Source organism: Mercenaria mercenaria, chromosome 5 (genome assembly GCF_021730395.1).
Source record: "Mercenaria mercenaria strain notata chromosome 5, MADL_Memer_1, whole genome shotgun sequence".
Lineage (NCBI taxonomy): Eukaryota > Metazoa > Mollusca > Bivalvia > Venerida > Veneridae > Mercenaria > Mercenaria mercenaria.
The window spans coordinates 44,438,714-44,559,820 of record NC_069365.1 but is presented as its reverse complement, the minus strand read 5'-3'; the positions used below and the strand labels follow the sequence as shown (position 1 = coordinate 44,559,820).

Sequence of the window (121,107 nt, the reverse complement as noted above, 5' to 3'; positions counted from 1 at the left end):
ACAATCAAGTACACGAATAGCAAATTCGGTTTGACAGAGTCGTTGCAGTTGTGCTGGATATGCACAAGCCTATTTTGTTTCATTGAAAGTGTTTTTTTCCTTGTTATTGATTTGATATGTCGTTTTATTCGGAGCTATGTGAATAGGCGGAAATAGTTTTACCACTGCGATACTGGAAATGTTTTATTTAATTAGTCATATTCATAAAGTATCTCAGCGAATTCTTTAGAGTCAGGCAGTTCTTTTACATTAACTTTTTATTCATATATGCAAGAAACACTTGTCCGTATCATTGATTATCTATTTTCGTTCATTATAACTCACTCAAAATCAGCGTCAAATGTCAAATACCGTTATGAAAGCTAGCAGCTACACGGCCAGCAAATAAATCCCCAAAACGTAATTATATAGAGACAGGGAGTGCAAAAAGATCGGTAATATTTTTCAGGATTTTCTATATGTTTTGGTGCTTTTGCAGGATTTTCACATGAATCTATGTTTTAATTTTGTAATTTTCCACGTTCTCTTTTATATGCAAGTCTGGTGGTTTTGATTCAAATCCTGTTTATACTGAAAAGTAGATGGTTATTTTATGTAATTTTGTAAATTTGTATCAATATTTATATTTTGAGACAAACTTAAACAAATACCTACATGTACAATGTATATAATGAATACTAAACAAAAAGGTCAGACAACTAACAATATCTTAAAACGATTTTAGGTCTGTTGTTAGCCTACCTTTTTGCAGAATATGATATTGTAGCAGCTGCTGTTTTTATTCGTATGTACAGCATACACTGTATTCGAAATGCTTTTCCTGTTTTTACAAAGTATTTCCATGTTGTATGAAAACTGAAACTGAAACTGATTGAAACTGATTAATTTTATCAAACGCCTATTTCTATACAATGACATATTCAATGGCGTTGTACATAATACATGATACTAATAAATTAAATGTACATATACTGATTTTAGATAAATTTCAATCAGGAAAATAAATTGTGAAAAACTTTACTCTCTGTAGTGTCTTAAAACACATTATTAGGAAACAACTACTGTACATATCCACGCTTGATACATTGCGTAAGACTATGTCACCAAACACATTAATATCCAGACATTTTGCATTAACATGCCGACAATTACTTTCACCAAACGCCATATTAAAATGAAATGAGGAATATGCATATAAGAATGGGGTGCATTTCAAGTTGGAAATCTGATATACATGGGATATGCCTGCAGTAACATTACAAATAAACTGTTTACATACATTGAACGTGTTGTCGCTTGAACTCATTTACCCTTTTTTACAGATAAGACACATACCAAGACTGGAGAATTTACATATACATATTCACAGCTGTTTTGTAAATAAGGCTTTATTCTGATCGAAAATCCTTGTATGCATTATTTAAAGCAAAAAATAATGAGCTGAGTGAAAAAGGTTGTAAAATGGTAAAAACCAGAAAACACACATTCAAAGAACACAGCAGTCCAAACACAAATCCGCATAGAGTAGGATTACTTGTAATGTCAACTTAGTACAAGTGCACACTGACTGAGCACATGTATACATAAACTCGAACATTAAGTTAAAACATGGAAGTACCATAAACATATATGAAATTGTTACTTTTCTTATTTTGTTATTGCATTCATTTGCGTTTATGTTAACACGTGCTCATTTTGTGTACATATGTACGATTTAGGTAGCAGTTGGTAGTTTCCAGCCACAGATTCGAATTGGCCAGGGTCAAAATCTGTCATTAAAGGTAAAACCTTGAAGTGAAGGCTGTTTTGATGTTTGAAATATTTGTTGATGTGAGTTATTGATTAACAAGTTTAAGAATGGTATGTTGCAGAAATTCTGGCAGATGCGAATGTAAGCTTGATGGCATCAGTTTCATATAACTGCTTGAAATGCGTATATACCACTATCAGCATTGAGCGTCTCGTGAACTGTCAAATATCATATAAGCCTCACACAGTTGAAAATAGTGAAAAAAGTAATCGGTTGACAGGTATTTTTGTCCAAGTCTGCAAGTAATACTTGAAACTGGGTACAGAATGCTTGTGGCCATTTGGCTCTATCATTTTCCCTAACATTTTAAGGCCACTTTTAGAAATGGCTAATTTGGGCTGAAATGTCACATATTTTCGCGGGCTGAAATTATCTTTCAGGTGGCTTGTGGATTTAAAAATCAGTGCTTTGTATGAAGTTTACTATGTATTTTATTTCTTCTTCAAGTAAGATGTAAACAGGTATATTTTTATTTTCAGGTCTGCATCTCGTAAGAAATCAGAAGCCGTCCGACTTTGGTACATTGCTCGGAAGTCCGAAGTAGGAGAAAAAACCGGCATCTGCTACCTTAACACAATCACCTTATTTCACGAGGAGTACTGTATGGGTGACTGTGCTCTTTGAATATGGATTTTCCAGCTAGATATCTTTTCTTTGTTAGATATGTATACGCAATACAAAACGAACTGATCACATTTCTGGGACAGCTTTTACTGAAACCATTTCAGGTAAGCCTGCGGGAATTATTTTATTTTTAACGCTTGTTGGAAGACCTTTTTAATTACGACGTGCGTAATGTATTATTTCAGTTGTATATTTTAACGTAACACCTTCATTATGCATTCACTTCAATCAAATTAAATAAGTAAACATATTTTAGCCAGTGATTCAGAACGCCTCTTCATTTAGAAATAGAATTTTCATAATATCAGACCAGCTGAATGTCTATATATTGTCATTTCATGATTAAATCACCTTAAATTTAGCATTGAAAGCTATTAAGTGCGGGCAATAGACCAGATGTAACACTGTCAGTGTATTTTTAACCTAGTTTAGTCGCGAACGGGGGATAGACTTCTCAACCCCTAAAGTCCACTTTTTATTGAAAACTATAGGAGCTATATTGCTTTGAAATTGTATACACTAATTTGTCATTATAATGTAAGTAGGCCAAGATCCATACTTCTCGTCTGCATTATGCAATAATTTCTAGTTAAAAATACTATTCTAAGATACTAATAATGTTAGAGTTTAAAGACATTGTACATGTACAGTTGGTCATTAATATTGGATAAGTAAACATGCAAAGCACCACAACTCTCATTTGCATTTTGTTATATAACTTCTGTTTAGGTTCACTTCATTCAAAAATCTATATTAAGAGCTGCAGTATTGTACTTGTACTTGTTAATCACCATGAAATCGTTTAGAAGGAAAATAACATTAATTCTGGCATATCTTTCTTTATCAAAATATTGGTCTTTTGATCAATATAAAATTGCTAGTTTTTGTTTAAACCCATTTTTTGACCACTGTAATAACTACCTTTTTGCAACTTTATAAATATTTTCAACATCAGAAGATTAGTAGGCCAAGAGTCATTGTTCAGTTCTTGCATATTGCCTTATGTCAGTTACTTTCAGGCGAGAATTTTCAGTTCCTACTTCTGTACAATATCATATCGCTCCGCGTTAGAAGGTATTGTATTTGGTGCCCAGCTGATTTAAACCTGAAATGTCCGTTTATTTTCTTGTCTAACGTTTCTTCGTTCCTCTGTATTTGCAATTTGTCTTATTTGAGTTACTGTAATAACAATGAAACTAATGTTGTACCACCATCATCGTTTCTATAAATGCTTTTATTTAAAAATACATTAGATTACGTATGTCTAAATACTGTTATCTAAGACCTAATGCGGAAGAAATATTCTCTATTGTCATTTGTTGTTTCCTTCTTAAATGTAGTTATGCAGGTACTTCAAATAATTATGCAGACTTCTTTACATGCTTTTATTTTATTTCTAGTATTCTTACCTAAAATTCATTTTTTTCTCTACAGCTTTGTTTTCAGTATGAAATGATAGCTAAGTGCATCAATTTACTATATATACTTATTTACTTCCTCCTCTCCATGTGTAAACAGATACATTTGATATTCGAAAAATGACATTCTAAAATATCTTAAGCAAAATGGACAACTCGTGTATAGACAGTTTTTCATTCCCAAATTATAGTCTATATCAAAAATCTCCGCAGGTAAATAATTCGGTAGGACACAGTGTAAGTTTAGTCTACTTTCAACACTTTAAAAGAGCCTATACTGAACATTCTTTTGTCTTTTAGTAAATCCAAAATCCGTGAGAGTTTTGGTTGTCGAATATCCGTTTAAATTGTGACTTCATTAACACATGAATAAATCGACCAGTATTTTAACGATAAAGGTTAAGTTGATTGTTTAAGTTGCCAAATTTAAGTACGCTGACGTAATTACATACGCTCTCGAAATTGGAACCATAGAGTCTCAGCAGTATGGCCAGTAAATGTCGGTGATTCTCCCATAAATGGGTGGTATTTGATATTACATTTTTGAAGCGTTTCAGTAGATTTTGAGAAACGCCTACTTTACTTTTGAGAAGAGTAAAATGCGATTATACTGATTTTCCCAAAAATACCTTTAATTAAGTAGGGACACTTTGAAGAAAATGGTTGTTCTAAATTTGAGCTCGAATTTAACATGTAATAACATTTAATGTATGTCAGTGAGCGCTGTGAATGTTTAAAGTGTAATTTAATGTAATAATTATTATATCATTTCATTTCATAAAACAAATATTGGTTATATAAAAGCAATATGTAATTTGTTATAAGGAATGTGAGTGCAAATATAATTGAGCCGTGCCATGAGACAACCAACATAGTGGGTTTGCGACCAGTATGGATCCAGACCAGCCTGCGCGTCCGCGCAGTCTGGTCAGGATCCATGCTGTTCGCTTTTAAAACCTATTGGAATTGGAGAAACTGATAGCGAACAGCACGGATCCTGACCAGACTGCGCGGGTGCGCAGGCTGGTCTGGATCCATGCTGGTCGCAAACCCACTATGTTGGTTTTCTCATGGCGCGGCTCATATAATATCAAATTGTGACTTTTATTATGAAGCGTTTCGAATGATACAAGTTTAATTTCTCGTCATAACATTATTTATTAATAGTTGCTCTTTGAACAAATCATTTAAAAGACACACACGACGCATATTAAAATGCTTGAATTTCATGCATACATATAATTGTTGCTACTAAATTAATTAAAAAACTAATAAATTATTAAATTCCGATTTCAAATATTACATCAAAGGTTTTAGTTAATATTTTGTAAAAGATACTTCAGACTGATTTCTCTATGGTGTGATTAACAACATATTTACTGCAACTGACACTGTTCAGTTTGCAACATTTGACTATAAGAATAGCTCTGGAGTTAGGAAAACAAGAACAGTTTGACAACATAAATAAATTTGTTTCAGAATTCGGACATAAACAAATATAATCCATTTTTCAAATCTTTTGACTAGTATGTTTTAAGCATAACCTTACAATATTATATTATCTATGTGCATAATTTAACACATTCACATGACGTTCGTCCAGCAATGGACATTCATGTTTAAATAAATATGAAAATTAAACGGAAACGGGTCTATTTTCGAGAAACTGCTCGGAGTCGTAGGTTACAGTAACAAACCACTTATCTTCAAACCAAGTTCTGTCTATCATTACCTCCACTGCAGATGCTTTGATTTAGTAGATCATACTTTGACTTTATCCATTTACACCACATGTAATGCTGATAGTATTGCCTGCACAAGTTCATACAGAAAGTGAGTTACTATCTTTGCAATTAATATAAATCTCAATTACAGACATCAAGAATTTCAATAAAAGTTTTACGGAAACTAGGCTTGAAAATTTATAAAATCGATTTTAGTTTTGCGTGATTTGTTTGCAAATAAAGCACGGTTTTGAGTTCAGATGCGTAGTAATCTAATCACGATTAGGAAATTAATTGTGGCGCATCTGAAAGAAAACACGTGTTTTATTTGCCAATAAAGCATGCAAAACTAAAATCTATTTCCATTCTAACACGTTCGAATTACACCAGGAAGGGATATTAATCTGGAATCATTTTAAGGCGTAAATGGACGCATTACTTCCCTTGGCGCTAAAAGTAGGTCACTTTGCGACACGTGTTTTAATCGACAAGACATCCTTCTTTGTTTATATAAAAGAAAAATCTTAAAAGTGTTAGAACTATAAGCATAATCCGTTTCACTTTATGAAATGTTAAATTTAATTCATGTCAACTTAAATTAATTTCTATAATAAAACTGTATTTTCTTAGATGAACATTGTTTAACGTTAATATACAAGAAAGAGCCGAATCACTCATGCATACCGCAAATTAAGAGCTTACACGTTTGCATCAAAACTGGAATAGCTGAATTTTCAAGCACAGCACGTTTAATAAGGATTATGACTATATATTGATAATCCCATTTAAGAATGCGTATCAACGAGTCGTGTCAGCTCGTATATCCTCGATAGGTTTGCGATAATCGCACCACTTTCTATCAAATAATCTCGCAAGTGGTGTCGAGATCTTACTAACTACACAACAAGTATCCACGAGAGAGATGTCGGAGGCAGTCTCAAGTATGCGATGCCGCGGACCGGAGATTCAACTGAATGTTTTGGAGCCGGTATCGACATTTTCTCGCGCCATTCCTCCACTTTGTTTCCATTCTTTGCCGAACAAATTATCGACCCAACTGCTTAATACCGGTCTTCGACTAGGCTCTCGTCCCAATCAAACTTATTGCAGTACAAAGTGCACGCTGAAGAGCCAAGATTCGATGGGGATGGGGACATCTCGAACGTTGTCGGGTGCTTGTCGTGAACAGCGGGAGCAATGCTCTCACCAGACATGTCACAATAGCGTATTTGAGAGCCAGTGTATTCAAACAAATCTTCGGCTTTCAGCCGCTATTGTCCACACCTGCTTGACACTTTATGAACATCCAATTTCATTATTATGCTGTGGTTATTTAACAGTCCACATATGCCCAACACTAGCGTTAATAGCAACCATAAGCAGTCCTTTGACCCGAATTAACTCCTTCTGCCCAACATTACAACAGACATTGACTATTTCTAAAAATGGGTTACACTCCTCTAAATTACAGTTAAACATATCAAGCATTTAGCATACCCCCATCAAGCGCGAAGTAATAGAAGGTTTAACAATGGGCATTCCTCTCTGTATACAGAGCCAACGACAGCCAAGGTTCGCCCAATTTAGTAGTTCTAGAAGACCCGCCGTGTTACTATAAAAGCCAAGTAATTGATAGAGAGCGGATAGGATCCTTTCAGGAAAAACCTTATCCTAACCTTCAAATTGCAATAGGTTTGGTCCCAAAAAGGATGGCGAATAATGATACACAATCTCATATCCCAGAGCATAAGTCAATATTCTTATAGATGGATAATTAGAACCGATTTGTCTACCATAGATGTAACAGCACAAATGATCTTCACCTAGGTCAAGGTTCTTAAGAATACGATGAGCTAGAAACCAAACTCAACCTTCCAATTCAAGATACGAAGTTTTTGACATGCAATTGACGCATATAAAACAGTATATTAACTTTACTTCACAATGTCAGTATACTGATAAACATGAATTCCGAAAGCTGCTAAGGGGCCCACTCGACAGTAATTGCCTTTGAAAACCACCACTCAAAAACGTTACACATGTTCGTTTTGATGCATGTTGCAAGCGTCGGTGCTAAATACATTCCATAACCAAGTGGACACCTGTATTCCCAGCAATTTGTTCTTATTCTTACAGATCATTTTCAAAGGAACTTTCCGAATTAATACAAGGCTTCTTGTTTCAGGCCAACATTCGCCATATTTAAGTAATTTAGAAAAAGTACGGTTCTTAGAAAATGAGTTTAAAAGGTTAAATTGTCCGAAGGGGCCCCTAGGCAGGCCTTTCCGGAAATCATTGTTTATATCATATTACTGACAATGTTTGTCAAATAAATATACATGTGTTACATCTGTTCATTTCCATGTCATAACAACTCTTCTTTCTATGATTGGATGTGTATTGATTTTTGTATTCTCTCAAGGCGCCTCCATCTGTAACCTTAAGCAAAACAGATGTTCAGTCTGCCTTTAGATTACTTCCAGTGTCACCAGCAGATTTTGAATTATTAGGTTTCAAGTTCCCAGAAAGTCAAGATTCAGACCAATCTCTGTATTTTTATGATAAAATGCTTCCCTTTGGCTCTTCAATTAGTTGCGCAACATGGGAGAAGTTTGCAGGTTTCTTGCATTGGTCAGTACACAAAAAGTCCAAGAATAAATCTATACTACATTACCTTGATGATTTCCTTTTTTGGGAAGTCCAGCAGGGGTCAATCCCCTGGGCTCACACTCTCTATATTTCAATACATTTGCAAGAATTTTGATGCACCACTTTCTGCAGAAAAAACAGTCTTCCTACAACCTGTCTTGTATTTCTCGGGGTAGAGTTTGACACCATCCAAATGATTATGAGGCTGCCACAAGACAAACTTGCTAGGCTAAAAAGCGAGATTATTAAGCTTAGTCAAAGGAAAAAGGTTACCCTAAGAGAAATGCAATCATTACTTGGTCTCTTAAATTTCGCCTGCAGAGTTATCTCACCTGGCAGGGCTTTCTGCAGAAGGCTTATCAATTCTACCATCGGTTTAAATAAACCGTACCACAAAACACGGGTTACGCAAAACATGAAAGCTGATCTTTCTCTATGGCTGCAATTCTTAGACCAGTACAATGGGATTACAGTCATCTCTGCTAGTTTCTGGGTATCGAGCGAAAGCTTACACCTATACACTGACAGCGCGGGAGGTCCTAAGGGTGGTTTCGGTATTTATTTCGCTGGACACTGGGCCCAAGCCAACTGGCCAGAAAGTTTCTTTATTTCCGGCTTAACTCGGGACATGACTTTTCTTGAGTTGTTCCCCGTTGTGGCTGCAATTATGACTTGGGATGTTCAGTTGCAAAACAGAAGAGTGTTGTTCAGTGTCGATAATCAAGCTGTTGTTCAGGTTATCAATACGCAGACTTGTAGGTCTGAAAAAGTAATGAATCTAGTCCGCCATATGGTTTTAACTGATTTGAAGCATAACATTTCGATAAAAGCGCAATACATTCCATCAAAATCTAACATAATAGCTGATTCTCTTTCTCGTTCGCAGTGGAGCAAGTTCAGAACAGCAGCACCAGAGGCCGATCTGTGCCCCACCAGAATCCCTCCCCAAGTCTGGCACATTTAAATTAAATTGCAGAAGGCCTGATAAACAAATCGGCCTCTATAAACACTAAGAGTACCTATAAATGTGGTTTGGATAAGTTTTTAAATTTCAGGACGACCTATAAATTGCCAGATATATGGCCAGTGCCAGTAGCTGATCTTTTAAGATATATTGCCTACTTATCATGGCAAGGTTTTAAGTCATCTACAGTTTCTACCTACGTTGGTTAAGTCTAGGTTATGCCCATAAGCTTAAGAGTATGGGCGACTCCACAACCTCCTTTCTAGTAACAAAAGCCAAAGAAGGGCTAACCCGCATTCAAGGCGGTCAGTTACCTGATGTCAGAGGAGCCCCAATCTCGTTACACCTTCTAACACAGCTTATAAATAGCTTGCAGTATGTCTGCACTAACAATTATGAGCAGCTTTTATTTACAGCAGCTTTAGCATTTTTTGGTCTTTTGCACATTTCCGAGTTCACAAGTCCTAGCTCTAACCACGTCAGCTATAAAGCCCTACAGCTTAAAGACATCACTTTTAAACCAACATTTATGGAAGTGACGATTCGTTGGTCAAAAACCGATCAGAGGGGTACCTCAGTCTTGCTTCACATTCCATTTCACGCGGCCAGCTACTGCCCAGTTCGCAACATGCAAAGATACCTTCAACAAAGGCTTCAGGCCGAGTTTAACCACCTTTTCATTCATACAAACCTGACGCCACTCACACGGTTTCAGTTCAATTCAGTTCTAAAAAAGTCCTTGCATTTTGCAGGCGTAAAAGGTCACATCAGGTCACATAGCTTTCGCATTGGAGGGGCAACTCATTTATCTCAACAAGGGGTTCCTGACAGTAAAATCATGACCATGGGAAGATGGAAATCCGAGGTCTACACCAAATACATCCGGCTGTCAACATAAGTCTGGGGGGTATCGTATTCAAATTTTAGTATTTGTTCACTTACATTTCAAAGGTTTTTTGTTTCAATTCTAATGAGTCTAAAGACTTTGTAGGTCACCAAAAACACATTTGGATGGTGGGGTCTTCCATCATTCACTGGGCTGGAATGGCAGCAGGGCAGACAGTTGGCACTCATCTGGGCTGTGGTTCGGACAGATGCACACTTCATTGGTTCGGTAGAAGGGGCCTTACCGTGGATAAGATGGACAAACTCCTTGATGACCTCCGGCATAGGACACCCAAGCCAGATATGTTATTCATCCACTGTGGCTCAAATGACCTAACTTTGTATAGAGACACTACAGTAATATGGTCAGCCATGTTGCCTCGCAGATACTGGCATCCTGCCCCTATCGGCGCAGGTCCATTAATAGAAAAAAAAAGAAAACGCGTGAACGTTCTTATGAAGTCATTCGCACTGCAGAACAATGCCAAATTTATATCCAATGACAGTATATTAAAGCTAAAGAAGTGTCACTTTTTAGATCAGATGGTACACATTTATCCGATTTAGGTAACAAAGTGTTGTTAAATAACTGGAAAGCGGCCACTGATAGCTTCCTTAACGGGGATACAAACATGTTTCCGCTATCACAACCTTAAGACAAGCTTGGATTAGCTGATATGTTATATATGTATATATGTTTTATGTAATTATGCACGTTTAACTAAGTAGAACCATATGGTTCATGGTTATGGCTGCCCATAATAAGTTATACTGTTTCCATACGGATTTCTGGCTTGTTTTTTTTTCAAGCATCACGTTAACTGTTTCCGCTTTATTCTAAAGTTAGGCATGACTGGCTGCTTGTTTAAAAGTATAAAAATGCATAAAATAGTTTGTGGAAGAATAATCCTTAAAAAAGTCAAGGATTATCTGTGGCGGCCCGGGGAGACTAAAATGCAGCTTGAGGGGTAATGGCCTGGCTCTTTCTTCCACCCTGACATAGTTTCAATACATGCGGGGCTTGTCTACCACAGGTACTCCTTTGGCAGTTAATGGTTATGCCAAATGGTTTGGCTTAGAGTTATGGTCTGCACAGTTTAGTTCACGGTTTTACCTGTGGTGGTAAATGGTTTTATCACGGGTTCACTTCCGGGTAACGTTGGAACCCCCCTCCACCTTCATGGTTGAAGGGGAGGCCTAGGGCGTGGTTAACGCCCGGGACTGGTTTTGGAGGACTGGACCAGACTCGAGCTGTTGTCCACAGTTGCGCATTGGTGCGAACATCTGGGTCACGTCACTATGTTTCAACATAGGGCGCAGTTTGCCATTTCATATTAAGGTATTCTGGGTCTCCCCGAGCTTCAACAAATATTTTAATTTAAGACATTTCTGCAGCCAGTTAATTACTCCCATACGTATTCCTAGGTACAAATAAATGTCATCGAGTCTATAGTTGTTATCTATGTTTATTAAGTACATGCCATTCACCGGCCAGCAAGTAAGCTCTGGGAGCGTCAAGTTTTCCAGCCAACATATACCCGCTAGCTGAAGTGCCAGGTCGAACATCTGGTACAATCCTAGGTTGTTGGGTGTCCGCTTGACACAGTTTTTTATACAGGTCGTTGGGTGCCGTTTGATACAAGTGTTCATTAAGTTATATATAAAAAAAATCTTACATGTAAACCCATTCAATTAAATCGCTAATCAGTACAAATCATAGGTTGCATCGATATTATCACGTTTCGGATAATGTTTTTAGCGGCTACTACTCTGCACTGCATTCACGATTCACTTCCAAATTAAAATTCGCAAGTTATTTGACCTACCTATTGATGCAACATTCTGTAGTACTTTCACTAAATTTCTTTTTTTTCAAGTTACAGCTTACTGTGGCATGCAATTGTATGCAGCGGAGGTCAAAAGTTGATCATATAAACCAACAGGATAAGGAGCGTGCACTAATAAGCCAACGAATCTAAAGTTTGCATTTTAAGCTGATAACTGAACCTTATAATATTGCACTGATCTGAAGGTTTCCAAGTTCCGTTGCATTGGATCATATAACACTTAAAAAGAGGGAACTAAAAGAGCTTAGGGTAATGCCTGGCTCGTTCTTCATACTTGTTTATACATCATTTATACCACTATGAAATTGCGTAGAATATCAGGTGCAGAGTATCTGAATTTATCATTCTATTTGTTGGCTCGTAACATTGTATTTATATTGCATACCATGAAGTACAACGTGAATGCCCCCATCTCAATTCAATAAACTAGTTGGCTTTAACGCCAGGTTTATTTTGGGTTTGGCCAAGAGCGAGTGTAGTAGAGTTTAGTTGGAAATCAAGAGACTCTTGGTGTACTGATGTTTATGGCACAGTATTGATCCCTGTCAAGTATTCTTATGGGCCCGCGAGCTAAAAACAAATTAAGACTTTGCGCCAGCTGGTCAACAGCTGCGCCCTCGCGCAGTCCTGGTCAATATACTGTTCGCTAACAGTTTTCTATTATAGGTTTGAAGAGCGACACATACCGCCAGAATAAGCTCTGAATGCGCAGTTCAGTCCTATCCATGAAGTGGTCGAAAGCAACTATGTTGTTTGTCGCATGGCACAGCTATTTTTTGGTCAGTTGGGTGGTTTAGATACAGTTTCTCAAATGGTAGAATAGTAAAAAAATTAACTGTAACAGAAACACTGAGTTAACTAATATCCAATCGAGTATGTCAAAATCAAAAGATAACTTGATATTGATCAGTTTCGTTCAAATGTTTTACGGCTACAACACATTCTGTTACTATTTCAAAACCATTCACTTCAAAAGTTTAAAAATTGTCGTAATTATTTGGACTGAAGCCTATCTGATGCAAACATTCTGTAGAATAACATTTCAAATAAATTGCTTTTGTGTTTCAAATACATAACTTCTGTGCGCTGCATATTGTTCTATGCAGCGGGAGTGTCAACGTAGTTCACTATATATCCACAGGATATAGGGTGCTTAATAAGCCAAGAACAAGTTGCATTTAACTGTAACTAACCTTTAAATAGTGCACTGAATCTGAAGTCTCAATTCCGTTCTCTGTATCATAACATAAAATGAAACTACAAAAGATTCAATCAATACTCCGTTCACTTCATACTTGTTAGTTTTATATCATAAATACATCCTAATGAAATTCCTGTAGAATATACACGGCAGCAAGAACTAATGTCTATCTATTCCTAAATTTGTTGGCTCGTAAGCATTGTATTTTATTGCATACCATGAAGTACAACAATAATGCCCCTATCTCGTAATTTCAATAAATTTATTTCTTTACATCAGGTTTATATCTTTGGGTCTATGTGCTTACAAAGAGGCAGTGTGAGTAGAGTTTAGGGAAATTAAAGAGACTCTTGGTGTACTGGTTGTTTGTGCACAGTATTGATCTGTGCAAGATATACTTTATTTATTTGAGCCGTGCCATGAGAAAACCAACATAGTGCGTTTGCGACCAGCAAGGATCCAGACCAGCCTGCGCATCCGCGCAGTCTGGTCAGGATCCATGCTGTTCGTTTCAAAGTCTCTACTTCAATTAGGCATGTAAGCGAACAGCATGGATCCTGACCAGACTGCGCGAATGCGCAGGCTGGTCTGGATCCATGCTGGTCGCAAAGCCACTATGTTGGTTTTCTCATGGCGCGGCTCATTTGTCAGTTGATGGTTTAAGTATACGTCTTTCATAAGAAATAGGAAAACGAATATACAAAAGAAAAGAACAAGGAAGGACTGTAGTAACATTATCTGATTTTTAAAAAAAAAAATATTCAGTTGTCGCTTTTAAAACAAGCCATACAATCATGACCTTTTTACCACAACATTATGGTTAAAACTAGCTGAAAATAAACAACTATTATTTTACTTCCTAAATTTTATATACGAAAGAAATCTTCATACAGTGTAAATAATTCTCGATTTTTCTATTCACTATGACTCGTTTCGACATAAAACGAGGTTCTGGGCTTAGACCTTTAGGTGAGTACTTATAAATGTTCTAGAAAAATCTACATTGTGAGGTAGAAATAAAATCTCTTTCAATTCAATTTTTAACTAGTTCAAACCTATTGCAGCGAGCAAAAATTGCAAAAATCTTAATTACGTGTACGTACAGAACGAGCGCATTCTTCTTTGAACGAGTATGTAATGTGTTTGGTTCTGCAATTGAGCGGTGGTCTAGTGGTAAAGGTAAAGGTGTCAGCCGCCCAATTCGTAAGTTTACGGTTCGGTCCACAATGAGACCACCACGATTAATCCTTCTTTTACGACACAAGTACTAGTTCTTTTTCACAAAGCGGACGCGAAAGTGGTACAAATAAGCTTCAAGCGTTCATTACATTTGAGCTAAAATAAGCTTAAAGGTCCAATACTAAGGAAAGTGAACATTTTGATTTCTTTTAAAAAGCACAGAAACTATTTCATTTTAAACTAAGCTGTTCCGTACTCATAAGACAAACAGATAAATACCATTCATAATTTGAATCCCGTTTCATGTACGAATGTTACTAGTGAATTCTTTCACAAAGATTGTTTGTATTTGCAAATTTATTGATAGACGTAATGCAACGAATATTTAATAGCATCTGTAGTTGCTTTAATCATTGATTTATGATGGTGTAACATTATCTGACTCGTCCCAAAGCCCAAGAGCATTATTTTGTACAGAAATATATTATTTTTCCATTCAGTTGCATGCAACAACTGCAAGTTATTAAATACAAATTAATTGTAAAATACAAACTGAAATGTACGAGTTTTAAATTAAATCACTCAATGTGCAACGTTATTTTCCACGATCCTTATAATTTTTTAAGTAGCTGTTCATTTGTATTATTTCTTTATTACAGTCTCAGCTGTGTATATGCATTGAATATATTAATGACAGTGCAAAACCAACAGCACACAACGATTATTCTATCAATTAGAATTATAAGAGACTTACTCTGTTTATCTCTTATATGTAATCACCTAGTTAAAACAATGATGGTGCCGCCAAATAGTAATTAAAATTCAATTACATGCTGAATATTAGCTAAACTTTAGCAACGACAAGGAGCACCAGTGCTCCGTACACCAGAAATAATCCGATTAGTAACTGCCTCTCGAAATACCGCACAACAAACATTATTGCTATATACGAGTTTCTTAATATAAAACATTCTTTTATCTAAAACATTATAACAGGTTTTGGAATAATTGCGAAATATTTTCATTCTATATAAATATTTGGAAACTTAAAAAAATGGACTCGGCTTCTGTTGCTTTTTAAGCTACATACAATTAAACTACAGTTTATTAGAAAATGATCATTATGTTTGAAATCACTCACTTGTGCCAAAATTGATCAAGACAGCTAACAGTTAGATTTATCACATAGATGATTGATATTCTATCATTCTGTCGGAGAAAATTACTTTACATTGATCAACAAAATGGCATTTCTCTAAACCGAACCATTATATTCTCTAATTCCAAATTCAGTTTATTTCAGTCATTTAATAGAGCGTAAGAATTAATTTTTCTCGCGCAATTATCCATCTATTCATGCTATTCGTGATTAATTATCACAACACATCAGAACACAACAGGTGCCTTTTGTAGGATTTTGCAAGTAGAAACTCCGCCCTCCGATAAGGCACTTCAGTAGCTTCATGATACCAGAATTTCACTTCAGTTTCGTAGCCCTTAAGCTCGACTACCAGGAGTAGCATAAACTCTCGTGCGCAAAGTCCCCGTATTTAATATATCAGTTTATGCGATACATTTTTATAGTGATTACTGAGAGGTTGAAATGTGAACTGTTCTTGGTTCGACATCTCAGACGCTTATTGGAACAGAGAATAAAATACTTCACGTATATGTACCAGTTCAAGTATGAAATAGTAGATTGTCTGACATTTAAACAGACCCATATCCAGTCTTCATTTTTCCAGGAAAAGGTTTTAATTATGTGTGATTTCGTGTTTTAATTTGTCTTAAAACAAACAGCTGGTAGGGACTGGCAATATATCTACCGATAAAAGCATTTTACATTTCCCTCGCTTTTATATTTCATGTCATAACGTCTCTCCACGAGTAAATGTTGTCAACAATTATAATATTAATTTTCTATGCATGTATATATACAATATATACATGTTTATGAGACTCAAATTCGCAGGGATCGAGCGTTTTAACCGAGTTTTGACCTAAAATGATATTTTGTGCACGAGTTTTTGGGACTGGACTTAAAAATGTCTTCGAGATAGCTGGAATTATGAGCTAAACGAGTTCGAGATATCGAGTTTCAATTCTGTATAAATTGTTATAAAGTGTGGAATTTCCAAGTTGAAACATTTTAACAAAGGAATTATGTAGTTATGTCACAAATGTTATTGCGGGTTGATTACTCCAAGGAATAATTAACTACAAACATAAACGTTATCTGATAAAACTTGAGCAATCACTGACGAACAATTATATTACTTTAGTGAATCAGAGACAACTTTTACTCACTCAAGATATCAAGTGCTTTTCTGTTCGTTGAGAACCACTACACAGAGCCTTTATAATCAAGAATAATTCAATTACCTGTACTTCAATCTATACAAATGTAAAACAAATTCATGGCATGTAGAATATTAATTTTCGACCCTTTTATTTTTATTTGTTTACGATAAGTTGCCATTTCTCCATCAGCCATTGGTCATGAAATTATAGTATTGTTTTATTCTTGTGTGCCCCTCAGTAAATCTTATTATAGAATTCGAAGACACTAGGTATGTTTCTTTGTTTTCTTGATTTAACATGACACTGACGCAATTATAGGTAGTATGGTAACTTTCCAGCTTTTCATGGTGGTTTACTAAAATGAAGATTTCCACGTCAAAAGTTAGGCTCGAACCAACGACGGTGAGGGGCAAGTGACTGAACGTCAACATTAACTACTCGACCATGGAGGCCCCCGAGGAAATTAGCTAACAATAATTTTTTTTATACATTTTAATAATATCTAATGCAGCGTATATGGCCATGATCTTAATAAGTCAGTACTCCGCGATTGTCTTCACACGCACTTTGTTACAATGTTCAGATATTGTTTTACAGAGATTGCTCAACAACATCATCTTCATCTCTCTGTAATACGAGGATGGGATCAAAAGTAATGCCACTGGCTATTGATAACCGCTGTTTTTGCACGTGTTCCCCGTTGTACTAGCTTTCAATCGACGTATAAACTATACATGTAGACACAATATCTAGCTCACAATTCACATTTGCACAAACCCTACTCATAGGCGGTTAGGCAAAATGGTTGGTAGAAGTGTAAAAAATGCGAACGAAATTAGGTCTTACTTTAAGACTTGCGCTTCACTCGGAAGAGGTTCAAATGACATTTATGCTGACATATGTGCTGTTTAAGGTAGTAATTAAATGTCCCTTTCCAGCGTTTCCTGATGGGTTAGGACATTTTGTGCAGGTAAGGAGTCTGTCAAAAATGGGCTTAAAACTGGTAGTACTTTCTTACGCAAGATATACTTCTCAGCAGATTGCGGACATGGTTGGCATTTCAAAAGCATCTGTGTTGCGCATTCTGCGAAATATTTTGAAATTGAAGAAGAAAAGTACTAGGTGGGTCTCGCATTTGCTCACTGGTGAGCAAAAACGCACGCGCGTTAAGATGGCGCGCAAGCTTTTGAAAAGGTTTCCAAGATACGATCGAAAACATTTATGAATGTAGTAACAGGTGATGAAAAACTGTCCCATATGTCTTTAAGGACCAACAAATTGCTTATTTTATAACAATCTTGGTAGAATAAATACTAGGTGGAACTGGAGTTTTTTAAATATACAAAAGCAGATCTATAGGGACGTTGACTAGTTTGTACTTATGCGCTTCAATAAATGATAACTTCTTTGGCAATAAAAAGAACTTATTTTACATTCTGCCAAAAGCAACTCCCTGGAGGGATGTTCTGCCACATACATTATTTCATACAAGGCACAAATGAATCATCGTATATGTAAATATGCATTTAGCGGTTGAATTATGCATAGTAAGCATCTTGGGTGAAAACGCATCCAACAAGAAAGTTGTGACACTAGGGAAATATTGGTCAGTCATTTTGGAATATTTGTTTTATTATTTCTATCGTATATTGCATGTAAATAACTTTAACCTATCATACTTATATACTTATATTGTTACAGTTACGTAAATATGATAAAGTGATGAGAAGTATTTATGCATCGTCAGCATTTGTTTTTCATACTAAACGTCTATTTTATCAATAATCTAGTAAATAGAACGCAACCAAAGTTTTAAGGGGAGCGGTGGTCCAGTGGATAAGGTGTCGGCCGCTCAATCCAGGGGTCGTGGGTTCGAGCCCTACTGGGGTCACGACCATGACTTCTCATATGATACCAGTACTGGTTTTTCCAGGAAGCGGACTCGAGAGTGGTTCCAATAAGCTTGAAGCTTTCATCACAACTGAGCTAAACAAATTAGTATAAACCAAAGTAACAACAGTCTAGGTGTGAGTAAAGTAATGATAAGATATGACACTCTTCACACCAATTTATTATGATTAAAGAATTATTAAGTTTCATGTTAGTTTTTTTTTGTTACCGCTCATACTTCATGCAGTACTGTTCTTGATATAATGCATGATACATAGTTAAGAACATGTAGAAGATTCTGGGCAGGTGTTAATTTCGAAATTGTGATTGGCAATAGTGAATCATATTGAAAACCGGAACATAAAGTGTATTTTACAAAAATGTTTTTCAAACAGCGTGTTATAAGTATGTGTCTAAAATACATACTTAGGTAGTATCAGTAACGAAAAAAAAAAATATAAAAAAAATGATATTTTTATCAAATTTGAAAGCCCTTTTTCATTCTTTCGTTACCATTGTCGAAACTTGAACTAACTTGAGACGAATGGTAAACATACACTGTAATATTTTAGGCGTAGAAAATATCTCCCATTTTTTCTAAAAAAAACCTTATAATTTCATAATATAACAAAAGCTTCATCGGAATCAGTTCATCATCCTTAACTAGATCTTAAAGCAGCATGCCTCCAGATTTGGCTAAAAAATAATCTTTCTTTCAAATTGAAGTTTGGTCATTATTATGAACATTAGAATATGAATATTTGTTTCTAAAATATTTCAAAAGTGACCGCGTCGGGAATCGAACCCCAGACCGCCGCAGCAATAAAGACATTTTCCCGTCGTCGTAACCAATAACGCTATAGCTGAGGTAGTGAATAATGATCTCAAAATATAGATATTTATAATCGAGACAGTTTACATGGAGTAAAAGCGTGGCAAACGCTTTTCGATTTTTATCGTAAAAAGCAGTAAAAACAGCAAATTCTCATGTGTTTCCATATAAAGTTTGTCAGTAATTAGGTTTTAAAGCCTTCTTAAGAAATACAGCATTTATTTCAAGATATCTAAAAAAAATATTTTTGTTTTGTTTTGGAATGATCTGGAGGCATGCCGCTTTAACTTAAAAGGAATATAAGTAATCTCTTCTATCCTATGCTTCCATGATTTTTTTACATACCTCTTATTCTGCTCGCATTACGCCCTTATTATGAGAAAGCAATGTACATTGGTACAAAATTGAAATGTACTTTACAATACTGCTTCGAAACGAACGATAAAACATTGGAGGTTTCAGCCTTTGAGTTTTACTGGATCAAAAACTCACGATCTCTGTGTTTTTCATACTTCCATAACATTTTGGCATTTCGCGATTTTTATCGCTGTTCATCATTGATACAAACATTTTCAAATCTCCAATGTCCCTTGACAATATTCGGTGAATGTATTGTACGTTTTAATCAACCTGGTGGGGCGGGGTTACGCGACGGTCCACTGCATTATTGCGCAGGTTTTGTACAAACAAGAGTGCCAAGATGGCCCTAGGTCGCTCACCTGAGAAACATACCATAACAGTGTAAACATGTTTGACCAAGTGAATTCATGGAAACAAATATTCTGGCCAATTTTCACTAGGATTGGACCAAAAATGTAGTCTCTTGAGTTTAAACAAGTTTTTCTTTGATATGACCTAGTTTTAGACCCCAGATGAGCCATATTCAACCTTGACTTAGATGTCATCAAGGCAATCATTCTGACCAAATTTCATGAAGATCAATTGAAAAATACAGCCTCTATCGCATACACAAGGTTTTTCTTTGATTTGTCCTAGTGACCTACTTTTTGACCCCAGATAACCCATATTCAAACTCGACCTAGATTTTATCAAGGCAATTATTCTTATCAAATTTCATGAAGATCAATTGAAAAATACATCGACATCGAGCGATCACAAAAACTCACCTGAGCATTGCTCAGGTGAGCTAAAATGTAGTAAGTTCGGCAACCTGATTTCGTATTCAGTCGCCATCTACCTTATATTGTAATCAATGTAGCGTTGAATTTTAGTCGTTTGATATCGAAAGATTACGGAATAAAACAATTATATTGCTCTGCCTATTTTGCTCGTTTTTTGAGATTACCATTATTTGTCAGAGATTAAGTCCACCCCGCCAAGTGGAATAAAACACACAATACTTGATGAAAAAAGGCCACGTAGAAACATAACTGTTAAATTGAACAAATTACCTCAGTCGATGAAGACTGGCTGAAATCTAAGGCATATTTCACTGGAACTTACCAAAGACAACAAACGTAATTAGGTGACATATTCGTAACAATTATTTCTGAAAAAGCCTGTAAAAATTAACTTTATAACTTTTCAAAGAAAATGCTTTCAAACCGCCAAATTGCTACTATAATTGATTAGAACATGTTTACAGAACATCGTAACATGTAATTATCAAGCCCTGTTTTATTCCTATTAACAAAACGCTCAGTCTTAAGGAAATAATCACCTTAAAGACCATGCTATTATACCCTCATAATGCCTAAGCTATCTTCATATTAAGAGCTCTACAAATATAACCAGCATAAAAGCTTATACTATTTGTTACTCAGTCTAGTTGAACTTCCGTTTTCGCACAATTGTTTTGAAGAAAAATGTTTCATAGAAGACATATAAAGAATGAAACGATTCTATAAATATAAGCGTAAAACCGATTTTCATTTATTCTGGAAATGTTGGAAATACACTGTATTGTCGAGTACCTTTTGTAATGTTCACATTCGTTCTAGAAATAGTTTAACCAAGTACTAGACAAAGTGTTTACTTAAAAACAAACTCTTAATACCGATACAGCATTTTGATATTTGAATAAATATTTTCATTCTTGTGCAGTACTTGATCTTATTTGTTTTATTTGGTATGATATTTTGAAACGTAAATTCAAAGCAAAATAATAGTTAAATATTGTATTATAACAGTGTATACATTGAGCACATGCTTACATGAATTTTCATTATTCACCTGCGTAGATTTTCTTCATGTGTGATTATACAATGGAAGGTATTTCGATAAATACAGCTACAATATAGCTCTCCTCTAGTCTTTAGCCCATATGTATCTGCATTTTTCATATATCAGTGAATATGAAAGCTGTTGCATCTTTTGTCCTAAAACGATGTAAGTGCAGTTAGCAATACGACATGCTACATGTCAAGCGAAATAGAAAAAACGTGTTCTATATTCTTTGGTTTGTAATGGCAAATACCAATATGTAGAGCAATAAATCAACAATTATAAGTTGTTTTTACTTCATTCTTTAATTTGCCTTTAATAATCGTGCTGATATTGATTTGTTTACAAAATTCAAAGCTGAAGGATTTGTCTACTTTAATCACATTCTTACACATCCTTCGTTTTTTTGTCATTCAAACATTGGTAAAGAGAAACAGTCGCTTCAAAAATGTTGTGGTATTATAGCAATTCTTGTGACGTTGCATTCTATCTTTTACGAAATATCTCAAAATATGCTGAACTATGAAGTTCTAGTTCTTAAACAACTTAATTCAATAACGACCACAGAAAACAAGAACTGGCCTAGTAATGCAAATGTTTCAGCATACAGTCATACAACATTGGTTAAATGTTATACTAGTTTTTACTTTTTCCTAGTATTCAGAAGAGAGATGAAAATACAGTCATTTAAGTTATTGCCTCTCTTTTCAATATATTTATAAGACGACAGTAACTATGGCCCGTGGAAATTAGTTCGAGTTCCATCCAAATGGCGGTCATTTTGAATTTGGGAATTCGAGGGCATGATGTGTTACAAACCTTACATCGTAATATATTGTCATATTGTGTATGATACGCTGATAAATAAAAAAGAACGAAATATATGACATAAAGTATAACGTCATAATGATGAGACGTCATATAAAAGTTAAGCTTGTAACTCGTAATACAGGTCAACTAACCGAATTTGATTATTATGATCATAGATAATTTGCAAGCTGTTACATAACAAGTTTATAAATATTTCTCAAAATTCTAATTAAAAAGGAACAAATATCTATACGTTCCATTGGCTATGCAACACTTCCTAACCATGAGAGTAAATTGTAACTGCATTTGATCCGAATGACGCATTACGCTGAAAATGTAGTATTGTAAAATGCGAATTATTTACGCTGTAAGAATCGAAATAATAAATTTATCTGTTAAAAAATATGAGCAGTCGTGATTTGATTATTACACATCCAAACACCTGCCCATATTTTATTACCTGATGAAATATAGAAACATATTTATTATTTCTTAAATAAAAATATTTCAAACAACTTACCGTTCTCATATTTCGTCGTTTCGGACCAAATTTAGCGTAACCCTCTTTGATCGACTCTGATTTTTTTAACCAGCCATTGAGCGTGTTTTTTTGGAACATCATACATTTTGGCGACTTCTGTTTTTGATTTCAGACTATTTTCAAATTTGATGTTGGCGTTATATTTTGTTTCTAAAGTTTTTGGATCTAATTTTCGTTTTGTTCCTTGCTTTCCAGCAGCCGACTTAGCTATTCCCCCGTTTCCGGATCCTTTACTAAGTTGTTCAGCCATGCTAAAGCAGTATGAAAGTTGACATCAGATCTCCCGTTTTTATGCAGGAAAAGTAAAGACAGACATTGCTCAATTGTTTTAAATTATTTTGTATAAATAAAAGCCCAGTAAAGCATTGCAGTGAACGAAGGTCACTTTGTTTAATTTGTTTGTCGTATACTGACGCTAATTACATAAGCGTGTGAAAAGTACGCTCGCGCCGGTTAAAGGGGAAGCTTGGCGAATGTCAGGCAGAGGTGTGAAAAACTTTGTAAACACAAGCCATTCCGGCGACAAATTGTCTGTTCGACTGAACAGGTGTAATTATCATTGTAATTGAGCCGAGTGGACCACCAAATGAGTCTGAGAGTTCGAATTTTCGAAGTTCGAGCGATCCAATGTAGAACTTTATAGAATAAAGAAGGAATAAATTCGGGACCGGGCGAAAAGTTCGAGCGATCCCGGGTGTTCGAAAGATCCGAGTTTGAGCCATTGAAGTTCAATAATTACTAGTAACTAATTTAAAAAAGATAGCAATTATCATTCAATGAAATCTCTCTTTTCTCACTTTCTTTCTTTCATTACAACTTATAACAAATTAAAAATCTTGAAAGTTTATAATTTTCTAAATTAATGTAATAAAGTTTGAGGCGTGTTCAGCATACTTTTCTAGTCTTCTATTATATTGTTCCATAGACATTCAAACTTTGACTTGCAATCTTATAGCCTACGCTTTAACGATTTTGAAAACTTTTAAACTTTTATTTTTTGACTTTTATTTACAGCAGAACACTGTTTATATCAAAACTACTTTGTCAATAGAACGATCATAAAATTATAGATTTCCAAACAGAAATATAAGAGAAATTGATCCAACTTACAAAACATTTAGAACACGTCATACAATCTATATTCGATATTCGACAATCATGTGGCAAGAGAAGACATCAAACCCGGTAACTACCATTATACATTTACATTATTTTTAATAATTGAGCTATGCCTGCTTTAAATATCACAAACAATGTTTTGAATTTTTAGATTTTAACAAAGCCATTGGGAATGACATGTTATCTTGCTATCACCATTAAGCATTTGCCATAGAATTATCATACGTGATATCTTTGATTTGTCTGCAGTTTATACACGGGGTTATCTTATAAAGCGAAACAAACAATGTAATACGTGCAATTTCATGTGTTTCCACTTCAAATTCTGCGCATAGTGTATTATTTGGTACCTTGGACTGAACTGATACATAAAGTGTATCTCAAATTTAGGTGCATAACATTTGAGAACAGATAATCTTACATCATATCATTTTTATTAGCCTTTTCCCACAACTTCGACATTTTGGCAGTGTTATGACGTTGGTTTGTTTGATTGCTGACGTTACGTCTATTTTCCTGCATTCCAATTTACGTTAACCCTTGAGACTTAACAACCCTTGACTGTGTAATGTGCCGTTAGAAGAATTGACTAAGTTTAAAAATTAGTAACTCCAAAACTACTTAACACTGGATATATAGCAAAACCTATGCAAAAGACCACTTGTGAACTGAGACCTCCTAGCTTTTACCTTTAGCCTGCTAAATTTCTAAAATGGAATGGTCCATCATTCAATTTGGATAGTACCATTTATTATTTGAAGGGGTGTTCAATGAAAATTTACTGACAACACGAACTGCACTGGTCACAAAAAACCACTTGCCGCTAGCAGGCTAAAGGTTAAAGACCACTTGTTACGTTTTCTATCTAATCAAAGACTTGCCGCCAATAATGGCCACTTTTGCTAAAGATGGAAACAAAACTATCAATAAAACAGTATGTAATGCACCAGTTACGCATTAAGTAGCTCTGGTAATTCGACTTTACACTTCGATAAGCTTGTCATGGCAATACATACTGATATACAGAGAAAATAATAGAAGTCTTATATGTTAAGTATATGCATCCACAGGAACATTGCAGTTTTATTTAATGATACAAAAATATGATATTGTAAATTAAAACAAATATGTATTCATATTTTAGTGATATGTAGACCAACGATTCGTCATATTATAAGGTAGAAACTTTACTTTCTGTTTTTTGAACGGCAATCTCGTGTAAGAAATAAATTATTCTGCATGAAAGGCATTTTGCTTATAACTTATTTATTTTTCATACGGCGTCAAAAGTTAATGCACATCAAACACGAATTTAGCGACTACAGGGAAATATTTGTTATCATTGCATCATTACTTAATCATATGAAACGTGAATAATTAGATGTATTGAGAATTCCTTTTATCTCAGAATATGTTTGGTTCCATGTGTTATGTTTATACTAACAACAAAAGAAAATTAAATAAACTTGAAAAAATTATTAGTTCTTTTCAATAACACATGTTTAATATGTAATTATAATTATTGTATAGTAAATCTTAACACTGTTGTGTTAATTACTTGAGGGCTTCGGATAAGCAGAAATCGTTTCATTTTTCTGAATCAGGTAAGATAAAGAAGACATTATTCAAATTGTATCTATAAGTTTTGAATAAGGTTTCAGACTAATATCTATAGGGGATCTATCTATATTCACAGAAGTTGTGCGATCATTGTTAAGCATAACTGATGACTGACTCCATTAAAATTAATCATAAAAGTCTTCCTTAAATTTGGTAAATTGAAACTGTATTTTGTACATGTGCTGCCGGGTATTTGCCGGGTAATGCTGTTTGATTTACACGGTAAAACCAAAGGAGAGAGTGGTTGGCGGTCAACAAAAGAAACAAAAATTACATCTTCCTTTCCTACGCTATTTTTAAAGGTATCGTTTTGATCGGTTAGTACGGTGCCCCTAAAGTGACATGTTACACACTTTTTTCCAATTAGGTAATGTGAGACTTTTTTTTTATTTCGTTTAAACGAAATAACTATTTCGTTTAAACGAATAACTTATTTCGTTTAAACGAAATGATTTCGTTTGAAAGGAACTATTTCGTTTAAACGAAATAAAAAAAGTCTCACATTACCTAATTGGAAAAAATGTGTGTAACATGTCACTTTAGGGGCACCGTAGGTTAGAGTAAACACTGCTTTATGTTTCAACAAAGCGATGTGCGACTCGTTTTGTGTTTGTTGTGCTAAGAACGTATTACTGTTTCATTTGTTTCTGTTGCAATTTCAATATACAAAAGTAAACATTTTTCTAAGGGAGGAGTTTGTTAGTACACTTTAATGTGCTTGAATCTTCTAGCTCTTTTGTAACAGAATGAAACGAAATAGAAATGTTTGTTACGAGATAGTGTTTTTTTCAAATTCTGAAGACGAAATGCAATTTGTTGCGGCACAGCATTAAACTAATAAATTAAATGTAGACCAATATGCTTTGTTAAATAAAATAAAGGTGAAATTAATGTAACAATATTTTTGCGTGTCTTTGTTTGCTTTATATGGTTTAAAAACGCAATATTTCAACAATATTTCAATTATGTGCATACGTGAACCAGACGTTAAAGATGAATTACCTTATATGCACTATCTTCAATCAATCATCAAACAGAGCATACACCTCCCCAATGATTTGAACGTACTTCTGACTGCAATTATTGTGCTCGTTCGGGCGTGCATCATTGATTTATATATCTGCAAAATTTATTTTCCGAAACAAGATGTTCAATAATTAAGCATGTGCAACTTCTATTATTGTAAATGAAGAATGAACGAGCACAGTACCAACATGTCAATTAAAAGTGTGATAACCGATTCCAATTCCTGTACCTAACTTTAGATGTGTTGGAACAACAGTATGAACATTTACGTTTAGATTATTCTAGAGATGATGTATTCTGCTATTCTCCATTATATTTCACAAACATATGTACCAATAACGGTGTAAAACATAACGTGCATTTTGTATAATATGAAAACAGTAATTGCATACAGTCGTTGAAAGATTTCAGGGATTTCCTCCTTAGGTCAGAATATTGTAAGGAATACGACCAAAATGTTACCAAGCGTATCTTACGTCCGTATACGCATTGTAACATTGTCATCGAAAACTTTAACTTTACTAGCACAATCTACTGATGTAATTTTTACAATAACTGTGCTTCTAAAGAAATCATTATTGATAAACCTTATTAATTACAAAAATGTAATATTCAGTACGTCGGCCAGAAATATAAAAACGTCTTAAAACGGGAAAATGGTCAGAAACATTTTTAAAACAATCCTATTCGCATCGAAATGACCAGGTCATAACCAGAATTAAATTTTAACAAGTTTTAGCAACCTGAAAATTTATTCTTGGGATTCTCCATAAATAGAAGTTTAATTTTGTCATACTGGACACACGGCTTTTTCAGTTCTTTCATGTTTATTATGTTAGCGACTGAACAAAACATTTACATACATGTACAATCAGTAAACATAATTCAAACCTTCTTTCATCCCATTTCGTGATATACACAAATATGTTTTAGGACAACTACAATTAACCGAATCTCGCAATTACACTGGTCCGTGGTAACCACGCGACAACAGTGATTCGATCGCCGGCCTAATATGTTCGTAGGCCTTGCTGCTGCTAAATACCGCATTGTTTTGAGGCTTTCAAGCGTCACATAATTGTTAGTATGAATGAAAACACTTCAACTGAACTTATTTTAACTTGTCTATGGACAATTTATCAAAATTAAAATACTAATTGCCGTAGGAATTCATCGGCAATGACGTCGGCAGATATATGAGTATTCATTAGCTGAAAACGTAAGAATATCCAAGATTTCGTAAGTATTAGGATTTCTTTGCATTTCTCCGTCCTTCGTCCTTTTGGTCTGTTCAGTCCAGCGGATCTGTTCGATTGTATAGTATTCATTTTCGAGAGCAGTAATAACAACTGTCCTATTAAGATAAACAGCATATTTCTATTTATCTTGCCTCCTACAAGTTTCTTGCATTTCTATTGGTCAATAGACGTCACGTGGAGACAGGATATATTCCATATCCTGTTTCGCTCTCGCCTGATATGGATTTCCTCGACAGCGTATATCCCGTATCCTGTCACCAACAAGCAGTGTAACTAATAATGTTCAAGACTGAGACTGTTGTGTAAACACAACAGATGATCCTATGCTAAATTGACCAACTTATTTTAACATAGAATGTTGTATGTTCACATGTATAGAAGCTAGTAGCCGGTGTGGTGCTAGTCTAATGACTTCTCTTTGAGAGACACGAGTTGTATAACAGGACGAGGAAGAAGAAGCCCCGAATTTAAGGCTATTAATTACGTACTGATATTTGAAGACCAAACCGTGTGTATTATATAGAACCTTCAGGAAACTATATGCCATAAGCTTAGCTATTACTAAGTCACTAAGTATTTATTTATTACTTATGTACTACTTGTACATGTATACATCTCGCTATTAAAATATACTGGATATAATTTACCATTGTACATAATTAAATACAGCAATAACCAGCTCTCAATTATGAATATTCATACGTAATTCATATTGCAATTATAACAAAGATAACCATGCTAAGATATATTACACTGACTATACGCATGGATACATATATAAGTCAGAGTTTTCTCTAAAATCTAATTAACATTGGGTAAACAAAATGGCAATCTTTAAATATAAATGTAGAACAGAACTGTATTTCCAGATTTCAGAAACATACATGGAACTTTTTAATACTTAAATAGTTGTAATACATTAGAACAAAACACGTCCTTCAATCAGGTATACAATTATACCTTTTGGAAACTCGTTTATCCTGTCGAATATTCATCTTCCATCAACAACCTATCATTCACATTTTTCATTTCTTGTATTATAATTAAAATGTATTTGTTATCGGATTTTGGACTCTGACCGTGTTTGGAAATATATCCTTAACTTTTTAATTTTTGTTACCTATAACATTCTCTTGCTTTAACTACGTTTTAAATACGCTTAGGAAAAATATTTTGGAACATGCTACAATCAATTTTTCCGCATGATTCTGATCCTGTAGTAATACCCGACACCATTGATACAAACATTTCCATACATCTAAAGTCCCCTGACAATTAACACTCAATGACAAGATATAAAAATGTCGTAAAGATATAAATCTGTTCAGTAAATTGAATAACATCAGTCGATGAGGTTATTCTTTCCAGAACAAAACTTGTCAGAAAAATGTTTATACAAAAGCTAAGCCTGGAATCTGTGATCTGTTTTGCAATGTTTCCTTAGCAGAACGTGCTTTAAAAATATCATTGTACCCCCCGACAACACAGTTGTAAGGGGGGGGGGGGGTGGTGTATACTGGTTTCAGGTTGTCTGTCTGTCTGTCCGTCTGTCCGTAGACGCAATCTTGTGCGCACCATCTCTCCTTATCCCCTTGACAGAATTTAATGAAACTTCACACAAGTGATCAGTACCAACAGTAGTTGTGCATGGGGCATGTAAGGTTCTTTTAGAAAAAAAAATTGCAGAGTTATTGGACTTTGTTTTTTTGTTACTATACTATATACATAGACACAATCTTGTGCGCACCATATCTCCTCATCCCCTTGACACAATTAAATGAAACTTCACACAAGTGATCAGTAACAACAGTAGTTGTGCATTGGGCATGTTAGGTTTTTTTAGAAAAAAAATTGCAGAGTTATGGGACTTTGTTTTTTTGTTACTATACTATATACATAGACACAATCTTGTGCGCACCATCTCTCCTTATCCCCTTGACACAATTTAATGAAACTTCACACAAGTGATCAGTAACAACAGTAGTTGTGCATGGGGCATGTTAGGTTTTTTTAGAAAAAAAAAATTGCAGAGTTATGGGACTTTGTTTTTTTGTTACTATACTATATACATAGACACAATCTTGTGCGCACCATCTCTCCTTATCCCCTTGACACAATTTAATGAAACTTCACACAAGTGATCAGTAACAACAGTAGTTGTGCAAGGGGCATGTTAGGTTCTTTCAGCGACAAAAAATGCACAGTTATGGGACTTTGTTTCTTGTTAACATACTATGTACATACAGTCTGCATATGCAATCTTGTGCGTGCCTAATCTACCAAACCCTTGCACAGAATTTAATGAAACTTTACACAAGTGATCAGTACCAACCCTAGTTGTGCATGGTGCATGTTACATTCTTTTAGATAAATATTCTGCATAGTTATGGGACTTTGTTTTTTGTTACTATACTGTATACATACAGTCCACATAATTTATTCAATCTTGTGTGCGTCAAATTGCAATGTACTGTGTCAGTGCATGCGGGGGTACATTCATCACCTTTAGTGATAGCTCTAGTTTCAGATATCATAGGCTTTTGTAGACTTACACAAGTGATAAGACGTATTTACGACAGCACATTCCAAACGTCCTGTTGAACGTTTGACGTGTACGCTGTTTAAGAAATCGAGTAAATGCCTGTGAAACAGATGTATAAATTTGAATATTTCCAATATAAGAATAATGTATTAAATATATTTTATAAGGTCAAACGCTGAGTTTCATTAGAAACTATCTATACATCGTTCATTCGACCTCTCTTGGAGTATTCTGACGTTGTTTGGGACAATCTTTCTCTCCATGATCAATACGAGTTAGAGAAAATACAACATGAGGCTGGTAGAATTATCTGTGGGGCAACCAAACTTGTTTCTATTTATAAACTTTATAGGGAAACCTGCTTTGAAACTCTCAAACAAAGAAGAGAAAAACACAAACTCACACTCTTTTATAAAATGACAAACAACCTATCTCCTCCATATCTCAGTTTCTCTTGTACCTGATAACGTGGGCAATACGACTACATACAACCTACGAAACGCCAACAACACAAGGGACATCCAATGTCACACAAAACTCTATGCAAACTCACTCCTGCTATCAGTTGTACATGCCTTGACTCAGCTTCCTCTTGATAACCGCAACTGCACTACACTCAATTCTTTCAAAAGCAAGCTCAATGCCAACAAACCAAAGGTCCCTTCTCATTACTACATTGGCAACCGCAAGCACCAAATTCTACACACTCGTCTCAAAACTCATTGCAGCACCTTAAAGGAACATCTATTTTCAAAAACATAATTACCAGTCCTCTTTGTGAATGTGGCCAAACCGAAAGTACTCACCATTACTTCCTTGAGTGTCATTCTTATCTCCAACAACGCACTTGAAATATAACCATTCGTCACTACAAATATGATTAATTAAATATGTGAAAAGATCCTCTGGAAGTATAACTAAGCAATACGATAGCAGACTCCGTTTTATTGAGTCTGTTCATGGGAGGTAATGAAGTGAGCAGCACCGGTTAAAGCAGAATTATATTAAAGTAAAAGTGAATGTACACTATGGTCCCAAAGGACCAGAAAATTGAACAACACTGAATCCAAGTAGGATGAGACATTTTACAGCCACAACAATACACTTATTTTAATAAATACTTCTGTTATATAGACATATAAAAGTATCTGACACGGTTCTCTCAAGCAAGGAATAAATATATAGGTATAGGGAGTAATCTGTAGCTGTAAATCTTGGTTAAAATTGATGATGGGTAAGACATTTAGTTCTGTTTCTGGAAGTATATTTTATAGCCATAATGGTTTGGTTTATTTGTTTAGAAATTAAATCGTCTTTTCCAAAAATGATGTAGATTTATCTATATTTTGTGATACTTTCGAAATATAACAGAAACGATCGTACAAACCTTTTAAGACTTCAGCGAATAAAACTTAATAAAATGTCATTGTTATGTCATCTTAAAGCAGCAAGTAAAAGTCTTACGTTGGTGTAAATATTAAAATCATAGATAATCAGTAAATTAATACCTGTTAAGAATCATGTAAATAAGTGTTGTTATATTGAACTTCGTCTCTCTTTGCCCATTAACTCCTATAATATCACAGCTATATTGATTCAATAAACTTTTCAAGATCCCCATAGTACAGCTCACCATCTTCTGCACTTGATATAAATATCGATACTATTTTTTCTATTACTGCTTCAACTTGCTACTTAAACATGTGTTGTCGTGCAGATGTTGTAAATGGAAATACAATCTTGCGTGTGACTGCATTCATATTGCTGGTATAAAAATAAGTGATTCAGACAATATGCAGACAATATTCAGACATTTAGATTTTACGGATGTATGACAGTTACATGCTCCCTAAGAAGCATCAGGTAGGTGTATTTTGTATTTATTTCATTTTATGTATATTGTTTCTTTAACCGTAAAGCACTGTGTGCTTATATTAAGTCATATTCCATATAAATAATAGATAAGTCAAAATATCCTCTGGAAGTATAGACTGCAATGAAACAATTTCAAAATCAGACTTTGTTTGGCTAAGTTTCTTCAGAGAGGTAATGAAATATACCATTCTTCAGCACCTGCTAAAGCAGAATTATAACATTAAGAAATATTGAATAGATTTAAAACTTACTATAATTAATATATAATCTGTTATGGTTGATACAAAAGTGAGTTACGTAAGTGTTTAAAAAAAAAAGATTTTTGTTACGATCATATATCAAAGTACAATTGTGTTTTAGAATGTTTGAAACAATAAGCTGTATGGACGTAAACTGATAATTCCTGCATCCACAACCCAGTTAAAATTGTCTCTTTATAATGTAATGAGAACGCTGATATATCATTTGCAAAATTCCGAGGGTGAGGGCACCAACGTGCACCGAGGAGTGCTGCAATGCTTTAAAAGGCAACACGTATGCGTTAATGTTGTTCTAATAAGTATAAAGCTAAATAAAATGACTTTTATGTTGTTAAGCGTTCATTTCTTTGTAGCCATGTTTTAGGATTTATAAGGTATTTATGCATGTACGTTTCGAAATGGAACAACTAACATTTACTCTCTTGTTAAAGCATCACTTGAAACCAACAATAGTTACAGCACTGTTATATAAGAATAGACGCACCACTGCTTTAAAGCCAGAATAATTATAGATCAACATCTTGTCGGTAATCAATACTGCATTTTCATTCATTCTTAGCAATATGCTGTAACCATTAACTTATTTTATATGTTATGTAAGCTGTCTTGTTTGCCGATGGTGTTTCTTCCCTTCACCTTCATTTATCCTCTGCATTTTTACTTTCCCTTCTATCTTTCTCCTTTTTACCCCATCCCTATTATTATATATATTTCATATAAGTAAGTGAAATGTACTTGTTCATGGATATTTGAAGCAATCCATCTACTATATCTTTCTACTACAGATTATATTAATTTTGTTGTTTGGCTTCTTTTCCATTTTTGTGCGCTCTGCTTCAAAATCGAGAAAATGTTGTGTACACACAAAATGTTAAAAAAATGTAACATTTTACATACCCATGCCTTTTTGAGGAAGTTATAAGCTGTGCAATATACATCAAGTAAAGCAAAATTCCTTTACCTGTTATGAATTGTTTAACCTGACCATTTGCTATTATTTGTCTTGTAAAAGTTTGAGTGTTTTCAGTGGATTCAGTGTTGTTTTCATTTCTTGTCCTATGGGATCATGGAGTCCATTCAATAGATGTGTAATAGAATTCCGCTTAAGCCGGTGCTAGTGGGCGTGAGACATTACCTTTCATGAACAGACTCAATCAAACCGAACCTGCTGTTATTCCTTTTTGGTTACATTCTATGTTTCCAGAGGATCTTTTTACAGATTTTATTTAAAACACTGTTTTACTTAAAATCATATCTAACTGTATTTACAACGATAAAATAAGATAATCACATTAACAAAAATATACGACGAAATTCTGAAATTTCCATGCCAACTAGGATTTCTGTCGTAATACAAAATCTTTGCATCGTTCGACTTAAGCTGTCACTCTAGACCGTTCAGTGATAATACAGACACGTCGTTTAGTATTATAATCTGATTGAGAAAGAGAGCAACTATTAATATAGTTTAAAATAGGATATACGAAATAATCTTAATTGATTTAGTAGGGTTTTCAAATAGTTCCAGGCCAATGCTTCTTCTGGCGAAGCAATTTGTAAAGTCAGAAATAACTTGAGCGATGTTAAAAAAGCAATTATTTAATATGTAGAGTATTAGTTAGTCATCTTGTTTATGCAATTTATTTATACGAAAGAAGTTTACACGAACATTATTTTAATAAGGCTCGTTTCAACAATAAGACAAATTACAAAATTACTTGTCTGGAAAGCGCCATACAATTATTAAAACTATGCAGATTTAAGGAAAAAACAATGCAAGGTACAAAAATCCAAATACTTAGCCCGTTGCAATACAGTAAATTTTCACATTGTGCATATCAATTATCTCACTCCTTACTAATTACATTGCGCGGAAACGTTTTACCTTACTATTTCTAGTTACAGTGACATTAGTGACATTAACCGCAATAACCCTATTAGTAAGTAGAATCTAAAACCTTTCTCTCAATAAAAGTGCCATACGCATCAAGTTTCACAATTATATTTAATCCCTAACTGAAGCAATAAAGCGGAAATCTGTTATTCATTTTAGGAACAGTAACATTGACCCAAGTGAGTACAAAAAACAATCCCATCTGTTATAACCACCAACGTAACCTACACACTAAGTTTCACTACTCAATCTTATTCCAAAATAGAGTTATTGAGCGGAAACCATTTGTCTGTTGTTTTTTGTTTCGTTACAGTGACATTGACTTTGACTCTAGTAACTTCAGGTACAATCCCAACATTTTTCTCTATAAAAACTGTATGTAGTGTTTTGCGTGATCAAGAATTTGGCTTCAAGATCTCTGGTTTATAAAAAATATTGTACAAGGAATTTTTTTGTGGCAATAGATCAATCTTAATTAAAATTATTTAGCGGAAACTATCTGTTCTATTCCGTCCACCGGCCCAAACCAATAACCAGTTTCTTTGAACATCTGGTTAATAAAAGAGAGAACACTGGATGTGTCTTTGTAATTTTGAAAATGTTTGACATGAAGTTAAAAAAGACCCGTGTTTTTCAAAAGAAAAATGTGCTATTGATCTGTTCAATATTATTATATACTACATAATTCATGTCAGCAGAAAATATGAAACAAAAACAACAACAACACATACTTCAGCTGTGAAACGGAAGCGTTAACGAAACATGCAGGGATAATTACAACTTCTATATATTGATTTTACGTTGTCATGTGATATCTCATTTACAAATGCATTATTAGTATAACTGTATTGCAAAACACACCGCTTGTAACAAATTTGTTGTTATTCCTATGTAAATTTTACCAGATACAAATTAAATGAGTTAATAAGTAGCAGAATATAAAATGAAACGTGTTTATCCTGAGATTTCGCAATTACAGTTGGCACGTCAGTTTTACATATAGCACATAATTATTAAGGATATTATCTCTAATAATTCTGAGACAGGATTTAAGACATACGGCAAAATACAATACGTGATCTATTGACAACAAGAAATACACAGAATTGCCCACAAATTAAAAGGAGTTATCATATGCAATACAACTGACGTAAAATTAGGTACTTCTGCTTCTATCTGTCCGGCCCTGCAAAAGTCCGCCAAAGAGCACTTGGGACTCGTAAAAACGAATTAATAAACGTCATCAACAACTAAAATGGGGTTAATAGTATTGTAAAACGTGATATAGCAATATTCACATTCAAGTAAAGTTACTAGCTAAGAGTAACCAAAAGACAAGAGAGACAAAATCAATAGCGTTTTGTAATGAAATAGTGTGTCAGGTTTCCGTGAGTAACACATCGGACACTGGTGCCTTTAACAATGTCAGTGAGGAAGTTCTGTGTTAATTTGATAAATAAATAAAGGAATACGACTGTTGAGGAGGGGAATTAGGGGACGTCGGGAGAGAAACAGAGGGAGAGAGAAAGTCTTTGCAAGTATTATTTGGCTATAGCTTTAACTTTGTGAATGAAGTTAATCTCGTGCTTCCATAAGGTAAAAAGGTCTTTTTTTATAACCATTATTTTTCATTTATCTTTTTCTGGCAGTTTCTGTTATGAGTTTTGACATATTAAGTTGTTAACAATGACAGTACAGAGATAATTTTGTATTTCGATTCATACATTTATAACATCAATGTGCCCTATCACGTGATCGCGCTACGTCATTTTGTTCCCGCTACAAGTTCGAAAGTGAAAGTGGAAAGGTAAACAAAAATTATAAATCAGGGCGTAAGTTTTTTTATTCAATATATTGTCTTAATATCATGCACATGATTCGAAACCTATTTGAAAGTGCTACCCGCGGTACTACAATTTCCCAGCCAAAACCTTTTCGTTTAAAGGCTATTCCTGTTCAACCACTTTCGATATTGTGCGCTCTGAGGTGCTCTCACTGCAAGTCAATTGAACAAGAATAGCGTTAAAACGAGAAGGGTTTGGTAGGGAAATCGTAGTCCCGGGGGTAGCACTTTCAAATAGGTTTCGAATCATGTGCATGATGTTAACACAATATTTGAATAAAAAGCTTACGCCCTGATTTATAATTTTTGCTTACCTTTCCACTTTCACTTTCGAGCTCAAAATGACGTAGCGCGATCACGTGACTGGGAACACTGAACATGCTTTAATAGTACCCAAGCAGCCGAGAGGTTGAGAGTTCAAATCAAATCACTTGCTTCTAACTGCTGTGGTTCGAAACCTTGCATGAGATGTAGACTTAATTCATGCATGCTGGGTTGCTGAAGGTTATTGGTTATACCAAGGTGCCTGCCCATGGCCTCAGTAATGTTTGGAGTGGCACCTAAGGTCGGCCTCTGTCTAAAAAGTTATAAAATCGCTTTGTGGCATATAATTGCATGGATGTGACGTTTTACTCCACAAAATATTCTAACGGTTCAATGACATGTAGAAACACTTTCAGGAGCTAGATGTTGCACTATACCCAATGCTGTAATCATATATGTCATTTTGGAAACTATTTTAAAGAAATATCATATTATATAAAATTGCATTCCTGAGATGTTTACCGCGAGATACATGAATATCGGCCGAGGCGCCTCTCAGGAATGCAATATTTATTTTATTATACCGAAAGATTATAAGGGTCAAAACATTTACTGGAAAATCAACATAATGATTTATTAAACATTAAAAAGTAATTACTAACCAAATAATGAAGACAGAATTAAAGAGTCTTTACTTGTTAGCACTTAGAATTTGTTGCGACTTGCTGTGTAATAAGACTTTTTTGATATATTTAGTCGAGACGTTTACATATGGCTGACCCTTATATTCATTCTAATATTTCAATATTGCATCAATCAGTAACATTCGAGAAACGGCGATAACTTTCTTTTTTCTAAAGGAAACATATCAGTGTGAACACTCATTTTTTAGATCATTCCCAATCTTATGGTAATAGTTTCGATTCAATATTGGATGAAAAATTGTTTTTGGCACGTACAACAAGTCATAAAACTAGAAAATTCGGCCGGGTACGCACATGCAAGAGCACCGGAAAAGGTTAATTAAATCCTAAAGTATAATTATATAAGCACATCGTCTGAAAATTTAGCGACTCAAGTCTTTAAATCAATGCGAAAGTATCAATCTCTCAACGGGAGATATGAAAAACTAATATCACATGCGCAGAAAAACAAAATAGCGCTGTTGCGCATATGGTATGAAATTATGGATCATATCACCTGCACAGAAATTTATTTTGCGCATGAGTTATAAAAATACCGGGGGAATATGAAATATTATTCAAGTTAAACTAATGGGAAATTTGCATCGGACATTTATTTGAGGTATAATAATAAAATAATCTAATACCTTCAATCTGCATCTCTGTTGATATGTGCTGATCTGGGAAAAAAGGGAACTTAAAAAAACAGAAGGAACTGTTTTGGAACCTTGACTGGCAATTCTACGCTTCCACTGGATTTTTAAAGATTTTATTGACTAGCACAACAACAGTCTTTGAGTGCCATTAGGAGTCTCCTCGTACTTGGATTCTGTGTTGGTATATTTCATGGTACTTTGGAATTATGGTGTCCATTGCAGCTTGATCAGACTCAGTCCGCAATATAATTTGCTTGAAGAATCTTAAAGAAGGTTTCGAAGCCACAGCGTCGTGAGGCAACTGATACTAAGTCAGCAACCTTCCGGCCACGGAGATTCCTAACAAGGGAATACACAGAGAGCAAAACTCATAAACTGAAACAGCGATATACTGTATTATAACACTTTTGTACTGAAACAGCTGTTTATCATTTTGTTTCACGCTTATAAACATGTATTGATTTATTGTTAATACTACATTTACTGCGTGTGAGGATTTTGAAGACTGGAACAAATGATTATATGTTTTGTTAGAAATTACTTGCTAATTAACATCAATACAGCAATTGAAAACACATTCATGTGTAGTCAAATGATGTGTCGGTAAGATCAACATACTTAAAAGAAACAAAGTAGTAATTTTGAAGAGTATGTACTCATTCAAATGAGATGAGTATTGATGCACAAAGTAATGATTTAGTGTTTGTGTTATGTTACGAAATATTTATGTAAAAATAAATCATGTTCTGAGCCCCATAGAGATTTTTTAAAGGCAGTTAATGCTGTGTTTAGGGTGCTGCTGAAAACTGTTTACCTTAAAACTGTAACATTTTGTGGTAATGAATGCAAGGTGATTAAGAAGTCTTGATTCAGAATATCACAAATATTTTATCTGGTTACAGTATACGAATGTGACTAAAATTGTAGCTGTATTGTTAGGTATAAGCGTGGTCTAGTGGTCACTAGTAGAAGGTGCAGATGGAAATATCTCAGTTAATTTTTGTTTTCGGTAACTCGGCAGAGTCTCGTGACCGCCTTTACAGTACCGTCGAGCCAAATATTTCAAACCGCACCTACTTCCATTGAACGATTCTTTTATACGTACATGGACATCAGTTCTGCTTACTAACATACTTTAACAATATTCGGTAAGCCGTTTCGATTTGTAAGCATTGGCTATGCACGCCCAAAGCATATACGGAGATATGCCGGCAAGCGTTCTGCTAAATCTTAAATGGCGGCTGCTTTAACGTCAAAATATTTACATGTTTATTGAACTTTTAAAAGGACAAATGTAGATGACCCTTCCAGTTACCGTAGGAATAATGCATAATTTTATTTTTAAATATGAATTCCTGATGTTTACGAATACAGACAATAATTAAAGTGGTCAACAAGAGGTACGTCTTCACTGCATTTAGAGGAGTTACATATAACAATTAATGAAACATTTTTTCAGATACTGTATTGCATTATTATGAAATATGCCTTCGTGAGGTAAAGGACTAGGAAGTTCCAAATACCTTTGATTAAATGTCTCAACGCGCATTATTGATTAGTGCCTCTTTTTCGAAGTCAATTTTCCCCTCGGTGATGTCTGTTTAGGTTGTTTAAGAATATTGTTTATTCCTAGAGAGGTGAGATATTGTTCAAATAGCTGACTCTGAAAGCGTAAGATTAGCAACATTTGTCAATGTCTATTTTTCCAGGAATCAAAGTAAAATACTTCAGTTAATAATAGTTTAGACTATATCGTGTTTCAGATCAATACTTCATGAATTATTGTTAAGAAAGTTAGATGAAACATTTTTCACTATGTAAGCCTTTTCATTAAACGTTTATCAACATATCGTCGCTTATACACGTAATATTACTCTTTCGCCAGGTGGTGGTTTTAAAATACCTCAGAAGGAAAACTCGCTTCTCTGTAATTTGAAATTGACAGTTTTTCTTACAATACAGCATAATTCTAGAAGATGTCGCATTAAATGGTAATAATTACAAAGTATGTACTTAGCCATAAATGGCTTTGCAATCATTTTGACAAAGCTCATTGTTTTTGCAGAACATTTAAACTGTTAAACATATGAACATAAAATCTCTGTTCTGGGTATTAATGGGTATTGAAAATGAGTAGACAGGCTTTGAAACAAAACCTTATGTAATTTATAGTACTATCATTTAGAACTGATAGTAATGAGAATATATACGGCATATAATGAAAGCAGGGTCAAATATTTTATGTTACGACCGTAAGGTGAAATGTAAAGAAGATTCATGTTTACGCTGCTTGCTAAATATGTTTATATAGCAATTGATGCGCATCATGTAAGAATGACAATTATTTGATAACGAATGAGATCAATTATTACAATACATGTTCATACAAAATGGCATGAGTCAAAACATGATTTATGTGACCCCTCATTATTTTGAATTAACTAGACAATTGAGCTGTGCCGCAGATGAAGCTGTTATTGATAAAAAAACAAAAGTACTAGTACCTCATTAGACGAAGTGACGGTGGAAATCCTGAACCACTAACCAGTCACCAAGTGCTTGGACTCAGACAAATAATTAGCACATACATAACGAGGATTGATAACATTTTGAAGCAGGATAGCAGACTTAAATTTTTGATCATAAAACCGTCTGCATGTTGTAAAAAAGACGCACATAGTTGTTCTTTATTGACGTTTCTTTGACGCATAGGTAGAACAAGACAGTTTGCATATAATTTTGTAATGCAATAATTGATCTATTCATAATTTGCTGACGTTGGTTGAAATTACTTACTGCTTCTTTGCATGTCACTTAGAACGACTGTGAACTCCCCTTGTGCAATTCTAACCAACTAATACGTGATAAGCCTTACCATGACAACTTCAGCAAGACCTAATATTCCTGCACGTAAAATAAAGAAAAATGATAATTTAATGTGCCGTTTCAATTTTACTGATCTTTAGCATTAGAAATATTTTACGTTCCTATCGACGTATCATTTATTAATAGCTTCTATTTGTACAAACTTTTAAAACGGTGCTGCAAAATAATGCTCTAACAATTATTTTGAAACATGTAAAATACGTATTGAATTTTGTTTAAAACATTATATCACGCTTTATTAGTTAGTGCAAAATATTGATGGATATTTCTCTCCTGTTCATTTACCATCATCTGGTGATAAAACATGAGAAATCTCTAAAATGTAATTATATTACATGTGTCAATGAACAATGGATCCGTGCACAATGCTAGAACAAGAACAATATTCGCCATATTCCATAACATTTTTCTCTTTCGATCATATTTCTTTGTAATATTTTCTTAAAAGTGTTAAAGGTATTCAATGCGACATTTGTACTCCCACTCACGAATTTTACTTTTCTATGTCTATAGAAATGTGACATGAACGGAAATCTTGAAACTGATTTTGTCGCAAAATGGGTATTGGTTAATGTTTCTTTTTCGTCGTCTGATTACTCCTCGTAATCTAATTGATTTAGCTCAATTTTCTCTCTCCGTAATGTCTGTGCAGATTTTTTATGAGTAATGTTTATTCCTAGAGTGGAGGGACGCTTAATATATTGCTGACTTTAACACCTTCGGATCAATGTCTTTTTCGTGTAATCAAAGCAAAATAATTTTAGAAACAATTTGACAGAACTTCCTTGTTGTTTTTTGGTGTAATGTAGTTTTACAAGACCATACATGTTTATATAGTAAATTCCAATGAAAAGGAGCCTTATCAATTTGTCTCTATTTATCCATTTTACTTATGTGATATTTTCAATCTCATATTTGACTTTGTTAGTGTAACAATAAATTTAGATATAGTCATTAAGAATTTCAGTAGATATGTATATTATCTTCGATAAATTTTCCGTTAAGTCAAATTATGTTAACTTGCAAAACCTTTACATCTTATCTAAAATATTTCGGCATTGAAGAATATTAAGATCTCATGAGCCCATGAGTTTTAATGTAATAAACTTTAATGTAGGCCTGGAACTGAGTGCTTCCTCAATGTCGCGGGTCCTTTATCGAGATCCGTTGACGTGTTCATAGTGACAGGAAAGATAACTATACAAAGGAGTCTGCTTATTGATTTGAAGAAATTAAAATGAAATGGATAGATTAATGAATGATGCTCTCCTTAAATTTCAACGTGACATTGCGTATATTCTTCATTCAATGTTACACTTGCGCGTTAAGTATCCTACGAAAGCCCTAGAGGACTTCCAACTTCAGTACTTATGACTTCTTATTTAATTACTTCTTACTTCATGACTTTATGACTACTAACTTCCAAACTTCTAACTTCATGACTTAATTCTTTGTTACATACGAGAAACAACTTAGTTGGAAGTAAAAAGTAATGAAGGTGGAAATAAAAAACGAAAAAATTTCGAAGTTAGAAGTAAAGAAGATAGAATATAGAAGTTAGAAGAAATAAAACTGGAATTTTGAAGTGGAAAAGTTGCAAGTTTAAAGAAATGAAGTTAGAAATAATGAATTTGACAGTTACAAGTTAGAAGTAATGAAGTGAGAAGCTAGAGGTAATAGAATAGGAAAATAAAAGTAAGGAGCTTTGAGGTTAGAAGCTAGAAATAACAAAGTTTGGTGTCAAAAGTAATGTGGTTGGAACTTAAAAGAAATAAAATTGTAAGTTAAAAATAAAATTGGAAGTTAACTTTAGAGGAAGTTGAAGTTGGATGTTAGAAGTTATGAAGTTTGAAGTAATAAAGTTACGAAAGTTGGAACCTACAAGTTAAAAATAAGAACTTCTACAGTTAGAAGGTAAAAGTATCCTGAGATTAACCTTATTTTGCAGATTGTCTCTGTAAAACAGTTTAGTTTCGAAACACATTTCAAAGCTAAATGCTAAACTTTGCTCCAAATTATATTCAAACTGTTAGAACTCAGCATATTGCAACTAAGGTAATGGGAAAATATATAATAATTTATGTCTAAATGCAAAATAATTCAACCTTTAGTCTTTACCAAAAGTCCGCTATTTTTAGCGTTAATCTTTTTATTTCATTTTAGTACCAGTAACCTTGACCCTAGCGGGAACAAAAACAATCCCATCTCTCATTACCACCAATGTGACCTACTCTATCGCATTGAAAGGTTGAATTTTTGAGCAGAAACCATTCATCTGTCTTTTTTTTTCGTTTCATTGTCCTTGACCTTGACCCTTGAAACCTCAGATACAATCACAATATTTGTACCAATCAAAAGCTGTATGTTGTGTTTCGCGTGATCTGGAATTGTTGTTTCAAAATCTTATGTTTGGAAGTTACTGTCCATCAAAGCTAGAATTATTTGGAGATCTGTTTTATTCCGTCTACAGACCTGAACCAATCGCCAGATCTGGTTAATAAAAGAGAGTTCACTTGATATGTCTTTGCAATTTTGATAATTTTGACATGAAATGAAGAAATATCCGTATTTGTCAAAAGAAAGATGTACTACTGATTTGTTCAATATTATTATGTACTACGTAATAACAGAAAATATGAAAAGCACATACTTCAGCTGTGAAAATGCATAATTAAAAAGGAAGCGTTAATGATACATGCAGCGATGATTACAATTTCTGTATTGATTAAACGTTGTCATGTAATATCGCATTTATAAATGCAATATTAATATTACTGTATTGCAAAACACACCGCTTGTAATTTGTTGTTATTCCTATGTACATTTTGCCAGATACAAATGATGCTGCAACTTAGCGAGTTAATACATACGGCCTTGTCACGACCAATGTCAAACTCGACCCTAAAAATCAATAGAGGTCACCTGCTGGTCATGATCAGCCTCCCTATCAAGTTTCGTGATCATAAGCCTAAGCGTTCTCAAGTTATCGTCCGGCAACGGTCTAATTGTTCCGGGTCACTGTGGCCTATTAACTTTCATGATCCTAGGCCTAAGCGTTTTCAAGTTATCATCCGGAAGCCGTTTAACTATTCCGCGTCACTGTGACCTTGACCCTTTACTTACTGACTCAATGTCTAACTTGACCTGTATTTTATGATGTTACACCTGTGTACCAAAATTTATGATCCTTGGCCTAAGCGTTCTCAAGTTACCATCCGGAAACCGTTTAACTGTTCCGGGACATTGTGACCTTGACCTTTGACTTACTAACCTCAAAGTTGAATCTGACCTGTATTTTATGATGTTACACCTGTGTATTTATATAAATATGACAAGCTTTTCGTAAGTTGTTGTCCGGAAACAAAGAAAACCAACAGACGGACCGACCGCCCGACATACTGGCCGACAAGCTCACTGCTATATACCCCAAAACTTCGTTTGTGGGGATATAATAAGAGCAGTAGGACATACTTATCAAGGCATCTGTCTCTAATATTTCTGAGACAGGAATTAAAGCATATGGCAAAATACGAAACGTTATCTGTTAACAGCAAGAAATACACAAAATTACCCACACATTAGATGGAATTATCATAGGCACTACAACTGACGTAAATGCCTGCCCTGCAAAAGTCCGCCTAAGGGCACCAACAACAACTTTAATGGGGATAATAGTACGGTAAAACGTAATATAACATTATTCAATGCGATTGAAGTTACTAGCTAAGAGTAACCAAGAGAAAACAGAGACAAATGTGATGAAATAAGGTTTCAGGTTTCCGTGAGTAACACATTTCTGGATATCGGACACTGATGCCTTTTGCAATGTCAATGAAAGTTCTGCGTTAATTTGATAAATAGATAAAAGGAATACGACTGCTAACATGGTTAAGGAGAAGAATTAGGAGACGTCGGGAGAGAAACAGAGAGAGAAAACCATTGCAAGTATTTTTTTTGCTATAGCTTCAACTTTGAATGAAGTTAAATTCGTGCTTCAATAAGGTAAAAAAAAAGGTCTTTTTCTAACCATTATTTTTCATTTTATCTTTTTTTCCGGCAGTTTCTGTTATGAGTTTTGACATATTAAGTTGTGAACAATGACAGTACAGAAAAAATTAGCTCATGTAGCCGAGTGGTAGAGGTTAAGAATTCAAATCGAATCACTTGCTTCTTGCTGCTGTGGTTCGAAGTCTTGCTTGAGACGTAGACTTCTGTCATGCATGCTGGGTTGCTGAAGGTTATTGATTATACCAAGGTTCAGAAGTTACAAAATCGCTTTCTAACATATCATTGCGTCGATATGACTTTATACTCTAAATAATTATTTTAACAATTCATGTAGATACACTTTTAAGAGCTCGATGTTGCACTATACTCAATGTTGTAATCAACTTATGTCTTTTTTGATAATTATCTAATACCTTCAATCAGCATCTCTGTTGATATGTGCTGATACATTTATTATGATCCGGAAAAATATTTTGAAAAGAAAAAAAGTTGTGACATTAGGTAAATATTTAAAATATATGTAAATCTGCTTGAAGTTATCAACAGTACGGGACAGTACGACAGAACATGTAATGGTGTGTTGGTTAAGATGTTGTTCGTTTATCAAATATTTCTGTAATTTGAAGATATACTCCGAAGATATCCTCCTAAACCTGAAGGAAGTATAAAACTATGTGTCGGAATCTGAAGGATGTACGAGCGTTTTTTAGGATATCCGCCATTTTGAAAAATGTTTCTTCGAATATTGCTTTCTAACAAAAGTTTTGCCAAAAATTAATGCTAAATAATTAAAATATGGCTAATAATGTACCATTTAAACAAATATATTATGCTTTTAGCGAAAAAAAATTTCACCCTTATTTTTGGCTGGCATTTGCCTAAAATTGACGTAAGATTTAGAATGGGGTAGGGGTAGGTAATTTCATATATCTATTAAAGTAGATCAGGTTCTGTTTTGATATTTTTCTGACTGATACATATAATGTTAAGCTATAAATAGAATAAAGGTTTTCAAGATAGCACTTTACATTATCTAGAAAATATAAATTAAAACAAAAAGAACAAAAATATCAAAATTTATCACTTTTTAACAGTTTTTTCTTTATAAATCTCTTAGATGCATGGTGACCCCAACTTTTTTCTTTCCACTTTGAAGCATTTGTGTGTGTCATTAATGCTGCAAAATATTTTGAAAATTTTAACGTCAGAATTTTTTTTGAAGATCTAAATACGTTTTTTCATTGAAAATAAACTGGGTGGGGTAATTATGTCAACATGTAAAACTCAAAGAGATCTGTTAGTGACATTTATGCTTATATAAAAGTGACATCACCATATATTCATATTAACCTGTAAGACCTGAAATCCCTATAAGATTAAGTTGGATATTATATGTTTTATAAAGTACCAACATGTTTTCAATTTTACAAAATTTCAGAAATGCGTAAACAGTGAGTGAAGAAGATACCCTACAAAATGTTCATGATTGTAAGATACCCTTTTGAAAAGTATTCGAAGCATTTTGCTTTGTAAATTTTAAAGGATTGTTGCGGACGTTTTAATATCAATATTATGTATTTTTCATTTGCATTCTGTCTAAGACAGTGTGAATGTAAGACGCAAAACGCAGTCAATAACAAGGTTCTAATCTATTTTATGCACAGGTGTCTGTATCGTGCTTGTTTGATTTCCCTAGACACTATTTCAAATGCCTTTAATTGAAACAAACAGAACCAACATTAATTTGAAACTGAAGATTTATGTCTGATATATTTAAATAAATCAATTGAGAATACGACTTATGAGAACTATTTAGTACTACGCTTGCAATAAAATCCGATGCTGCCAATCCTTAAACATTATCCATCAAATGTGGTAATGGATACAGTGGGTTGCAAACTGAGCTTTAGGCAATCATTTGTTATGTTTTTGTTTGCTCACAATGACGATGACATAGTTCGATATGAGTTATGTAAAGAAGAATGAATATGAAATTCGCAAACTGCACACCAACTTAATATAAGATTTATTCTGCGCACGAACTCTCTAGAGATCATTTTTTTCTGCACCATACCTCTTTGGTCTTCCCTCAAACTGCTGAGTGCCCTTTCAACATAAGCACAATCTTGTAAAACGAACATTAAAACAGAAGGATCTGTTTTGGAACCTTGACTTGCAACTCTACACTTCCACAGGATTTTTAAAGATTTTATTAACTAGCACAACAACAGTCTTTAAGTGCCATTAGGTGTCTCCTCGTTCTTGGATTCAGCGTTGGTACATTTTATGGTACTTTGGGACTATGGAGTCCATTGCAGCTTGATCAAACCGAGTCTGCTATACAATTTGATTGATTGCTTTCTAAGGATCTTCTTTATAATTCCATTATTTAGATTTACAGTAATTAGCTTTCTACCAGAGTTGACAAAAATAAACTTTGGCATTTGGTTTTATATATCACACCTAAGTAGGAGTAAGTCATATGGCAATTTCTCAGCTTTTTATGGAGGAGGAAGACCCCGGGTGACCCTGCGCGCAGTTTTCCAGGCATAAGCGGGCACCTAGGTAGAATCACCAAACTTCCGCAAGCCTGTTAGATGACTTCCCCTCAAGGAAGAATTCAATACCTTATGTAGCAGGAATGATATTTTCAAATACATACCTGTCAGTATACTCTTATTTCAACTGGTATACAGCAACCTTAAATCAATTGTGCATTCTATTTTTACTTAAACCAGTTTTCAGTATATTTTCTCCTTAAAGGTACATGCCATATAGTGACACCGTTTTATATACATGTATAATGACGGTCACTGTTTCTAAATCTTATTTAAATGATGTTTTGTACCTATTGGGACTTTACAAGCTTTGAGGGTCTTTTTATTGCAGTTTTGCTTGCATATTGTACCATCTTTTAAATAATTGGTTTGCACCTTTAAACTATCCAGTATTAGACTGTAGCTTAATTCATAATTTTTTCATGATTCTTGCTTTTTCGCTGCAGTCGTCAGGGCAGGGTTGGTCAATAGTTTTAATATTTCAATTTACCATATTGATTGTGTACATGGTTTCTAGAACTTTCATAACTTTTACATTACTTTTACTATGACCCTTGTTTTTGGCGGGAATGTTAGGCTAATAAATAGACAGGTTTGTATAGCAGTGGGTTTGTTCTGTGTTTGGTCGCCGAAGCGAAAGGTAAAGTGTTTACCTCCTTTCACTGACCTGCCTGAACCACTCCCTCTTTCTCTCTCCCCAGATATTATATTAGGAAATTTTAATTGCTTATTTTTTAGCTCACCAGAGCACAAAGTGCTCAGGGTGAGCTATTGTGATCGCTCACCGTCCCGCGTCCGTCCGTCCGTCCGTCCACACTTTCCTTTAAACAACATCTCCTCCTAAACCAACAAGCCAGTTTTGATGAAACTTCACAGGGATATTCCTTGAATGGTCTTCTTTAAAAAATTGTTCAAAGAATTGAATTCCATGCAGAACTCTGGTTGCCATGGCAACAGAAAGGAAAAACTTTAAAAATCTTTTTCTCAAAAACCGGAAGACCTAGAGCTTAGATATTTGGTGTGAAGCACTGCCTAGTGGACCTCTACCAAATTTGTTCAAATCATGAACCCGGGGTCAAAACTGACCCCGCCCTAGGTGTCACTTGATTTTACATAGGAAAATCTTCAAAAATTTTCTAAAAATAAACGGAAGGCCTAGAGCTTAGATATTTTACGTGTAGCATTGCCTAGTGGACCTCTACAAAATTTTTTCAAATCATGACCCCCAGGGTCAAAATTGACCCCGCCCCAGAGGTCACTTGATTTTACATAGGAAAATCTTCAAAAAGTTTTTAAAAATAAACCAGAATGCCTTATCTTAGATATTTAACATGTAGCATTGCCTAGTAGACTTCTACAAAATTTGTTCAAATCATGACCTCCGGGATCAAACTGACCCCGCCCAATGGGGTTACTTGATTGTACATAGAAAAATCTTCAAATTATTATAAAAATAAACCAGAAGGCCTACAGCTTAGATATTTGACATGTAGCATTGCTTAATGGGCCTCTACAAAATTTGTTCAAATCATGACCCCCGGTGTCAAAACTGACCCCGATCCAGGGGTCACTTGATTTTACATAGGAAAATCTTCAAAAAAGTTCTAAAAATAAACCAAAAGGCCTAGATCTTAGATATTTGACGTGTAGCATTGCCTAGTAGACTTCTACAAAAAAATTCAAATCATGACCCCCGGGGTCAAATTGCCCCCGCCCCATGGGGTCACTTGATTTTACATACGAAAATCTTCAAAAAAATTCTAAAAATAAACCAGAAGGCCTAGATCTTAGATATTTGACGTGTAGCATTTCCTAGTAGACTTCTACAAAAAAATTTAAATCTGAATCCCCGGGGGTCAAATTTACCCAGCCCCAAGGGTTACTTGATTGTATATAGGGAAATCTTCATAAATTTGCTAAAAATAAACCAGAAGGCCTAGATCTTAGATATTTGATATGTTACATTGCCTAGTAGACTTCTACAAACTTTGTTCCATTCATGACCCCCGGGTAAACTTGGCCCCGCCCCAGGGGTTACTTGATTGTACATCAGAAAATCTTCCAAAAAAAATCTAAAAATCATCAGTTTGACATTTGAAACATGTAGCTCATATTACTCTGGTGAGCGATCCGGGGTCATCATGACCCTCTTGTTGGGTTTTGTAATTGAGAAATTGTTATGAGTTGTAAAATATGAACAATTAAGAAAGGGTAACCAATAAAAGAAAGTGTGAATTGTGGATTGTTTTGCTTTCTTCAAAATATATTCCGAAACTAAAAAATTGATCGAACCTGGGGCTTTCAGAGCTCATAATTTTGGCTCCTGTTACATTTATAAAGGTTTCAAACCCACGGCGTCGCGAGGCAACTGATTCTAAGTCAGCAACATTTCAGCCACGGACATCCTCAACAAGGAAATACATAGAGAGTAAAACTCATCAACTGAAACTAGGACATACTGTATTATAACAATTTTATACTGAAACAGCTGTTCATCGTTTCGTTTTACGCTTATACACATGTATTGATTTATTGTTAAGTCTACACTAATAAACTGCGTGTGAGGGTATTAAAGACTGGAACAAATAATAATATGTTTTGTTAGAAATTACTTGCTAATGAGAATCAATATAGCAATTAAAAAAACATTCATTTGTAGTTAAATGATATTTATGTAAGATTTAATTTAATGACTTTGTGATTTAGTCATTTTTATTTTTTGTACATGCGTATGTATTGCATTCCAATGACATGAGTATTGATGCACAAACACAGTAACGTTCTAGTGTTTGGGTTATGTTACAACACATTTAGTAACATAAGTTTAGTTTTGAGCCTCAAAGACAAGTTGTTTATAAAGGCACATAGTGCTTCTGAAAGCTATTTATCTTAAAACTGTAGGGAAATACAAAATATTAAATATATATGAATGCAGTGCGATGAAATAGTCTTGATTTAGGGAATCAAAAATGTTTTCTCTGGTTAAATTATACGAATGGGCTTAAAAGCGGCTGGGATCCGCTTCGAAACGACGGTTGGTGTAATCCGCCAACTATTTAAACTATAATTACAAATTGATTTCTAGCCTTGCATTGAAGGATATATTAAGGCCAATGTGTCTCCTAATGAGACCTTCCGGCAAGAGGAGGGAATTTAACAAACAAACAATATGCGGTTTAGATATTGCTTTATATACAGCATGTACAGTTTGTTACAGCTTTCTTGGTTATTGCAGGAGTCCTAGAATTCTAAAGGTACATACCTTATTTCGGGTAACAACCATCATATTATAGATCATATTAAAACCACAAAAGGGAAGTAAACTGAGTAATAAGCCTTTGCTTGGATTCATTTTTGTTATATTTTCTGGTCCATGTGTATCATTAAGTCCATTCAGTCGCACTTCAATAGACTCTGTCAAAACGATAGTGTACACAATGACATCGCTAGCATGTCAAAAAATGCATTACATTCGGCTATTGCATTATATTCTTCAGTGTAAACGAAGTTTTAGAAATCATTGCGTAACCAATACACTATATTTATCTATCTATTTATACTGCCATGCCCTCTTTCCGAGTATTAAGTGCAGGTGCACGTCTATGCGAGAGATTTAAAGATTTGTACAGGAGTGTAAAATTAATACTAATGTATCCGTAAAGTGTTGAAAATCAAGATGACAGTGTTATTAAAAAGAGGAGTACAAACAGTTAAAAGAGATTAAAAACATCATTTTTTCACATTAGATCGTGTGGGAACATTTGGTCACTCTCTGTCAGAATTGTTCCAGAGTAGGGACCTGCACAACCTCGGTTTGAAGAGAGTTCCTTGGAACTGTAGTAGCTGGGAAGAAAGAGAATTTGTAATAATAACAGGATGTAATGATCTGCTTGTAAGACAAGGGGTGCATGTGTCTAGTGAAGCGGTTAGGGGGTATAATGTAAGGGGGCATTGGCACTGCAACCAGTCCATTTACAATTTTATAAAACAGTAGAGTTCTATAGCCAAACTCTTTAACGTTTGGGATTTTAGTGGGTGACTAGATTTGTAGATGAGCTGATTAACATGTTTGCTCCAGTTAAAGTCTGAGGAGATAGTGACTCCAAGATATTTTGCATCACTTACTGTTTCAAGGATTTGGCCATGGAGTGAGTATTTGGACCTATATGGGTTTTTGGCCTAGTGATATTTACCATTGTACATTTCAGGGGTTAAACTCCATGTCCCATTTGCTCTCCCAGACCTGTAACCTGTCATGTTCTTATTGAAGGATACTTTCATGAGAAGAGGTTTTGACGGTGATGTAAACAGCAGTGTCGTTAGCAAATAACTGGACCTGTGAAGCTATATTTTCAGTCAGGTCATTTATGTATAATAGATAGGGAAGAGGGCCTAGAAACATTGGGGTACTCCGGATGTTACTGGGACTTCAACTGAACTTTCCCCATCAACTAAGACTGTCTAGCTTCGGCCTATCAGGAAGGAATTGACCCATTGCAAAGTGTTGCCCTGGACGCCATGTTGATGAAGTTTCAGGTGGTTGACCTTATCGAACGCTTTCGGGAAGTCCAACAGTACTAAGTCTGTTTGGTGACCTTGGATTAAATTTCCTGACAGATCTTCAACTAGTTCTAGGAGTTGTGTTTTGCATGACCTGTTTTCCCTAAAACCGTGCTGTAAGTCATAAAGAGTACTTTTGACCTGGAAGTGCTTTGTAATATTGGATGCAACAACGTGCTCTAATAGTTTACAGAGAACACATGTCAAAGAAATTGGCCGATAGTTGGCAGGGTTACTTTTATTCCCCTTTTTAAAAAGAGGAGTGACGTTTGCTTGAACCAGTCAGCTGGTATGGTACCAGTGTCAAGGAATTTTTGAAATAACTTGGTAACTAGTGGGGCGATTTGGACACCCATTTTTTAAGAACAATTGGTTTTAAGTCATCAGGGCCACAAGCTTTGTCGGTTTTTAGGGTTGACAGTAATTATGGACACCTTTAACATCAATAGTGAATTTTGACATTATTATTATCGGATGTTTACACTTTAAGTTTTGGGGTAGGGCATTGCTAAGGAGATTTGTACTTCCATTTTGCACAGATGACCTAATTTTAGAGGTGACATTGGTGTAAATACTGATTTTAATCCATATATTGGCTCTATTCGAAACAATGTTTTAAAACTTCTAGAAGTGTCTTCCAAAATTAGTACTATTTAATATTCATAGTGGATATTAACCAAGAACTGCTTTGCCCAGCCTTAAATATCTTTCACCTGACCGTTCTACGTGCACCAAGTTTATTATTTTTGACAGTCAGATTCCAGAACACTACTCTTCGTCACACCATTGACACAGAGTATTATTATTATTATTATACCAGATTTATATAGCGCCCTTTTCATGATCAATTTCACGTTCAAAGGCAGCCACACAGGGCGCATAATTCATCCTCTACTAGTACAGACACAGAGCGATCTGAGCAGAGGGACAGAGTGAGACAAAGCCCCCACGACAGAGAGATCAGAAATCAGATACAGGCTTGTCCGGCTAACTTAGCCTAGCTCGATGCGAATAGACAGCCTGGTTCTTTAACGTGCCCAGTGTATAGCACCGATACACGCAAGGATTGCCTGGGTTCCTGACCAATACACCTCTACTTGGTTGGGAAACACTGAAATGCGTGTCTGAAAATTCCCGAGTAGCTGCCGGAGATCGAATCCCCGACCTCAGGATTGGATGGCCAGTGTGCAAACCACTGAGCTATCCGTCCACCAAGAGTACATGCTGATTAGTCTAAGAAACCCATAAAACGAACTTAGTTGATGCACCTATACATTATCTCTCCTCATTTTTACACTGTAGTTGCGCTTACTTATTTGGAGGCACACGAACATTTTCATACACAAAATCGTAAGACGCATTGATTAAGTATCGACTATGCATATATTGAGTTACCTACCCCGGATTTCGGTAAATATGTGTCTCATGTGCACAAACGCAGTCAAAATTTATACTGACACTGTTTTGGTAATAACTACATTTCACTCCGTCGTCTACACTGAATGTTTGAGTAGTTTCATAACAATACTTTAAGATCATTTATTGTCTTACTGTGAAATATGCTTGCGCAATGTAAATGAATAAGAAAGGAAAATAATTGTAACGCTCTCAAAGGGGCGTTTGTATTTACAGAGATCAGGAGCAAATTCAACTATGATTACTGCATTTTTATGGTTATTGTAGTCATAAGCAAAATGAGTACATTGTTTTTGATCTTTGCTTTTTACGTATCTCTTTTGCGGCACAATATGATAACCAAAGGCGATACCTGTAATTAAATGTCTCAGCGCACATGTTCGTATTTGTCTTAATTACGTTTAATCATATTTTGAAGTCATGCGTTTTGACATAAACATGTGCATAATATGTTATACTAATAGTTTAATTGTATTCATTAACAAACAGTTCTCAGATTATAATGCTTATTGATAAATTTAATGGAATCAGTGGGCTTTAAAAATGAATGCATTAGTCCCTGATATGCTTACTTGGAACGTAGATGATTTCTGTACCACGGGATTTACATATTAATTTCAAACACATGTACATAGTATCATTATAACTCATATTATATATTTGTTTCTGGTTAAATTTTATCTAAGGTAGTATTGCACTAATGCAAAGTAAAATATAGAAATCAAATTTTAAAACTCAGTTAAATGCAGTGAATAAAGTTTGCTATTTAGCATTTTGTTTTCATTTTCTAAATACATCAAATAACAATAAATCGACCCAAGTCAGATGGAGAACTAAATCACAAAGTGTCTTTGTAAATGAGCTAATTTACAGTTGGTCAATCTTGTAGAAACTGAAACAAATATGAAACACATGTTTGTAATTTGAAAATGAAATGAATTATTCATTGAAAATACTAGTCAACTCTTGTATAATGTGGACATAATTCAGGCTGTAGTAATTAAGTGTCTTCATAGCATAGAGCAAATTATGAATAATAAATGATATTACTGTTTTGTGCGATATGCCCTAGATACGTGTTTTAAGTGTGAAAAGTCGCAGTGGTACACGTATTATTTTTTATACTTTGGAATAAAAGAGATCATTCAGTATTGCCGTTTATAGAGATTTGCTTGTATTGCAGCTAGGAGGCGTTAGGGGATGCACAATTCATGCATGAGCAGACTATACGAAACCGTGTTTTGCCGTTATTTTGCTTGGTTGCGTTCTGTGTCTTTAACTGATCTCCTAAGTTTCGGTTTACACGCGTAAATGGTCGTTCCACTATTTAATGCTTGGTATACCTATCACATATTAGCATATTCTGAACTGGTAATATTTATCAGAGCATCATCTTAGACGATTTTATTTTCTGTTATTATTTTAAAAGCTTATAAAAATGTTTCTGTGCATTATCATGTCTAAAAAATTGGTAACATGTCAACATGACGTACAGCCCTTACATTTGAAGAATCTCACATCTACTGTCAATGTTATTACGAATACAGTTCGTACGTACGCTTTCAAGAGCAAACTTTATTTTAGGAAAATATATCTTGCGGCTTTTGTTTGCTTTTGTACAAATGAAAATATTTTACAAAAAAAAAAACAAAAACAAAAACAAACGCATTATGGACGGAAACGTTACATACATTACATTCATCGAAATTTCCAACTTTGCATCAGTAAAATATTTCTCCTATGTCAATGCGACGTATTTTCTTCGTGTTCTAGAGTTGATCTTTTATGGCAACTATTTTACACGTGTTAGGCGGAAAAGACTTTTCTGAAAAATCCATAAAGTGTAAGTACTATGAAAATGACCAGAGGTACAAACTTAAATTACATAATATTTTAGTAAGAGATCCTAATTTATAACCAAAAACATTGCACTGTAGAAAGTAAACTGTTGCAACGCTTTTGAAATAACAGGGAAAACAATTATATTCTTATTGCCTAAGCAATAGCTAACACTTACTAAATTATCATCTTTCAGTGACATACGATCGTATATTCAACCAGTTGTTACCAGTCTTTTAAGCGTGGACGCTTTGTAAACAAAGCAATGATTTTTCTCATCTCCATCTCGTACATCATAATTGAACAATGCGCTATACCCCTTTTAATTATATAAAATTATGGTATGTAACATCTTCGACCTCTAATGTTCTGTTACCTTCATACATTTTTGTACTAATAGTAAAGTTTTAACACGTTTGTACCATTTCTACAGAAACTGCCACGTATTTCGTTAATATCAAACCTCTATATTTAGTGTTGATTTATTTTATGTAATTTTGTATTTCTAATCAGACTATTATGCTATTTCTAATGAAACCACCACTGTTTATTAGATTCATACCAATATTTGATCTTTTACTTATTGTTTGGATAATTTTGGAAGTCAGCATTTTATACTTCATATTTTTAGACAAATACTCAAGATTATTTATATGTCCGTCTTGTTTTCTCTCATGGTGATCATTCTATAGAACTAAATATTAATGAAAAGTAAAAGAAACATACGTTATATCCCATTTTAGTGAGACAGAAAGTGTTGATATGAGTAATAGTGACATTTTTATCCAAAGAAAGTTAAATGGCCATTAACAGCTCGTAGGAACTGTTGCAACACTGTAATAGTACTAACATTATACCCAATGGCATGGTATGTATGTCTTCCAAGTATAAATCAGACGCTTGATATTTACAAAATAAACGCACAGTAAGTTAAATATTTTTAAGAAAAAGAAATAAAAATAAAAAAGGAAAACACTTAGAAATAAATCAATGTCTGCTGTAAATATTTCTTACAAAGTGATTTCGGGTAAAAGGACAGTGACAAATGTTGCTACTCCGCAAAGGTATTAAAGTCATTCATATATCAAATACTTCACCGCCTTAGGAATAAGTATTACTCAGAAAATCTGCACAGACATTACGGAGGGAGAAAATTGAGCTAAATCAATTACCAAGAATAATCAGACGACGAAAAAGAAATATTAATCAATAATCTTGCTGAGACAAAAGTAATTTCAAGATTCATTTCCATAGACATTGCAAAATAAAAGTTTTGAGCGGAAGTATGAATGTCACGTGGAATATCTTTAGCTTATTTTGATAAAATTTTATATAAGAAAGTATGATCACAGAAGAAAATGTTAATAGGAATATGGTGAATATCGTTCTTTTGCTTACATAGTTCAGTGAGTCATTGTCCCTTGATTCACTGTTGTACCTTTCTGCTCATGTTTTATCATCAGATGGTGGTGTATGTATATGTCTTAAAGGTTTTCTAACATGTTATATCTTAATGCCAAAGAGAAATATTCATGCAAAATAACAAATTATGTCATCGATATGATGTTTCAAACAAAAAAATTCAACACTAATTATACATTTTTGTTTTAACAAATTTAATTCAGCACTAATTTGCAGCACCATTTTAACGTTCCTATAAATAGAAAATGATAATAAATGACATTGTGATAGGAATGTAAATCACTCTTAAAGACCTACCACGACCTAGTAACCTACTTCTTCCTCCTACATGAAATCATTCTGATAATACTGGTATAATACAGCGATTCTACAAGATTTAAAAGTGGTCAATTTAGGCTCTCTGTGAAATAATGCGTTTCACAACTTCATCTTCAGTCATAATATTCTCTTTTCAGTATAGTTTTATTAACATAAAATTATAACCATCTTACACTGCAGAAAAAAAAATGTGGTCTAAACTCACCTTAATACATCAGGAACTGTGCATACTACTACATTAATTTAACAATATATTTAGACATTAAACACATTGTCTTGACCTTATACATGCGCTGTTAATTTGTAACTAGATACTTGTTATTTCTCAAATTCATCATGCAAAGCATGTGTAATTACCATCATGGAAATACAATACTTAGTGCCTAGCAAAGAAACGTTTGAATTTGAAATTGACGATTTTTCTAACTACAGAGCTTTATTCTAGAACACACATGGTAAGGACGTCGCGTTATCTGATAATAATTACGAAGCAGGAACTTAACCATGAACTGCTTTGAAATTATTTTGACAAGTGTCGTTGTTATTTGTAGATCATTAAAACTGTTGAGCACATAAACATAAAATCTCTGTTCTGTAGTACAGGTATGACGGGTGTTGAAATGTTAAAAAAATAGTGGACTGGAACTGAAATTTTGTTCCAATTACATGCAGTATTATGAAATGTTACCATGCTCATCACTAACGTTTTTTTTCTTGCATCTCTAGTTGATCAAAAATGTAAGCCGTATCACAAGAAAACAATACTGATTAATTATCAGTAAAAACACTAATAACTGAAAACAAAATTGCCTATGAATCTGCAACGGGATATTACTTCAACTCCGCGACTTTAGATGACGTATCCTGAAAATATAAGGACAATCGATCATTACAGTCTGACATAAATTACACTAACAACGTTTCAGCTTATACTGGCCTTAAGGGTGTTTTACAGTCCTATCGTGGCATTGCTTATTATTATTTTCTATTCACAGAAATGTTGAAAATGGTTCTGCAAAATTGGGCCGTAATTAAATTAAATTTAAATTAAAAAGACTGTAAAATAAGTATTGAATTTTGTTTGACACGTCATAACGAGGACTTAATTTATTATGTAATAAAACATGTAAGAAGAGTTATAAACCATATACATTTACCACTGTTTGATGATAAAACATGAGCAATCTCAGAAATGTACAATTACTCATTGAACAATGTTAGCAAAAGAACGATACTCACCATATTTCTGTTAACAGTTTCTGCTTTGATCATTTTTTATAAGATTTTATCAAAATAAATTAAAGATATTTCCTGCGACATTTATACTACCGCTCCAAACTTTTGTTTTCCAATGTCTATAGGAATGAATCTTGAAATTGCTCTTGTCGCAGAAAGATTATTGATTAATGTTCCACTTTCGTCGCCTGATTATTCTAGCTCAATTTTCTCCCTCTGTATAATGTCTGTGCAGATTTTTATGAGTATTGCTAATTCCTAAATCGGCGAAGTAATTGATATATGAATAACTTTAATACATTTGGAGCAGCAACATTTGTCATTGTTCTTTTATGCGAAGTCACTTTGTTAAAATATTTTAAAAGAGTAGCATTACGTATTTTAACGATGTTTTTGGCAATTAAAAGTTTAATTAAAGGCTTACTTAACGGAAGAAATGCTTCATCCATTTTTTTTAAACAATTACTGATGAAGTATTGTATTTAAATATTATTAACAATATTTGCACTATCATTAGCCTGGAAAAAAGGACATTGACAAATGTTGCTAATCTGCAACAAAGTCAATTATATAGACAACATTTCTTTCTTTGATATTATGTGTCGAACCGTAAAATCAACACTTTAATATTTTATTTAGAGCGATTAAATAAATTACAGTAATAATATGTACATGAAATATGAATTATTTTAATTTGCGTCTGATACATCGTTTACAATATTTGTATATTTACCCACAGCGGTGCTGTTAATAAATAATGTTATGACAGGAAACGTAGCTAATTTAAAATGAAACGTTATATAATTGATGTTACCATTGCTTTTACTCGGAGACCCAACAGCAAACTACTAATTGCTTTTATCAAAAATCAATATATACATTATTAAATTAAATCAATTAAAATCGTCTTTTTATTTGAATCTTTGATTATTTTAAATGACTTTCAAAAGGCCAATGTAATAAATAATCATTAACAGACCTGCACGGCCGAGTAGTTAAGCTTGCTGAGTTCGTAAGAGCTATGCAGGTTGCTCGCGGAAGATAGGTCGCCAACTGCCAGGCTGTATCTTACAACTGTCAAAAGGATGTCTGTAATTGTATGATGTTTCACAACGACGTCAACATATAGTATGATGTTTCACAACGACGTCAACATATTATGGGTAAGTGGGTTATTACGTAACAATTATTTGTTCTTATGTCCAGTTTGTTGAAAAAAAAAATCTTAATTTGATATTTCCCAGTACAACGGTTCGGCTAGAACTATCATTATAATTTCATATAGAAAAATGACGAATAGATTTACCATTTCACGTTATTTATAATTCGATAATTATTGTAAATATGACCAAGCATTGCAAATTTCACTTGATTCGCAACACACTGACGAATAAAAACTACATTATCAATTCTAAAAATATCCTGAAACATTCAAACAGATCAAGTTTTGCTCCTTATAAAAGACTTTTAAAAAGTTTATAAGTTACTCATGAAACATTCATGTAAATACGATTTAGGCATTATCAGAGGTTTTCAGTCTCATATTTGACTTTGTTGGTGTAACAATAAGTTTAGATATAGTCTTTTACAATTGAGCAACACTAAGAACTTCAATAGTTAAGTTACCATCTTCAATAAAATTTCCGTTACTATTATTAAGTCAAATCATGCCAACATGCAAAATCTTTACGGCCTATCTAAAAGTATTTTCGTATTGAAGAATGTTAATATCTCATGAGTTTAATAAAATAAGCTTGAATGTAGCCAGGAAAATAGACGAAACGGAAACGATCCACCAATCTTGATTCAGCTCAGATTCGCGAAGTTTTTTAAGCTTATATTTATCTCTTAAGAACTATAAAAGCTCTGACACAGCTGTAAACATTTAGATGTAATGCTGTTCACGTAATGACTGAAATTCCTCAAACAAGTATGACAAGAACACAAAATCCCTTGGGATTCTTTCTGTCACTCTAGGCAAAGAGCTCCAAATAAATAAATTAATTATCTTATTGTTGTCGATAACAGTTCTTTCAGAAGTTATACAATTTAAACGACCAGAACTTTTCTGGTCATAACAGTACTTGCAATATAGCGTGTTTTCTAGAAAACAAGTTTGTTTGAAAAGCTAGAGGTTCGTACGTAGCAGAAACAAAAGGCTTATCACGTAATTATCAGAAACTAATTAAACAAGTTGGAAGAAGGAAAATCTCCCTTGGCATTGTTCTTGTCAGATTAGGTATAGAACTCTGGATGTCTTCCTTATTTACTCTCTTTTTATTTTCTATAATGACTGCTATCCTACATTAAAATGTCAATATAATGACCTAGGCTTTTCAGGTTAAGATTTAAAGAGATATTGTTTGAAAGAAAACAAACATTTCACTAAAACATGACCTATATTGCAGTATGTTCGATACTGCGGAAACACTCCGATACAATATTGTTCAGCTGTGAAAGAGAAATGAATAATTAATACAAGTAATGTTTTGTATTTCATTTTGATCTAATGTGAAATCCAATGTGAAGTAATTAAATTATGTCTATACATGTATATCATTTATTACGTCTTACTGTCTAGCTGTAGCTATATAATACGTTTATTATCAGTCTAAAAGTTAAAATGATACACCAACACACACACACACACACACACACACAAAAAACAGAACTAACAACAAATGTTCTGTACATTTAAATGGTTTATTATTATTTGATCATTGAAAAAAAGATTCTTTCCGTCAGACCTATGAAAGTGTCTCTTATCCAAGGCTAAAAGGAAAACGCAAATGTTTATTTTCATTCATTTTGACTTCGTAAATATTTTTTACAAAAATGAAGTTTTCTTTTGGAACATCGGGGAATATGAAGAATGGGATTTGGTGAACCATAAAGCCGTTTAAACTCCCCGAGTAATGTGTTTGCTACTGAATATTTTTAACCAATGTCAAAGTGTGTTCCTTCATTTGTTTTTTCTTGTGATAACATTTCCCTGTACGTTTTGTTTAAACTTTTAAAATGTTCTCGCTGGCAGTTGTGTTAACAGAACGTTTTATGATTCACATCTAACATCTGTATTTCTGACATTAATAATTATTAAATTTATTTATTAGGCAAGTCGAGGAGCTGCAAACATTTAGATTGTTATAACAAACTTTCCTTTTATCGAGAATTGTTATTCGTCATCGCTACGTGTATTTTTAATTGAAGTATAGGAGTAAAATATTTATATTCAATTTAAATGTTATAACATATTGCTTGAAATTTGAATTAGGATTAGTATTAGGTATTAAGTCAGAATAAAAATACAAATAATTTGAACTATAATATATTAAGGCAATTTATGATCAGAAATAGAACCATGTTGTAAATCCAAATGGAACGTATTATTTTGCATTTTATTATTAGCTTTATGTATCACACTTATTTTATATCATATCACATTTCTCTCTTTGTAACAAGGGGCATCCATCCATGGCGGAGGCGTTGAGGCCGTTAACATTAGGTCACTTGCCCCTCATAGGTGTGAGTTTGAAACCTCACTTTGAATGTAGAATTCTTCAATGTAGGGAAGCTATTGAGCTAGCTTGTGCAAGGTAGGTGGTTGGTTCTAACCAAGTGCCCGCCCGTGCTTCAATAACGCTCCTAGGGCGCCTTTTAGGTCTTCCTCCATCATGTAAAGCTGGAAAGTCGCCGTATGACTTATATCTGTGTTGGTGTGACGTGAAACCTAACAAAAAGTTAAAACTCTTTGTAACAACCCTCGGTGTTGTAGCAACACTAAAGAGTTAGCTTGATCAAATATGTATTAACAGTGAAACAGCGTTGTGAAAATTTGTCTATTTAAATATATATTGTAAGAATAAACCACGTTCGTTCATAACCGTTTCTTTACAAATATGTTTTATACACAGATTCGATATTGGAAAAAAATAATAAAAACAAGGTATATCTATAACAAAATGTGAATACATGTACATTGTATTGAAAAGCATTTGGAAAGGTTCTCCAGACAACTCGACATACAAAGTAAAATGCGCTCTATTCTTGTATGCGTACATCTCATTGATAGTATGCAGTGTGAATGTATCTGTTGGCATTCTGCTACCATATTCTTCCGATATAATATTGGACTTTTGTTGTTCATGCTGAGTGTTTGTGATGAGTGTTAGGGAGGAGTAAAATACAACAACAATTGTTACGTAATGCTTTAACTGTGGATATATAAATGAATGCGCGTTGCAATTATGCATATTTAAAGGCATTGGAGATCTAAGGTATTTATAATGTATCTTTGATAAATAATTTTAAACATGTTTGTAATATACCGTGCTTGCTATAACAACTTAGACTAACCTTAGTAGTATAGTTAACTTTACAAAATTGAATAATGAATGTCAGCATTTATTTCGACCATCGTCTTTTAATACAAACACGATAATATAATCTTTTAAAGACTTAATAATAAAAACTGTGTAAAATGTAGACAATGTTAGATGAATATTTATTTGAGATAAATAAGAAAAAAAATGGAGTTTTAAATAAGTTTTTTCCTTGCAGGCAGTGTGAATAATATTAGATACAGTTTTGAAAAATAGAAAAAACTAGTTTCAGTGCGATAGCAATTACTTTACAAACATACTTTCTATCAGATAAACATGTAAAACTATACTTTCCAAAGTAACTTTTCATTGTTTACTCTGTTGGAAGTTTTGACAATGAACTGTCTTTATATTATTTGGGATGTTTTGCTTACAAATGCATATTTATATTTTGTTTACATAATAATGTAAATTTTACTTATTTTGATACAATCAAATTGTTTTATACGGTATAATACCATGTACTTTTTGTCTAGGAAATTATAACTATTATTCCGCGGTAATTTTGTAAAGAATTTGATATAATTTTGCTTATGTCAATATATCACCTTTATGTTTTAATTCAGCGTACAATTTTTCAGACAATTTGTAATTCTTAGAAATGATTTTTTTTGCAAAACGTCTTACAGAGTAAACTAGTTGAGAAAAATGAGTAAGAAATTAAGAAATATTAATTTCAGCATCTTTAGACATAATAATTAACGTCATATAGATGGAGATAGGCCTGAAGTACCTGGACTCAACATAGTCAATGAAATAAGCTTTTTACTGTTATAGATTCCATGTTTTAGCGATACGTTTCCTTTTTCTTTATGAATGCTTACTGTAAATCAATTTATATTTTTAGAAGTATGAAAACCATATGCAGCATGAGGATTATTCATTTCTGTTATAGAGCAAGACTTTTCATGAAATTTTTGGGATGTTATTCATATTTGTAAAGCGCCTTTGAACGTGTATATCATGAAAAGGGCGCTATATAAATCTGGTATAATAATAATAATAATAATAATAATAATGAATATTTGTGATGAAGAATGAGTGTTCAGATGATTGTTATTGATCACTATTTTTTTAACTCACTTGCATTTTCATAGCTATTGTAGACAAATGCCTATGCGCACATTTTTGTAGAATGCATTACACTATATGGAGACTTATAAGAAACGAATTTCGAGGTAATAAGAATTAGTATTGACAAAGTATTGTCTTGTATAATTCATTTTCTTATATATTCAAATGCTGAAGCCGCTAACGTGGGTATTCCGAAATAGTACCAGATAATCAGTGCTATTCATATTTCACAACTTAAGATTTTTTTCTTTTCTCGAACGCCTTTTTCTTAATCCATGCAATGTTAGTTCATATGAAAGACATACGGCATCTTGAAAATTTTCTGCAGATTACAATTTACGGATGCCATTTTTTTTTATAAAACAATTTCGAACGGATGAACTGAATTATCCTGATTTCATTTCGTTTTGCAAAATCTCAAGCAATGTCAATGGGAAAGATTTACTAGATGACGCATTTCACGCAAAATATGCTCTACTGGCTCGAATTAAGTAATAGAGTGGAATAGGATGATGAATCGCATTTCTTTATTTTGACAGTCTCGTCAGTCATATTTATTTCGCTTTAAAAGATGATCGGACGTCTTAAGGCAATTTTAAAGTCTACTGACAGACATAGAGTATTATACCTACTGAGGTTCAAGTGATGAAAATATTCTTTGCGGATAAAACATGGGTTTAATTACAGTTCTTGACCTTATGAGCTTTTAGGATCGTTGGTTGCAAGTCGCACGTCCGTCCGTCGTCTGTTAACACTTCCTTTAATGAACATCGTCGCCTAAACCAGTTTCAACCAAATTTCACAGGCATTATATTTAGGTTGTTTTTTTCAGATTGTTTTAAATTTAGGATATCCAATCGGAAGTTTGGTTGTCATGGAAACCAGAAGTGAAAGTTAAAAAAAAAAATCCTCAGAAACTGCTGACCCGATTTCGAAATAATTACAGTTTGAAATCGACTACCCGTTTATGATTAGTTTCAAGGATAAGTTCTTTGTGTAGCCTACCATTTTTTCCCAGATGATTTCTTAGTCTAAAACATGACCGTTAGGGGACTGGTTAGGTGTTCCTTTTATGTTAACCACAACTATCCCCTAATGCTCATATAACCTAGTACTGAAAAAATTTAACTCAACTCTTGATTGATTGATAAATGGGCTTTATTTACTTTCCGGCTTATCGCCAACATTTCTGCGTCACTGATTCAAACGAAGAAGAGAGTCCAGTTTGGCAAATGAATCATTTTATGGGACATAAAATACAGAATTATATGCGTTTAAACGTTTGGAAGCTTCAGAGACTGTTTGCTTGATTTTAAAAGAAATTTAACCAAATATTGTTTTGATTTACAGTATTACAATATCTGTTAAAATTATTCTAGTTCGTTGGAAAACATGGCCACCAGGGCTAAAATAGAAAATTCCTCAAACAACGTCTCATCCTTTAACCCAAGGACGATTTCAAAATAATCTGAATGAAATTTGTTTTTTGAGGATCCCCACTATGGGCAATTAAGATTTTTTCTGATTCGTCAAATAACTTGACTAAGGGAGCTTAAAACTAAAAATATCTTCGGACGGCATGTTGTTCTTTACATCTCCTTCGATTTTGAAATAATTTCCCCGAAATGTTCAGTGCAAGACCATCCTCCATAATTTTTCACATTATTTTGATTCGTCATAAAACATGACCTCCAGTCCTAAAATAGAAATATTCTTCTAACGTCATTTTTTGTTATACCACTTGTCCAATTTTGAAGAAATTTCAAAGCATGCTCCTTCGTCCTTCGGTGACCCTACACTAAGATTTTTTCCAGTTATACCGTTTGTCAAACATTGCCATATATGCTTATCGTGGTTCCCATATGTATATAGGTGAAACTTTTAATAAGTTCCTGTTAAAAAAAAAAGGTTTAAGAGTAATTGTTATAAACATTACTTAAAAAGCGCCTGTAAAAGAATTATTTGCTCTTTGCTGAATTAGGTACGTAGCCAGTAATGTAGTCAGTCTGCTTAAGCAGAGTGGTGTTGCACATTTTATTACCTGTAATGAACATGCTCGTTCAAACAGAGTTTGCTTTAAGTTTGCTTGAATGCATCCTTTGCTACCAAAGGCTCTTCTTAATGGTTTATCAAGTAACATAACATCAGCTTTAAGTGCCGTGTGGCGGCCGTACAAAGCGTACTCCGACTCTGCCTAGGATTTCTGAAGGAACAAGCATAAATATCGGTCTTATAGGCATGAAGTGTTGAATTTAACTTGTTATTTAGCTAAATATGCGTGTTTATGTCTTGCAAAGAGTTCCTTTAAAACACCTCATTCATTGAACTCGAATGTTTGTATCAGATATTTAGCAAACGATGTACATATAGCAAGGCATAAATATTTAACAAAAATAAATGCAACTGTGTAGTGTCCCTAATACTTATGTCTAAGAGAGCGGAGGTTTAGTGATTAAGTGCCGCCGACCCAAAACAAGACCCTGTTAGGGTCACGACCAAACCTTCTCTTAAGACACCATTAAGACACCAGTGCTTGCTTTTCCATGATGTAGATTCTAGAGTAGTTCAAATCTACTTGAAGCTTTCATAAAAACCCAGCTAAATTAGATTAATGTATACTAAATTAATGGTCACCTTACTGAATTATCTTATCAGATGGTACGTAAAGTATATGAATATAAGCTTGCGATCTTTTAAAATATGCAACAACAAACTCTAAAAACATTTCGCCACGAATATTTTCAAGTATTTTCAATAAAAGCATAGTTAGAATTAAAAAAAAAACTCAATCATACATATAATATTGTATATATACTAAACAGTAATATGAACTCTTGAGCATTGCGTCAGTTTATGAAACAAAGGGATACTCTGGTGTTTCGCTGCTAGATCCAAAAACTGTCATTCATACCTTTTAAAAAATCATTAACAAACGTTAACTGCACTCAGGGGAATATTATGATATTTCAGTTATCAAAATATCAAAGTTATTGGTTGTTTTATAAGCAAAAGGGTAATATATTTTTAGAATATTATAAAAGTAAGTGTCGGTTGAAATGGACACCTTGTATGTAAGTGAAACTTATTTTGATATATAGAAAGCTGCTGATGAAATATAATAACGCACCAATGATTACCTGATTGTTTTGCTGCGACCTTAGAAAGTTTATACCAGAAATAATATTTCATTTCTTCTTACTATCAGTATGCTTATTCAAGCGATCAATTTCCTTAGAAACCTGTGTATTCACTTTCATTTACAAAACAGATGTACGTATCCTAGATAAATGGCACTTTACTACCTACCTGTTGTTACGGTGAAAAAGCTTCAGGATACAACTGGGTGACAACAGTTCTAGGATGTGGAATATACTCAGTTTACTTTCGACTGTGAAATACCTCTTGAAAATTAATGACATAAATATGTACTACAGTATGTCAATGTTTGTCTGTTTACCGAAATGTTCATTAGTTTTTGCATTCTAGTATATTATTATGATTGCGTTTAGAACGATACAACCAATTAATTAAGACGATAAGTGGTAAATGAACAGATATTACACGAGAGAAAAAATAAACAGAGAACACCAGACAGACTACGAAGTATTTATGGTAATTCTAAAACTAATATTTATGATGTACTCTAAAAGTGAAACATTAAGAATTCTTATTAAGTTATTTCAAAATGTATTTATTTCCAGATAATAACATTGTTTATGTTAAATGTGATTAAGTTTTCAAAAAACGGTAACATCTTATAGGTTACATTTAAGATATTTTCTTTATTTACTTTTTGTGTATAACTTTATTACAAACCGACCTATTTAGTCTAAGAATAGTGGATACGTCAAAATATTTCTTTATTAATTCTTCTGTGATAATGAGAATATTATCGTAACAAAGTTATAATATCTTTGTTTGTTAGTTTTTTAGGTTTAACACCGTTTTTTTCAACAGTATTTCAGTTGTGTAAAGGCGGGCAATTAACCTTACCTGTGTTCCTGAATTCTGTACCAATACAAACCTGTTCTCTGCAAGTAACTGCCAACTTTCCCACACTAATCAGAGGTGGAATAAGAATGATATCAGACACAAGGTATTTTATCAAATCGGCACGGAGAGCATAAGCCCTGCCCGAAATCACGACCCCGCGATCCGTAGGTCTGTGGTCTACCTTTTGAGCTAAGCGGGCGGGCAGTGTTACATCTATTCGTCAATTCTTTAAAAATTAAAGTGACAATTTCTTTAATTATAAATACACATCTGCTTCATTATTTAAAAGTACGTAATATTTGCATGATAAAAACGCATATAGTAGTTTGTAAATATTTTAACTCATATATGTAAGAGTATTTTAACACTATTTCATTTTCGGTAGAGCTATAACTGCTGTTATGATAATTTCATCATCATTAATGGAATTGTATTGAAACACTCCATCGCTTCACATGCAGTGAGGTAACATTACGATATTACTTTTGATATTTTACAATTTGAAGTATGATGACATGCCTCATTTGCTGACAGCTACGGACAATTACACCAGGGTGTTAAAAAAGGGTTTACATGCAGCTTTTATCTTTATCGTCAGTATTAAGGCTATATTTTGTTTTATGAAAATCAAAATTTGTTTTTCATGAATTCGTTAGAAAAAATAATTGTTTTCCCATAATAAGTGCGTATATCGTACCGCAGTATAAATTTCTGCCAACAATAATATCATTGATTTTTAAGTGAAATAAATAACAATTCAAAGAGAATGACAAATTACAAATTTGTTTCAAACTGGATAGGCTGTTCATCTGATATTCTAAATTTAATCACTTAAAGAGCTTTTAATAATTTAACATAAATGTGAAATTTCATTGCACTTTCAAAGTAGCAAGAAACATTTGAGCCGCGCCATGAGAAAACCAACATAGTGCGTTTGCGACCAGCATGGATCCAGACCAGCCTGCGCATCCGCGCAGTTTGGTTAGGATCCATGCTGTCCGCTTTCGAAGCCTATTGCAGTTAAAGAAACCGTTTGCGAACAGCATGGATCCTGACCAGACTGCGCAGATGCGCAGGCTGGTCTGGATCCATGCTGATCGCAAAGCCACTATGTTGGTTTTCTCATGTCGCGGCTCATTTATGTGTTCAGACACATATACCAAACAATAACAAGGATCAAATGATAATGGCCACGTTCCAAGAAACAGAAAATAGTCTCACTAAACGAACGCCCAGTGCAGTCTTTATATGTAAATGTAAACGATATACATAACAAACAACTTTCATTTAGAAAGAGATTTTTTTAGCTCAACGCAGCAGATAAGTTTGTTCTCGATTTGACAGTTGTTTATTGCAGAGTAAGCAGGTTAAAATACATTCATGGTGCTCGAATGCTAGCAAGGTTCCTATTGTAATTTCAACCCGTCGGGACGGATCCTGTCAAGATACAACAACTTCATTTCGTACCATAACACAAAACGCTGTTTATCGTTCCTCTAAACTATTTAATGTAGTTATGCATGGTTTTACAGGAGCTAATGGTGATTATAGTATTGTTATGTGCCAACAGCTATTTATCTGCTTTTAATGAAGTTGGGTCATGGCCTTACTTCCACTTCCTCATTCACTCCAGTTATTTTCTAGAAATGCAATAAAAATGCAATTAATCAAGTTAATGCTGCTGTATAAACAATGACAACTGAGCCGCAGAACATCTTCTGTAACGTGAACATTCCTTATGGAACGCCGTAGCTGTCTTATGTCGGGACATTTGATGTTATCATGTCATAGCGTGATGTTAACTTGTCAAAACAGTGTCTTATTATGTTTAAAAGCTATGTTATTATGTCAAGATGTGGTGTTAACTTGTCAAAACAGTGTCTTATTATGTTAAAACGCTATGTTATCTTGTTAAAGTGTCGTGTGATTTTGTCTACTGAGCTTGCTATTATGTTAAATTGCTATGTTATCTTGTCAGATTGTGTTGTTAACTTGTCTAAACAGTGTCTTATTATGTTAAAACACTATGTTATCTTGTTAGAGTGTCGTGTTATCTTGTCTACTGAGCGTGCTATTATGTTTAAAAGCTATGTTATTATGTCAAAGTGTGGTGTTAACTTGTCGAAACAGTGTCTTATTATGTCAAAAAGCTATGTTAATATGTCAAAGTGTGGTGTTAACTTGTCGAAACAGTGTCTTATTATGTCAAAAAGCTATGTTATTATGTCAAAGTGTGGTGTTAACTTGTCGAAACAGTGTCTTATTATGTCAAAAAGCTATGTTATTATGTCGAAGTGCGGTGTTAACTTGTCAAAACAGTGTCTTATTATGTTGAAAAGCTATTTTAACATGTCAAAGTATGATCTTGTTTGCAGAGTGTGTTACTATGTTAAAAGCTATGATATCTTGTTAAAGTATCGTGTGATTTTGTTTACCGAGCGTGCTATTATGTAAAAAAGCTATGCTTTCTTGTCAAAGTATTGTGTTAACTTATCAAAACAGTGTCTTATTATGTTAAAATGCGATGTTATCATGTCAAAATGTGGTGTTAACTTGTCGAAATGGTGTCTTATTATGTTAAGTGCTATGTTATTATGTCAAAGTACCATGTGATCTTGTCTACAGAGCGTGTTATTATGTTAAAACGTTATGATATCATGTCAAAGTACCGTGTGATCTTGTCTACCGAGCGTGCTATTATGTTAAAAAGCTATGTTATCTTGTCCAAGTGTGGCGTTAACTTGTGAAAACAGTGTTTTATTATGTTAATACGTTATATTATTATGTCAAAGTGTGATGTTAACTTGTCAAGACAGTGTCTTATTATGTTAAATACTATGTTATCATGTCAAAATACCATGTGATCTTGTCTAACCAGCGTGCTATTATGTTTAAAAGCTATGTTATCTTGTCAAAGTGTTGTGTTAACTTGTCAAAACTGTGTCTTATTATGTTAATATGCTATGTTATCATGTCGAAGAGTGATGTTAACTTGTCCAAATAGTATCTTATCATGTTAACTAGTCATGTTATCTTGTCAAAGTGTTGTGCTAACTTGTCAAATCTGTGTCTTATTATGTTAATATGCTATGTTATCATGTAAAAAAGTGATGTTAACTTATCCAAATAGTATCGTATTATGTTATTAGTCATGTTATTATGTCAAAATGTGGTGTTAACTTGTCAAAACAGTGTCGTATTATGTCACAAAGCTATGTTATCTTCTTACAGTATCATTTACTCTTGTCTAGCTTTTTTAACATAATAATACGCTCTATAGACAAGATCGCACTATACTTTGACATATTAACATAGCTGTTTGACATAATAAGACACTGTTTCGACAAGTTAACACCACACTTTGACATAATAACATAGCTTTTTGACATAATAAGACACTGTTTTGACAAGTTAACACCATACTTTGACATATTAACATAGCTTTTTGACATAATAAGACACTGTTTTGACAAGTTAACACAATACTTTGACATGATAACATAGTTTTTTAACATAATAAGACACTGTTTTGACAAGTTAAGACCACACTTTGACATGATAACATGAAATGTCCCGACATAAGACAGCTGCGGCGTTCCATAATCCCTTGCAGGACTAAACTTTTCCTTGTTGTACAAGGATGATGCTATTTGAGGGTAATTTAAAATGAATGTTTCTAATGGGAAAGAAAACCTTCCTTAACTTTGCTGTGTGTTTGACTTGAGATATTGTTAACAAAGGTCGTACAGTACATTTAGTTGTTTTGTTCTTTCTTTTATGATGTATCTGCAAAACGATCAGCTCCGTATCTTATAAACTTAATCAATATATCTGAAATAATGATGCTTTATATGAAACAGTAACTTAACCAGGCATTCTCTCTGTAAATTACTTAAGCAGCAGACTTACAAATGTGAAAAGTACTGGTTTCCAATAAATGACAATTGGAAAACCTTCAAATTTTATTCGCAATTGGGATATTTTAATCAAGCTGCTTAATAACAGCTTTGAAAAAGCCTAAACCCCTATCAGACCTGAAAGGGTTTTTAAAATAATCAGATTTTACTGAACGATGAAAGGCTTTAGTGTTTTGACTAGTTCATAGACACATTGGCATGATAGGAACAGAAAACCTATAAAACAGGCAAAACATCAATAAGCAGATCAGATAGACGGAGAATGAAAGACCTTCTGCTTGTTTTAAACTGTTTAAAATACATTATTTTTAGATGTTTATAAGTTGTTGTTATTCATTGTTTGACATTGTTTATAACCAGAGTAACCCTATTTCATTATCGCCAAGTAGATTGGTGCGTACGTGTAAGATACATTGGTGGACTCTGATCATACGAGATACTTTATATTTTTTCAAGAGCATTCTTATTATTATTATTATTATGATAGCTGATTTGTTTGTTATTTAGAGGTTACAAATTTATTAGCAATAAATGGGGAAAAAATCTTGAACTTAGATGTCGTCCTTCTTTGAACCTTGAATTTTAAAAGTAATTCATGAAATAACTTGTAGAGTACATTTATTTCGTAATATTTATTATTTCTAATCTTTCTCATATCATATTTCATAAGTATAAACGGCTTTTGGGAAAAGTGCAAAGAATAGTAGATTAAATTTGTGATAGGACTAGTACGTAGAATTGTTATTGAATTGAACAAAAAAAAAGAGAATTATATTGATGAATGAAATAAACCAGTACACATACTGATAGCCTCGTATATGACATTTGTATATTCGACAATGAATTTAATATACATTTTGTAGACATTAACAAATTTTTAATGTGATACATGTAAGTGCATCGATTGTATTTATTTAGAAAATTTTCGCATTTAAAATCATTTCATTTGTTTTCTGAGAGTACACACATATTTAACATCTTGGACTCTAGGTATTGATACATTAATTATTGTTTAGTAATTTGGCCGATGAAGATGCTGAAATTTAGTATAAAGAGCGTGTATTGTGAAAGTAATTCATTTTTTTTAAAAAGTGACACAATATTCAATGACAATTTCTCTACAAAGACATTCGTCTCGTGATATGGACTTGTTCATCTGGAAATGAATATTTATGCCTTTGCATTGTCACATATTGTATTTATGCCGATATTCTCTCAAACAATCACTCGCAACTGCATACATTCCAGAACAGAACGTAATTGTAATCCTTTAATGTATTGACCTTTACACCATTCTGACGTTTTGTTAATTATATTTTTGTCAGTCTTATATGAACAGACATAGATTTTTTTCCATAATTTTGTGTGAAATCTCATTCAAAACAAAAGCTTCATTCACAAAGTTTGATGTAAGTTAAAAAAAATCCCTGCAAAATATTATTAATATTTGTCTCACTTTACTTGTATTTAAAGGGGTTAGGAATATTGATTCAAGAAACATCACAAGAGGAGGATAGAAAACAGGCCAATACATGTTTAACAACGGATTATCACAAGTTTATTAATATGAGGATGGAAACAATAATATTGACAGTGTCAATATAGCCTCATTTCATGTAGCAATGTCCTCGCATATTTACGTTTCATTTGTAACCAATTTATTTTGTGTTTATTATGTGTATTATTTAACCGCCTTAGAGGTTCGTATTTTGAAAAAAAAATCTATCGAGGGACAAGTGCTTCCTTGAATAGTTTTTGTTATAAACTTGTTAAAACCAATAATTTTGCGTAGTACATCAGCTGACCTAAAATACAAATTTCGAAAATTGTTAACTTAGTTATGTTCTCAAAGCTAAAACAGATTATATCTGCACCATGTTTGATGAAAGGTAATAACTTTGATAAGTATAGTGTTTATCTTTCCTCCTCCTATCTAAATTTAATTTTATAGTAAAATCTTTTTCTTCTATTATAGTGCTTTTCCATAGGTTCAAAAGTCAACATTGAACATATCACCAATTTATTTTATATATTGCTTTATTACATCTGTATGTTTAATAATAAGGAATATTGGGAAATAGAGATTTGGATCATCCAGCTCAATTGAACTATGTAAATTACATGTATTTGTATCGGAATTATGACTAATAAAATCTAAGAAGTACAGAACGCAACTAGGCTACGTAATGGCAGATTTGGTTTAATGTCTGCTCATGAAAGGTAAAGAAGTTGCAACAGTTCAACGCTCCCTAGCACCGACTTTATGACAATATTACATCAAATTTGAATGGACTCCAAAAGGACAAGAATATGTACAAAAATTAATGCTAAGTTCATTAAGTTATTCGAACTTTTATTATCAGTTTGATGATTAGTAATATTTGTTCTGTGTAAATACACATAATTTACATTAAAAATATTGCATAATTTGAGATAATACGGGGCATACATCATCTAATGATTAATGTTAACGACTTCAAACTACTTGCCCTTGCTCTGTCCTATGAACCGACCAACTGGTTTGCGGACGATTGCCAGGCCAAGCCGTGCCTGAAACATTCCGAAGGAGCAATTGTAATGACAGATTTTGAGGTCAACAGATCATTATCAATTGGACCATCACGTGTTGATTCTGATTTATTTGGCTGATTTAGATGTTTAAAAATAGCTTAATTTTGTGTTAAACAAAATAACGGTTCTCTTTACTAAATGTTCATACGTATCAATGTGCATTTCTTTTTGCGTCAGATAGGATAAATGAATCAACGAATAATTCGTCGAAATATTCAGTCACGGTTATATTTCATTCTAATATTTCACATGGATGATAATAGCGACATGTTAGATAAAATAATCCTCAATGGAATTCTAGAACTGCCAAAAGGCTTCAGATTCACAACAAAGCAGACAAAATTTATTTCCAAATCTGTTATCTCAGTTTATTCCTCATTTGATTGGTACTGATTGTTTGCTGATGCTGCAAGTATTTCATTGACATACAATTTCATCAAAATGTTCCTGAGTGATAAGTTTGACTTTGGAGCAATAAACGCGATTTCATTTGATAAGACTCTAAACATTTAATGATGCTGAATAGTTGTGCGTCTATACCGGCACAATTTTCGATATTTTATGACTATAACCAAACTTAATACGAACTGTGAAAATTTATATTATTCGTATTATTTAATATTTATCATTGTTTACATATTTATATATCATTTATATTATAGTAATGCTTCAATTGGAAATCGCCATACTTTCAAGACAAATGAGATCGATTGAGCTAGACTGATATATCTATTATATCGGTGCATTTTCTAAACTAAAATCATTCTGCTGACTAGCGTTATTGAAAGAACCCTACCTCAAGAACGATTACATTGCATTGAAATCTTAAATTTTATTCTATTGTTAGAGAGAGTAGAAGAGTTTGTTGTGTTCATAACCATGTTATAAATGTCATATTTAATATGGTGTTATTTTCTTGATACATTGTAGATTATTTCATTTTGTTCAAGGCTATAATTTCCCGGACTGAGTGAATTAAAGTCGAAACAATATCATTGGTAATATTACAAATATATGGTAGACAATAAAAAGGTTCGAATATCAAATTGTAAAGTATTTAAAAGGTATTCTAGAACATTGCCAGAAGGCATACGATTATTTGTATTAATACACTTCATGACACCATATTATCCCTCATTATAATGGTATGTCATGTTTGCAACTGCCAGATGTTTAAGCATCTATCTAATGATTCATGCTGTGTCAGTGTTTATCTATTATATGCCAGACCTAATTTCTAAGAGTGCTTAAACTGTACATCCTAGTGTAGATTCATTGTCACTTTGCATGTTCAAATGTATATGTAATATTGTAGAAATATATTAATGTGAGAATCTGTATAACCTGAGGTGTTATACTTTCTCATAGTGGCAGTGAACAAAGCGTCAACATCAGTCAGACAATTCAAGCCATAAAGTCTTATTTTGTTATTCAGTATTATGCAATATATAGATATTTATTTAGTATTTTATATCCAAGGCATGCGAATCCCACCTATGTAACCATGATTATAAGGAATTTCTCTCTCGGTTAAAGCTCAAGTTAGAACAAAATATTGAAGAACAAACAGCTTACTCAGTTAAGTCAAAATAAAGGTACATTTTATTAAGCAATGTCTGTTGAATTACCCTCAAACTCATGTTATGCGTTAGCGATAAAATCAAAAAGCCAAGTTATTCTGAATGCATTTACTTTTTATAAGCTATAGAAACTACTATATTACACAAAAAGTAATACAATTTTCTATTCACATAATAATTTAAAACTTATCAAGCAAGTGTGACAAGACAAGAAAAATCCTCGGAGATGGATTTTGTCACATTATTTCTAGAGCTCTGGAAATCTTATGCTTATTTACCATCTTTTATTGTCTTCAGCAGAGGCAGTATTCCCTTGTAACGGCCATGGTACGGGTATTTTATGATAATGAGAGCCATTCAATATCGAGACTAAAACATTAGAACCAAGCGCCGTAGAAGTTTGGAACACGAAAGAAGATTTAGTAGGATATTGAACCTGCCAACTCTTGTTGAAATACAATCGGCCTGAAATACATTTTATTCGAACATTTCATTCAGCTTTGAAAAATAAAATTAATAATTTAATTAAGAGAAATGTGTTGACTATAGTAATCAATATCTATGATTTACTGTGTAATATATAAACATTTACTGAACACACTATATTTGAAGCAGTTACAAAATGTATATAATTATACACTATATGATTCTTTACCTATAAAATGGTACATCGGCAAGAGACCCCCACATGTAAAAATGACCACAAATGTGAAAATGGTTATAAACATGAAACAATTGTCTACAACAAAAATTTACGTATGTACAACTTTCAAAGTGACTACGAAAAACTATTTTCACATTTGTATATTCTTATATATATATAACCAAAACAGTGTTTTAAATTTGTAACGTTTTTATGAAATATGGGACCAGTGTCATTTTTACATTTAGAATAACTTAGTTTCACATTTGTAGATGTTTTAAATATTTTGGTAATCTTTTTCATATTAGTGACTTATTCAACTTTGTAAACATTATTGCATTATGGGGGTCCTACAGTACCAAACGAAATGGTTTTAAATGTTTTATAATCATTTGCTACTCACAAATACTTAGCTTATACCCAAGGCTGAATGAAAAAAGCAGATGTTATATTCAGTATAAAATATTTACTTGATCGCAGTAAAGATAATTGCAGACAAGACAAAATGAAGCTGCCAGTATCTTAAGACAAAACTATTTTTCGTAGACTACATAGTCATCATCCAGACTGTAAAAAGAGCACTGTTGGGCAACCAAAAACGATCTAGAGAAATTGTCAATATTCTCTGTCTGACGACAATCGCTTTTACTGTAATTGGTATATTTCTAAACATTGGTATTCGGTAGGTTCAAAGAGGTTTGAGATATTTTCTATGACGTTACACCCAAAAAAATTGTTTTCATGCTTTGAAAAATGTAGAAGAAAATGAAAAGTAATATACTACATTTTGACAAATAATGGAATGCATGTAAGGAATATGATCAGGCAGATTGAAGCATTTTCAGAATTACAGTAGGAAACAATTTAAATGCATCGCACCTTAATCCTGAACTCCCAGCATACAAATTTACGACTATAGCCAGGCCAGGTGAATCCTTACACACACAATAGTATTACTTACATAAAGCACAATAACTAAAAATGCTCATGTAGATAATGATAGATACAATACCCAATTGACCTTTGCAAAAGACAGAACAAGAAAGAAACTTGAATCGCTCTTTTACAATCCTGTTCTAAAGGTATTTTACAATAATGGTACTAAAGCCTGGCTCCCTTACTGCATGGTTATTCAAACATTTTATAAGAAAATATGAAGCCTCTTATATAGGACATTTTCATCTGATGGCTGAACCATACCCTACGTTCGGAGCCAGGGGCAATACAAATGTCAATATAGAAAGAACCTACTGAAGTTACTATCGCTGTTATTGTTATGAGAAACATGTCAGAACAAACAACATAGGGATTGGAGCCAGTCTATAATATAACCATCATGTAAAAAAACTCAATATCATCGTTGAAAAACAGGACCCATCTACGAAAGAAGTTGAATGAGTTCAAATATGAACACATTTATCACATAGTAAATTATCCTTTTGCAAACGAAACTCCAGACAAATCGTCCAAAATTGTAAATGCCAGATATGACATGCACTTATTTTCTACGCGTATTTCTGGTTTAACTGGTTTGTTATGACTGTAATTGCTGGCATGCTGTTGTCCGAATGTTACGGTATTATATCGGACATTTATAGTTCATAACATTAGTACAGAATAAAATAATTATTTAATGTTTTTCATTGCTGATATATTAATGAACATATGCTTGGTAATAAATTCAAAAGATATAAAGAGGTAAGGCATCAAAATGCATTTGTTTCATGGGACATTAATTCATATCGTTTTAATACAAAAAGGTCTTACTTTCGAAATAAAATTAAAATAACGACAAGCGGCTGTAAAATGACTCCCCTTACTTTAAACACTATTTTGTAACAAGCAAATGTATCGGTCATATGGTACAATAATTTTAAATTAGATATTGATTTATTTTTTCCACAGGAGATATAATACGTTTTGCAAGAAATATAGCAAAGCCTCGTGACGTAACACGAACATTTCTTATATATGCCTTAAAGGGCAGGAGCAACAAAACAGTATAAATCCGAATATGGAAACTAATAACTAACAGGTTGATAAATACCGTTTTGACACTAATATACTTTTTTGTGATATCAATCTGGCACTAATTGGATTTTGTAATTTCAAATGGATTTAGGTAAATCTTTGTATTTGCAAATGCATATTAACGGATCACGCCGCTTTTATCAGTTACAATAGGGAGAAGTTTAAGCATTCTTACTGCTTGCTTTTGTAATGTTATCAAAACAATATGATTTACTTCATTATCATTATGTTAGTGTTAAAAAAGATGAAAATAACTTGTGAACAATACTATTCTTTGATTCTATATACATTACAAGCTTTTGTTAACATACGAAAATAATATTGTGATTACCAAAAATACTGAATTGACAGGGGCACCCTAATAATGAAATATTTCAAGTTCGCGGTACAATGCAATTCAAAGTGGAAACATTTCAGCTGATATAAGAGGTATATATATCCAACATTAGTGCACGCGATCTCAGAATAAATAACGGAACAGAACATACTAAAATAGTGTAAACACAGCGTATTTAGTTACGACCCTTAAACTCAGTAAATATTTTGCAGAAGTGTTGTTAGATAAGAAGAAAAACAATATTCCCTCTTTTTGTAACTTGTTTCTATGATAGAACGATATGCATTTGAATGTTAATGACATCCACTTTTTTATTTGTTCTAATGTACAGGTTAGTTTTGCAGTGAAACTATCACATGTATCATCACAATTGCAAATGAACTATCGTTTTACAAATCAAGACCTTTAAAACAGTCACGCAAAATATGCTTGTAGCAGATTACATAGACTTACAAAGTCTGTTGAGTTCAAATAGTCTGTAATAATATCAATTTCTTCACACTGACACTAAATTATTTTCTCAGAAAAACATTTTCTCTCCAGGCTCATCTCAACAAGAGATATTGTAAATTTATTTAGAAAGTGGTATCAGAGAGGATTGATTTTATGGCCAGGTGCTTTACATTCAGTGACTCTAACGACTGATGCCAGTCTACAGATTACATAAAACAGGGAATTAAATACTAAAGTAGTTTTTTGTCACTATGGATCAAGCTCATGTATTATTTTGGAAGCAGACTTATACCATCAGCAAATTGTACAGAGCGTTTGGATGGAAGTAATCAATCAAATTAGTGTTTGTTTACAATTTTACCTAGTTTTCAGAAAATGAATTTTTGTAAAGCTTTTATGATTGATTGGAACTTCGGCGTAAGTTGTTTCATTTTGATTTATTTAAGTAATACATGATTTAATATACGAATAGCTTATAACGAGACAAAGCCTTTTATCAATTTGCTCCTCTTGATTGGCTGAATAAATAATTCAAATTGGAACGACTGTCTAGCGGCTAAGCGTCGGTTCTTAAATACGTGGGTCTGGAGTTTCAGACCAAATGGGGGTAACGACTCTACCTTCTCATAAGACTTTTCCAGGAAGCAGATTCGAGAGTAGTTCAAATAAGACTGACGAGTTCATCACAACTGAGCTAAAATAATGTAGTTTAAACAGTCCTTCTAAAGAAATTGCCTTAATATTAGATCAATGAAATTATATCAATATTTTAAGGGTTGATTCTGAAGATTTATACCTTCCTTCGCTTATATTTTCTTGTATGTACAAAAAAAGCATAATTGCAATCAAATACGAAATCAAACATATAATATTCTAGTACATATCGTATCCAAAATAATCCTAAAAGGAAATCTTAAACCTTTAGCGTTGCATTAGCTTGTAAAACATAGCAACGTTCTGGTCCTTTGTTGTTAATTTCAACGACTGTCGTTCGCATCCACTATCAAAAATTAACACATAAACTGTCACTCAACGGAATTGTGGTTTTTCATTAGTACCAGCATCAATGCATTATTATATACTCAAAAGAATTCTTTTAGAATTCTGTAGAAGTAAATATCGGTTGAAAATGACACCTAGTATGTAAATCAAATTTATTTTGATGTATAGAAATCTAGAAATATAATAACGTAGCAATGATTTACTTGATTTAATAGGTCAATATTTTTTTCTGTTTACCGACCTTTTCATTAATTTGTTAGTTCATGTATTCAAGTTTCTACAATATTAGCATTCAGAAAGTAACAACTAATTAATTTTTGTCCATTAAAAGTCGGTTGATAAGTGGTTACGGTAACATATATTACACGACAGGTTAATTGAACAGATAAAGACGAAATAGATCTGGAGGTACAATGACATATTCAATATGGTAATTCTAAAACTAAATATCTTTATTAAATACCTATACAAATTCTGTCAAAAATACAGCTTGTATTTCACAAGTAAATATGAACAGGCAGAAAAAATCCACATTGTACCTTTTGTATTGTATGTTGCCGGACTACTTTCATTTAATATGCATGACCTGACACAGTTCTTTAAAAAGTGCTCATTTCTATTTTAACATCCACAAACATTTAAGACTTCGTTAATCAACAAAACAACCAAAAAAAATGGAGGTATATAATAAATGGGTTTTTACAACAGTAGCTAGATCTGAGATTTTGTATTTGGCTCTCGTTGATTTTGCAAGGACGGATCACACTCGGCGTTTGCGCGCCTTGTGAGATCCGATCTGGCAAAATCCACTCGAACCGAATACACATTCCCAGATCGAGCTACTAGCTACTATTATAATAACCCTATTGTATTACCTTCTCAAATAGAACAATAAGAATACTAGCCATAACTTTTTTCAAAAGTAATTTTACTTCCAGATAATAGTTATATTGATGTTTTACTTTCAAGGAAAGGTAATATCTTTTGTTATTTGTAAAATACTTTTTTAATTTTCAACACCTCACATCTTTCGTGTAGCTTCAAACTTAATAGAATAACGCATACGTCAAATCTTTGCGTTATTAATTCAGTAATGACAATAATATAACGATATAACAAAGCTGTAGTATTTATTCCTAAATTATGTAAAACTTATCAATTTAAACTGAAAACTTTTTTAAGGTTTAGGAGTATATCACCTAAACACAGAAATATTTTATAAACCAATAACATCGTTACCAATATTTTACTTAACCATTACATGTTCTGCCGTACCGTCCCGTACTGAAAATATTCTGAAAAAGTTGTTCCCCTTTGAAAATGAATGCCATTTGTAAAGAAATAAAAATAAACAATTACTGAAAACTGTGTTCCGCTTAATTATGTGAAATTTCAACACTCGCATGCGATTGCAAATGAATCAAAACTAACATGTGTAACAGCTCTTTGAAACTGGTGAGTTTTTGAAGGCGTTTGACTGCCCGGAAGTGGGTCCCATTCAGGCAGTCTTTTTTTCGGAATTCAATGTTTGTATTAGTATACTGACACTTGTTTTGTTGTTTTTGTAATGATAGCGTGTATATTACTTGTATTACTCTACAAAACAAGTGTCAGTATACTGATATAAGCATTGAATTCCGAGAAAAGAACTGTTTAAACAGGCCCCACTTCCAGACAGTCAAGCGCTTTTAAAAACTCACCATTTTCAAGGAACTGTTACACATGTTTGTTTTGATGCATTTGTAATAGCGTGCGAGTGTTGAAATTTCACATAACTAGGTGGAACACAGTTTTCAGCGATTGTTTATTTTTAATTCTTTACAAATGGCATTCATTTTCAAAGGAGGACAACTTTTTCAGAATATTTTCAGTACGGGACAGTACGGCAGAACATGTAATGGTCAGGTAAAATATTGGTAACGATGTTGTTCGTTTATAAAATATTTCTGTGTTTTGGTGATATACTTCTAAACCTTAATAAAAATACATATGGTTGGTTGTTTTACAGAATAATGTAATATTTACCCGATTTTAACATACTATGTTTTGTAATGTTTTTAGTGCATTTATATTCTAGTTATTTCATACTGTTTGATTTCTAATGGATATAATTGCTTTTTTGATAATTTCACCGTCATTAATGAAATTGGTCGCACCACACAGTCGCTTCACATTCGTTGAGGTAACATAACGATATTACTTTCGATAATTTAATGGAAAATTTAGGACTAACATCAACATATCTAAAACGGTTTTACACGCAGCTGTTTTCTCTGTTGTCTGTAGTAAAGTTCTGTTTTGTTTTAAGATAACTGTATTTTCTTATTCATTAACTCGTTAGAAGAAATATTTCCTTTCCCGTTATATATGCTTATATCGTTTCTCGGTATTTATTTCTGGAAAAAAATAATAGTGAAAATGATAACAACTACAGTATTTCAAGAAGAATGGAAAATTACAAACCACTTGCAAAACTTGAACATCGGCTCGTTTGATCTTTCATGCAATAATCATATATGGAGCTTTTGATAATTTTATTATAAGTATGTAATTACATGTATGTATTAAAAGTATGCTTGCGTTTTAAAAGTAGCGATAAACCTTTTACACTTGGGATTTATCACGCACAGCTTATATTTAAAAAGTTCACGGACAAGAAAAATTGCACATATAACAAACCATGACAAGGATCCAATTGGAATGGCTACGAGGAACCAGAATATAACCTCATAGAATGAACCCCCACTGTGACAGTATGTGTAAATAATATACATATACATGTAACATAAATAAAATAAAACAAATATTCTTAAGAATACAGTGGAGCACTGCCTTTGAGCGATCAGTGGTAAAACAGTACTAAGAAGCTTAAACTGGTTAATTGCGAGGAAGCTCTGGATACTATTATCCTCACCATGTTAACAATTACAATGCGTATAGATAAACATAGGCCAACCTGTTGGATCATTTTATAAATATTTATTTATATTTATTATATTATATATTATCAAATATTATAAAGATTTATATAGCGCCCTTTTAATAATAAATATCATTATATGTAGCTTACATGGCTGGCGTACGCCAAAACGTTCGTTTATTTATAAACCGATGCATTTTTTCCTTGCCGCTTACGTGACCGGCATGTCCCGGTTGAGTGAAACGAATGGATCCACTGTAATACCAACCCGGCGAGTCGGACCGGAAATAAGTTCTGTCAAGATAGAACACATTATGGTATCGTAACACAAAGCGCTAATTACCGTCCCTATAAATTGTTTAATGTAAGGTGCATGGAACTTTACAAGAGCTGATGATGGTTATAGTCTGGTATTTATCTGTTCTTAATTAGGGTCGTGACCTTTCTTCCACTTCCTAATTATCTCCAGTTGTAACAAAAATGTAAATTTTAAAGTGTTAATATATTGATAATTAGCACTTAGCTACAGAACAATTTCTATAATGGAAACACCCCTTGCAAGACTAAACGTTGCTGCTTGTACAAGGTTGATGTCATTAAAGATTAAATTTAGTAAGAATTTGTCTGATGTAATTTTAATGAAAACATCTACCTTGTAGTGTATTTTACGTTTAAGTTGCCTTGAAGGCCCGAACATAATTATGGTACATGTACTAGTTTATTAAATACAGAAGGCAACTTAGCTCAATCACCAGTTATTTACTCTAAGTTTATTACCAGAATATTTTTACTAAGCAACAAAGTTTTCCATCTTTGTCTTTGCCAACCAGTATACTTACATTAAATTTTAAATGACCTTTAGGTAAAGGCTGTACACATATTTATTGCACATTCTCTAATCAGCCCCTGTATATATACTGAGAGGTAGATCGCGTGTAATTACAGGATTAACTGATTAGAATATCAGTACACATAAAATAACATCATGCACCCGTAAGTAATTTTAATAGAAACATCTTCCTAACAGGTAAATGACCTCATTTTTTGAGTAAACAACAGGTTGAATAATTTGATATTATGATATCCGTTTAATTAAGACGATTTATTCATTGCACTTACGCGTAATGATCAGTATACTTATCCAGGTATGCAATTAACGATATTTGCTTGTTTTAAGAGATATATACCTCTATAGTGGTTTAAACAGAAGTCATATTGTATATTCTGATATTATGATGCATCTACACTACGGAACGCTTTGAATATAATAAACTGAATCCATATAATATTATCTGAACTAAAGATCTTGTATATGAAACAGTAACTTAAATGTTTCTGTAAACGTTTCGTCTTCTGTAAATAACATAAGCAGCACACATCTAAGAGACAAGTAATGGTTTAATGACAGTTTGATGAAATTTAAATTTTAATAAAACTGCATAATGATAGTTTTGAAATAAGCCCCAATCTGTTTTACTGTTCTCTCCCATAGAGTTGTATACTTAAAATATTCTAAAGGAGTTGTCCCCCTTTAAAAAAGAATGCCATTTGTAAAGAAATATATGTATACAATTGTCAAAAACGATATTTAACCTAGTTATGTTATGTTTAAACGCTGGTACGTTGTTGCAAATGCATCAAAAAGAAGACATGTAACAGCTTTTTAAAAATGGTGAGCTTTTAAAGACGCTTCCAGAAGTGTGGCCCCTTTTATGCAGTCCCTTTTCGGAATTCAATACATATATGAGTAAACTGACAATGGTTTTATAGAGTAATATAAATATTTTATATGCTGTTAAATTTCCATGTTAAACAATGCTTTCTTTCTATGATTTGATGATGTTCGAACTTTTTTCTCTGAAACATGGACCTAACTCTTAATCAAATTTTATTACAATGATTAAATGGTTTAAGGTTTTAAATTTCAAGCGAGTCTGTAGACACGTTCTCAACATTGCTTGAATGTGGGAAGTTTATGTTTTGGCACCGTCACATTTTGTATTGATTCAAATATTCTCATAAACAGTCACTAACAACTGTGTCCATTCCATATCCGAAGGTTTTTGTAATTCATTTATGCATTGACATTTGTGCGAAGTTTACACCATTCCGACTCCTTGTTAACAACATTTTGAAAAGTCCTGTATTCATGAACAGACATAAAAAGTTTTCAACAAAGGATATACAAATATTTTAACTATATCAATTTATGATGACAAAATATCAAAGGTTCATTTGCAGAGACATTCTGTAAACAAATTTGTTAAATATTAGTAAAATTAATGTCTTGCTCAAGTTGTATTTAAAGGGATATCGAATATGTACGCAAGAGGAGAATAGAAAATATGTCAATACATGTCTAACAACTGATTATACCATATTAATTTGTATGAGGTGCCAAACAATAATCTTGCCATTGTCAATATAGTTTCATTAATGTATCAATGTTTCTAGAACATTTACGTTTCATTTGTAGTCAGTTCATTTTGTGTTATATATGATGTAAGGTTGTTTTGTATATTGGAAACAGCTAACACGGGATCAAAACCCTACTTAATTTTGCGTAGTACGTATAAGCTTTCTTAAATTAAAAATTTCAAATCTCGTAATGTTCCCAGAAGCTAAGAAAGATGATATTTGCTCCACATCTAATAAGACGCTAAAACTATGATAAATACAATGTTTACAATGTTGTTTCTGCTACCATTTAAGTCTAGTGTATAGTAAGATGTTTTTCTGAATACAGTCCAACCACCGACATTCACATATCACCACTCTACTTTATGTATTGCTACATAACGTCTGGATATTCAACAAATATTCAGACTGACTTCTGATGAATTATGAAACTTTGACCATCCAGCTCACTTGAAATTATGTGAATTTTGAATGTTAATTAAACGAATTTTGTCTACCAAATCTGAGAAGCGTAAACCTTAACCAAGCTAACTAACGGCACATTTGGTTAAGTGAAATCTATTCATGACAGGTAATGAAATGAACAACACCCTACGCTCTCTTGCAATGGCTTAAGCGGAACAATATTCTTTTTAAATGGAATGGACTCCATGAACCAAAACGACCACGAAATGTAACAACACAGTCCATTAATTCATTCGAACTTTTATTATCAATTAGATATAATATCATATGTTTTGTGTAAATGCAAATAATTTGAAATTCTATTACAAGGTCTCGTTTCGTAATATAATTTTAACAAATTGCATAATCTGAGGCAAATATGGGCATGCTCGAATAAGTAGTTAAGGTTGACGGCTTCAAACTACCTGCATTTGTTCTGTCTATTTTGTCGATTTGTGTCAGCTACGCAAATGGCTTTCGGACGCCAAAACAGGCCAGCACCTGCAATAATAAAATTTGACATCAAAAGATCATAAACAATTGGCCATGACGTGATAATTCTGATTGCTTTGACACATATCGATATCAAAGAAGCTTAATTTAGTACTAAACAAAATAGCGATTCGGTTTACAGAATGTTCATTCGTTTTCATTGTGGTGTGCTTTCCAATATACGGATGAAAATAGAAAGGAATTCTAGAAAATTGGCATAATGCTTCAGATACATAACAAATCAAACAATATAGATAAAGGTTTGCATAAAAAAATTATAGTGAAGTATGTTTTCTTAGTTTTCTTAGTTTATTTTTCACATGATTGGTATTCATTTATTTAATATTACCGGAGTTTCAAATATTTCATTGAAATATAATTTCATCAGAAATAATGTTCCAGAATTACAAGGATCCTGACTTCATTCGATAAGACCCTAAACATCAATGATATTTTTAATTGTATATTTCGCATAATGTTTCATATATTTAATTATAGTCAATTAACCTTTATTTTATGCTTATTGGTGAAATACTGGAAAATAGCAGTGAGATATAAATCGATATCACTCACAGTGCCGAACTTCTTTTTTTTCCAGATAAATTATCTCCCTTGAAATAAATTCTTTAATTACCTCCCTTTGCTGCCTTTAAAATTACTGGATTACACTAATACTCAAGCCATACACGAGTCATGAACTGCTAGACAATCCTATATAGAACAGGCTAGCTATATAATTAAATTTGCAAAAGAAATAATGTTACCTTTGTCAGCTTGGTTGCTAGGCCTTGCCATTCATGTAGCTACAGATATATGTGTGTTTCCTCTACTTTTTTCCATTGGTTCACTATCGTGTGGTAGATATTACTGGCGACAGCACATTTAGCTGGTTGTTGTCTTAGTTAGTTATCACAAGACATCAATTCAACCTTACGTAATATGCCAACATTTTCGTCGAAGTACTTTCCCATTCCAACTACAAGCCCAGCCAGTTGTGTTCAAACTTCCATCCATTTTGTTATGCTATGCAGCTCCTAGATCAACATTTCCTAGTTATTTCTATTTAATCTATGATGATATTTAATTCTGCAGCTTGATTTTCCAAGGACTTACGCATATTCAACTGTTGTTTAGATTTTTCGTGTTGTTTTTAATCTGATCTTCAGCGTGTGTTTTGGTAAACAAAGCAAGCTTCCGGTTATTCTACGAACTGACGGATTGACCCGAAAAGTTTTAAATATGCTTCTACTTAACTACGCGCATTTGTCAATGTCTCTGCGGATTGTGTATTTTTACACAAAATATTTAAATGCAGTTTTTGTTTTTAAAAACAAAATGGCGTCGTGTTGATTTAATGAACCTAATCACCAATATTCGATATTAATGTGCCAAAGTGTCCATGGTAATTTAGCGGTTGTATCATATGTAACACGGTAGCTTAAATAAATTCGAATTTCGTCATGAAATATTGGATTTTTATGAACATTTATGCACGTAATAAACAGAAAATTCGTTGATCTTCACAAACTAGCATAAAATAAAAAGAAAATTTGTTTGTTTGCAGTGAGATATCGAAATATATCATCACTGATAAGGGAGACAATTCTGATATTTTCACTCAGGCTCCGCCTTCGTGAAAATATTCAATTGTCTCCCTTATCGGTGATGATATATTTCGATATCTCACTGCAAACAAACAAATATCCTCTATGTATTGCCAGTTTTTATATTATTATTTATGAACTATTATTTCTATCTATATATATTATCTATATTATATTTAATGCTGCCATTGGAAATGTTCACATATAGAAGACGAATGAGATCATCTGAGTATATATATATGCTGCCATTGGAAATGTTCACATATAGAAGACGAATGAGATCATCTGAGTATATATATATAAATTAATGAAAAAGAATATATATATCAATGTCAAAGGGTTGTAATGAAAAGTGACATGTTGTAAAATATCTTAAAGGTGTTCTACACGTTTGCCAAAATGCATTACAGTCATTAATAGTAATGCACTTGCTGGCACAATAATATCCCTCATTATCATGGTAAGTCATTTTGCCGCTGACTAAGGTTTAACATATCTAATGGTTCATATTGAATGAGTGTTTGGGTATTATAGAACAGATGTCTAAGAGTGATTAAACTGTGCATAATCACGAGTGTAGATTTATTATTCTAACATGTTCTGATCCATTTGTACATTGTAGAAATATACATGTAGCATACATGTACGTTAATATGTTCTGATCCATATGTACATTGTAGAAATATACATGTAGCATACATGTACGGTAATATGTTCTGATCCATTTGTACATTGTAGAAATATACATGTAGCATACATGTACGGTAATATGTTCTGATCCATATGTACATTGTAGAAATATAAATGTGACATACATGTACGGTTCTACCTAAGAAGTTCAACTTCTTCAGAATGACTGTGAACAAAGCGTCAACAGCATCAAATAATTCAACGCATTAAGTTTTTGTCATTCTGTATCATGCATTCGTACTAGATTGAGGGTTATATAATCATTTGGTATTTAATATCACAGACATATGAAATAGAGTATATGTTTATAAAAGATTTTGTCTCCCAATTTAAAATACAAGAAGCTTAAACTCAACAGGTCGCTCAACACGACAAAAATGAAAATGTTGCAAGCTCGGTTTCATTGAGCCTGTTCCTTGACAGTAGTGCAAATGCATGCTACCGTTCACGCCATCTAGCCCCGGGTTGAGCAGAACTCAACACTTACATATGTTACAAGTACCAAAAACAATTAAGCTGATGTTGAAAAATTGTATAGGAGAACAAACAGATTTTCCGGAAAGTCAAAATGAAAGCATATTTTATTAATACGTAATGTCTGTTGAGTTTACATTACACTGAAAATATCTTTGTCTTGTAGTAAAAAAAGGATTTGCAATGCATTCATTTTTCAGAAGCCATAGAAACTCTTACATAACAGTAAAGGTAAAACGATATTCGATACGCGTAATAATCTGAATCTCCTCAAGCAAGTGAAACAAGAAAAACATCCCTAGCGCTCCGAATAACTCATTGCTTATCTACGTTCTTTTATTGGAGGTAAATACCATGATGTTTTATGATACAGAGAGCCATTCAAATTCGATACTTTTAAAACAAGAAAAGCGGCCAAATAACTCATTGCTTATCTACGTTCTTTTATTGGAGGTAAATACCATGATGTTTTATGATACAGAGAGCCATTCAAATTCGATACTTTTAAAACACGAAAAGCGGCCAAGAACATTTAAAGGAGCATTTAACGCGACATTGGCCTGCCATTTCTTGTTGAAATACATTCCCCTTCTCGATACAGCGGATCACTTTTAATAAGAGCGTTACCACATTGTGCAGCTGTGAAAACGAAATGAATAATTAAAGAAGGGAATGTATTTTGATGTGATGTAAAACTATTCTAAATTAATCAACATGTATGTATCTTTAAAATTTGATGAGAAACGTTGATATATTTACTGAAGCAGTTACAAAATGAATATAATTATACGCCTATACGATGCATACAATATAATTGTTGCATGGGCACAAAAATTAGTATCAACTGAACAAACAAAATTTACTTTCACTTGCTACTCAAAACTAATTAGCTTATACCCAAGGCTAAATAAAACATGCAGGCATATAATTTCGTAGAACACAAAGGAATTACTCAGAACACCGTTGGGTTACCAAGAATAATCTAAAGGCAAACGGAAGACAAAATTGTCAATAATCTCGGGCTCTGTCCGAAGATAACAAGTTTACGGCTCTTGTTATATTTCTACATATTGGTTTTTGTAGCATTAGAGAGGTTGTACAGGCGGTTTGGAAAAAACTGAAAATGCTGATTTTCATACTTCGAAAAAGTAAAGAAGAAAATAAAATGTGATGTTTTAACGAAATTGTAATATTTTCACATAACAGAAAATTTTGTGATCAAGGAAATGTTACTTCTGTTGGACGTAGAGCAGAAACATAGTATACTGAATATTTCTTTTTGTCTCTATTTCAGAGAATATATAGATTGCTACACAGTGGCCCATTTGCTGTTCGCATAAACTAACGAACACCTGCAATAGTCCGATAACGTTCAAATGTACGTTGTAACAGAATGTAATTATTTAACCTCAGACCGGGACTCGAACCCAGGACCTTCCAGACCTAAGACAAATACTTTTCCACTGCGCCTATTGCTAGTCTATAGCAGTGAAAGTTCATACTCATTCTGTACTCGACTTCATTACGTTAATTTGAACCATTCTGTGACAATGACATATTCGGAGTACTCCGGATTATCGTGGTATTGGCTTTGTCAGCAGCCAACGGATATATTGTGTAATCGAATTGTTCCAACATTTTTTAATCCCCCGCCACGAGTGGTGGGAGGTTATAGGAATGGTCTCCGTCCGTCCTTTCGTCTTCCGTCCTTCCGAGCCACATTTGCATACTTAAGTGGCTATAGGAACAATAGGTAACTGTACCTTTTCTTTGATGTCATTCATTCCGTAAGGCTTTTATATGGCTATTTTTCTTTTACGTGGCTAAAAGAACATAGAGAGAACAAAAGGGTAGCGACATAAATACTCATATGTAGGAACGTCCGTCCTTCCGTCCTTCCGTAACATTTTGTGTCCGCTCTGGGATTTTCATGAAACTTGGGTCAAATGATTACCTCATCAAGACAATGTGCAGAACCCATGAGTCAGCGATGTCGGTTCAAGGTCAAGGTCACAACTCAAGGTCAAATGTTTGAACCTTCCATTACGTTTCCGCTCTGTATCTCCTAAACCCCTTGAAGGATCATCATGAAACTTGGGTCAAATGATCACCTCATCAAGACAATGTGCAGAACCCATGAGTCAGCCAGGTCGGCTCAAGGTCAAGGTCACAACTCAAGGTCAAACGTTTGAGCCTTCCATTTTGTGTCCGCTCTATATCTCCTAAACCCCTTGAAGGATTTTCATCAAACTTGGGTCAGATGATCACCTCATCAAGACGATGTGCAGAACTAATGAGTCAGCCATGTTGGCTCAAGGTCAAGGTCACAACGCCGGGTCAAAGGTTTGAGCCTTCCATTTAGTGTCCGCTCTGTGTCTCCTAATCCCCTTGAATGAATTTTATAAAACTTGGGTCAAATGATCACCTCATCAAGACGATGTGCAGAACTGATGAGTCAGCCATGCCGGCTTTAGGTCAAGGTCACAACTTCAGGTCAAAGGTTTTAGCCTTCCATTTGTGTCTGCTCTATATCTCCTAAACCCCTTGAAGGAATTTTATAAAATTTGGATCAAATGATCACCTCATCAAGACAATGTACAGAACAGATGAGTCAGCCATGCCAGTTGAAGGTCAAGGTCACAACTTAGGGTCAAAGGTTTGAGCCTTCCATTTTGTGTCTACTCTGTACCTTATAAACCCCTTGAAAGATTTACATTAAACTTGGGTCAAATGATCACCTCATCAAGAACTCATGAGGACAGCCGTGTCAACTCAAGGTCATGGTCACAACTTAAGGTCAAAGGTTTGAGCTCTAAACCCTTGACGGATTTTCATGAAACTTGGGTCAAATTATCACCTCATCAAGACGATGTGCAGAATTTATGGGTCAGCCATGTCAGTTCAAGGTCAAGGTCACAGCTCAAGGTCAAATGTTTACCCTTTCACTACCAATACCAATGGCGGGGGATTAAGCTGTCTTTCAGACTGCCTTTTTATATTTTAAAACTGCCAAAATGTCTCTGACGTGTTTTTATAGTATGAACGTACTAACTTGCAGAAGCAGTGAAATATAAATTACAAGTAATCTATTACATTTGCCCTTTAAGCAGCAGGCAAACGCTGCAATAATTTTACAAGATTCGAGAGGATTCCAACAGTTACAAACTGCATACCTCTCTGCATCATACAAAGTCAATCGCTTTCGCTTTCAATTATCACTATACCTAAGAACGACTATCATTCATTCATTCCAATGAGTCCATTGTTTACATTTTTACTCGTTACCAGTGCGCGTATAAAGTCAATTCCATTACAAAAATTAAAGTACGCGAAGAACTAAGTACGGTCTTAAAAGGAATGTGGTCATGCAAAATGAAATATTTACAGGAATACAGTCAGGGAATGTGGTTTGAAGTCATCAAACCTCAGTCTTGCTATCCCTGTCAGATGAATCATTACACGCAATGATATTACTAACAGAAAGCACATTATGTAGAATGCTGTAGATACAATACCAAATGAACAATTACCTGCATTACTTTTCAAGAGACAAAACTGCAAAGAGTGCAACTAGTTTCGTTCCTTTACAATCACGTTTCACAAAAGATATTTTACATTAATGTTATCATAATTATGAAAACTTCGTTGAAACCAGGAGCCATCTACCAAAGATGTTGAATGAGTTCAAATGTTATCACGTATATCATATGGAAAATTATTTATTTGTAACGATACCCCAGACAAATCCCTCAATAGTGTTGATGCCAGATATGAATTTCAATCATTTTCTACGCGTATTTCTGGTTTAATTGGTGTGTGATGACTGTAATTGCTGGCATGCTGCTGTCTGAATCTAACGGTATTATATCGGGCATTTATAGTTCATTACGTAAGTTAAAAAAACCAAATAATTCCCAGATGAGATTATAATAACGAGAAGCTTGATTAAAGAAATGGTTTACATGAAATTAGCAAAAAAGAAAGAAAAAAAAAAACATTATTAAAAAGAGCATTATAACTTTTTTTTATTTGTCGATTAATGGTTTGAGTAATCTGAATTACAAAATTGCTTCTAAGTGTCATTTTTTAGCATACGGTACCTGTTCAAGAGTACATACATATAAAAGCGGTAATGTGTGTGGCTGGAAGGTTTTACTGTGAAAATTGTGAAACATTGTAATTTTCATGTCCAAGCTCTTTCCATATTCTTTTGTGTGACTGCAACTGTATTTATCGGTATTGTTGTAAATTGAATTGAGTTTGGAGGAAAGAAAATACAAAATCAGTTAAACGGATAATTCAACAGCGGATGTGTAAATGAATACAAAGTAGAAGAATGATCTTACTTTAAATAATGCGGTAAGATAATTATTATATTATGCTTAATTGATATTAACAAAACAGGAGCAGTAAAACTACAATGGACAAATTGGATAGCCTCATATAAAAGGATGTCTATATATGCGTATCAGTGGAGCCGAAATGCGTAGATAACACAATTTTACATTCTTTTTAATCATATCTAATGCGATGCACATGAAAACAATCTCTTGAATAAATTAGCTACCGTCGATTTCATGATGCGATGAAATAAATTAGTTGCCGAAGAATACATTTGTCATGAAATACTAATTGATTAAATTTACGCTGTAATTGCAGCTACAGTCAGAGAAAACAACACATTATTACGTGTATTTCAATATAATTGCAAATTATATAGACGATGTTTTTTATTTTAGATCGTAATATACTTTACCGAGTGAACACCATCTTATATGTAAATTAAACACAATTGTCTTTTTATCTTTTAATTATCAATAGTTGAAACTAAATTACTCCTATTTTACCCGCGCAACGTCACGTTACAATATCGCGACGTTAAGATATCTATATTGAAAATTCAAATAGGTCAATTACGGTGGAGCGTATATCTTTAGATTCGTGTAGGTATATTATCTGTGTTGAAGTATATTTTGCAAAGAATTTCCTATCAATTATAGTTTTCATTCTTTCGCATTCAAATGTAGTTCCGTATCAGTGAAAAATTATGATATTTTTTTATATTTTCACTGCTTTGAAACAGTGAAAATATTTATTTAATTTCACTGATGTAATTCAGTATTCCACTGAAAATCATAAAATAAAGAAAATAAAATGCAAATGAACAATTATTTCAGCATAAACTTTGTAACTTCGAAGATCATTATGTTATACATGCATATATAATGAGGTACTATTTACTCAGGAAGACGTACCCATATAACAAGCTCATCATTTAATATGAATAAATTATTAAGATCATAAAGCATTGTAGGAATGATAATTATATGAGTTCATCCATATCAATAATACATTGTATATTAATTAAATATATTAAAATCGAAATGTTCATCTGCTGCGATTTCATAAACGACTAGAATGAAATTGATTGCATGTATGTTAAAGAATTACCGGAATATCCTGCTATTTCTGTGAATGAATGCCGTAATGATACGCAGAGAAGTTGTTATAAGATTTTTTCAGCTTTATCGTTAATAAAAGTATGATTGTTTTACATAATTTAACAGGAACTTCAGCATTTATCAACACGATTACAACATTACGTTGCAACAACGGTAATATAATATAATTCATTTCCAGAACTTTTCACAATGAATAAAAGACATACTCGCATAATTCGAATCAAAACCTGGAAAACAGGTGCAAACTGCATCCTAGCAGATCAGATAAAAGTATCATTAACGGTCTTGCAGTTTCCCATCGGTATGGATCAAACTCATATGAAATATTGGAAAACAGTTCCATAGAAGCGGCAGTTCTACTGAACGTTTGAATGGAGATATTCTATATTGTCATTTCTTTACTGTTTGGACATATTCAGAGCTGAGGCGTAAGTTATTTAATCATATTATTTAAGTTTTAAGTAATGCTAAAGAAATTGTATTCACATGTAACCGTAATAAACAGTTATTGTTTACAAGGTAAATGACGTCAAAAATGACTTCGCTCATCTATGGCGGGCTAGTAACTGGTTATTAGACCTGCCTCTAGATTAAATGCCCGCTTCCTGTTCAGGGTTACTGGATTTTGTCATGTCCAATTTTGTTACTATTTATAGTAAGGCATATTTAGGAAATAGTTTATAGCAAAACCGTGTTTTAACACTATTTTTACAATATGGGTGGTTATACGTCGGGTAATAATTTCACGAAAGTGCAGCCCGAGTGCAATTATTTCGTATGACGTATAACAGACAGAGTGTATAATTAGTGTTTAAACACGGTTTTGCTATAAATAGTTTCGATTCTAATAGGTCTTTTATTGTAAAGCTTTGATCAAATATGATAGAATTGTTTCTTGGCGCATGTATGACGCCAAATGATAGGCCGTCACGCTCCTTTGTTTATACACGCCAGGACCAGAAATGGTAATACGTCTTGCGGAGTAGTTCCATTAGGGCGCAAATGATGAAGAATTATTCTACACAGCTAATAACCAAGTTCGTGTGTGTGTAAATTAATCAATACAGTTGTGCTATGTGACATTTGGTTTTAAAATGTTTTTTTAGTAAACTATTTGATCAAATTTGAAAGCGCTATATCTCTATGCGTACATAGTGCTAAATATCACGTCGACGTTAGTCATATTAGAATATAATGTTAATTATTATTTAGTCGAATAACAATCAAGCTACTCTGCATTATTTGACTCCTTGTTGTATTGATGTAGTTTTGCACAATAAATTATTCTAATACATGTAACATGTTTAAGAATTAGATTTGTTAGCCATTTTTACAAAATTTAATATGCTAAATTCTTACATATTCGCAATGACAAGTATGAAAACGACCAAAACCCCTCAGATATGAATCAGATGTAGTTTATTAGTAAGTGTTCTTAGACAGCTCTAAAAACTACGATACAAAAGCGCAACTTCTACGGGGAAGGTAGTGCATTTTATCGGACTTCAAGAACAGAATCTGATGGAATAGGTTTGATAAGATTGTTCTTATATAACTGTTCCTGCACAGGAAATATACATTGTTTGCTTTCCCTTGTATAATAACTACTGATACACTATGACAACATAAGAATGTAATAAAATAGGGCAATGTCGGTATGCTTATGGAAATATTAATTAACCCATAAATTGCGGTCTCTACAAAGTTTTCCATTGGAAGGTTACAATAAAAAAATCGGTCGATACAAGCGAAGATAAAATATCAAAGACTAATAAGGCAGATAAAATGAGACAGATACAAAGGCCCATTGTTGTAGTTATGCTTTTTGTAAAAAACTAATATTCAATTTAGGACTGTCCCTCGTGAATAAATTACTGAGCAGATGCTAGTAAGATGTAATTTCTTTACGGAAATGTCGACTTTGAATAAAACATGCACTTTTTAGGTTTTCAAACATATAACAAAATGCATTTTATTTGCAACTGTTAAGTTTGGTATTTGTTGACCGATACGAATATGGAGCAAAGGTAATGCAAGATGAAAATAACTTAATGTGTGATAAGAATCATTTATATTGTATTACTGCCACTATGGCATGATAACAATTTGCGACACCGGTACTATCGTAGTGTTACATCCATTCATCAAGAACAAAGCTGCAGACACATTTTCGTATAATTGCAGATCTTTTACTTTATGAGAATAACTAGTTCAGCCAGTATATTTCTTTGAAATGGGTTGTGTGATAATAAGAAATGAAACATTGAAATGCAAACCCAGACTCTGATAATAGCATGTCACTTCGAGCATTCCAAGTGCTGCCAATGAATGATAAGCCGAATTCAGATTAAAGCAAGATAACAGGCATGGCGTTTGGTATAAAGACAATATTTTATGCAATTGCTTGTTTTCCTTATGTAAAATTAAATTTCAGAGTATTCAGTTATTTCTTTGCTGCAAATGTAGTCAGATTTGCTTGTGTCTGTCAAATTTCACTGATAAAAATGTAGGTTACATTGTATATTACACTGAATATTACAGGTTTTGTAAACATTTGTATCATGACCATGTCATTGACTGTCAGAAACTGCAAATGAATTATGACGATTAGAAGGCAAATTTTTCGAGCACCATTGTTTAAACCGAAATAAATTGCTGTGTACAACTTATACAATAGCTTAAAAAGCTGTAAATCAATGAATATGGTTTATTTGTTCAATAAGAAATCTCCAAATGACCAACAAACAGACATATTGTTTTTATGAATTATCAAAACATGAAAATATTGTTAAATTTGTCAATACCCGTTTAATAATGGAACACCTCTGATTAATTAGTTCAAGTAGAGAGCAAATAATATTGTTGACGTTATCAATACACTTGTGATTCAAGTATCAAGGTTTCTAAAATATTTGTGTATTCATTTGTTACCAGTTCATTTTGTACGTTAATGATTTAGGTCAGTGGGTTGGTGATTTTTCCTCAGAATCCTGTCTGTTAGAAAAAGAGATATCAAATACCAACTTGCATTTATTCGTCTATGATGAAACTTTGCTAGAAACGTTCTCATAGAAAACGGCTACGATTTGTGTTAAAAGGGAGTAAATTACCTAACTATTAAAGTTAATTTAAACTTCATTCAATTCTTTAGTTAGTATAAAGTTATGAGCAGAATTTAGACATTTTGTTCTACAGAGATAACCTGGTCAAAATACTTATCATTGTATTATGATGAACACGTTCTAAATATATTTTATATATCTTAAGTGATTATAAGGTCTGCTGTAGCGAGAAGAATTTAGTAAAGAAATGCCTTTTTTCACTTTCTATATAGGAAACGTTTCATATTTTAAGTGTCAGCATGTATAACATAAGAATAATGGTTATTTTATCAAAACTTGAAGAGAATGGCGAAAATATACATTGAAAGTGAAAGGTCGGTGCATTTTATTAGGGTGGATCAAGCTCATACCAAATATCGAAAGTCCATTTATTGCAGCATTTGATACACTTTTTTTTAAATCTTTAAAATCATCTGATTATAAAATGGATAACTTTATAAGAAATGGCCATAAAATAAGAAGATTTAACAATGAAATATTATCAATGAAATGACTTGTGAAATGTTGAACTCTACCTGGCTTTGCTTATATTTACGAGTACACTGACAGTACAAAATGATTAATGTAAAAGTAAACAATTACATATTATGTACAACTTATGAAATACCCTTGATTGTTTGAGAATTCAGCTGTTCTACAAATCTATAAACCAGTGACTATATTCCACTCCACCAGCGAAAAAACAAGGCATGCAAATTATTCAATCAAACATCATAACATGGGAAAACTATGTCAATATAATTATTAATGACATATCAAAAATGAAAGAGTAAAATTTATGCCAGAATAAGCATTAATGTTATCAGTAACAAAATACCCGAGAGAGCAATAAGGTTATCAGTAACAAAATGCCATTTCATCTAAAAAAAAAGTTTCTGGGTTTTATTTTTGACCAAATTATTGTGTATATTTGAAGTTTGTCCAAACAGATAATCATAGAGACTAATTTAAATGATAAGTACGGGTCTGGTTCCAAGTTTAAAGTTGTATTGATCAAAAGCTTTTTACAGTAGTTTAACTTCGAGATAGTTGTGACTTTAAATAAATCATTCTCTTTTTATTTTCAAAATAAACTGACATACGCTAAAACAGCAGCTAAAATAAACATTAACTCGCCCAACGTCACTATACTTGAAAGGCGTAAACGTAAAAATTCACTTCATGTCTCTGTGTAGACGTGGTCTTTGTATCTAACTTTACACGTACAATTTATTTTCATTCATATCGTCTGTTTTAATGTTGTCTTATGATAACAGACTAGTATACTGTTTCTTTAACGGCATCTTTTAAAGAGTTTACTTCTTGTGATATATATATTTTCTTTTTGCCTTATGTAATAAGTAATGTAAGATCCACTCTTCTACATGTACAACATCATATGCCCTGAAGCATGACATCAGTTGTTACAATATAAATAGTTCATGTTTTTTTTTTTTCAAAAGTATCATTTTATTTGTATTTGGGCTATATTTCTTCCATTGATTTTCACTATATGACGAACTAGATAATCAGCCATTCATATGCTTATCGGTCAATAAATATGAACAGTACAAGTATTTTTACATATATATATCAATTATGGGAAAAATCAGCTCTAATACGGAATCCGATGAAATACCAGTCAATATTCAGTCCATGGTTAATTTAATGGCGCTGGAACAAGACATATAAAGCATTCGATTAAATATCAAAACATGGAAAGGGAAAACTATGTAAACATACATTCACTTAGTCAAATTAAAATGAATATGAGAATAAGTAATAATCGATGTATATTTGTCATTTGTGTCTTTTCGTTGGACCGATTTGTTTTGTACATTTATTTTTTTCAACCAGATTATTAGAGTATATGTCCCAGGGGTTTCTTTAAATGATTTAACCATATTTTATTACTTATATATACATGCAAGTAGATTCATAAAATTACAACAATACAAAAGTAAATGATTTGGGCAACAAGTTCTATCAACATTACATTAAGCCCTTCCCAGGAACGCTGGGAAGGTTACTTTAAATGATAATGAGGAAAATATAAAATAGCATCTGAACTATCAGTAAGTGAATCTGGTATTTCAGATTGATATAAAAGGCTATCGATTTTTTTTTTAAATTATTTTCGTTAAGTTCCGTTGCTTTGTTTCTCTTCACATCTGCGTTGAAATCCAGTGTTATCTACAAACCGCATGAAATAGACGTATACGCCCAATTGGTGCTACTCAAGTATTTTTCTGTTGTTTTGCAATTACTAGACCGATACTGTTTCGAAAGATTTTCGCATTACGGTAGTAGATAATATATTTTGACTCTTTAACACTATTTTATAATATCAGCGCATGTATAAAGTGTTGCTTTTAATAAATCATTCTTACTTTACTTTGAAATAAAGTAACATTACGCTTAAAACACAGTAGCTTATATCATACGCATTAATTTTGCTCGGATTTTATATTGTTTGTAAGTCATATAAATAACTAGGCAAGTTTTATTCATAGGTACATGTAAGAGTTTATCTTTATTTTTCAGCTAACAAAATTATCATTAAATCAGATATTCCTCAAAGATTATTTCTCATTTCTTCCTGATGTGAAATTAGGGCGGCCTAGCTCAGTAGATACATTATATACATCAGAGATAAATACGGAGTTTTCTGAGTTACATATGCAGTAATTCCAGTAATTCACGTATGAAATTAACAATCAAGACTTAGTGTACAAATGACTTCAGGTTTTACTAGCGTTAATCTAAACTTTTGTCCGAATTTACTTAAAACGCAAATGCAACTCAACTAAATTATTATCATCACAGGCAACAAAGTCATGTAACTGATGAAAGAACATTTTAATGCTTGTGTTTTATTCCAGTTGTATGGAATCGTTTGTGAATCAAGGTTATCATAACAACACAGATAACTTAGCATGTCTTTATAGATATAATTTAAAATGTATATATAATAACAAAACTGATGCTTGCTTGTATCATGAAGAAATACGCAAAATCATTCAAAGTAAAGTTAAAAAATCCAATGAGACATTGAACAGAAATAGCACACATACAATTTACAGCCGCAAGCATTACATACACAGCTTTATCTACAATGTGCAGTTGTTACTTTTGAAAAGATATACCAGACATAATTTTCAAAATCTATTGTTATCTGCGCGGAAACAGGGGGAACAGCTGTTGTTGCATACTTTCTCTTCTGTAAAACACATATGTAGATGTTGATAAAAAATTGATATGAGTTTTATCTCTTAAAAGTGGTATTATTAGCTGGTAAGCGTTTATAACGATCGACTTAAACTTGGTTTTCAGACTGTGATATATCTATAATTATAACAGATATAAATCTTAAGTGTCTTGTGTTTAATAAGCAACATGAGGCACAGAAAACTATGTTCATTAATTACTGAATATGCATACTAGTGTGCTGATCGTAGTGCCTAAAATCAGGAGTAAATACTAGTAGCTAAATGAGTTATCTTTTCATTACACGTAGATGTGGACGCTGGAGTTGTAAGAATTAGATAGACAACACTTTGTGATCTTTTTGTAACATTAACAATTTGAGATCATTTTCTAACGTTATTAGTTTATGAACATTTTGCAACGTTATAAGTAGTGGCAATACCAGAGTAAAGGAAATTGTATGGACTACTTCGTTTCACTTAGTTCATATTGTATTACTGCCAATATGTGCTGACAACGTCACACAAAGAACTTAAAACTTTACACAAGCTGTAAACCTAAAATCAGTAACTTGTATATGATTATTTACTACGGACTTTCTGTAAGTAATTTGAAATATATTTTATTCATTTTTTTAAATAAATGTTTGAGATGATTTTGCTTTCATTGGTCAAGTTGTCTTATAACAGATTAATGCAATAGAATTTCCATTATTTCACAGTCAGCTTCTTACTTTTAGGTTAAGCAATTAATACTTTGTACTCATTACATCAAATAAGGTAAATACTAAATATATATAGTCAATAAAACATACAAAAGTTAGTACAATATCTTTTTAAAAATTTATTATTATACCTGAGGGGCGTATGTAATTATAGCTTTGTAGTTCTTGTGGTTCTGAAGGAAGAACATAAAAATTACACTTACTGTAAACTCAAGGTAACATGTGATTAATATATATATAATACTACCAGGAATCGTTGATGATGTTCGCACTGTATTGTTCATGGACATATCAGGCAGTTCGGGAATAATTACGGCTTTAAATCTTTAAAACGAGGTTGTATACTATTTTTTGTACATGTTATCTCTGGTGTTTCTAAATTTTATAATGATTTTATATGGTGTGGGTCAGCTCTTGAAACTAATCTTTTTCAGCAAAGTTTCTTGCAAATATTGTAATCTTGCAACACTACCATTAGAGTTGTAATAGTCTAATTATAATAACTGCTTGTATATATAAAATTCCATTATAGTTTCCTTGTTTTTGAACAGAATTTCTTTGTAGATCAAAAGGTTACTTATATAATCATTATTTTTTATGTCTGTACATTTGGGGCAAATAATTGTGCAACACCTCTCACGACACATAGCACCGGCACTGTATTCTATTATAGTGAATATCAATAAGTATATAACTATATAGAATGACTTATATTGAACTCCATGATTTTGAATGACCAAGAAATATACAACACTCATTCCAAAAGAAGACCTGGGAAGATAACCATTTACAAATAGTTTGCTTAATTTGCATATCGTAGCGTATTATTTAAGGAATAGATGCTGGTGAAATATTTGAACGACTGCGGTTGCATGTTAATTTTGTTAAGATTTCTAATCTTATCAATCAGTAAAGAAATATCTTTGATAGCTATAAAATTTGATGTGGAACAAGAAAACTGAAATATTCTAAATGGACGTATAAACCTTATGCTTATACATAAATGAGCCGTGCCATGGGAAAACCAACATAGTGGCTTTGCGACCAGCATGGATCCAGACCAGCCTGCGCATCCGCGCAGTCTGGCCAGGATCCATGCTGTTCGCTAACAGTTTCTCCAATTCCAATAGGCTTTAAAAGCGAACAGCATGGAGCCTGACCAGACTGCGCGGATGCGCAGGCTGGTCTGGATCCATGCTGGTCGCAAACCCACTATGTTGGTTTTCCCATGGCACGGCTCAAATGTTGTTTCTGAAATGACTAGTCAATACAAGTGATCTAGTCTTTATGCGAGAAAGAGAACATTTATCACATGTTACATAACGTATCCAGAAATATATTGCAATGAGGCAATTAAAATCTGTATGGAGATGAACACACTTGAAAGAGAGTATGAAATGTAAAATCGCCTTTCCAACATGGATCAACTTCACATTAGATATTGGAAACAGTCCCAGTGTAGAGTTGAGGCGTGTGTTCCGTCGATTATTTCACTGGAATTACTTTAATAGTGTTTTTTCTCTTACTGCTTTTAAACAAACAAAAAAATATCATGATTCAGTAATAGTGATTAACTACTGCCTCAGAAGTAAGTCATTTTTACATACGTACCGGTGGATATTAAGTACTTGGCGTTTAATGAAAATATGATCATAGATTATTAATTACTTAGTGTTTAATGAAAATATGATTGTAGATGGTAACTTTACTTAATTCTAAATACTGCCTATTGATATATTTTCATTTTTCATACATGTATAACATATTCACATAATTAGTATATTTATTTGATAAAATGCTAAGCTCTGCAGTGTATTTTATGAGTTTTAATCAACAGAATTAATAATGTCAGTGTTGAAAAACACCAATAAGGATTCTTATTATCACAGCTTATTCTGCTGCAAATTATTCTATCTTTAACCTATTTTAGGTAATTTGAAACTCGTTTCGACCAGTGTTTTCTGTATTTTACTAGACGGCAACGCTAAATGTAACAAGTGCTATGTATTAAAAAAAATGACATGGCATTATTTCATCACAATGGCATCAAACATAACACACATGCTTGTCTGGTAAAAAGTCTTCCTTACATGATCACCTGAACAGTATTTTTTCTTAAGGATACTTCTATTACGGTCATAAGTTCAGATTGCATTGTCAGACAGACGTATACAGTAACCAGTGACAAAGGTGTGTAATAGACTGATATGCCTTTCGTCTGTAGCGTTACTAGTCAGACGAAAATACATTCTACATTTTGCTCACAAATTACACGACAAATATTGCATGATAAATCGCCTTTTATTCTTTTTATTGTGAAACTGTAAACATTATCCAGATATTGTACTGTTTTTTTAATGGCAGACTAACCTAGTTTTCCACAATCGATATTTAGATTTTAAATACTTTTGGCAAAGCATGCTATTTTTTTACTTCACCATAATTTAAAAGAATGATAACTCATTTAGAAACAATTTTACAGTTTTACTTGTTTATATTTTACACCGATTTAACAAACTCCGGTTCATTTCAATATTTATTGACATGTTTACAAGCGATTAACATGTCTGTCAAGACATAACAATTTCCTCCACCGTAAGACGGAGTATTGTTTATATTCCGCGTTATTGCTATCTGAAGTTAGTTTACGAAGTGAGATCGTGTTCTTCATTGCAAAGCACATGTTTTCATTTAGAAATACATCAAAACTGTATTAAATGAACTTCCTTTCAGTTTAAATAGTTTGCAATTATTTTAAATGTACATGTTTTCTGACAAATTCAAAATCGGCGGAGAGGTTACCAAACAAATAATATGAATTTTAAATGTAAAAATGTTGTATGTTTAACAAGAAATGTCGAGAAATACAATCTAATCTTTGTGTACAGTTTTTGTTTCCACCAATCATGCATTGAAATTTAGAAAACCCATTTTGTGAAAATGTTGCTATGTGTTGAGGGTATACGTTTGTTTCTGAATTCAAAAAAAATGATTGTATACTGCTTATTATTTTTTATTTTATTCAAATAGTGAATGAAACTATCTGGCCTAACAAACGTTACCAGTTGTATTACTCATACACATCAATGGTAATAATGCAAATTTCTCAAAAGACGAAGATACAGGTGAAACATGTTCTTATAAGTGAAATCAATTGACTTTATGAGAATAAATAGTTGAACTAGTTTATTTCTCTCAAATGGCTTGTTTGATTACAAGAGACTGAACATTGAAATGCGCATCTAGGCTCTTTTAATAGCTTTCAGTAATAAGCATCCCTAGTGTTGCTAAGTAATAAAGGACAAACACATTAATGCAGATTATAACGAGATAGTAGAGATGAAACGGATAGTTAATCAATTTGCACTAAGGTGTTTCTAAAGTACAATATATTAAATGAATAGGAATCTATAAGATCCTATGGAAGCATAGAATGAAAAATAAGCAAAGTAATAGTAGAAGCGATTCATGATAGGTAATGAAACAACAAGTGGAAGTACGTTACTAGCATAACGTTATGAAGCGAGACATAGCTAAAGTAGTGAATGCGCAGATTTCAAACTATAGAGCGTTTCTCTATATTAATACTTGAAACGTCATTCAATTGTCTTGCCAGTATGAAGTTCAACTAACTTTGCATTTAGCAGAATTTTTTTAGAAACATATTAACATTTTACTGGAAATTTTTATACCAGTCATTATGTGATGAATTTGAAATAAATTCACTAATTTACTAAATAGAGTCTAAAATTAGATTTTGTTGATAATAGGATATAATTTTAAAGTTACATCCATTTTGCAAAAAGATATTTTTATCTTTCTGGCTACAAAATATTTCTAGCATGCACGCGAAAGATATCAGAATATTAATAATTTTAATAATCAAATGGCAGAATAGGAAAACATATTCCGAGAATCAAAGGCTGGCTTATTGGCGTGGATCAAGCTATATAAAGCACTGAAAGCCAACTTGAGCCGACATTTTTCACTTACCTTGTTAGTCACAAGTTCAAAAGTTTAGCTTCAACTATTCCTATTTTGGCTTCTGCTAACAATAACAATGACACATGTGATTTATATTTAAATATAAAAGCATACTCCTCATTTATAACTAAAGTAAAATTCACGATTTTACAATAGCATATTACCTGCAGCATGTGACAGCTTGTATATAATAGTAACACAGCATAACTCTCGTGATTGTTGAACTATATCTGATCTTTTTTTATCATTATTGGGTTACATTACTAGTATTGACTATATGACTATAGGTATGATCCGTACACGTATTTCTTCACACATATCTTGCAGTCGTGTCTAATGATACGATCAATACATGTAGTTCTTAACACATATATTGCATTTATGACAAAAAAAGATCAGGCTAATGATATGTTCATTACACGTATTTCTTAACATACATATTGCAGTCGTTGCAAAAATCAGTTCAAATACAAATGTATCACCACTGGATATGCACAAATCGATTCATTTGAAAGCGATGAAAGAAGACCTACTAACCATTTGATCACCCAACATTACATTGGGAAGGAATTCTATGTCAATATTCATATTATATATACATGTATATGAACGAAAACTTGATGTCAGATGTGCATGGTGAAGCAAACAATTATGTTAGGAAATTATGTCACTTTAGTATTTGCCTTTTGAGTTTGTAAGTTTGACAAGCAACATACTGACATTGTTGGCCTTGAATCACTACATGTGTGTGGCTCAAAGGCAGGGTAGTACATTTCGTAGTAATTGCAAAACTAATATTTCCCTGGAGAATTGTCATTGTAATCATTTTATTATTTTCCAAACATCTATACCTTTCATTTCACTTTTAAAATCAATTGCCGTGTATGTTTAAAGTACCTGTTAGTAAAGTTTTCAATATTTTTTCATAGGAGACATTTTAATTGATATTCATTATAATTATGCAATTAAAATAAACGTTTAAAGTTTTAAAATATATGCACTATATTTTTTTTTCAACTCACTATACCAGGCAAATAATACTAGAAAGCTTAACAGTTTATACATGACACAGTATGAGTGCTGCAATACTTCAGTAATCAAAACATTCTGAACTGAAAAAATAAACAATAAAATGAGTATATGCCTAGAAAAAAGTTATATATTAAAGATAGTTATTAATTCGTTGTAATACTCAAATTTAAGTTTAGCGTAGTAACTTTTTATTGGCGTAAGTGTATATGGAGATTTGTTTTGGGGGTGGGGGTTGGGGGAGGTGTTTAACGCCGTTTCAGTTATGTAATGGCAGGCAGTTACATTTTTTGTAATCCAACCGATATTCCTGGAATTTTTACCAGTACAAAACTGTTCTCCCGCAATAAACCGCCAACTTTACCGCATGAATCAGCGGTGGAGGAAGAATTATTTCAGACACAATGATTTTCATAAAATCTTCACGGAGAACATACGTCTCGCCCGGGGATCGAACTCCCAATCCTGCGATCCATAGATCTGTGCCCTCTCTGTTGAGATAAGCGTTAATACATTTATACTTGACTGATATTATTCCTGCAGGAGCCGTTAATGGTGATCATAAATGTGGTCGGAATCGTACTTGAGACATTTTATACATTAAATCTGTCTACAAATCTGAAGTTTGTATGAGTTACTATTTGAGCCGTGCCATGGGAAAACCAACATAGTGGGTATGCGACCAGCATGGATCCAGACCAGCCTGCGCATCCGCGCAGTCTGGTCAGGCTCCATGCTGTTCGCTTTTAAAGCCTATTGGAATTGGAGAAACTATTAGCGAACAGCATGGATCCTGACCAGACTGCGCGGATGCGCAGGCTGGTCTGGATCCATGCTGGTCGCAAAGCCACTATGTTGGTTTTCTCATGGCACGGCTCATTTAGTCAGAACTATTTTTCATATTCATACAAATTAAAGTCACTCGTTCACACATTCTTACGATATTTTTATATCAAGCATTCATAAAACGTCGGTTTTGTGAAAGTGACCAGTGATACAAAGTCTTTGACAATATATTGTACAAAGTATCCTAACAATTACTGTAGCATACTATGCTGCAGGGAGTAAACTGTTGCAACGAGTTTGAAATTATGGAGAAAATCAAAATTCTTCTTGCCTCTTTACTAATAACTAACACTTACTTTCACCCACCACTTCGTCTTTTTTTCAGCGTCATAATTACATTATATGCCAAGCTTAAATGTAAATGAACATGTTGATAAATTTCTCCCAAGCTGTGTTCGAGTAGCTTTAAACATTTTATTTTGGTTTACTTCAAATATTTTCCTGTAAATTATACCGTAGAGATCTTATTTGATTGCAAATAGAACTTGCTTTATCATTCATGCGAATATTTCATTCCAACTATATCGAATATATCTACACAATGTATGCATGAGATAATATACCTGAATATTCAAATAGCAGATATGAATTCTACATATTTAGGGAATTTTATTTCATCCTACAAGCCGAAGGTCGTAGTTCCGGGATTTCTGTAGAGAGTCATATTGGCACATTCTTTTTAAAACTTTGCAATGTCTCAAACAAAACTCGTTCACTCGCACTGATCATAATTATGTATATGTATGTTTTCCTTTGTTGTCATAGAAGTGCATATGTTTGCTTTTACTGTGTTCACATTCTTTTTAAATTAGCGGACTATGAAGCATAAATATTATACAGCTACCCATGTATCAAGTTTCAGATAGAGAAAGAAAACATTTATCCTTAAAGCAGCTATAGCGTAACATGACATTTAATAGCTTTTCTTCAATGAATTATTCATAACAGGTTTTCTCTCCTTGATACGTTAGAGAGTGGAACATTCATAACATGTAACACAATTGAAAGTGTTTCACAGTAAAACATACTGAAACAATGCAGTTTAAAACCTGCTAGCAGGTGAACAGTATGAAAATCTGGAAGCCCCATATCAGCTTGGATCAGCTGCATATTAAATATCGGAAACAGTGAGGCAAGTGTTACTCTGAATACCGGTATTTCATTGGAATTATTTCGGTATGTTGTAAAACCTTAATGTTACAGAAAATGCAGAAATAATTAAGATCTCTAGAGATTAATATAGTGATTATATTCTGACTCAAAAGTAAGTACTTTGGAAATTATTTTCGTTTCAAATACATATTTTCCGATGAAATTATACTTACCTTTAAGATAATTCTTGTATATATATCCATTTATTTCAGAAACAGAAAAAATAATAATATGTATTGTTTGATAAGTTTTAATTTTTGAATGCTTTGTAAAAACAAACGTTCAGAGTGACAATAATAATAATATCTTTTACACAATACATGTTCCTGCAAAAGAGTGATTCATAAGGTATCCACAGCAGCAATTTTACCGTTGAATGGTGTGATTGTTTAGAGTTTCGATGGAATTATAATAATGCGCACTGAACAATGCTCTTCACTGTTTGACGTATATATCAATGATTACAATGAACATCTATGATGACGTCTACCAAATATTTACCCGTTTGGTGTCGTACTCATTTTCACCGTGTTGCTCTGACGCTTGACGTTATGATTAGTGACGCTAGGACGTACAAATTGTGACGTAAAAACAGTTATTTTGTTGCATAATTACGTCAGTTTCTGTCTTCTTTTTTTTAATAAAAAACTATATTTTGGCGTTTAAATCCAATAAACATGTGAACTGCAGTGTTAGATTAGTTAATATTCACTTTTCATTACCATATATATTTAAGAAGGTAATAAGTTCATGCTCACATCTGATAAATATTATTCCGCAAGTATTTTGAATTCAGTTTGTTCAGTTGTATCAGACAGATTAATTATAATTTGTCAAAAGTGTTTTCATGTCTTAAATCAACAGGAGTTAGCTCAATAATACAATCTATACTTTTGTAACAAAACTGCACTATATATATTAGCTGTTTGCCTTATATTTAATTACTTTGAGGGAACGTTTCAGAATCTTGAATATATGACTTGATGATGCAAACACATACATCTAAACACTTTGATATCACTGTACTTTCACACCAGTAACCAGTTCAACCTTCTTCCCAGTGATATTATTGACACTGACCTCTCTTATGTTCTTTCATCTATTTGGATATATCGGTGTTGTCGAATTGGTTTTCTTATTCAGTGTATTTCTGTGCAAATGTAAATCATGAACACATAAATACACTGCTAAGGGATTCATTTTAGAGAGACTGCGTTCTTGGAACATGGGTTTTGCCCTTTTTACAGAAATCTGGTTTTATATTGACGTTTTCTTTCTCATTCCAAACAAGAAATTCAATTCGAGCGGCTGTTTATGAGACAGGCTACTTGACTTTACAAAGTCCTTTAATAAAAAAAAAAAGATAAGACCTAACAAGTGTTCATTAATGTGCCTTTATCAGGTATTGAAATCTATATACTTTATTTAAAAGTATAACATGATACAATTTTAGAACTGAACATTAAATATAAGGCAAGCATTATAAATAACATGTAACTTTGATTCTCACATACGATACCGAACATAACGTAAAATTCACGAACCTTTTGAAACAACTACGCAGCGTGGATTCTTAATAACACGAGTCTGTAACTCGGACACGAACATTACTCGAAGCAGGCTTGATAAATTACAACTTGTCTCTATATAATATGCAGCCTCTGGTGAATTGTAAGGCAGTCGTGACCCAAGGTGGTATTTAATATTGGAAATAATCGTACAATGCCGATACTGCAAAGTAGGCATAGAATAAATTTGCTCACTCATTTTTAATCCCCCGCCGTGGCGGAGGGATTATAGGAATGGTCTGCGTCCGTCCTTCCTTCCGTCCGTGCCCGCGAAATGATGGTTAAGTGACTGCATAACGGTACTTTCTCTTTGATGTCATTCATTCCGTTCTGTATATGTGACCTTTTTCTTTTTATGTGACTGTTAGAACAATAGAGAGAACAATGGGGGTGTCACATTAATACCGTTTCGTTAGAATGCCCGTCCTTCCGTCCGTCCTTCCGTCTTTCCCTGCCCGCGAAATGATGGTTAAGTGACTGCATAACGGTACTTTCTCTTTGATGTCATTCATTCCGTTCTGTTTATGTGACCTTTTTCTTTTTATGTGACTGTTAGAACAATAGAGAGAACAATGGGGGTGTCACATAAATACCGTTTCGTTAGAACGTCCGTCCTTCCGTCCGTAACAAAATCGTGTCCGGTCCATATCTCCCTTGAAGGATTTTCATGAAACTTGGGTCAAATGATCACCTCATCAAGACAATGTGCAGAACCCATGAGTCAGCCTTGTCGGTTCAAGGTCAAGGTCACAACTCAAGGTCAAAGGTTTGAGCCTGCCATTTTGTGTCCGCTCTATATCTCCTAAACCCCTTGAAGGAATATAATAAAATTTGGGTTAAATGATCACCTCATCAAGACAATGTGCAGAACCCATGAGTCAGTCATACCGGCTCAAGGTCAAGGTCACAACTTAGGGTCAAAGGTTTGAGCCTTCCATTTTGTGTCCGCTCTATATCTCCTAAACCCCTTGAAGGATTTTCATCAAACTTGGTTCAAACGATCACCTTATCAAGTCGATGTGCAGAACTTATGAGTCAGCCATGTCGGCTCAAGGTCAAGGTCACAACTGTAGGTCAAAGGTTTGAGCCTTCCATTTCGTGTCCGCTCTATATCTCCTAAACCCCTTGAAGGAATTTTATAAAACTTGGGTCAAATGATTACCTCATCAAAACGATGTGCAGAAATTATGAGTCAACCATGCCAGCTCAAGGTCAAGGTCACAACTAAGGGTCGAAGGTTTGGGCCTTCCATTTGGTGTCCACTCTGTATCTCCTTAACCCCTTGAAGGATTTTCATCAAACTTGGGTCAAATGATCACCTCATCAAGAACTCATGAGTCAGCCATGTCAACTCAAGGTCAAGGTCACAACTGAAGGTCAAAGGTTTCAGCTCTGTATCTCCTAAACCCCTTGAAGGATTTTCATGAAACTTTGGTCAAATGATCACCTCATCAAGACGTTGTGCTGAATTCATGAGTCAGCCATGTCGGTTCAAGGTCAAGGTCACAGCTAAAGTCAAAGGTTTACCCTTTCATTATCCATAGCAGTGGCGGGGGATTTAGCTGTCTTTCAGACTGCCTTGTTGAATGTTGATATGCTCTTTTGTTAAACGATCGTTTAGTTAGTGTATTTATCTACACGTGGATCTAAATATCATTCTGTCATTGTCAGTTGAAATGTCTTTGTCGTCAACAAATAAAATATTTCAGTTTAAAATATATGCTGATTTTATTATTTGAAAAGGGAGGAAGTGCAAAGTGCAAGAAGTCAGATGTCATTGTTTCTTCTGATTAGTAACTGTGTTTAAAATGAAAATGTCTATAATGTTTATATAAAGTATTTCCGTTTACATGTTTCAACACATTTAGACATTTGAATTTCAAACATTTCCGGCACGTAAGATGATTGTTCTACAGAAAATGTAAAAAGCTAAATTTTAAGTCGTTTTTACATATAATTTCAGATACTGTGACATGCTGTACCAATGAACTATGTGGACAGAGGTTTCATCTATCTTCATTGTTTTGCTCAACATCGAACGTTTCCTATTGACAAATGGTGCGATACAAGTACAGGTTGCAAATCTAAAGGAGGCTGGCGAAAGGTCTCAGTACCAAACTAAAAATAAATCTGAAAGGTTGTGTATGGTGTGCACACGGAATTTGATCCATACTTTGTAAAGTTCATCCTTTATAAGATTAGTACTTAGTACTAGCGTGCTTTTTGGTTCATAGTTTGCTTGAATAGTTCCCGAATATAATTTTAATATATATTTCTTTTTCTCCAAGTAGTGCCGATATATACAATCTTTTCTTTTTTAAATATGCTTATGTGATGCATTAGGTTTGAAGCACATGTATAATTCTAAGTCATTGTATTTCATTTGAAATATAGACTGCAAAGTAAGATAGTACAAGTACTGCCGATAGAAATATTTCTAACAATTGTTCTTTAATTTCAAATTACTCTGTATACAAGCTGCTGCCATAGGTATAACAATTGTCGTTTAATTTCAAATTACTCTATATTCCAGTTGCTGCCATAGGTATAACAAAATCAATACAATGCAATGAATAAACGATAATGTATGCACATGTATGCTGTTTTTAGTGCATTTTGAATCGCATTTGTTTGCATATAAAATACTTGCATCTAATTTTGTATGAAAAACATTTTATTTTTCTTGTGTGTATGTCTTAACTAACAAAGCCTGTCACTGAGGAACTTGAATATGGACATTAATAAAATCACAAATGTATTAAAACATTGACAAACTTAAACAAGAAAAAACACATATAAATAATATACATGTATCCATTTATCCAGCTGTATCATTAAATCGTATTTAACAAAAGTGTGATAACTCTGCTGTTTCCAAAAGCTTTAGATGTGCAAATTTTATTTTACGCTTTCTATCGAATATACATATTTGCAGTCGATGGCTCCATTGCTGATAAAAAGAAAACGAAAACAGTCACCTCATGTGTTACAGAGTTTTTACGGGACTGTGCACTTGCTTTAACTCGTTTCCAGTGTTGGTAGTTTGCATAAATATTAAGTTATAACCCTTGGTGAAATACCATTTGATTCCATCTTCGAAGGTTATTATTATAACTATTATTTTGGAAAAGTATTGTAAGTCTCTGAGCAGAATCAACAAAACTGACAGTAGATACCAAGTTACAAAATGTGTGTCTTGTAGAAAACTTGTAACAACACCCGGAGATACTTTTTTTTCGCATTAAAATTTGATATCTGACAAAATAATATTAAATGTTTCTACCGACAAAACAAAATAATAGTTCATAAAGAAAGAGAACAGCGCCATGTAACGTTTGGCATATGTTTCTCATTTGCCATTCATATTGTCATTTATATTTTGACGAGTAAAATTTTTGTTAACTTTTTGTATCTTTTAATATGTATGTCGTTTTGTTTCAAAAAGTAAGAAGTTTATATTGTTTAAATATTGTCACAAACTATTTAACGTGTAACGTTTTGTTTTACAACCCAGAAATGATCGCAATGTTGTTTCTAGCGAATGTTGACAGTCACAGCTGCGCTATCAAATTAGCGTTATTTAGTGTCAGTTCTAGGATACAGAGTAATTCTGTGCCAATTTTGTGTAGAAGCTGTGCTAATAATGTCATAGAACAGTATTTGTATGAAAAACCCGTTTCCTTTTATTCGCCAATAATAACAATTATTATTAGATAAACGAAAACTATTCACTGTCATAATTTATACTCGCGATATCAGAATTCTTTGTCACATTTGTTAGTTATGACAATTATATTCCCATATTTTCTTAATAATTTGGAAATTTCTTCATTGTAGACAGAAAACTATTGATGATCTTCTAACAGACTACGATCCACGAATACCACCAAATTATGAAGACGGTAAATTTATACATGCTTTGTTCTTTTTCTTCAAATATAGTAATAATTTCAACACAAAAGTCTGGTCGCTTTATAGATATTAATCTGAGTTTTGATTCATCTCATTTCTATCTCTGTACATTATTGTACGTCATGTTTTATTGATAAATTGCGTATAATTACTATTCATCTAATTAGAAAATAAAACTTTCTTTTCACAACGCGCCGTTTGCAAGACAATTCGTGACAATTCATGTCAAAAATTCCTCACCAAGCGTGTCTTCCAGAAACAAGCAGCATAGCTATTTGCATCGAAGATATCATCAGTACCTGAAACATTACAAATGTGTTAATGTAGGCCGGATTATTTGGCTTTGTTAATTAAATATGAAATTGCCAGGAATCAAATCTGTGAAATATGTTATAGTAATTAACTTTTATAGATTCAATTTAGCAGCTGATGTACGGAAGTTGAAAAAAACAACAAATAAACTGGGAGAAAATGTTATTTTGTAACCAATTAATTATTGTATTATCAAGTATATTAATCGAATGCCCCGAGTGAAAAGCAATCTGTTGTTGTTAAACAGCAGTCTGAAGGACAAGCAAACACTGTTAATTTCAGTAGTAATTGCAATGGGTAATGGTTTTCATCTGTCTGAGTGTATGTAATAATTTAATCTTTGTATTTATATAGTTACATTTATTGATGATTGATATTAGTAAATCACTCTGTTTTGATGTCTTTTTGGCCATAAACTGTATTGACAATGAAATTGTTGTGGATACATTTGTCAAAAAAAAAAATATCTCTAAAACACCTCTATATTGATAAAGATAATAAAAAATTATCGATAACATTTGAAACTTTGCACGATTATTTGAAACTAGCAGAAAAAGTCTCTGTTGATCTGTCTTTAATTTTGGAGAAAACCTCATTATTACATTTTTTATTTTAATTGGATAGTAATGCTACTAGTTTTTCAAAGTTCAAAGATAAAATAGAGGTAATCAGCTGTATAATGCATGCATAATAATATATTAATCAAATCTTTATCAGACGTCACAGTCAGGGAAAGGAAAATTTCATATTCACTGCAAAATTAAGGTAGTGGACACGTAATGATAATCAGCAAGTTACGTATTCTCTGTAAGCGATTTCGGCATACCTCGGTCTTTGTGGAAATTCATGGTCATGTTGAGTTACATTTATGTCAATTCCCCGAAGAGAATACGTATTCTTGCCTACCTAGCAGGGAAAGTATACATTTGTCCAAGCAAGCGCCAGGGATAGATATTCCTGTCTTTCCCTAGGGAAAAACCTTGTCTAAAATAGCGTGCACTTAGGTGACGTCACACAGTACTGTCACTATTGTGACGTCATAAACTATATAAATAATGTCAGAAAGTACCCAAATCTTTATGTCTCCACGATCTGTTTTGAAAGTGATAGGCAAGAAAAATGATCTAACATGTCTGCCTGTGTTTAAGACAGCTGTTTTCCCAACCCTCGGGACAGCTTGGATAAAAAGTAGTTATATATATGGGGTAGCGAGCGCAGTTTGACCCAACTTGATTTTAACCCTTGACCTAAACCGACCAATGCTGACCAATTTCAACAAATTTAAAACAAATTTTAAAACAATTTTTAACAAATTGTTGTTAAAACCTATAGTAAAATATGATTAAAGATAATTTTAAACACTTCCACCAAATATTTGCCAAAATCCTCCCAAGTGGCAACAATGTGGCAGTCGCTGCCAATTTTAAACAAATTTTTTGGCAGAAGTTGGAAAAACACAAATTAAACCCAATTAAAAACCCCTCCCAAATTTTTCCCCCAAGTGGCGCAATTGACAATGTCTGCCAATTTGGAAAACCCTTTTGGCAAACTTTTGGCATTATTTTTTTGTTTTAAAATTTTAACTTATTTAAACTTTTTTGAATTAATAACTACTTTTTAGTCTTTAAAAAAATTTTTTAAATTTAACTTATGATTAAGATGAGTTTACAAAAAAAAAATTTATTTTTTTGAAAGAAAGAAGATTAACTGATAATAAAAACCCTTTTTTTTGGGTTATAACAAAAACCGGGAAAAAAATTGATAAAGGCTATTTGTTCATCTTTGGGGAAAAAATGAAATAAAAATTTTGTTAAATTTACAGGGGGTAATTTAGTTTATTCAAAAAGCAATGTTCCCTTTATTACCTAAAAAAGGGTTTTAAACACTTCCAGGAAAAATTTTTGGGGCCCCGGGAAATCCCTAATAATGGCCCCCCTTTTTTCCAATAAAATGGATGCGTATGTAGGGGCCATGTCTTTTGTTTATGCAGGGGTTTGGTAAAAAAGGGTTTACATGTGATAAGAAAATGTTTTCCCAAATTTTAAATAAAACTAATAAAAAAACATTTGGAGAAAAGTTCCCAAAACATTTGTTGTAAAAACCTTTCAAAAAACCCCCCCAAAATTACACATTGGGTTGGGACAAAAATAAAAAAACGGGAAAAGGGGGTAGAGTTTTTCCCCCCCGAAATAACTGGAGCGATGTTTTAGCAGAAGAATTACACAAACCCAAATTTAAAAGGGAAAATTTAGGAAAAAAAAGAGTGAATTTAAATTTTTTTGATGATATTGGTCGCTGATTTAGTTGACATGCAAGCTTTTTCAAAATATAATAAAGGATTTAAAATATTTTGGGTTAATTTTATTGATTTTTTTAGAAATTTATGCTTGGGTTTTTTTCCTTTAAAAGAATAAATCGGAAAATCTTTTAAATGAAGAATTTAAAAAAAATAATATTAAAAAGGGCATTCCCATTTAAATTTATGGGAGAAAAAGGAAAAGGGAATTTTATAATAAAAAGTTTAAAACTTTTTTGGGAATAAAAAAAAGGTTTAAAATTGTATATAATTTAATAAAGGGAAAGGTTTGTAGAAATTAGAAAGTTTTAATTAGAATTTTTTAAAAAGAATAATGTGGAAATTTTTTTACAGAAAAAAAAAAAAACTTATACTTATTTGTTTTTTTTGCAGGATAGGGTTTTGATAAATAAAACAAAAAAAAAACATTCTAGTAAAAAAAATGCACCAACCAAAGTTGAAAAAAACTTAAATAAAGGTACTGTTTATTTTAAATTTTTATGGTGATTTAAAGATCCCCAAAGAGTAAAAAAAAATTTTAAAAAATTGGTGATGGGTTTTTGGGGGGGTTTAAGGGGGTAAATTTTTTTAAAAATTTTTGAAGAAAAAAAATATACACCAAACGGGAAAGAGGAAATTTTTTAAAAATTTAAAGGGTTAAAAATTTAAAAAATTCCCAGAACGTACACAAATTAAAGATTTAAAAAAATGAAATTTTTCCCAAGGGTTTTATTTTTTAAACAAAAAACTTTTACCTACTAACAAGAAGTTTTTAGAATAGAAAAAGTTATTAGACGGACAAATAAGAAAAAAAAAAGCTTTAGAAAAATTTAAAGGTTACAATAAAAAATTTTAAATTTATTTGGGTCCCCATTTAGGGGAATTGAAAAAAAATTTAAAATTTAAATAAAAAAATTTTTAATTATAAAAAATGAGTAATAAAAATCTTATTTCAAATTAAAATTTGGGAAATTTGAAAACAATAGATAAAATTAATTATTCATTTAAACCCAAAACAGCTGTGCTTACAAAAAAAAGTTAAAAAATTTTTGTGGGGAGAGTAAGTCCCGGGTTTTTTAATTACGGGCCGGGTTTTTTTGGGTTTTTTAGCCTGATTAGCCCCTTGTTCCAGCTATTCCTTTTTTTTTGCGTTGCTGGCGTGTTCCTTCAGTAATTCCCATTTTTACTAACAGACAAAAAACTTGCGAAAAGGAAATTTTTTTTAAAAGCACATCATCACAAAAAAAAAAAAACTAAAACAAAAAGAGGATTGGAAAAGTAAAAAAAGAAAAAGAGAAAAAAGTTATTGGGTTTTTTTCAATACTATTAGAAATGCAGAGAGAAAAAAAAAATATTCAATGCTTTTGAAACGAAAATTATGAAGGAATTTAAACTTAGGTTTTAAAAAATTTAAAAAAGAAGGGGTTTTTTAAATTTTACGGGTTTTTTTAGAGTTTTTTTTTCTTTTAAGTTATTTTTTTATAGATGTTTAATAGAAAGGTGGGTGGGAATGATTATTTAAAAAATTACTACCCACTTAAAAATAATTCCAAAAACAAAAAAAAAAATATAAGAATTTTTAAAAAAAAAATTTATTAAATAAAAACCTATAAAAAATTTACAAAAAAAATTTTTTAAAAAAAATTTTACAAAATTTTAAATCCTTTTTTTAAAAAACTTTATTTAAAGGGGGCCCCCCCCCCCTTTTTAAAAATTATTAAAACTTAAAAAAAATCCCCCCCCCCAAACCCCCCCCCCCCCTAAAACCCCCCCCCAAAAAAAATTAATGGATTGCCCCAGCCCAAAATAATTTCGAAAAATCCAAAAAAAGTTTTTGAAACCCGGGACTGGGGATACTAATGAAAAAAAAATATATAAAAGGCACTTACAAAGCATCTTAAAAAATTTGGTATTAATGCTGGGTTAAAAAAATGTGTTGTGAAGGGCCCAAACCGAGTAAAATGTGGAATATAAAAAAGTTAATGGAAAAAGATATAATTTTAAAATTTTTTATTTCTTCTTAAAGAAAATTTTTAAAACTTTATTTATTTTTTTTTTATTACTTTTTTTAATTATTTTTTAATTATTTTTTTTTTTATTTTTTGCTTGAAGTTTTTTTTTTTTCTAAATAAAAAATTAAGGGAAAATCGAGAGATCTACAAAACAATATTATAAAAAAATTTGTTTTTAAAAAATTACATATGGGAAAAGGGACCCCAAAAAATCAATTATTTTAAAAACTATAAAGACTCTTTTGAAAAAATTAAAATTTGAAATTTTAAAATTTTAAAAAGGTTTATAAAAATAAACGTTTTTTTTAAAAAAAAACTTTTGAAAAAAAATGGAAAAAAAACTGATACAATATTTTAAAATCAGCTTATTTTAAATTTAAAAGGTTTTAGAAATTATTAAAAAAAAAATGAAATAAAAAAACTTCATAAAGTTTTGATAAAATTTTTTAAATTTTAAAAATTGGAAATTGGTTTTCTAAAGGGAAAAGTGGCTGGAGAAAAAGAGTCAGTTGATGCTCATTTTAAAAAATAGATTTTAATTTATAGCCCTTTTTGGCTGCTTCAAGTTATTTAGAAATTCCCCAAAACCTTTTAAAAAATTTCAATGAAAGGTTTTTAAAATTAAAAAATATAAAGAAATTTTTTTTTTTGAATAAAACAATTTTTTTTTTTTTAAGTTTTTTTTTTTTTTGGTTTTTTTTTTCTTTTTTTTTTGCTTTTTTTTTTTTTGCCTTTTTTTTTGAAAAAACCCCTTTAAAAAATTTTCCAAAATATAACAAAATATAAAAAAAAAAAAAAACAAATCTTGATTATAGGGGAAAAAAAGTTTCCTGTTACATTAAATAAAATTACCTAAAATTGAATTTTTTAAAATGAAATATCATTTAATATATTTGGTTTGAAAAACCCTAGGGGAAATTTTAAACCTTGTACATTTTCCAAAATTTTAAATTCGAGGAAACCCATGGGGACTTTGCTAATTATAATGTTTTAAAAAAATGTTTAAAAAAAACTGATAAAAAAAACCGATGATGCTATAAACCCTCAAAAAATTACCCCAACATTATGTTTGGATAAAAGACTTTAATAGATTAAAAAAACCCAAAACATAAAAAAAAAAAAACATTTTTTTTAAATAAATGTCTACGGGAATTTTTTCCCAAAGAAAGAATATTAAATAAACTATTCCAAATTTTTTAAAGTTTTTTTTGGTACCCAAGGTTAAAAATCCCCAAAAAGGGGGAAATTAAAGTACAATTTAAAAATTATCAAAAAGGTTTAGCGGGTACCTTTTTTTATTTTGCTGATTTTAAAATCAAAAAAACAAAAAAAGTTTTAATTTTTTTTCCTTAAAACTGAATTTCATTTATTAAACCCATATAAAAATCATAAAAGATTGGGGTTTTAGGCTAAAAAGGTTGTTGTTTTTAAAGACGATAAATATACAAAAACCAACCCAGTTTTATAGGGGGCCCCTAATGCTTTTAAAAAAAGTTTTTTAAAAAAAAATGCTTGGGGAAAAGAGGAATTTTTTTAAAGAAATATTTGTGTTAATTTTAACAAAAAATTTAAGGAATGTCAAAAAATGATTAAACCCGAATTTAAAAAAAAAAAAGTTTTGTAATTTTTGGTGAAAAAAAATTATAAAAGTTTTCAATAAAAGTACGTGATACTGTCATATAACGGAAAATTTAGGGGGAAGTGTAAATTCAAAAATGTAATATTAATTTTAAACATTACATAAAATTCTGTTATTTTTCAAAAATTTAAAGGTTATGAGGGTCATTTTTATTATGCAACAAATAGGGAAATTTAAAAAAAAAATTTAATGTTTTCCCTTTAACAATATAAAAAGGGTTTTTCCCATTTATGATTTTGTTTTTGGTTTTTTTTTGTTTTATTTCTTTATGTCTAAATCATTGGATAACTTAGTAAAAAATTTTCCAGAATTTAAATATTATCTCAAAAATTTGAAACATAAAAATTATTAAAGACAAAAGGTGTTTATCCATATGATTACAGGGAAATTCCCATTTAAAAAATTAAAGGGAAACAAAATTCCCCTTCAATGAAGAGTTTTTTTCCCTTTTTAAATGAAACACATAAAATTGATAATAAATTTCGAAATGCAAAAAAAATTTTGGGAAAAAAAATTTAAAATTAAAACAAGGGGAGAATTTCAGGGATCAAATTTTTTAAAAAAGGGACGTATTATTTTTTTGGGTGATGTATTTGAAAATTTTAGAAAAAATGTTTAGAGTACTAAAAAATTAGATCCTTGTCATTATTTTAGGTCCTGGTTTAGCTTGGGTTTGCAATTTTAAAAATGAGGGG

At 32.8% G+C, this 121,107-nt stretch overlaps 1 long non-coding RNA gene across 5 annotated transcripts; it reads left to right on the top strand.

The window, feature by feature from the left end:
- The first annotated feature begins 32,113 nt into the window (after positions 1-32,113).
- LOC123558357 (uncharacterized) lies at positions 32,114-114,758 on the top strand. Of its 5 annotated transcripts, none has more exons than XR_008370980.1 (3): positions 32,114-32,288; positions 112,205-112,378; positions 114,079-114,758. It is a non-coding gene; the product is annotated as an uncharacterized LOC123558357 (long non-coding RNA). The 5 variants fall into 5 exon arrangements; XR_008370978.1 differs by lacking the exon at positions 32,114-32,288 and adding an exon at positions 62,222-62,420; XR_008370982.1 differs by lacking the exon at positions 32,114-32,288 and adding an exon at positions 94,875-95,058.
- The last annotated feature ends 6,349 nt before the right edge of the window (positions 114,759-121,107 follow it).